This window comes from Diadema antillarum, unplaced genomic scaffold (genome assembly GCF_040938485.1).
Source record: "Diadema antillarum isolate AM-2024a unplaced genomic scaffold, OU_Dant_1.0 seq00001587_RagTag, whole genome shotgun sequence".
Lineage (NCBI taxonomy): Eukaryota > Metazoa > Echinodermata > Echinoidea > Diadematoida > Diadematidae > Diadema > Diadema antillarum.
Window position 1 is genome coordinate 79,734 of NW_027272304.1, and position 121,896 is coordinate 201,629.

General features: G+C 39.3%; 2 protein-coding genes across 2 annotated transcripts in view; one reads left to right on the plus strand and one right to left on the minus strand.

Annotated features, from left to right (window-relative positions):
- The window catches only part of LOC139710916 (uncharacterized), a 5,311-nt gene extending 3,210 nt beyond the window's left edge, over positions 1-2,101 (minus strand). Inside the window, exons 1-3 of the mRNA XM_071622836.1 lie at positions 2,084-2,101; positions 1,309-1,417; positions 54-164 (exon numbers count right to left, since the gene is read on the minus strand). Coding sequence (XP_071478937.1) covers positions 54-164; positions 1,309-1,417; positions 2,084-2,101 — 238 coding nt within the window. The remainder of the gene's footprint in view (positions 1-53; positions 165-1,308; positions 1,418-2,083) is intronic.
- A 5,937-nt stretch (positions 2,102-8,038) lies between these two features.
- LOC139710917 (uncharacterized) lies at positions 8,039-121,429 on the plus strand. The gene is made up of 35 exons (XM_071622837.1): positions 8,039-8,087; positions 9,306-9,542; positions 10,791-10,888; positions 11,543-11,793; positions 13,258-13,417; positions 17,810-17,979; positions 18,847-19,058; positions 19,974-20,173; positions 20,486-20,640; positions 21,442-21,580; positions 22,125-22,355; positions 23,243-23,577; positions 24,239-24,504; positions 25,179-25,292; positions 25,997-26,051; positions 26,509-26,665; positions 27,053-27,222; positions 27,780-28,314; positions 31,313-31,478; positions 32,946-33,073; positions 34,042-34,176; positions 35,270-35,367; positions 36,039-36,441; positions 37,297-37,404; positions 38,778-39,010; positions 43,262-43,504; positions 48,415-48,638; positions 51,719-51,840; positions 52,636-52,894; positions 53,823-54,057; positions 86,711-86,860; positions 92,569-92,671; positions 94,775-94,879; positions 120,806-120,874; positions 121,301-121,429. The coding sequence occupies exons 1-35, from the start codon at positions 8,039-8,041 to the stop codon at positions 121,427-121,429; spliced, it is 6,444 nt and encodes a 2,147-aa protein (XP_071478938.1).
- Positions 121,430-121,896: the final 467 nt, after the last annotated feature.

Consider the following 121,896-nt stretch of genomic DNA (forward strand, 5'->3'; position numbering starts at 1 on the left):
CTCTGAGACATTTTGCATCATAACTCACGTCAGCCAATCTCCTATACACCCACCTGAGTCACATACTGCTTCGAAAAGCCTGGCTGTGAAGTCCACGGGATTGACAGCGTTCTTCTTTGCGTCGTTAACATGACGGAGTAAGTTCGTCTGGGGTGAGCCCATAGCTACGTAAATAGAATAATGAAGAATTGAAACAGCAGTACTACAAAGATGCATGAAAAAAATACTCTTCACCAAATTTCCGCGACAGATAAATCTAAATCAAGCTTTGACTCTCCATACTTATACTATCGTCTTGTATTATCAAGCTTTGACTCTCCATACTTATACTTGTATTATTTTGTAATTGTTGTTCAATTATTCCTCTGTTTCTGCGAATCATGTCATGCATAGCATTATTGTTTGTGATAATAAATTGTATGTGCGTTGAAAGGTGGAAATGAGCGCTTTGCAAAAGTAGCCACATATCATTACAGTATCAATGTAACTATTCATTGGTATTATTGTTATTGTTATTATTATTATTATTATTATTATTATTATTATCATCATCATCATCATCATCATTGTCATTATCATTATTATCAGTTTTCAATTATGTTGATGCTATGCTGCGATTAGCTTGTTCCTGTTTGAATAATTGTTTGCACAAACCTCGTTCGCGCTTTCAGCCTCACAGACAGTATAGAAACAAAAATGAAAGAGGTAAGAGAAATGGGAGGGTGAGTGTAACGAAGTGGACAAGTATAAGACACAGCAAAGGAAGACGGAGGACGAGAGAGAAATAAGGTGCAGAAAAATGTCTAAAGATGGTAAGAGGCAAAATCAAGAAAACAAACGGAAAGTGAAGACAGAGGGGTATAAATAAAGGACAATTCCATGTGAAGGGATGGAAGAGGAAGTTCAAAGACCTGTAACAATGATTAAATGCTCAGGTTTGCACGAAATTGGTATAAGTGTATGCAGAATAAAGCTTTGGAAAATGTAGGGGCCTATGCGAAGGAATTAGCTATCCCAGAAGATCGTCTCTGGGTTGGTCGACTATTATTGCCTTTTAACGTCGTATCATGCATGATACCATAATCCTCGTAGACCTGAGGCAGATGCTGGGCAGCTTATGAACAGGCTAGCACAAAATAGTCGTGCAACCTCTGTGCATCTAATTATCGCAACTCGAAAGGCAATTTAACTGGTCGGTCCATCGATTTTCAACGACAATAGACAGTGAAAATCGGACCGCAAGAAAAGCCCAAATGGTGGAAGAGGAACAAAAGAAAGTCTTATGTCTCCCAATAAAATTCACCCAACCTTTCTTCTCGTCACAAAACGGAGCTGAGGGCGTGCCACGATCCTCGCTAAAGTTGGTGAAAACGTCGCTTTTGACATGACCGCCGTATCCCACATGACTCCCAGATTCCTGTGAACCGAATAACACACAATGCCACTGTATCTGTATATACCATTTACTTGTCACATCGAGATTACAACATTTTGGTTGGCTTCACTGTCTTGTGCTACATGCAATTTTGAAATGTCAAGCAGTGGTTTTACAAAAACAATGTGATTATCCATGGGGTTTCCTCTGCTCTTCGTGCTTTGCCCGATTAATTCAAAAGGTAGCGTTTAAAAGTCTTCATTTGTTTGCGTATAATCGGATGAAACGAAACAACTCTTATACCAGTCGAAATCTAATATAAAACTTTATCATTAAACCTCCAACGAATGTATAAGGCATTTTCTAAGATTTCGGTTTATTAGCTACGTTATAAATAACAAATGAAACTATCGCAATGATGATGTGGTCCCAAAATGTTCAGCTGACAGAAGAAATAGCAAATTACAACAACAACAACACAGCAAAAAAAAAGTATAAGCGTAAAGATCGACCACTGACTAAATAAGTTAATTAAGTATTACAAGTGAGGTTCCACATACGTTAAGATATTATGTACAGACAGGGCTTCTACCTATCCTTGTGCGGTGAAAGATATACATTACATGGTACTGCGATGAGCACACTTTAAATGTCTCTACTCTTCATCGGAACTCTCGCTATATATTTGAGGTTTTTAGTAGAACTTACCACACTGAAGCACGACATAACGCATCACAGAAGACGGCAAACACGTTTCTTCGTCAAAGTTATGAGACATTATCTGCACAAACACGAGTTACGTTATTCGATGATACACGGCCATTTTTATTTTTATGGTTTCGCGACAAATTCCTCTCGCTTAGTCCACCGAGACATCAGCAAATCGATAAACTTTGTGCTAATCCATTCGAAGAGCTGTGTATCTGATTGGTTCGTTACTATGGGAGGCGTGGCTTCATGACAAGCAGCTGGTATTTAGTTGGTGTCTTATTTCACGTTTTCATTTCGCAGTGATGGTCATGATTATAATGCATGTTTGAAATTGCAAAAATATGTTTTTAACTTGGAGGTACATTCCCTAGAAAACAAAATAAGATAAAAGCGACTGATTCAAGCTTTTGGAATACTGTGTGGAAACTGCAAGGCTTTATTTCTTTCTATGATATCATTCATGGAATAAAGTGATGCTACAAAAAGCTTTGTATGCGACCCCCGCCCCCATGATAAAGAAAGCGATACAGGAACAAAGATAATTAGAAACTATGTTTACTATCAAGTGAGTATAAGTGCGTTCTCATGCTCGAGAGAAATACTATAGTATATGCATATATGATTTTTGTTTTTGGTATGTGATAATAAATATGACAGCTACAATACGAAGAATCTTTAGTCTTTACAGCTTTACTAGAAGAAAGACAAAAAGATAAAAGTAGATGCAGATGCAGATGACTACTAATTGATAAACTATGCCGTTCATGCTTACCCCACGAGACAAAGAGATTCATTTCACCTTCCAAGTACTCGCACACTCTTTGCTAAAAAAAAGCACGATTTTCACCGGACCCAAATTCTGGAAAGATCTTTCCGCAGATTTAATCAAATGTTCTATATGTTTGTATTTTTTTTTTAAAACCAAGCAAACAAACAAACTCAAATCAATGTTACTTAAGGAGTATAACTTGCCTGATTAGAATATTTAAACTCGTTATTTGCATCATCCTCTTTCAATGCATGGCGGATCAACCGATTGCTTTACCTCTGGTTCCAGCGTTTAAGCTCCAATTATATTATAATCACTACACTAGTATACATTTTGAACTCGTTATGAACTTGATTCTAGACATGTGCTCATATACTTGGTTTTTTTTTTTTCTTTTACTCCTTCTTCCCTTTGAACCTTGCTATTTTAGCTTTCATATAGTTTCGTCATTAGTACTTTGTGTCCTATCTCCATTGCATAACAAATTTTCATTGGTATTTTACTCCTGGAACCTGAGTTTACAAGCTTTGCTTTTGCGGTTCCATAATATTTCACGTGTTATGGAGAATTGTCTTATTTACATTAACATTATGTAAGTTGACACACTTTCTATTCATGTCCCGCTTTATATAACATTTTGTATTTTGCTTGTTTAATTTTTTTTTTTTTTTTACTTAGTATATGTATAGATTTCAAGTGAAAAATGAAAATAAACGTACTGGGACTGTTCACTGTGTCTAGAGTGTAAGACCAGTGCAGTTTCAGTTATTGAATTCAATGGAATATGATGATCTATAGCTTCCTACATATCAATCTTATATTTTCATGCACATTGCTGTCAATTATAATGCATTACATATAATAATCCTGAAATTATATTGTACATAGTTAGCTTTGCTTCATTTCACGGGGTTTACCGTGGCATATTATGAGTAAACGATTTATAATTTTATTGACTATTTCAGTTCAATTAACTCAGCGCTATCATCGTAATCATGAATACAGTGGCAATTTATGTTGACAGGTCGCGAACGTCTTGAGTGATTGAAGTACTGCTTGTACCTTGATTCTGAACAAATAAGGACTTTAGACTCCACGCATTATGATCAATAACATAATAACGTTCGGCAATTCCGTCGTCTGATCAATGATACGGCACGCGAGACAACCGTGTTTGCAGTATCCATGGTGATATTCATTATCAATATATTTCAGCTGCTTATGTGCCATAACAACCGCGATCGTATAGCTCTGAATCGTGCGCCTGCCAACAGTGATAGCAGCTCGCGTGTACGCAAGGAGCTTGGTATACGCTAGTCGCATGCTGAATTTAATTTCACTCGGCTTTGTGTCGCGTTTTGTCGTTGGTATTTGACATTTTGAGCCGTGCTGTGGCAGACACGGGGATTTTAGGATGCTGTAGCCGCCATATTTTTCGACATCATGATTAAGACGTTGCTGCCGAGGGGAGGTAGGTATATTATAAAATCTTTATTATCTCTTGTCATCTCCCTTTCTTACATGCAGAGAATAATTGTTATGACTGCACGGATAATCACCTCTAGAGATTTCTTCTGTCTGCTTTCTATGGATAGATTGCGCGTCTCGTATTGTTATTTGTAAGGCTAGTATTTAGTGCCTCGCAAGTGATTTAATACTCCAAGTGGTCGACATGATAGGAAACGAATAGATGGGCTCTTTAATATTCTTAATTTCCTTTCGCATTCTATCCATCGTCATTCCTATCTCCTCATCATTATCATATCATAACTACCATCGTCGGCATTATCGTTTTCTTTCTGTTCTCTTCTGCTGTTCTCCTTGGTAACCAGCATCATCGTCATCATCGTCACCACCTTCGTTTTGATAAATATGTTTCTTCTTTTCCTTCTCATAAGACTAAGCTGGCTCACTCGTGATTAAAGCCTTTCCAGAAGGTCTCCTTCCTTTCATCTCACCATCGCTATGTTGGTCTCTCATGTTCTTTATAGCTCAGTGCCACTTCGACCTCCATTTCTTCCGTTTCCACCTGCTCCGCAAAGCGATGCCTTCCCCTCTTTCCTCTGCGTGTAGCCAAACACCATGGCAACTTTGTCAGTCATTAGATATGCTGCTGCCTCAGTGCTCACCGTCTACTTGTGTCGCATCAAAAGATAAATTAGTTGTATGCTAATGGCCGGCAAATTAGACAGCTTCTTTAAAACGTACTGCGAAATAGAATGAATATTTTAAAAATGTGATTTTTATCTTCTATTTAAAGGACAAGTCCACCTTCATATACATATGGATTGAATGAATGCAACAATATTAGTAGGACACATCAGTGAAAGTTTGGGGACAATCGGACAATCCGTTCAAAACTCATGAATTTTCAAAATTGCCACTGCTTGATGAGAAGACTACTACAGTGTATGATGTCAACATGCTTACAACGATATAAAGAAAATAAAAAGAGAATTTCACAAAACTTTAATTTTTGAATAAAGTGCACATTTCTTCGACTTCGTACATGCACTAACATATGCTAAGGGTAATATTATTCCCCCTGTCTTCTGAAAGAGAGAAGTCGAGTATTCTTTTGTTATGTGAAAGAAGTGAATTTTTATATTGAATTTTATTTATTCTTTCTTTATATCGTTGTACACATGTGACATCACAATTATAGTAGTCTTCTCATCCAGCCGTGCCTGAGGGTCAGAAACTTCAAAAATACATAACTTTTGAACGAATAAGTCCGATTTTCGTCAAACTCTCACTGATGTGTTGTACGTTTGCTGCATTCACTCAAATCACATGTCTATGAAGGTGGACTTGTCCTTTAAAGTTACATTACCCGTTAATGGATTGTAGAAGACAGAACAGCCGTTTTTTAGAGTATTTGCTAATTCGATCAACGAAAGACACAAAAACAGAGCGAAGATGGTTGTAGCAAGGAGAGTTTACAGACTCACCAAAAAAGGAAAAGAAGAATATAAAAGAAGAAAAAGAAGAAGAAGTAGAAAGTGGAGAAAGCATGTTTTGAATGCAGAATTCGTTATATTTTTTTTTCATCTTGCATTTGAAATCTGTTATGGAATGGAATCCTGGCATGATACTACTACTAATAATAATAAAAGACCTGGGTGAGATAGAGAAATCATTACAGAGTGACATGAGTACTACCGTGCGTGCTTATCGCGCAGTTAGTTTTTGTATGGAATTGATCTATAATATTTTTCACCGGAATTAACAGAACTAAAATAAACTAATTGATCAAAAATATAGATTGCCGCATGAGAGCTCACGATCTCTTTTGTTCACAAGACAAAATTTGTTAACAGTTTAAAATGGTAGGCGGTTGTGCTTTTCAGTTAATTCTAACGTTCATTAGTACCTTAAAAATCGATATTTTGAAGTCGAGGGAAAACAATACAATGCACATATAGCAATTTAGCCTACAATTACATTAAACAAGTGCAGACGATATTAGTATTCTGTTGGCGGAGCACGGACTATGGCAGGTATAGCAGTCGTTTGAAAGAAACGGGTTGACTATTTGACTCATCAACTCCGTCGACTTGACATGCTCGGTTATCAGAATAATGAAACATATAAAGCACATTAAGGTTATAGGAGATTCCACATTTATCATAGTAGATTTTCAAAAAACAAACACGCAAAAAAAAATGACAATAGCAAAACTTGATCGGAAGCAATACAAGTGTTAAAGGACAAAGTACCTACCAGCACTCGTTATGCTATCTTTTGGTTCTTTTAGCAACCTCATTGTGTACATTATTACCATCAATATTGTATGTTCAATGAAGTTCTTCTTTGACAATTTTTTTGATTACTTAAGTCATATATTCATTATGTATTTGATATGTTTCCTAGATTGTTTAGACTGCTATTTGTGCTATTATATGTATCAATGTAGCCTATATGTTAACACAAAAGTGAAGTGCTGTGGTTCTCGTACAATTGTTTTTGTTATAGATAAACTCAAACTCAAATCTAATTATTATCAGCTTTAGTTCTCCGTTGGGATACTAAAAATAGGCGCGAGCAGACGTAGGCCCTGTCTGTTTACCTATTGAATAGATTATTAAGATACTACTCCTTTCACAGTTAAGAACTATTTGAGTGAAAAAGACTAATTCACGTAACAGTCGAAAAAAAAATAGTGTGGTTCTACGTAAACCCAAGACCGTTCTGGTAGTTATGCATGATTATTAACGGCTGAACCGTGTCCTATAAAAGGTTAAATAAATGATATCTATGTTGGCATAGACTCGGGGAAAAAAAGCAACAACAACCCCAAACAAATGATAAGAAACAAATTAGAAGTTCGCCGGAAAAAAAAAAGGGGGGGGGGGCGACCACAAAACGCAACCCGTGAAATTAGCGCCGATAATCGGGCGATGAAGTGGGTAACTGATTCCTTTTTTTCGCGTGTGACAGGTGCATGGTCTAGCGTGTTACTCTTGCTGAGTAGATTATTCTGTGATCGATTTTCATATTTGAATAGAATATAATGTTTCTAACAAATTAAAAAAGCAATAATTTTGGGCCAACATTTTATATAATACTTGATTCAGCCAAATAAACCCTTTTATGTACGTTTAGATATTCAAATACTAACATGAAAGCGAACGAGGATGCAATTTTGCTGCTAATTGATTGGTCGGCGTTGTGTGTACATACACGAGCCCAGCAACTGATAGCGGCACCTAACAACGCGCAACGAAAAGGGGCTACGTGGATCAGTAGTTCTATTTTACCGTATTTTCATTTATTCAGTCATTATTGCACACTTTCACTGATAATTTGGGAATGCAGTGGAATCTGAATAAGGGAATCAAGGCAGGCTCCTGCTCCTGAAGTCGTGTGATAAACATATACCACGCATTCTGAGACTTTAGTCGAGAGTAAACGCTCCCCTGGCAGTTGTTTTCCACCCGGATCCAGCGGGCGAGGTCACCTACGTGTGTGGGGTGCAACTCTATTGAGGCGCTGTGTTGCACGACCATGCTGCGTTTCATGGATGGGGTACTCTGTAGCTGTGCCTGATAGCGGTTGTCACTGCACATGCACTACCACTGCTGAGTGATACGCTAAGTCGAGTTATCATAGGACTCTGATTTCACCTTGCGATGTTTGCGCTTTGATTCTAAAATAACAGCAGTCATACCAAGGCAAGGACAATGTATGAAATTGATCCAGCAAATGTTCGCTCTCCAAGAGAATTCGAAAGTAAGTCTTTCACAGGAGTCATCTACGTCATAATAAACTCACAACGTAGTTTGTAACTTTGATGACTGCATCTAGCTAGTGCATGGTTATGCCCTATGGCACTTCCATCAATGTCGGCATCAAAACATTTAGTAACCATTTTAAGAGTGGATTTTTCCCCCCAAACGTCACTTATAACGTTAGAAATTGTATTGGTGTTGTTGTGACTGTATCTGGTACTATCAATGTAAACGAGGAGACCCTAATCACGCTGAATACTAATGGTAATGCCAAATCCAAACTAAAGACGTTTGTTTGTGTGTTCATGGTGTTTTTGTTTTTTGGTTGTTGTTTTTTTGCTTACAATTTTCTTTCTTTCTTGTTTTATTATGTGAAGATTGTCGCTTACATTGGTATTACATGACCTCACAAACAGTTATATCTTGAGGTACAAGTATTTTGTCCTTTTTGTTTGTGTTGTAGTACTTCACTTTTAACTTGTTTTGTCAGAAACGATCATCTGAATTTGATGTAGGCGCCTGCCCTAGGCCTATAGTTGAAATGCAAATGTGCAATTAGACTGGCATTTAGACCATGTCTTAATCATACACAGCCCTGTTGCTTACACGCAAGTGTGGTGATTTACATGGCATGACATTGGCCAATCGTGTCTTTTTAATATGCCTGGTATGTGTGTGTAGTCCACATGTACATACAAGTAGTTATGGTACACATTATTTGGACTTCTGCATTTTATACTTTACAGTAGATTTCTACGGACAGACAAATCGATAACAAGTTAAGCCTGACCAGACACCATGCGCAACCCGGTATAGCGACAGGACTGTGTATAATTATGACAAGTTTTATCACTTCATTGTTTATAGTACTCAGCAGGGACTTTTTTACTGGTATTGGCGCTGAAAAGCTCTCTCAAGTACTTCTTCCTTTTTTTTTTCATTTCATGTTGACAATTTACAGCCATTAGAACATTATGTGATCATTAATTGCATGCATTTCTCGAATACAAATTGAAATAATTCATGAAGTAGGAATGCTTCTTCACCTCAGCCATGGTATTGTCAAGGGAGAAGAGAGAGGGAGAGAGCGGGCATTACAATCAAGATTCTGTGAAACTGCTTCAGGATTGGAGCCACAACAGCAACATTTTTTTTTTTTTTTTTTTTTAACAGAGAAAACATGAGATGCTAAAGATTTATTGCATGTGTATATGTGCAGATCCCAAGTTTGACTTGGGGCCACGGCGGAGCCCCACTACCACTGGGGGAAGGGCTCAGTTGACATTCGAGGAGATGTCTTCGGTCATCAAGCTCAAACCGCCACCAAAGACAACATGGGAGCCAGACGTCAAAGCGATGATCTCCACCAAGAAGTGGCTGAGTACCTACGGCCTGAGGAGGAACCGCCTAAAGCTAGACCAGATCCTGGGAACCATCGGTTTCAAGCATAGCGACGGTGAGTCCAAGACTGGTTGGGGACTCTCAAAATTTATACAAAGTGTGATAGGCTTGAATAGTTGATCATGTCACCAATAAAAGAGAAATACAGAGCAGACTTTGCAAGCAAGCTATTTGTATCAAAATTCAAGGTTTGGTTTCTTTTTTTTTTGGGGGGGGGGAGGAAACTAGAATTTTAGTGGATATTTTTCATAATCTTGCACTTGCCAACATCTTATGCATGATAATCATATTATAAAATGCAAAATGAATTGTAAGGTTTCTTTTAAGCTGTTTTCCTGTTGCTTATATGTGACTGTAATTCCAATATCTCAATAAAAAAAGAAAAGAATTAGGTTGATAGCAACAATAAGACCAACAGGGCAAACATGTTGATAGAAATTATCTAAAAGGGTTAAGATTCATGAAAGGTGATGAGGAGGAGAAGCATTACGCTATTAGCAGTAACAATATTGTAATGTATTATTATGAAGATAAAGTTAACTGCTTCTTGGGGGAAAAAGAAGAAGAAATTTTTAAGTATTTAATGTTTGATATTACAGTGTACAATGTATATGCATCTGTTGCATTTTCCAACATTTCAGTTGGCAATGTTATCAATACATTTCAAATTCCCTATAAAATGTTCATAGTCTTGAGAAACAGAGAAATTACAAATGGAAGTGTATTTAAATGCATTATTTTACAGACAACTTTGGAGGCAGTTGCCATACCAGATATTGCCAATATACGTACAATGTATAATATCAATGCTAGCTGTTAAGCAAAAAAAACCCGAACAAACAAACAAAACACACACAAAAACCCCCCATAAAAATTCATTTGATTGTGCATATTGGTTAAACTCCATTGTAGGATGTTAATACAAATGCGATTTGTAAGTACAGGTGTACATGGAGCATTGCAAATGAGAAATGTAAGTGGCAAATAATGCTGGGCACATTAAATTTGAATATGAAATTTTCTTTCTGGATGCTGGAATAGGTGCCAACAGTTACAGCATGAATATTTGAGTGTTAAAAGTGCAACTGGTTCATATTATATACCAATGCAAATTGAAGCTGTTTTGAAAGCCACAGCATATTTACAGAGAGGATTAGCTTTGCTTGTGTGCTGAGCTTAGTTCCACACGAGGCAGAATAGAGAACAGAGCCAAGAGTCTAGATTTCTTTTGTGCTGTTATTGGCATGTGATCTGCATAGTAAACTAAATGACAATTTAATCTGCCTGTCTTTCCCCCGTCTAGACTATGATCGTGCCCTCAAAAAGCCAGTGTGCTCACGGTACGGCGAGGGATTGTTTACCCGGTTTCCAAGGAGAGACGGCAAGATCTACAATGTGAATGTAAGTGTGCCATGGCCCTTTGGCTCTGTTTAAACATATATGTTATTTGCATGTTACGTTGAATAAGCTATGTCAGTGTCTAATTAGTCTAAAGATGGTCTCCTGTACAAAATGAAGCGAAAAAAAAATATTGATAGGAGAGGAATGTCATCATGGTCGTGTAGTTCATTTTGACATTCACTTTTAATGCTTTTTAAAATGTTTAGAAATCATTTTGTAGGGATACTGCAGGCGTTCCAACCATTTGGGATTTGAAGGAAAGAATCTGAATTTTGACCAATGCCAGTTCTTGTATCAATAGGAGTTTCCTTTTTTTTTTTTCTTGATAATTTTACTACATGCTGCTATGGGAACTGCTTTGTTTTTCCTACTTTTGAGCTAAATTATCCCTATTTTTCAGTCAGAAAGGTTGGGATGTCTGGAAAATGATTCAACCATTGAGAATGCCTTTTTTGTTGGCCTCATTTCTAAAGCAAAATGGGAAATCTTTGAAGATAGGGGAGGAAAAGAAAAGTTGCCGTATGTACCTTGTCACAAACATAACATGGAGATTTACAAGGTATGCCAGTGCATTGACAACTTGCACAAGTGTATTTGTTCGTCAAGCTTTAATGGAGGGGTTTTTTTTTCCACTCATTGATTGTGAATGTGCAGGTCAAAGTGAGCAAGGAGAAGATCAAGCAGATCGAAAACAGCCTCCTTCAGGCCATCAACCTGTACAAGCGGCGCATTGACTGGCTGACCAGCGAGAGCCGACGCCTCTTTGGCGTGGTGGAGGAGCACTGTATCTGCATCGTGCTGGACGTCAAGACCAAGTCGCCCAACCACTTTGACCACTGCCGCAACGCCATCGTCAAGGTGTTGGAGGACCAGGTGTCACAGATTGCCAAGTTCAACCTCATCAGGTTGGTAGCCCTCCCTAAACACCAAAGACAGATGCCAACTGTTAATTTATGCAATGTTTTCTACGTTTTAGTTTTTGTTTTTTGCCAAAAATGCTGCAGTTGTCATTAAAAATAATGTTTTCCCAAACTGCATTACAAAGCATGTTTATTGTAAGAAAGGTAAAAAAATACACCTTCTCAGCCCTCAGAATACTGCAATGCTGTTAAAATGGTTGACATCCTTGCAAAGACAGTGTATGGGAACTAAAACTTTCATTTATATCTTGAATGTACAATGTACTAGCAATGTTAATAACTCATTGTTACTTTTATTAATAGTAATAAAATATGCCAACTCATCATGACTGAGCATGTGTGAATGTATCTAAGGATAAAGTGATTGATCTACATGTATGTTGAAAGAGAAAATGAAAGAAATCATTTTCACAAAGGAAATAGATGATTTAAAATCCATGCCAAATTTTCACAAATATAAACAAGGAAAAAAGGATATATGTATGTTGAGATGTGAGTAAATTATCACAAGTGCCAGTGTCTTGGCCCCTGTAAACTGCTGTCAGTGTCGTGTATCAAACTGTTTTCTTTGTATTACCTTCCATTTGTATAAGATGCTAACAAAGGACAAAGAGTTATGAACTGTCCGAGAAAATGTTATCGGTGTAATGGGCGATGCATCAAGACATAATCTCTGAAATGTATTTGAGAAAAGATATACATGTAGACCATAGAGAAAAAAAAAAACCTTACAAGGATTATTTACATAGATGCCACAATCAAGTGACTAAGCCATTTGTAGACAGGCAACTGATGTTAGGAGACGACAATTGCCCAAAGCTTTTCATGAGATTTGTTCACATCTGGGTGAAGTGAACTTGATCTGTTGCATTCATGTATCTCCTTATCAATGGTTTCCCATTTAAAGGGGAATTGTAGTCCAGTTGAAAGTAGGTCTGTAAAGAAAGAGTACCACTTTTCAAGCACAATAGTGAAAGATGAAAATTGGGGAAGTTATGAAATTGTGAGCAGATGATATCATCATCAGCATACAAAAACTGATACAAATTCAATTCTGCCATCAAAGTGTGAAACATTCTGTTACTTCTCTCTGAATAACTTTGAAACAGTGATCAGTCGTATATTCAGATTTGAGACTTAGGAATAATTGCATATGAAAAAAAAAATACAACCTAGAAACTCCAAGAATTTATGTGCAAACTATATGGCAAGTTGTGAGGCAGTGACATCACCATCTCACTGATTTGCATATTCATATTATGGAAATTAGCAAAAATTCTACTTCAAAAGTTTCCATTTTCTTCCGAGTTTGGTCAGATTTTACTCTTTCTTTTCAGGCCAACTTTTAACTGGTCAAGCATTTTACTTTAGTGTACATGTATAAAGTAACTTTCAAACCTTTTAATGTGCAATTCCTTAGAGAGTGTAGTCAATTTTCACTTATCTTAGGGCTGCCCAAGACATGGTAGTCTTTCAGAAGCATGCCGTCCCAGTGACCAGGGACTCCTTGAATGAAGCCATGGAGTGGGTGCGTGGGTTGGACAGTGTGGCTGCCACGACTGAGACCAGCGCCTGTGAGGGGGTACTCAAGGCTTTCACCGACAGAAATGTAAGTTTCATGTTACACTTCTCTTTTAAAGCAAGATCAGAAGAAATCTCCATTTCCCCCCCCCAAAAAAAAAAAAAGAAAAAAAAGAAAAAAGGAGGCAGTGAAAAAACAGTGCAGTAAATGTTGCACACACCATCCATTGTGTCCAACGAGTATTTCAAGACTTCACTAGGCTTGGTATTTCTTGCAGTTTTCTCACAGTTTTGATGACAAAGGTGAAACTATAGGGCTCAAATGAGGATCAAGCTCAATTGAGAATTACATTTTAGATGTGTTTGTGTGTACGTGTGTGTGTGTCTCTCTATCTCTCTCTCATTTGCTCTTTCTCCCTCTGCTTTCTCTCATTCATTCTCTAGGTCTTATGTAACTATTGGCTAGTGCCATCAGCCATGTTGTGATCTGCCTATTTGTCCCGTTAGGACAATACATGAGCAAATAGATCACCAGATCACTGGTATCTAGCTCATCCAAAGATATTTACATGCATATCAGAATCACCAAATTTACCCAGGTGTACTACAAGGCAGTCCAGCAGTTCTATCTTATAGACAGAGCTTTTGATACCCTGGATAAGACTGTTTTGAGTTCAAATTCTAGCCTGCAGTAGTGTGGAACAGTGATCCCGTCACAGTCTATGGCACATACCCCCACTGTGCATTGTCCTTAACAGACCAATAGAAAGATGGCAACATGGCTGGCGTTAGCTAATCACATTATGTATATGTATAAAGGTAATTTTTTCCTAGTTAGGTCTTTGACAATGAAATGTTTCTTGTTTTGATTTGTTTTCTAAATCTTTTTTTTTTTTTGGGGGGGGGAGGGGAGGTGCTCGGGTTCAGTTTGATTAGATTGGGGGTGGGGAACAGATTAGATAACAACTGCAAACATTCACACTATTTGCATGAGCTTCTGTGTGTCCCACCGCAGCAAAGGAGATATCTTTATCATAAAGCAAATTTTTAGAGAAAATTATTGAATTGTTCACAATATCAACAAGAAAACACACCAGAGAAACGTAAAAGCTGTTTTTGAAGCATCCTTCTGGTGTAGGTACAGAGTCTTGGAACAGATGAGTGAGAGGAAACAAAAAAAAAAGGAACAACAAAAAAGGGTGTTTCAATAAGTTTTCATAGACTGTCATTTGGTTGGATGCAGTGTAGAAAAACAAAACCTTTTTCACACACTCTCTGTGCACCAACCTGCCTACAGCAAGCAGTAGGGCCTACAGTGTCTGCATCTACATTGTAGCCACTGTGTGTACCATGTAGGAGCCTCCTTTATATAAATATTGCTCCCTCCTAAATGCGTAACATCTGTTTTCAAAAGAAGAAACACCAATACAGAGAGCTATTTGACACAGGCCATTGATTTTCCCCAGTCGCCTTTCATGAGCACAATGGCTCCCAAGGCCCTGTTTGAGGCGCAGACCCGCTCCTTCTCCAAGGCCCCTTGTTTCCTCTTGGCCACACACAAACTCTCCCATGCATTGTGACAGCCTTCCCCCCACAAAGCAGCTACGTGCGCTGAGGCGTGACTGATTCAACCAGGTGATCTGAATATTGATCACCACCGGCAGGCACTTTGTATGGAATAATGTGTGCGCTCTACTGTATACATGTACTTGTATAGTTGACATTTTCCTCCAGTCAAAATCTTCTGCAACACTTGAAGGGGAGGGGTGCTACCATCAGCTTTTCCAAACAGTTACTGAAAATTGAGACTGGAGCTTTGTTGCCATGGTTACCAGACAGGCACAACACAATTTATGTTCCCAACATGGTAATGTAATCAAGAAATCACTTGTTCGCTGCTAGCGTGTGATACACAGATGGATGCACAAAGGTACTTGAGAAATCGATTCTGGAGCCAGGTGAAGCTGTAGAAAATTCCTCCCCTCAACCTCTTGAGGATGATCTGATTTTGCCTTTACATCCATTTTCCATAATAAACACCTCCCCCATTAAAGGACAAGTGCACCTTCATATACATAAGGATTGAGAGAATGGAGCAGTATTTGTAGAACACATCAGTGAAAGTTTGAGGAAAATCGGACAATCCGTTCAAAAGTTATGAATATTTTAAGTATTTGCGCAGTCACTGCTGGAAGAGAAGACTACTACAGAGTATGATGTCACATGCGTACAACTACATAAGGAAAATAAAAAGAGAATTTCACAAAACTTTACTTTTTGAATAAAGTGCACATTTCTCCGTCTTGCTACTGACGTATGCTAAGGGTAATATTATTCCCCCTGCCTTCTGAAAGAGAGAAGTCGAGCGTTCTTTTGTTGTGCGAGAAAAATGGAAATATGTCGAATTTTCTTTATTCTTTCTTTATATGGTTGTACTCATGTGACATCACAAGCTACAGTAGTCTTTCCATCCAGGCGTGACTGAGCAGAAACTTCAAAAATTCATAACTTTTGAACGGATTGTCCGATTTTGCTCAAACCCTCACTGATGTGTTCTACTAATATTGCTGCATTCACTCAACCCACATGTCTATGAAGGTGAACTTGTCCTTTAAATTGAACTTTAGACTAGTCTTCAGTGGGCTTGTATGATGCTCACGAGCAAATGTTATATGTATGGAAGCATTGAATACTTGTCTGTTTGCGCATTCAAGTGACATAATTGGTTGGTGATACTTCTTTTTTTATGCCTCCGCCACGAAGTGGTGCCGGAGGCATTATGTTTTCGGGTTGTCCGTCCGTCCGTCCGTCCGTCCGTCCGTCCTTCCGTCCGTAATGAATTTTGTGGACAGCGTAACTAAAAAACCTTTTGAGGTATCCTGATGAAACTTGGCATGTGTGTGTATTAGGGGGTGAAGTTGTGCCTATCAACTTTTGGGTGCACATGCTCAAGGTCAAAGGTCAAAAGGTCAAATAAGTAAAATTTCACTATTTCCACCATATCTATGCAATGCCTGAAGATATTTTCTTGAAACTTAGTGTATACATGTATTACTCAATTAAGATTCTCTGGTGAAAGTTTGGGTCATGAGGTCAAAGGTCAAAGGTCAAAAGGTCAAGTAGAAATATTAAAACTTCACTTTTTTCTCCGTATCTTGGAAATTGTTCATGGTATCTTCATGGAACATAGTATATATACATTTACTGACTGGCAGTGATTATCTAGAGAATTTGGGGTTCATGGGTCAAAGGTCGGGGGTCAAAGGTCAAGGGCAACACTTCAAAATTTTACTATTTCCCTCATATTTATGCAATGCCAGCAGGATTATTATTTTTTTTTACACTTGGTGTATGCATGTATAATCTAATAGAGATTCTCTGGAAGCTTTATTTTTTTCTTCTTTTCTTGTTTGCCTCAAAGGTCAAAAGGTCAAAGATCAAGGGAAATTGCTGAACTAACTTTTTCCTCCATATCTCAGAAGTGGCTCAAGTTATCTTGAAACTTACTACATATTTATGTATGTTGTGCCTGACAGTGATTATCCTATGAATTTTTGGGTCAAAGGCCAGACGAAAATGGTAACAATGAACTTTTTAATACAGAAATTGCACTTTTTCTCCATACCTTGAAAATTACTCAATGCGTAAACTTATGAATGGGTCAAAGTCAAGTTAAAGTCCTTCAATCCCCAAATACATGCTCTCCTATTCATCCAATTAAACCTAGGTCAAGGAAGGTGAACATTCAACACATTTGTGACAAACTTGTCATTCTAATATTTTGCCAATTTTGTGAAAATGTAATCACACATTGTCTACATGTACTATAGACCTATTAGGAGAATCTTGCATTATGGCGGAGGCATACCAGTCGCCTTAGCGACATTTCTAGTTTGGTCTCTTTTCTTGTAATGTCAGTTCTTGAGATGTTCATCTACTTGCAATAATCAAAGCCACAATTTCTTACAACAAATACTGAATAGAATATACATTTGTATTCCTCTTATTAGCTCTATTATGATGACTGTCTGACACAAATGGGCAATACAGAAGCCTACAGTATTTGTTGGACAAGCAATATTGAATGACTAGTTTTCGTCAACTGTTCTTGTGTTCATGTTCTGACATATTTCTTATTGAGGCCTTATAAATTACACTTACAGTGCAGAATTTGACCATGTACACTGTATTGTACAGTGGAACCATATTTTAACAACGTTGGGTATAGGGAGACACCTATTACAACGAGGTAATTTGCAGGTCCCATATCTTTTACATATATTCTTTCCTTTCTATTCCTGATATAACAAGATGCGCGATACACCAAGGAAATTTTAGTAGTCGCAAACAGCTTCTTACAAGAAAGTTTCCCTGTATTCCACCAGCTGAAAAGATTCTTGCTAAGTTGACATGCTATTACTATGGTTTCTTTTTTGTTTTGTTTTTCTAATGTCTGTTTTTGTTTGGGGTTTTTTTTTAGATTGAAGCTGTATACCTGTTCTCGGAGGGTTCGTCTGCCAACACTGCCATGGAGCTGACATTCCAGAAACTCAAGGGAGGCCCTCTACCTGTCAACACAGTGGCATTCAACAGCACAGACTCAACAACCGTCCACTTCCTCAAAGACTTGGCACAGCTGACGGGAGGAAGGTAAGATAGACTACCATAGTTGGAAACTTGTGATGGGGAGGTTGTTGGTAACAGGCAGAAAGCCAAGGAGGGCTTGAAATATGTGGGAAGTTAGTAGGTAAGGGTAGGGTTTTGTTAGTTTGTTTTCTTTAGTCAATGCTTGCCACTTTCCTCTGTAAGCAAGACATTCATGCAGTAACACAGTAAAGTCAGTAAAGTCAGAACATGATCAATTCTGCATTAGGAGTGATGATATGTATGCATATTTTTATGTGGTTATTGATGTGTTGTATCAGAGTGACTACATGGTCTAGAGGTGTCACAGATAGATGGAAATAAAATTTGGGAGTGGGCAGAAATAGGAGAAAAACAAACAAGACAATGATACAGTGGACTCCTGTTATAACGAAGTCCTCGGGACCGGCATTTTTTTTTTTTTTTTTTTTTTTGGGGGGGGGGGGGGGGGGGGTGGGGTTATATCGAAATGGCATTATAACCAAACAAATAAACAATAAAAAGATAGAGAGCAGATAATGTTGCAGCCTGAATTTTTACTTTGATGTAACCGGAATTTTGTTACAAACCATGTTTGTTATAACAAGAGTGCACTGTAGTAGAATCAAAAGCAGGAATTCCAACAGGGGAATAACTGCATTGACAGTATCATTTTTGAGCGGCAAGCATCATTAACCTTTGGCTGAGGAAATATTGACACTCGATCATGGCATTATTTAAGTGTGCTGTGTAATCTTGTAGGCGTAGCAATCTACACCCCATGTGAGTGTGAGACATCATTTTGTTTTGTTTTATATGGTATAGAACAAAATATTCTACAAAGATATTTATCATTGCAGGAAGTTTTCATGGTGTTATTCCCGTTTATTTTAGATTCCATGCCTTTGCTTTCAACAAATTGGACTCGGACGTCAATGGCAATAGTTCGTACAACCACGATACCAAAGCTCCCCTGAGTGGGGTTCCCCCCGGGGCGGGGACGAGGGAGGATGTAATCAACATGTGGCAGGAGCTGGAGGAAGCAAGGGCTATCTTGGGGGAGGTCCAGACCATCCTGGAACATGTGCCGGACACCAGGCAGGATGGTCAGTGGTCATGCCAAATTTTCAACTGCTATATATTCTTATAAATCAACCTTTCTGTACTGTGATTTTGATTGAACTGTCTAAACATTGCAGTGTATGTATGCATTATGTGAAATCTGTGTCATTCTAATAGGAGTCATTATTATACAGTGTCACAGGAAAAGCATGAATACATACAGTTTGAAAACTGTGAATCGCATGCAAAAAAAAAAAATAGCCTGGCTCAGTCAACATTAAAAGTCTAGTGATGATGCTCTTCAATCTTTTGTATTTTCCCCCCAGTATTCGTTGTGATTACAAAATTATTTCAAGCTGCATTTCATTTCAAGATGCTTTGGAGATTAGTGTTAAGTGCAATGCATTACTGAGATGTATGTTTCACAATTCTGCAGTGCTCAGATAAGACTCCTTTGGCATTTTATGAAAGGCACTGCAGCAACTATGGTCACCATGGCAACACTGCATCCAGAATCAACCAGCATTGATCATTGACCTTCTTTCCATGGTATCTGTAGTAATAGCAACTTTCAGTGTTAGTAGGTGCAAACCTCTTCATGAAACAAGGTCCCTTGTCTATCCCAGTGATGAAATAGGTGTTTTGCAAGCATCTGAGAATTACATGTACATCCCTGCAACATCTTGGAGCACACATTCACAAGCTTTTGCCCAGGCCAGTCCAACCTTGTGAAATAACTTACCTTCAGTTTTTAAAAATTCATCAGATTCTTTCAAAAGTGGTCTACAAACCCACTTGTGTAATGCCTCTTTTTTGATTCTGTATGTTTCTGTTGATGTTCTTGTACCTGTACTTCCTATGCTTCTTATAACCCCCTTCCCCCTTTCGATTCTAGAGCACTCCACAGAGTGGCATTATAAATCATATAGCTTGTTATTATCAATATTATTTATTTCCAGTGCCGGATGAAGAGCCACTAGAGACTGGCCCTCAGAAGGAGCGCAGTGAGCAGTACATGAGCTCCAAGGAGTGGCTCTCCAAACGAGGGCTCAAGGCCCGCAGGCTGGACGTCTACGACGTCCTCGCCACGTGCTCCTTCCGACACTGCGACGGCGTGGTAGACATCAAGCAAGCGCCTCACAACGACTTCACAGATGCCGTGAGTCTCTAAAGTGTATTCTCTGCAAAAGTATAGTTTGATGCATGATAATGACAGCCACTAGGTAAATCTACCTGTATCCTGCCAATTTGATGATGATTAATGATCGAAATAGTCAATGTCTTATTTATAGCTCCAACCATGAAATAGAATTGCTTCCTGTAATTTGTCTTGTTCTTCCATTTGTTATTTTTGTTATGTATGTAGATACTGCATCTTTCATACCCACCCTTGAATATCTTTTTCAGCAATATTTGTCCATTATTTTGTATGGTGTCAAATAACAACGTGTCATATATCTGTCGTGTGCAGGAAAGTAGAAACAAGCTGGTCAACGCCAAGTACTGCGACAGGTTCTGCCACTTCCAGTGGAAGGATGGTTCCATCAAACACGTCCACGTGACGGCTGACGTGCACCGAGTGTACGAGAGAAAGATGGCCGCGGCCCTTGATGATCTGCAGAGGAGGTGAGGTCATCGTGAGGTCATTTGTGTCACCTGTTGTGATGTACTTGTATGCATTGTTTTTCAGAAGATCATTCAGCAGATTTTTTAGCTATCATACCACCATGTCTGAGTCTTCTCTGTCTTATGGTTATCCTTATCTTATATAGCTGCCCAATTCATAGTTGGAATACTGTAGAAACTGTTCCACATACAGATATTTTCATGAATGATGTGGTTACAAACATTGTTGCGAGATGTTGTTTTCGCGAATTGATACCGAGGCTGTTGTAAATGCACAATTACCCTTGCATATGGCGACATCTTTGTGTGTTGTTAAATTCGCCGTCCAACAGCGATTCACAAAATTCGCAAAAATTAAACCCTCACAAAAATAACAGCTTATACAGTAAGCGAAGCTATTCCAGTCATCTTACAATGTATTCATCAGCCTGTGTTAAAACAAAAGACTGCATCCTTTTTCCTCTTGATTTGTGTCAGAAACATTTGCAAGAAATTTAATGGTTAGAATTAGTGCCTGCATAATTATAGAATTCTGAATTGATGATGTCACAGTATTTTCTCATAGCTTAGTCCTGGTTCCAAACAAAATACCTTTGCACAAGGCTTTGGGTAGTGGGTTGGAACCAGTTATGAGCATGGTTAGCAACAGTTGTGTTCACAGATATTTGGTCAACGTGAGATTGTGTCTAAGGACCAGTTTCCATGGCGTTGAATAGCTATGATATCACACTTCAGTCCCCCATAAAAGGCGTATCCTGTGGATAGAACTTAGAAGTCTCTACTCGTGTTTTCTGACCCTAGACTGGACTGGCTGCAGCAAGGTAGCAGGGAACTGTTTGGAACCATTGTGGAGGACCAGGTCTACATCCTTATCGACATCTCAAACTCCATGGAGAACCATTTGGGACTTGTCAAAGAAAAAATGTACAAGTTAATGCAGGTGAGTGGAAATCAACCTTTACACATTGTGCAAAAAGGAGCTTACTAAACTGTATTACTACACACCTAATATGTACTGTGTACTCCTTACCAGTATGGCCTACATGTATGTGTGCACATCTCAATCATGCCAGTTTCAGAGTTAATAATATTTGTGTGTTGTTAGATTCGCGAATTGCATTCTACTCACTAAGTTTACAAAAATGAAAACCTTGTGAAATATATGATGTATAATATAGTAGTCACAACTCCTCGGCCAGCAAAATATTCTACAACAATGTAACATACTACTATGTACCTTCTCATCTTGTAGAACTTTGCTCTACAGATCAGGGGCCCATTTCATAAAACTTGTTATCAGTGACAACTGCCACATTTCTATGACAAATTTGCTCTCAGCTAATCAGATGCAAGGATTTCAGTAGCGTGTCACATCTATGACAACTTGTCACTGCTGACAGGTTTTATGAAACGGGCCCCTTATGAAGCAAATAAATGAAGATTATCATCATATTTTTACCTCTCTTTTGTTCCATTGCCTACAGGAGCAACTGCGACACAAAGCCAAGTTCAATCTGGTGAAGTTCGGCAGCCGGGCGTCAGGGTGGAAGGACCGAGCTGTGGAGGTGAACGAGGGGAGCCTCCAGAGTGCCTGGCAGTGGGTGCGTGGACTGGGCGTGGCAGGGTCCACCAACACCCTGTCAGCACTCAAAATGGCCCTGGCTGACTCAAACACACAGGCTGTGTACCTCCTCACAGATGGAAGGCCAGATCATGTAAGTCACTTTCCTAGATTAACCCTCTGTGCCAATGGGTCCAATGTGCACTACTCTAACACGCAAACCAATGAGCAGGTAGTATCATGTGGTATGCAGAGGGTTAAAAAAGAATGTTTATATCACATGAAGAGTTCTACCTTACAGGAGTTTAATCTATGTGATATGTGGTGCATTTTGTCATATTTGACATTTCAGTGTTTGAAGCTCTTAGAGGAATATTTTGTATAAAAGATAAAGTTGCATCATACATCGTGTAGATGTCATGGAAAATTTTTCTGGTGAAGTGAAGTATTATTTAACTGTCATCCACAGCTCTAGGTGAAGGACTTCTTTGCGTACCTGCTTGGAAGTGTTTGTTTGTGAAGTGTGAATGTGAACTTAGGTGGGAAGTCATCATGCTGCCACATTTATTTTAGTGATTGTTGTATGTGTATCTGTTTTCAGTGGAACCTTTGCAATAGTACATTGTAATACAAACAAAAACAGAGAAAGTAATGTAGTATTTGATGTTGTCGGTAACAAACCCAACATTCTGCTCTCTGTGCACTTATCAGCACAAATGGCAGGATGCTTTTTTCATCTATCAACACCTATATGTCCTGTAACTTATTGTCAGTCAAGATTGTTGACTTTGCATTCATGTCATTCCCACCTACACCCCAACAGTGACCCTTACATTAGACTGTTCCATTCATGTACTAGACGTATTTAGTCTCACATACATTATATCTGGATATATGTGTAATAGATATACTGCCAGTGAAAAAGCTGGGTATTTTCCAGCTATGTTGCAAGGCACAAGAAGGATTATACTTTAGGAATGTAGAACAGTATCACTTAAGTGGGTGTGCTAATTCACTTCTAATGCTCTCTGACCCTTACAGCCCCCAAAGACCATCCTGGCACAGGTACAGCTTCAGAAGAGCATCCCAGTCCACTGCATCTCCTTCAACTGCAACGACTCTGAGGCCAACGACTTCCTGGCCCAGCTGTCCTCGGACACGGGAGGGCGCTACCACTACTACTCGGACGACCTGGAGATCCAGCCCGACGGCCCGCAGCCATTTGAGAGCGAGGACGCCCGCCTGATTCGCGAGGAGATGAAGAAGGGGCGGGATGACCTGAAGAAGTTGGCTGACCTCCGAGGGCAGTGTGCACTTCTTGATTGGAGCAACAAGAGCTCTAAGGATATGGGATGCGGCAAGGACCATGCCATATCGTGAGTCTCCCAATCACAACTTTCATTCCTATGTAGATTGCCAATGTATCAATTGTATTGCCATCATTAAAACGATAACAAATATTTCAAGTCAGTTCAGGGTTAGATTACGTGCAGTGTTTATTCTCAAAGCTTTTACTTATGAATGTCTGAAGTATTGGGAAGGTGAATATAAAAGTGAAATGCCATAGCTACCTTGCAGCACTTTGCAGCACTTTGTTGTATTCCACAAGTTTCCAAGCACAGTTAAGTATCATTATTTGGCAGCACACTGTTTGCACAAACTCCCTTTTTAATGAATGAGCTCTGCCAATTCTTGATTTCTTGCAGGAAAGTATCAATGGCTTTGAATTACATGAATTGATAGGTTGCCATGATACCTCCAGATACATGTAGATCTGGATTGGGCAACAGAATGAGGGGAAATTCATCATTGCCTGGGTATTAACTTAATCGCAGTTGATTTTCATTTGTACTGGAGAGTTATTATGTTCAGAATGACCTGTGAATCATAAGATGGAGCTATTTAGATAAATTCTACTCTCAGAGTTAGGGAAAAATCTATGGCATAGGTTTGATTCCCTGTTTAATAATGATCACAAGAGGTGAAATTTTCGCATGTGCCATCACATCATGATTTCCTTCACATTTTCTCTTCCAGTAAAAGGCCGCAGTCAGCAACAGGTGCTAGGTCAGCCTCCCAGATCTTGAGCCGCGACTCAGGGAGCCCCTTGCCGCCCAAGTCCTCTCGTCCGCAGAGCGCCAAGACCTTTGCACCCCGCAGACCCATGTCGGCTCTCAGCTTCACTTCCACCAGCTCCCATGAGTACTGCCACCCGAAGGGGCGCAGCAGAACCACCACGTACCCGCCCCGCCCCCGGTCTGCAGGGGGCAGAGAGAGCAAGGCCAAGCCCCCCAATATAGCATGTAAGTGTTCTTATGACTCTGACCTTATCTGACTGTTTATCGTAAGCATTCATTGAATGTGTGTTTGTTTGTGTGTGTGTTGTGTGTGTGGATTTGAAATTAAAAGGTGTCGGTCAGCAAGTGTTCTCAGAATGTCTCCATGGTGAACAGTTCTTGCTCCATTTGTCATGCCATCTGCCATGAAGAGTTATCTCCAAAATGGTCCCAAGAGTGAATTCTGCATTGTAACACATATTACCAGAGCTGTTTCAGTCACTGTTTGAAATCACATCTAGTAAACTCCATCCATAATGTAGCTTAGATACAATTTACTGAGTGCTTGTAGATGCTAGATTTATCTCATAAGGAAATGGTTTATGGCTTGAGTTTGTATGGCTGAATAGATTATTCAGTCTCTGTTGCTTGATAGAATATATTGATATCTATAACGGAGAGAGCCAAATCAAACCTCTTTTCAAAGAGGGTAGTAATAGCTCTTCCCTTGGAGAAGCAAACTTTCTAGCTTTCATTCTTCACTGCTGTCAAACTTCAAACTTCAGTGCTTTCTCTTCTGTGGAAAGAAAGGTTGAATGACTGAGCTGTCCATGAATAATGTATTACCAGAGAATCTACAGCATTTGTGGAAATAACCGTGTCTGATGTCCAATCTAATTGTGTCATTGTTTTTGGCTCAGATCACAACCGCACCAGCTGGCTGAGACTGCGGGGCAGCCTGGATGGCTGGGCCGTGCCAGAAACACAGGTCCTCTTGAACAAGCAGCAGGAGAGATACATCACTGCCTTACAAGGTGAGGGACAGAAAAATAATACTGCATGTGCCTTTTTGTCACAAGTTTTTTATTTCTTGCAAATTTCCTGAGTGGTGTGCTATTTGCAAATTTAGTAGCACTCATAATTATTAACCCTGATCTCAACATGAATATGATATGCGCAAGTGTTTTTCTCTGTTCATTACCATACTCCACTATGATAAATCTAACCACTTGGGATATTGTAGGGAAGTCCCGATTTGCAAAAAAATGGACTCGCTAGACATGTGGCATATATAGTATGCAGCAAAGGATTAACAGCCAAAGAAATGAACCGAAAATAGTGTCAGGAAGTCAGATTCACTCTAAGAGCACAATAATATGTTAAAAGAGAGTAATATTAGAAATGACAGTCATAAATGATATTACAGTTGGAAAATGGCAGCTATTAGTTTGCTTTCTTATGCAGAATGTGTGTTTCCATCATCTTGATAATCACCACATAAACACACATCAAGACAGGTATATAGTTAACCGATCTTTCTGTGTATTGAAAGCACAAGCATGAAACTCTATCTTAGAAACTAGCACAGTACAATGTGTACATCTACAGTGTGTAAGTTTACCCTGTTGACATTGTATGTGAAAGTCACTGTATATTTGCGTCCCAGACATGCACTGCTATTGCATAACTTATTTGTATGATTTGATTGTCATCAAACAATTGTGTTTCTTTGATACAGACATTGCAAAGCAGCAGGAAAATGCCAAGAAGAAGAAGCTAAAGAAGAAGAAAGAGTAAGTGGTTCTTTTTTACTTCTCAGTACAGTTCCCAGTACAGGTCTAAATTCAAAAGTTAATACTTTGAGAAGGTGTCTTTAAAAAAAATAGACTAGTTTCTAGTTTAGCTCATCAGTATAGCTTTTCATTTTGTGCCTTTTCTTTCTCGTCATTTGGGGACATGTTTCAGGATATAACATTTTTGTAGTCAGCTTCTATGATAGAATTGTAAAAAATGAATTGAAGGGGTTATTATGATGAAAGATGGTCAATCGGGTGATATTCCATCTTATTCATACAAATTCTACAAAGGCTGTTTATGTCTGTTGTGTTTTTATCTCGTATTTACAAGATTGTTTTATTAAATGTGGATGTACAACTGTATGTTTTATATTGTATGCAGTATGTAGACAGACATCAATTACTAGTACTGGACTCTTTCTGTGATACATCATCCTTTACTTCCTCTCCATAGCCCACTTCAAGTATCTTCCAAGCGTTGGCTAAAGAAGAACGGTCTGGTGGCCAAGAAACTGACCATCTACGATGCCCTCGGAGGAACCATGGTCAAGCAGAAGGCCAAATATGTTCCCATCCTGGACAAGTATGTCATCTCACAAGTGTTCAACGAGGTAAGGGGAGTTTCTCCGTATTTCTGCTGTTCCTGTTGTTGAAGATTGTTTTTGATGTTGTTTTTGTAGTTGTTATTGTTGATGATAGTGTTGGTGTTGGTGATGATGATGGTGGTGATGATGGTGGCAATGATGATGGTGATGATGGTGGTGATGGTGATGATGATGATGATGGTGATAAATTGATAATGATAATGGCATTGATGATGATGATGGTGATGATGGTGGTGTAAAGACACCATACTGACATCTGACTAGCTGATTGGTCAAACAGATGTGGAAATTGTAATGTTTGCAGTGAACCAAAATATGCATCACAGATGCAAACTTTCCACCATTCTTTGCTGACCAACAAATCCTTTAACTGGACTTTGCTCTGACCCTCAGGTAATGCCTCTGGCCCATGTGACTGGCCACAAACAGGAGATAAACCTGATCAATCCAGGGGCCGTCGACCTCAAGGCCTACGAAGACAAGGTGAAAGCTGCCCTCAACCTCTACCGTCGGAGGCTAGACATGATTGTCTGGCATGCTCTGTCAGATGAGGATAAGGAGCAGTGAGTTCAAAGTTCACAGATTTTGGATGTCTTTCTTGCCATCCAACTCTCAAATTTAACGTTGTACATTTTCATTGTGAAATCTTTGCTTGACCTGTAAAGGCTGCTAGTTCACCATTCTCTGTTTGAATGAAAAATGGCTGAATGCAAAAGGAATTAGTAGACTAATACATGGATGACAATAGAAGTAAGTGTTCACACAACATATGTGAATTGTCAATTTTTTTAGCAGAGACCAACCTGAAAATGTTAATTAGATAGGAGCTTACAAATGACAGCTTGTAGCATGTTTAAAGCTTCCCATGTTTATAGTGGAATGTGCTCAGTATTTGAGAAAAGATGTGAAATGAAGCAATCATAACTGTTGTAGACCTCTTTGTTGATATACAAAGTGGAATGATATGCAAACTATCCTGAGGAATCCCAAATCAATTTACTAGTATGATGATTTAGATTTAAGTACTGGTAGTCATCCTTTGTTTAGCATATTCTAAGCCATGGAAAGTGATACCTGAGTTTTGGCAACCCACTCTTTTTTCATCATTTCTTAACTTCAGTTTGGAGCCAGACTCCTTCCTGGATAATCGCCAGGAGTACATGGAGGCACTGGAGCGGCTGGGCTGGCCAGTCACCGAGAAGGACATCGTGCTGCTTGAAGAGGAGATTGAGAAGGGGGAACGCTACCTCAAGAAGAGCGAGATGCTGCGCCGCCACATCCGGGAGCAGAAGCTGGGTCACTCCACCTCCTCTCAGGGGGGCAGCTCAAAGTTCGGGGATTCCCGGAGGCCTCGCAGCGTCCGCAGCAGTTCGCGCATGGAAGCGTACGACGATGTCGATGACAAGGATAGTGATGATCATGACGATGATGATGATGATGGGGAAGATGATGAGGATGAGGAGAAGGATCTGGATGAAAAAGACACTGATGAGGATGCAGAGGATGCAGAATCTGCCCTCCACCAGTCAGACACATCTCGTAGCCATGGAAACAAGAGTGAGAGGACTGCATCAGACAAGGACTCCATTGCCTCATCGTCATCGCCCGAGGAGGAAGACGAGTACTTGTCATCAGAAAAAGACATTCAGGAAGAGGTAGACAACCGATTACAGTACATGTCCATTTAGACCAAGATAATAGTTCAGTTGTGTATGAAATTACTTCAGGGAACAGCTAATGAGAGATGGCATGCTTTATTAGCCTTTGTCAGATGATGAATAGAATATTGGTGACCACGTAGTGAAGAAGTTAAGTGACAATGACCCATAATTTTCCCGTGTACACAATGCTTTTGCCTATGTCTGCAAATCTGCTCATTCATGCTGTGTTTTGAATTCACAAAAATATTTCATTGTATGATTTTTGCATTTGGAACTGGAGAAAAAGAAAACAATTGCAGCAAATATACTTCATGCAGTGATTGTAAGCACAATGTTGCTGAATCATAGTGTTGGCACATGCAATAGCCAAGCTGAGTAAAAAAAACAACAACAACCAGTGACAGCAGAATTTCACCTTAAATGCTGACAAATAGATATCGTGATATACATTTCTTTGCATACCGTACAGTGTGAATGCAGTCAGAGCTGTGACACACATAGTAATTATGAGAACTTATGTACAAATAAACACAAGAATAATTGGCTAGCATTTCATTGAAATTTAAATCATTATGTTGAGGTGAACTTTCTGCAGTAAAATCTTGCGGTTTCACTTTATTTTGGCTGTAACAAGGTGCTTTGAGAAGAACAAATACTTCAAATGAGCAAAAGAAGAATATCCACCTGTTATTTTCATTGCTTATGAAAACTATGTCACCATAATCATGGGTGCATTTGTTCTTGACACTGCAGAAATGAATTGTGCGATAACACCATAATTTCTTCCTATGAATGTCTTTCACGTAATCCGTCATATAAACCAGTGTGCTGAAAGTATTATATTTTACAAAATCTCATGTCTGGCATATTTCCGCCAGCATTCTTATCCCACCCACAGTCTGTCCTCCAATTTTGTAGTTTCTTATGGTAAAGATGACAGTTCAATAAACAACATCGTGATAATTCTGTGATTTTGCTGAGAAATTCAATGACTGCTGCTCATATCTCTTGAAACATTCTTAGTCAAGGCATGTGCCTTGAGCACGTTAGTTATGTGGAATTGGCACATTATAAGTACCCTGTATTATTATTATTGTTATTATTATTATTATTATTATTATTATTATTATTATTATTATTATTATTATTATTATTATTATTATTATTATTATTATTATTATTATTATTATTATTATTATTATATAAGGGGGAAAAAGTTGTGGTATGTAGTGGTGGCTTAAATGTGCAATTTTTTTATTCAAAATCTTACAAGGTATGATGTGATATGGTTTTTGCATATTTTACCTGCTTTGTTTTATCAAGTGTGTGAAACAACTGTAAAGTGTGGCCAGTTTTGTTCAGCGTGTACTGTAAAAGTGGATATTTTCGCGCGACTAATTTTTCGCCCTTGGCCCGGTGAGAAGAGTTTCGCGTGTTTTTAATTCCACGGAATCAAGACAGTAAGTACAAGAACATATGGCAAGCAAAAATATTCGCGTGCTTTTATTTTCACGCTAGTTTTGGGTTGCGCGAAATGCACGAAAATTACAACACCGCGAAATTTCCACTTGTACAGTATACCATGTCAAGATCAACATAAAGTATTTTTGTACAGATGGTATAATTAAAATGTTTAGTGTTGAATAGTCTTATTACGGCACAGCTATGTACTAGGTTTTTTGATATAACATGTGTTTAAGGTCAGTAGGGGAAGTGCGTTAGTGATTCTGTTGGCTAAAGATCTGTTGTAAGAGACAGTTGCAGCAACGTACTGTACATCTGTTGGACTTTGTAGTTTAAAGAATATTATCATTAACCAACACAGCCTTGACTTCTCAAAACATGAAGATATATCATGTGAAATCATTTTCATATTTTACATATATGTATGCTTTTGATCTTGTATGCTTTTGACCTTTCATTCTTAAAGCATGATGTAGAGGCGTTAGATATTGTAAATCAGAAATTTCACATTTGCAATGACTTATCATGGTGAATCAGAGTTTTCTGCCTGGAGAAAGTCAATGTAGATGCTACAATACAAGTTGTACCTCATACCCTAGATACAATAGATAACTAATTGCATCTTTAGATGGAAATACTGGAATAGACATCTCTTGAAAAGATTATCATCACTGACATACTACATGCAGCGGACAAACCATTCGAAAACATGTTTTAGCAGAGGCGCAGGACTACATGTACAAAGTAGAAAAAAAAAAGAAACAACTTCACCACATTCCTTGCTGTAAGCATAAATGTCTTTCTAAAAAGTTATCTGTGCAGCTGCCAATATTATAAACTATTATAGTTCCCTATGTAGAAGTTGTTAGCACCAAGCGATGAATTTTATCCTACCAGAGGTGTTTTTGCAAAGCTATGACATTGTTTTGTATGGTATTGTAAGTTTATTTCATATGGAATGTTCATTTCAGTAGAAGTGACTGCCAGTTACAATATGAGTTATCATAATATTCAAGTTGATGGTTACATGTGTAGCATGAAGTATGTCTATGCAAACCTTTCTTTGTGGTAGCGTGTTGCCATGGCTTAAAGGTTCCTTGGATACCACACTGGTTTTTCACATAACAAGAATAATTTGTCGAATAATATGAACAGTTGTCTTTCATCACTGCCCAAGTAACTTCGAATGAGAAATCTCAGCATCTTTGTCTTTTGTATCAGCTGACATTTTATTTTTTCTTATTCTCTTTGCTGAATGTGATTAAATGAACGTATCAAATCAGAACCATGAATCCGTAATCAGCAGTGAGTTTAATTTTGAGTTGTGGTGAAGACAGCTTGATTCTGGGACATTTGCACATGGCTTGCTACCAGCACAGAGGGGTTTCCATGAAACAGCAACTGAGCAGCATATTTTGCTGGAACTTAAATGTACAAATGAGTTTATACAGCAAGAAGAAGAAGAAATGTATGGAGGCTGTAAGCTGATAATTAATCCTGATGGTGTCCAAATTTGTTTGTACGCCAGGCTGGTCTGATGAGGAGAAGTAGCTCACTCCAGGCATCACCAAGGGGTCATGTGCAAAAGTCCAAGAAACCAGTTGTCAAGTGGAAGGGGGTGAAGGAGATGAACCACTTCAGCCAAGGGGCGCGCATCGTCGGGCGGAGCAAAGAGGATGGCCTCTACTACCCAGGTGAGATGGGTGGAGGAAATCTGTGGTTGGCTGAGTGTGTGTGGTAATGCGATGCTACTCGGTGATATGATTAAGGGTGCGTTTATCTGAAGATTTTTAAAGGCAGAATCATGATCGTAAAGGCGTTTGAGGCATTTTCGGATGATAGAAAAACGCAACCGTGTTTTCAAACATGTTTAAACTCCAACTTGAAACACCATTCAAAGGGCGATTTTAAACACATTTGAGACCATGATCATCTTTCTGCGAGTAGAAAACGCAATGCCGTTTTGAAACGCCTTTCTCCAAGTTGCCAAGGTCATCCTCCAGTATACTGTACACGTTGTCGGTTACAAAAATGCACACGCCTCCTTTAGCATCTACTTCCAGGGTCGAATGACGCAAAGCAGCTCTGCAGTGACGGCACTTGGAATCATGATTATGATGTTATGATAAATGCAACACCCCGAGAATCACGTTTCAAACCACGTTCGTGAACACAATTGGAAATGCATGTGAAACCTGATTCTCCCTCTCAAATTAGATAAACGCAGCCTTAATGTCAGAGAGATAGAGAAGGGAGATGCTTAGTCTAAAATTGGTCTTGAACTTTTGATCTCGCCACGTTGAAGTTGACGTAGCATTGACAGCTGAAAATTGCAGAGGTAAATAGTGTGTATTGAGATCAAACATTTTAACACCAATTTCAGATGAAGTACCAACTACAGATGACACACGCTATATAACACACATTTCCTGTAGACGCACTACCCCTGTATACTTGGGACTAGTCTTCAACGAGTTAACCTATCTATGCATTCGTAAAGAAATACATTCAGTCATTTCTTGCCAATAGTTCTAAGTTTTCAATAAGAGGTAGGATCTGATGATTTGATGTTATATAATCTTTATGTATAATCATAATGTGCAAATGTGTGTGTACATCGTATGTGTGTGTGTGTGTGTGTGTGTGTGTGTGTGTGTGTGTGTGTGTGTGTGTGAGATGTTTTTCCAACAATTTGAAGATCTGCTGCACATTTTAATAAGCTTATATTTGCTTGGTCTTACCAGTCCCATTCTTCCATTCTTTCACACCATTCTTCCAATTGACATGACAAGGAATAGGAGGCAAAGAAACAAAGACACAAACAAAGACACAAACCATCACGCCCTCAGGTTTGCTTTACTGTGGAAGCTGTTACTTTTGCATACAGATATTTTTGCTAGTCTCACCCCACCATTTTATGCAATCAAGATCAGGTGGCGGTATTTTCATGTGTTGTTAAATTTGTGACCCAACAGTGATTTGCAGAATTTATTAATTTTATACAAAATTAAACCTTCAAGGTGACAGCATTTATATTATTGATTTCATAGCTTGTTGTAGCTCTAAGGACGACTGTTAGTAGTCACACAGTGGATAACCAAGGAACACCATTTTATGAATTCATATTATAATCCATGATTTGTGGCTGTCGTGTGATCCAGGTGTGGTGGTGAGAGTGCCCAGCGTGAAGCACATCGACGTCTTCTTTCCCGTTGTGGGCGACAAGGTCAGAATACCCTCTTGTTCGGCAATCCAGCTGAAGGGTGCCCAGGCCCAGCCCCGGCTCACGGTAGGTACCAGGATGCAACCAGACAGTTTGCCCTTTCTAATGAGCCAGCTAGCATCTGGCACGAGGATTATAAAAGGGTTGTCAAAGGTTTAGTATATGAAGTGAGAATTCACTAAGTAGTGTATTTCTGCCTCCCTTGACCCAGGTAGCATCTGGCATGAGGATTGGTGAAGGTTAACAGTAAGTAGTGCATTTCTGCCCCCTTCTGGCATTTGTCAAACATCAGTTTGCATTTTATATCTCTTGCACATCAAAGTGTTTGGCTTACCTATCAAAACTAATAGTTTTTCCAAACAGGCAGGTTATTTTGATTTTTTTTTTTTTTTTTTGAGGGGGCAGACAGTTGGGCAGGCTTTATATTTGGTTCTCTTCTGTGCTGATTTCCCACATGTTCTGTGATCAAAGGTAAAAAAGAATTATGCATCTTATTTTTCCGCTAAGTGGCTGCACAGTATGTACTCATTTTGGCCATGTAAATGTTGTCGCTCAAACATCAAAATGTTTCATTTTTTGTGTACTGCTGCTATTATTTCGTTCCACACAAAAAAAAAAATTCTTGATCAAGTAATTACAGCTAGAGCAATTCCTTCTTTTCTTCTGATTATATCAACAACAACAACAGCAAATGGTGCAACAAAACAGTAGGGGTCTTTCATTGAAAACTCAACAACACTGCATCATTTCAGGGTGAAAATATTAATTCATATGCGTCACTGTGTTTTTCCATTTACCGAGAAGATTAACTACTGTAACAGTAATTTCATTTGCAAGCCGACAGTATTTTTATTTTTTCCACAGTATTATATGCACAACTATCAATTCCAAAGATTAGCATAAAAAATATGCAGAATAACGTGACATATGATGGGACGTAGCACTTAGCAACTGCCAACTGACCAAGCCTACCTCTTGCCCCGATGCATCAAACACTGTCTCACTCTCTCCTTTCCGTTCGATCTCCTTGGTAGACTGGAGACTGCGTCCTGGCGAGACTGGACTCGGAGGAGGACGAGGTGTGGGTACCGGGTATCATCATGGTGGGACCAGCCGATGAGACCAGACAGACCAAATTTTACACCATCGTCACCTACGATGCAGACAAGGTGAGCCACACCCAAGTCCTGTGCCTCAAACTCTCTTCTCTCTTTTTATTTTTACCTCTGCCAAGGGAGGAGGTTATGTTTTCATTACCATTTGTTTGTTTGTCCGCGTGCAAAATAACTCAAAACGTTGCCAACGGATTTAGATGAAACTTGCAGGAAAGGTTGAAAATGATACAAGGAACAGATGATAAAATTTTGGTAGTGATCCAGAAATTTTTATGGATTTTATAAAGGATATTTGCTAGTTTGGCAGGTAGGGTCAATGAACTTGGGAGTTCAAGTTGCGCAATTTTTTAGGTTTTCATACGTGCTCTAAAGTGCTTGCTCTAGTTTCTGCTTAACCGAGGCGCGCCGCACAGCTGGAAGTTGATGATGTAACAAAAGGCTTCTATATTGGGAAATCAGGCACTTTTCAGCATGCATATGCCATGGGTAGAAATCACTGATCTCTATTGAAGAACAAGATCAGTGGTGGAAATGAGCTGCTTGGGGGAGGTCTGGGCTCTCAGTGCTTCTCTAGTTTACTTTTTATTAAGGTCTCAAAGACAGTTAAGAATCACTATTTGTGACTTTGCTATCCCCCACCCCCTGCATGGCACATGGGGGATTTTCTGTGTGGGATGAACCAAAGTACGCAGGATGCATAACTTGGTGAAGTGGTCCAGCCCAAGTGCATACAACTGGACCCCATGGAAGACCAGCTAGTGCAGCATAGTATGGGCCATCCAGCCATTTTCTCAGATGGAAAAATTAAACAAATAAACTCATCTCTTTAAAGCTGATGTACTAGGAGGGAGTATTCTTCTTGCTGGGGTTGTTTCAAGTAATAGATGTCATCTGGTGCATTCAAATTTACTTGGTTGTTCCACTGTTATACACGTAATATAAATGCCCCCCCCCCCAAAAAAAAAAAAGCAAACAAACAAACAAATGAACAAAACTAACAACTATAAACAAACATAGACAAAATGAGCAATAGAACAAAAAAAATAATGATAATGACGTAGCTGTGAGTGTGTGTAGTTAGATAATGATATTACCAAAATATCTTTTGTTCATGCTTTGTTATTTTTTTCTTCTTTACCTGCAACAGATCAGTGTACTGCGCAATGCTCTGCTGAAGATATCGCAACAGGAATACAACTCCATGGTCCGATTCATCATGACAGTAAGGGGACCAAAAATGACACGGTAAGTTGACGATTCTCTTCGTGGTCAACACAAGTTCTATGAGACCAGTTCAGATTAAATTTCAAAATACTTCCACAGATTATCTACCAAATGAATGTCGCATATATGTCATTGTCATTTAGTTTAGTGATTGACTACAGTTAAGGGAGAATTGCTTGAAAGATCTCATGACACAGAAAAGATTTCTTTATGTTTACAGTATCTAAATAGTTTGAAGAATGCTTGTGTTGATGGAGATGATCTCACATGCTGAAAATTTTCATTAATAATGACATTAACATGGTAAGTTTGTTTTTCAGTACGTTGTCAAATACGATATGTGCAAGATGCTTCATTTGTTCAGTGAAATAGTAAATCTCAAGAAAATGTCAATTATAGTTTGATATTGAGTGTACATGATATTACCATTCCAAAATAACTGTGAGTGGGATAGTGCTATGCAATATAGTAATGCAATGCAATTTACCAGTGCCCAAGCAACATTTTTCCAACACACAGTGATAGAAGTAACCATAGCAACAGCTAGGCAACATCAAATTCGTGCTCCCTGTCTATGCATTCTGTAACTTCGCATGTCATGTAGAAATGCATTTTGGAAAATATTTCATTAACTTCTGTACGCATTCAGATTTCTGGTGTTGAATAACTTTCTTCAATCATGTTCTCTGCAGGGACGAACGAGCCAGCATCGTCACCGTGGACAAGATCAGAAGACTTGCGGAGAAGGCTTCTGTGGCTTCCCCAAAGGAGAAGAGACGGAGGAGGAGGCAAGAAAGAGATCCCGAGGACATCCCCGCTGACACCAACAAAGACAACGATGCAAGCAGTGATAACGATAACCACGACGGGGAGGAAGATGAGGTGGAAGACGGAGGAGAGAGGAAGGATGAAGACAGAGATAGCAATAGAGCCAAAGATACCAGTGATGACGGGGATTCCGATGAAAAAGACGGTGGGGGCGACGGTTCGGAGTCAGACGGCGAACGCTCTCGTTCAGCGCGCAGCGATCGATCCTCGGACCACCGCTCCCATTCCGACAACAACCGCTCAGATGAGGAGGGCAGTGATGAAGAGGTTAGAATAGTCGTTTTATGTTCCCACGTATTGCATTAGAATTACAGAGAGGATGACAACATTTGTGTTAATAACTGTGATAACAGAATAGCATAATAATGGAAAAGATGTTAATATCAATTATATTACATGACTATTTAGGGGCGGATCCAGGAATTCCGTAAAGAGGGGGCGCCTTTACGAAATTAAAGGGGGGGGGGGGGTTATGCACCCCCCTCCATGTTGTTTTCTTTTTATTTCTTTTGCTTTAACAAAAATTAAAGAGGGGGACGCATGCCCCGTGAGGTCCTGCCTGGATTTGCCACTGCTATATTGTACTACTCCTTCTGATATTATTGCTAATATTACTACTACGACCACCAATTCTACTATGCTACTACTTCTGCAACCACCAGTCCAACTACTAACCATGTTTGTTTTATCACAATTTATGGATGATACCAAAATATGTAATTGGTATTGAACAAAATTTTTCAATTCAATGTTATAGGTGATCAGTTGCAAGGTGTTGCAGTACATATATGGGTAATACAGAAATCAAAACATGAAATTTGCTATAAACAAAAAAAAAGATGCATGCACATTAAATGTAGGACACAAAACAGTAACCCCCAATATTGAAATATATTATGCAAAATATCAGGATTTCTACATACATGTACATACATTTGTGTTTGGGTGTGTCTGAGGAACACAAGCTGTGTTTCCCTTAAATTGTCATGACGCTTCAGGTCTACATGTTTGTTAGTGCTGGTTGCATATCCGTTGCCATTTCAGAGTAGGTAAGAATGTATTTTGGCATACAATGTGTGTTTTTCCTGTGTTACCTTTGACTCCTCCCTGATTGATATGCAGAATGCCAAAGACACTCCTGAAGCGATATCATCAGAGATCAAGGAGAGGCTCATTGATCTTCAGAGGCAGCTGACTGTACAGCATGAGGAACATCAAGAGGCCCAGAAGGTATGTGGTGTGTGTGAGTGTGTGACGGAGGGGGGGATGGGGGGAGGATGTTGCTTGGTTACAAGATGGATGCCTCCAGCGGTTCAGCAGTGCATTGCTCATACATTTGAATCCTTGGCATGCTTCTTTTGCCATTCTGCAGATGATGTGCTTATGGTTGTCAAGTACGTAATAGGAATGACAATTTTAGGCTCATAATCCATATTTCATTACAAGGGCCTTCATGTTAGACAGATAGATAGACACTGGCCTTATTACACCTCGTCGGGTTTGCCTCACATATATACATTGCCCTAGTGTAGGTGGAAATCTACTAACTACTGATGAACCATCCCAACAGGTTGTGGCTCAGTGCATCTTCACATATGAAAGCTAATTTTGAATGAAAAGAAAAAAGAAAGTGATAAAGAGTCAGGGAAAAACTATGAAAGTTATATTTTTGCATTTAGTTAATGAACTATAAAGATTATGAACTATGTACGAAGTCAGCATCATGTTATATTACCCCCATATGCATATATGCAAGCTTAATCAATCAGCAGTTGAACTCATTTAGTATTTCCCAAGGAAAGTATATGAAAGAAAATGCATGTGTCTTTGCTTAAGGTCTTCCAGCTTATGTCTGGTTGAGCCCCCCTCCCCCAAAAAAGACCCAAAAAATATTATGTCAACTACAGCCTGAATGTTAACAAGAATAACATATATGGCTACCTAATGGTTCTTCCCATGTATCTATTCATCATCTTTCTATCTGCCTATCTATCTATCTATGTGTGTATCTATCTATCTATCCCTCCATCATTTATCTATTAAGCTATCTATTTTCTATTTATCTATCTATCTTTGTATCTATCAATATATATAGATAAATGTTGCTATATATATATTTCATGTACTTTCTTTATCATCAAATCATCCGTATGCATACATATGTACCTACCTTTATAAACTTCTTGCTAGACCAAATGAGAACATAGTATGCGGCCTTTTCGCAAATGCAAAACTGTAATGTATTACACAAGGAACATAAAATGTGCACTACTGCGGTGCACTCACATTATAATGAATACATTGTAACAAAACTCTCGCTACTATGAAGTGAAAATGTAATTCCCAAAATTATTGTCTGTATCTTTTTATATACTTTAACATTCAGTGATAACACATTTTGATATAACGACAGAAAACTGTCGGTCCCAAGGATTTTGCTATGATGGGAGTCGCTTGTTTAACCCATTGAAGACAGACTGATTTTGCTGCAACACACATTTCCCATAGACACCTGCCCGAGTATACTTGTCCTCAACGGGTCAAAAATCATTCGTACAGAATTCAGTAATGATAGGCCTACCCCACCCATTTCAAACACCCAGATGCTCCAGGGGGAACTGAGGGAGCAGAAGCTCCAAACGGAGGGCTTCCAACAGGCGGCAGAGAGGCACGAGGCCCTCCTGGAAGAGCACACCAGCCTCAAGGGCAAGTACGACCACATCCAGGGCCGGTACCAGCGGCTGCGCAAGAGGGCGGAGGCCCTGCTGGACCGGCACAGGACCCTGGAAGGGAGGCACAACCAGCTGGAGAGCCACCACAGGGAGCTGGGTGACAGGTGCATCTCAGTTGACACTCTCAGAACCAGCATCCTTAAAATACTTTTGACATTGTATTGTGTGAAAGTGTTGCCCCAGGTTTGAAAGGCTTAAACATCTCAAAATGACCCTCACTGCACTTTGCTATCCAGTTTCTTGGGATTCACAATAGCTATTCAAAGTAAAGGTACGTTTCATGAAGCCCATGTCAAAGGGAGGCTAAGCCACACTGAAGTATGACTAATCAGAATCTCTATTAGCCTGTACATTTATAATTTAACTTACTGGTAAGCACCAAACACACAAAGGAAGTTTAAATTTAGTCCATGGATTGTGCAGTTTTCAATTGACACATCAAGTATGTACTCCAACAGACATTCAATGATGAAAGCACAGTGACATGTGTATATGCAAAGAGCAAAGACCTTTCAAGACATGAAAGCAGAGAAGTAGGCATTACCACCTCATGAATCAGAGACAAATTCATACTTGCTAAATTCGTAGTACCATTACTCTCTAATCACTTTACCTGCCTTTGTTTAAAAATGAAACAGCAGATGGTCAAGTTACGTGAACGAACCCATGTAAGTTGATGGTACACATGGAGTGTACACTTCAAATATGTTGCATCAATCAGTTTTGTTTGCATACTCACAGATGAATTTACATCAGTATTTGCAGCATCATCTTATGCATATGCATTTCTAAAAAATGCCATTACAATCACTATTTTGGACAAAATTTTCAAAGCTAGAATGAAAGTGTGCAAGTGATCATATCTTTTTGATCGTATTGTTGATTATTCATCTGAGAGAATGTATGAAAACATTCTTGTTTCATGCTGTACCTATCAATATTTAAATAATAGTATATCTGTGCACGAAATACATGTTGATACTCAAAAAATGCTTATAGCAGAGCATTATGAGGTTGCAAACCAGACCAGTTGAATAAAGGTCTTAGTAAGGAGACTCCACAGTAATATTTTGTGGACACTGCTGGGAAAATATGATCAAAATTGAATAAAAATTAGGGACATTATGGAATTGTGAAACTGATGCATAACAAAACAACCCCCCACCGAAAAAGGAGACAATTTTGCAAAATTAGCAAAATTGCACAATTTTTTTAAATCCAATTTTTCATCAAAGTTTCACCATTGTGCTTATTAAATGTTACTCTCTCTTTTTAGACTAACTTTTAACCAGTTCAAAATTTCTCTTTGATGGAATGCACATAGTGATTCCAACCACATTAATGATACGTTTTCTACCAGATATCCAATCACATACCTAGAGGAAGAGGAGAGTTGTATGACCATGAAGTGTCTTGCATAACAATGCAAGTGCCATGGCAGTGCTTGAATCTTGGACCTGCTCACTCAAAGGCTTTGTGCCACATCCACTAGGTCACATCACCTCCACAAGAGTACTTGCAGAGAGAAAACCAGAACATTGCCATAATCGCAGCCGTACCAAGATTCAGTCAAGATACCTTATATATTAAACAAAGTTTTGTTCATAAATGACCATCTGCTCACATTTCCAATGTACATAGCATGAAATCAAGTTGAATACAGTGCACTCCCGTTACAACGAACACGGTTATGATGAAATTTCGTTATAACGAAGTAAAACTTCTGGTCCCAAAATTATCGCCATTAAAGCCTATGGTACAAAATTCGCTTATAACGAACATGGTTATAGCGAAATTTTCGTTATAACGAAGTCTTTTCCGAGCACCACTGACAAACAAAAACAAAAGAAATGTGCTCCGATATAACAAAATGCGGATCGCTTTCGAAAATACGTAGCGGAACAAGGCATTTCAGCATCTCTGCATGGGCGAACACGTCACATCACTGTGTGTTCGCTTGGTGTGTCACGCAGAGTTTCCGAGGGGAACTTGCGTTATTGTAATACAATAATCTGAAATTATTATTATTCAATAATCTGAAAATGAATAACTATTTGTTTTATTGTTTACATAGCTTTCCAGTGTATGACGAGTATTCAACAAACAGAATATCACATATGCGTGGCTTCCTTGTTTTCGTTATATATTGTATTTGTTCGCTTATAACGAAATTTCGTTATAACGAAAGAAAACTGCCGGTCCCGAGCATTTCGTTATAACGGGAGTGCACTGTACTGTAGATGTCCCGGATTTTGTCAAGCCATCATCTGTGACTGTAATAATGTCTATTTCCATCATGGAAGGATTACAGAGGTCCATCTATCTTGAAATCATCATTTAGAAAAAAAAAAAAAGTAAACTAAAGATTCATGCATACTGTATTCATCTTCATTTAAGTGCTAATATCAGAAAGGATATCATAAAGCAAAAGCAATTTGGTTGTTTGTCCGTACCTGTGGGAGGGGGATAATTCCTATTGCAATCATCATGTCAATCTAAGTGCCATCATTTTATCCTATATGTTTGTACATCTGAAACCTTGGCAGTGGAGATAGGATCTCTTCAGCTCATAATGCCGTATTCCATCAAGCTGAAATCTTTAGCAATGTCAACTTCTAAGCAATATTATACACAAAAAAGAAAAGAGAAATGCATTGAAGCTTTAATGCATTATACTTGACAATGATATTCATGAAAAGTGCATAATAAGAGCGAGTGTGTTTTTTGGTTTTTGATGTCTCCGCCACGAAGTGGTGCCGGAGGCATTATGTTTTCAGGTTGTCCGTCCGTCCGTACATACATCCGTACGTCCGTCCGTCCGTACGTACGTCCGTCCGCATTCGTTTACGCGATAACTTGAGTAATATTGACTGGAATTTTACTAAACTTGGTCCAAGTATAGAATGTGATAGGGCAATTACTTGATCAGATTTTGGGTGAAATCGGTCAAAGGCCAAAGGTCAATGGTCAAGGTCAAATCATGAAATTGTATTTGTTTACACGATAACTCAAGACTGGATCAAGCAAATTTCACCAAACTTTTTCAGAGGATGATGTATGATGGGAAAATTACTTGATCAGTTTTTTGGTGAAATTGGACAGAGGTCAAAGGTCAAAGATCAAAGTCAAATCCTAAAATTTACCTGTTTACGTGATAACTCAAAACTGGATAAAGCAGCTTTCACCAAACTTGTGTGATGGGAAATTAGTTGAGTAGATTTTAGTGACATTGGCAAGAGGTCAAAAGGTCAAGGTCAAATGCTAAAAATTTTTCTATTTCCCCCATATCTATGCAATGCCCGAAGGTATTTTCTTGAAACATAGTGTAGACATGTACTGCTAGTAAAGATTCTCCAGAGAGGGTTTCATGTCATAAGGTCAAAGGTCAAAAGATCAAAGGTTAGGTGAAAATGTTACAATTTCACTTTTCTCGCAAATTGTTCAATGTATTTTCATGGAACTTGGTACATATGAATGTACTGACCGGCAGGGATTATCTAGGGATCTTAGGGATCATGGGTCAATAGTCAGGGGGTCAAAGGTCAAGGTTAACTCCTCAAAATCATACTATTTCCCCTCATATACTAGTGTATGCAATTCTTGCATTATTAGTTTTAAAACTTAATATATACATATATTACCTAATGGAGATTCTCTGGGAAATTTCCCGCTAGAAGGTCAAAGATCAAAGGTTAAGGGTCGAAGGCCAGGTTTAAACGCAAAAAAAAAATCTACTTTGTACTGTAATTACACTCTTTCTTCATACCTTGAGAATTACTCAATGCACAAACTTATAAAAGGGTCGGTCAGAAGTCAAGTAAAAATCCTCAATTCCCCAAATATGTGTACCTGCACTCTTAGACAATTATAGCAAACCCAGTTCAAGGAAAGTGAACATTCAAGATATTTCTGACAAACCTGTCATTTCAATATTTTGCCAGTTATGTGAAACTGTCATCACACATTGTGAAGACATTGTACTATACACCTATTTGGAAAATCATGCATTATGGCGGAGGCATCAGTCACCATAGCGACATTTCTAGTTTCTTTTTCATTTCACTTCAACATGCAGCCTATCCTCTGTGAACTGGAATTGTGTGGTGGATGATTATGCATTTGGACCAGAGCCTGTCTGGAATGGTGCACAGACACCATTTCTTGTTGCATTATATATAATTTGCGACATCGCGTTGTGCAAAAATTTCCAGGTTGTAGTGCTTTGGCTCTGCACTATAACGAAAACAATGAACGTTATTTTATGCCAGTTCTTCTGATTAATAAATCATTGCAGGAATACACCATTCTCTAGACTTGTGTTTGTGTTTTTTTTATCCCCCAAATGACTCCCTCAGACTGGGAAATGTACAGAAGGAGCACGGATCCAAGGAGTTGGAGAACCAGACCCTGGAGACGAAGTACCAGGAACTCCTGGAGAAGATGGAACAGATGGAGGTGGAGAAGAGGGAGACCAGGGAGCAGCTGGCTGGAGTCCAGACACAAAAGGATGCCCTGGAGAAAGAGCTGGAGGAGCTAAGGAGGAAGGAGGAGGCCCTGAGGGATAGTGCCAATGACAGCAGAGGTGAGATGCTCCCAAGGCTCGATCATTTGCCCTCGTGCTCTCAATATAGGTGCATTCAGGTTTAGGGCAATTACCCCTTGGGTATAATTACCCCAGACCCTTCCCATGACCCTAATCCTAATCCTAATCCTGAACCAAATCTTAACCCTAACACAAACTCTGAACCCTAAACCTAACCCTAATCTTTACTCTAACCTTATCACTAACCAGTATTTAGCTGGAGGGGGGGGGGGGGGGGGAGGTAATTGCCCTCGGGGGGTATATTGCCGTGCTACAGTGCATTCACATTTGAATTACCGTGGATATTAAATCCCATGCAGTATTAGTAGTGCGTTGGCACCATTCTTACTGGCGAAACACCACAGTAATAGATACAGCTAGTAATTCACTTGGTGCAGTACCCATTCACAAAATGCCATCACTGTATTTCTGGTAAGTATTGCACATGTGTATGTATTTCCTTGGGGGAAAAGACAAGAAGTGTGTCAGCTGGTCATGAGGGAGATACATCTCTGTACAATCAGTGTTATTTCATGATACAATTCACGCTCATATCTCACACAAGTATTCAGTGCAAAATTTGAATTACCATGCTAAATTCCATGATTATATTTTGTGATGAATTTTGTGGTTAATATTTTGTGGTGTACCGGTACTTGCATTCACTTGAAGAATTATTGCGTGAACTACTGTAGTACTGCAGCATTAGTGTGAATGCACCTATTACGTAATGAATACAATATGTAAGCGTTTGCATGATGTGTCGTGGGTATGTGTGAAGAGCGCTTACAGTGTCACCATGTGGTGCCTAGGAGGTCCTCTGAAGAACTATTTAAATTCTTTGTAGGTAGCTCTATAGCAAGAGCTGAGCAAGCTTAACCAAAGTTCGAGGAACTCAGTAGCTTCTCTGCTTTGGGGTCAGATTTTTGGAGACATATTTGTGTCCATCTACTCGAGCCATGAACTAGCCTTATGGCAAAATCTTTGCTGAACAGATTTTTTTTTTTTTATCACTATTCTGTTCGGGGAACAGGAAATGACAGTTAAGAGAATTTTGTATCATTCTTTTGACTCTTCAGATTAATATCCCAGGGCAATGTTTTCTCTGAATCCTCTTCAACCCATATTTTCTTACTCTACCCCTGTCCTCACAATTTTCACCCAAGTGGCTTACCATAATCCTGAATTCATAAGCACCAGCAGCAATTGCAGTGGATCATCCTGGGATTTTCCGTCCGCTGATTTGCAATTTAATGGCGTTTCAAGGCCTAATCCACCTAAGCACTCCATACGTATACTGGGTCAAAATAAAAGAGAACTCCGTGGTAGAAAGACAGACTGAGAGACGTGCTCATAGAAGGGCACTGATCTAGTCACTAGGGAGTGCACCGAAAAAGAATAGCTTGGTTCAAGAATGACCGGTGGAAAGTGATCTTGTTGGCATTTATAATTAAAGACTGCATAAGACACGGGAGGAGCTGCACTTACGGTGAAATGCATTTCACGGATTTCTCCTCCATCAGATTTGTTTTAATGACAGAGCACTTATGATCAAGTCTTACGGAGGATCTGTGGCGTAAGATAAGTGTATTAACAAGTGATTTCTGTGTCTTTTCCACAGATTTATGTATAGTTTACGTTAGCTAATCTGATAATGTCCAACTCATGAGTACATAAATCTTCATGCATACTTTTTGTAATAAAACATAATTCAATGGAAAAAAAACACCCAGGAAACTTCTAATCCACTGAATTCATTCAGGGTTGTCCTGTTTCATCGACCCCCAAAACAAAAACAAAAAAGCACAAAAAGAAAAACAACATTGAAGACAAATTTTATCATTGCTGAAATCAGCATAACTGTAAAGACATATTTTCTTCACTTTATGCCTGTATTGTTGGTTCGTTTTTTTTTCTCCTATTTTTTGTTAAAATTTTTTCTGCTATATATAAGTATAAAAACTTACAGCATATACCATGATTGGTGTTGTATTGTTGGGACTAGAGTTGAGACTACATTTCCCGTCATGTTCTTGCAGTCCCCTGTAAACTTTGCCTGGTGTTCCACATCTTGTTCATTAACTCATTCACCCTCTTTGTAAGGACATTGCGGATGAAACCATTAATATCTCACAATACTTCAAGAATGAAACAAATAGAAATATCCTACGAATGATGGTCTTTATCTTTTCTGACCAAATTCTGATAGAGTATTAAAAAAAAAAAATCATGTGCTGAGTGATTTTATCTGAAAATGATTTTACAACATGCAATGTCCTATTTCTCTCAACTCTGTAAGTGCAGCAAAATAGTCTGACAGAAAACTGCCACTGAAGAAAGTGTAAGGCAAAACAAGATTGAATTTATTCCTTACATTCACATAATCAAATTACATACTTTTCAGGTGCATATCTGTTGCACAGTGTGTGCATTCCGCAAATGAACTGTCAATGCACGACAAATCAATCGTATTTTAACATACAATTTGTACATTATGTATTTTAAGATGAAAGAAAAAATGTGCCGGCTTCATGGATAGTTTAAAGAAAGATAAATTTGACTCTGTGCCAAGATTTGGGTAGTGTATGTTGACTGAAATAACTGAAGTAAATGAAAGAAGGACAGGTGTAGTTGCTTGACTCATGATAAAAGTATGAATTTACTTAAAGTTGAACTTGAAATGTCAGACTGACATTCTCACACATCTAATATTAACAATAAAATAAGTAAGATATGTGGCCCATGTAAATGCAGCTTTAAGCTTCTGAGCCTGATGTCTGGTTGTGTATCCAGGCTTCATAAATTGGTTGTAATGTTATTCAGCACCACTGACAATCAAGTTGCAAGTCTAACGACACGTACGTATACGTCACTGGCAGACCAAGAGTATCGTGATTATATCAAAATAAACTATGGAACCGAGAGGAAATAGCTACAATGGCAGTAAATGTCAACATCTTCCCCCAAATGCTATTAAACCCCTGCAAGAATTTATGTTTGAGGAGCCTGTCAGCCATGTTTACGCGAGAAATGCTGCCTGGAGAGTGGAACCATCTGGCCTTGGTTTGAAGAGTTCCGTAGCCGGGAATAATATTTTACTGGGGCATTTTATGGCCCGAGACATGTGGAAACATGACCACAGGATGGGGGGAAAAAATCCTATCAATCATAACCGTGTTTGTTTATGCTGAAATTGCAATGCACTAATTGTACAAATCTAATGGATCTGATATGTACCTTGTGCTTGTCTTCTGTTTGATGGCAAATAGCGTACAGCCCATGTATCTGATGATGCTCATTGAAACTCCATCTAAAATTGTTACAACTGTGTGAAGATGTATTTTTGCATACAATGTCAGTTTGAAGATGTACTACACTGTACATGCCAAGAATAACAAGTGGTTAAAATTGCCATGGACTTCAATATTCGCAGCAGGCAATCAATGATGTTATACAAATACATTGTTCTTCACTGAATAAGCTCGTGCCTGAAAATGTCATCTGGAGATAATTGTATAAATTAAAATGCACAACCCGTTGAACGTTCAATGAAACATGCATTTCATGTGCTAAGTGTGTTGAATTAAAGCTTAGATGTGGTCTTTTTACTACAACCTCATTCTCAAGTAGACTTACTGAACGAAACATTGTTCTAAATGGTACTGAAATGTCACCAACCTAAATATGCTTACCAGTTTATTTCAAGCCTCTAAAAAATGCACAACGCATTAAGAGGAAATTGCAAGGATATTCAGTGCTTTATTTCCAGTTACTAACATCGACCAAGTTGGAGGCAAAGCTTAATGCGAAACATTGAATTATATACACGCGAGTTAAAGGATACTCACATCACAACAGTAGTTAAAATGGTTGTATTTTTTTGGGGGGGGGTGAAGTTTATGCAATCTGCACTCGAATGCATGTACGGAAAGGAGTTCTTTATGCTACATGACTAATAAGTGAAGTGTGAGCAAGATCTAAATTGAGCATATTGTTCTAGCATTATAATTGAATGTACTTTGTTCTATAAAGAGAAAGTCTGCTATTACTGCAGCGACTCACCGTTCCTACTTTGATTGTATGTGTCTAAAGACGTTGCTCAAATCCCACTCGTTTGATGTGTTTAGTCTGGTAGCATTAGCAATGTGATTTTTATTGATTTGTAACTGATTTAACCTGTCAACAAAAATATGTTGAAAATATACAGCCATCAGCAAATCTACAGCAAAATCATAAAGAGTTTAACTTGTTGAAAACAATAAATGTGAAACAGCATACTTCACTGACAGCCGAAACATAGATAAGAATTCTTCCCAAATTTTAGCTAAGACATGTAATGCAGGTGGCTGTTGAGACCTTTTGACAAAATTTCATAATGGTACTTAGATGTGATTTTTTTTTGTTACTTAATATTTGATATTTGGCTCTGAATTTCATTGGTCTGCAGCTTTTGTTTTACAAATTTCCCTCAGAAATGCTGCCTAATTTGTTGTTCAAACTAAACGTTGCCATGTGAAAGCATGCAAATTCATCGTCAAATATACAGTGGTATGTACACACCATGTTTATGTAGCCTTCCATGTGGGCAGCATAGAAAAAAGGGGACCACCTTATCTTTTATTTTTTCTGGTGTGCTTGATACTTCAAATGTCATGTAAATGTCTTGAATATCATGATTTAGAATATTCATTTTGCCTTTCATGGGGTCATCATGAAGTGCATGTGGTGTGTTAAGACACAAGAATGGCAGAAAAAAGGCTCTTGGTACTAATAAGTTTTATACCCAGTATGTTTCCTATGATAACATTGACCGCACCCAAGCCTTTATCAACTGCACAATATAACAAGTGGCAGATCTATCTTATGTAGAAAAAAAACAAATCATATTCTCTCCTTCTCATTAGAATTTACCAACAAAACCGAGAGTGAAGATGGGGGAAATGGAGAAGATACGAATGCAAAGGGAGTTGATGATGATGCGGGTGGAAAAGTGACTCCATCCGCCAGTAACGAGGATGGAGGGCAGGAGGATGTCAAGGAAGAGGAAGATGCTGTTGCCACGGCAGCGGAAGAGGAGGAGGATGGAGCCAGAGTGAGGCAGGGAGACGACGTCATCGCCCAGACCTCAGCGACGGGCTGGTTCATAAGAGGTGAGAGGAGCTGCTATTAAAGATTTCACCAACCGGTGAAGAAAAACTGGGCTGGTTGATGGTCTGAATGAGGTCTTTCGAATTCAATCGTAGAGTGTGCTTCATACTGGCCAGAGCTGGATACTAGTGTTCTGTGATGAAGCCAAACTTCTCAAGGTTTCTGATTTGAGAATGCAAGAAGTACAAAGTTTGCATGCTTTCTCTGTCTGTCTTTCTCTCTCTCTTTCTATATCTTTCTCTTCCTCGGTCTCTTAATCTTCCTCAAACTCTTAGACTTCTTGAATGTCTGTGCATTCCTCATTTTATTGCCTGACTGCTCTATCTCTCTGTTTGTGATATTTTGTTGTCATTTCGGATAAACAGATTTATTTTCAAGTTGCAAAATTACTGTTCTGATTGATGAAGTAGGTGAAATAAGGTGGACACTCCTGAAAACAACAACAGTCATCACCTTATGTAATTGCTTTGCACTGGTTGATTGATTGATTGATTGATTGATTGATTGATTGATTGATTGATTGATTGATTGATTGATTGATTGATTGATTGATTGATTGATTGATTGATTGATTGATTGATTGATGGGGTGTTTGAGTGAGTGAGTGAGTGAGAGTGAGTGAGTGATGGAGTGATTGATTGGTTGGTTGGTTGTTTGGTTTAATGATGCATTTATTCATTCATTCTTTCTTTCATTCATGTGTTTATTTATTTAGTAATTCAGTCATTCATTCATTTATCCATTCATTCATTCACTCATTATTGTCATACAGGTGAATTAGTCTGTCTTACACAAATGGACATGTTTGTCTATGGTATCCCAATACTCCACTCTAAGCTCTGCTCTTACCCATCTTCCTCTCTTCAACACAAAATTGAATTTGATATTCACATCCCTCTTAGAAGGGTCTGTAGTCAGTGTCTATTACCGATTCCTTTGAATTCTGTTCCTCTGCTTCAACCTCACTCGAGTTCTCCCGGACTTTGCTACATTTATATGATGTCAGCCAGCTCTGATTCTGTCGCATTCACTCTCTCCTGCTTGCAGTTTATCGTGTAAGCTCTTGTCTCACTTTATTACTTCTTGCTTTCCTATTAAAGGAGATGCAACGGAATGTCATGGTTTACGTTACACAGGATGCCTTCTACCGTGCTAATGTGCACTCATTGAAAGCTAATGCGCTCGTTTTCATTTCTTATTATGCACGGCCCTCCTGACATTAAGGTGGGGTTTCAGACATAAACACACCTATTTTCCAGCATGCAATAGAAAACGAAGCGGCTATTGAGTACAATTTCAATATGCCGTCGCCGCAAAGTTCAGATTAGTCTATATTTCAGACCCTGAAGGAGCTTGTTGAATATGTGAATGTTGATTTACATTGCAGACTTATCAGTTGCTGGTTATTGTAAAATCAAACAGATACTTAAATAAAAGTGCAGTAGAAATTGCAGAAGAACCCAGCAGCCAATAAGTGATTTCATAGGAGTTATTCTTATCATTTTTCAATAAATACCATATTTCATGTGACTGCCTCAGACCAAGAAAAGACTCCACATTGATGAATTGGATTGTCTGTCCCTTGTAGCAATTATGATGAACTTTGTGCATTTAGATTCCTAATATCCAATGTTTTGTTCTTACCATTGAAGATAAATTGCGAGGTGAGATGTACAAAGCCATAACCTTTTCATGATACAATACCCCTTGGTGAACAATTACTAAATGGTATTGAAAAAAAAAATGGCATTGAACTTGCCAGTGAAATGACACTAAGATCTTTGCTAGAAGGTTATTGATTACTCTTCAATATCGCAACAATAGGTGCATACAGGTGTACTGAGGGCAGCGCGGTGTATCATATCTGACTATTAACAAGATTATGACAATGCTCATAAAGAATGGGCATGCATGAGCTTGTATTGCAACAAAAACCATACAGTCATCATGTCTTTACAGCATGAAACTTACCCTTTATGTTCTCGGGCACTTAGCTTAGCGTGCCAAGCGTTTTTATTAGCATTCATTAATTCCTCCAAGCTCGACTTTGTCAGAAGTTGGCGATCTCACTCAGTTTAGCAATGTACCATGGTCCAACAGTAAGGCCATAATTTTTAATTCATTTTGATTATAGTTAGTGTCCAGATAATCAACAGTGCCTATTGGCCATGATGGCACTCCAGCATATGTACCAATTACTGCACAAAGCAGTTTAAAGGGAATGATATGGCTGTGATGTAGTTGGTATTATTATTATTATTGGTGGTAGTAGTAGTAGTAGTAGTAGTAGTAGTAATATATTATTGTATTATTATTATCATTATTATTATTACTATCATTACTACTTCTACTACTACTATTATTACTACTACTACTAGTACTACTATTACTATTACCATTACCATTGCCATTACCATTACAATTACTATTACTATTACTTTTACAATTCCTTTAACTATTTTTATTATCATCATAATTTTTGTATACTGTGCAAAATCAAACAATATCTAATTACCACAGGTGTACCTGCATAGGAGAGTTCCAATTTTGAGCTAATCAAATAGTTTGCCCAGAAGGCAAAAAAGAAGAAAAATACTGCCTTCATTTTGAGTGTTATCATCATTGTCATCATCGTCGTCATCATCATCGTCATCGTCATCATCATTATCATAAATACAGACCTGTATCATTATCATTGTCAGCATCATCATCATCATGCTGGGGTTGCCAAGTTTCTGTGATTCTGCTGGAGGCTTCCTGAAAACTTCAATTTAATTTTGACCATTCAGATGCATATAACATGGAAGTATCTCCTTTTATTTGATGCCGTGACTGTTGGCAGCTGTGTAATGGCAACTGGGCAAATACATGTACATTGCATTGAATGTACATGTAATGTATTGCAATTGTTTAGATTAGTTTACAAAAAGACGAAAATACTTTTTAAAACTTATTTCAAAATACAACACTTGCCAATTTCCATGTGAATAATAGCTAAGTACCAATTCACAAATTTTATCTCTAACTGCTGCAAAGTCGTTCACTCTAGTAATGTTCAATTTCATGTGATTCTATTTCAAAGGGACCGTTGAATCCAAGGCAGACGATGGTGACTTTTACGTTGTCGATGACAACAGCACCGTGATGAAAGTTCCCCAGTCCCTGATTCTGACTGAGCCCCAAGCTGCTGGGGAAGTTCTGCAGGTAAGCAGAAGTATCTGTATGTTTAATGTATGTTTAATGATGATATATCACTCCTGAAATTTTATGACCCCATCCTCCCTCCCCCCCCCCCCCCCCCCCCCGAAAAAGAATATTAAGTACAGCTGTAAGTGCATGGTACCACATCAGAACAATAAACATGAAATCTACTGGTATGTCTATTGATGATGTTTGAAGAGAATGTTGTACTTGGAGCATCAGATGTGTATAGATGTAGATTGTTTTCTGTCAACAGAGTCAAAGCTACATCAATAAGATGATGTTGTAGCTATTCTTACTAGTGTAGTGTCAGTTGGTTTCTCACATTTTTTTTTTAATTGAGCAGTTACAATGTACCATCCTTAGGAATGTGTAGTGAGCACACGAAGAAATATTATATAGCAAGATATATATTTCAGGGTCATGACACTCTCATGAAATTTATTGACTTATCATAAGTACTGATCTGGGAATGAAAAAAAAAAAGAGTTAGGAATCAATAATTACTTGGTAGTGCAACCTCGTTATAGCCAACCCAACAAAAAGCTAAAGATAGTAGTTTGTCTGGCCATAAGAGCATGGCACTCAACAAGGAGAGTGTTCACATTCTATCATACCCACAGCATGTGCAGGACTTTAGATAAATTATACTCAATGTGAAAGGGTCATAAGGGAAGCTGTGTGCAGAGTTGGCTCAGTGGTTAAGCATTAGAAACAGATCTCTGGAAGCTACCATTCTTTTTTGTTGCATCTTTACCTCTCCCTCCCCCCTCCTCGTACCCCCCGACCCTCCATCAGAATGATGATACTGTGATTGGGCGCCACCCGGACTGCCCCCAGAGTTACGCTCCGGCCACCGTCCAGGGTCCCTTACCGGACCTCTGGTACCAGGTGCGCTTCTACAATGGGGCACTGGCACAGGTGCCCTCAGAGGAGCTGTACCCCATCGACTCCACCCTCCACGACAAAGTGACGGAGGACATCCTTCAGAAAGAAGACGAGTGGGTGGGGCATCCTGTTGTCGTGAGGCGGGAGGATGACGGAAGATACTACTTGGGTAAGGTCCATCTTTCAGTCTGTTCTGAAGTCTTATTACAATGTCTCCCATAATCCATCTCCATCACTCTGAGGTAGACAGAAGGCTTTGTGTTATCTGTTTTATAATAAACTCGCCATAAGTCATTTACATAGAGTGTGTGTAAGCTTGTTTCACATTTTCAATCGGAGATCCTGTGATTCTGAGTGTACTGAAACAGATGTTGCTCCAAAGTATTGTGGTTTTTGTTAAGTTTCTGATATCCTAACTCTGATTCAGCTCAGATGTTTCTTAAGCTTTTCAGTGCACTATTATATCCTCTCTCAAATGGTAGTCGATACTATCAATCCAGTGAAGATATTGGTTGAGAGATGAAGAAATGTTTCTGTCTTCATTCAAATGATGACAATATAAAAAATTGAAGAGCTTGCTTCCAAAAGGCACTAAGTCCATCATTTTTCAATGGATTTAGCACCTTTGGAAGCAAGCTCATGTTGTATATTGATGTATTAAAAGAAAAAAAAAATGTCAGAGTAGAAAGTCACATGATGTTCAACAATTTATTGAAATCAAGCTTGTGTTATTGCAACAGATTGAAAAATTATAATCCCACCTAAGTATGTATGCCCATTATTTTTATCATGGTTACTACTCAGACACTAAATAATGGGTGTTTATTTATGTCGATGAAGGGTAGTTGTCAATCAGTTGCAAATAACAACAACTCAATGCAAGTATCGTTAATTAGAAAAGAAAAGAAGCTTGTGATAGTGTGGAGAAAATGTCATTTTGAGGTATGATGTACAATTAGTAAAGGTAAGTATTAGATTTAATTAGGCAATGCTTTGTTCGAAATTATATGCGAAACCAGGATCACCCCCTTTTCACATCCTCAAATTGCAATAAAAAGAAATAGAGATTTTTCTCGTCCTCATCCCTGTTTATCCAGGCGTCATCAAGTCAAGGGTAAAGAGGAGTCCCATGTTTGTCGTTGAGTGGGCGGACGAGTCGGTCGCTGTCCAGAACAGCCGCCACATCTTCGGCTCCTTCACGCGACGCCAGAAGATGGCGCTCGGCGACTACGTCCTGGCCATGGTCGGCGAATCCACGATGTCCTATTTGCCGGGCAAGGTCACCGGCGTCAGCGGGAACAAGCTGACCGTTGAGTTCTGCGACGGGTCAAGGTAAGACCCCATTGCCACCTCCAAATCTCTCTTACCGATTGTCTACCAGACAATTAAAGCTGCTGCTTCCTCGTAGATTTGGCATGCATCAATAGTATACAGGTAGTACACATCAGTGAGGGTATTATCAATCCATTGAAGACAAGTTCCGAGTATACTCGGGCAGGTGCATATGGGAAATGTGTGTTCCAGCAAAAAAATCAGCCCTTCCTCAACGGGTTAAGAATTACCCACACAAGGCACCTTTTGAACAGTCTAGCATGCCTAAAGCGATAGCCAAGGGTATTTGGACTGTTGTGAAGGTACCGAGTGTGGTAATTATACTAATGCCCTTTCTCAGTGATATGCGTTGTTTGCTTTATAAAATGTTGAAGCAGATATCCTTGTCATTCGATAAATCAACCTCATCATGAGTAAATAAGACAACAGAGCGCCAGGTCACCATCCCGAGGTGAAAGTGCTAATGGCCAGTCATCAGCAAAATTGAATGGACGTTATATAGACAAAATAAATGCCTGGTCACCTGTATGCTCTCAACCTATCACTTAATTAGGATATATACGTGACTGCTTCATCATTTTATAATGCACAAATGCTCCCCTGAAAGGCAAAAGCTCAAGTAGACATTGTGGCCGCACTGTAAAAATTATGATGAATGAGTCTCCCGACTTTGAAATGGAGGTCTTAAATTCAAGTCCTGGCAAGTGCATATTGTCCTCGGACAAGACTTTTGCGCACACAATGTCCCAACCAACCCAGATTAAACTAGAAAAGCACTCTGAGAGCGCAGACCTCCGCCAAGCAGCTACTGTCTACCGATGATCTTGTTCTTCGATTGAGATCCGTAATTTCCACCCATACGTATGCATGCTGAAAAATGGCCTGATATCCCAATATAGAAGCCTTTGTTACGTCATAAATCCTCAGCTACGTGTCGCGCCTCGCCCTAGCAGAAATTAGGACACGCACTTTAGTGTGCGTATAAAAACCTAAAAAATGCGCTTCTTGAACTCACAAGTTCATTGACCCTACCTGCCAAAATATCAAAAATTCCTTCATAAAATCCATAAAAATTTCTGGATCACTACCAAAATTTAATCATCTGTTCCTTTTGTCATTCTCAGCCTTTCCTGCAAGTTTTATCCAAATCCATGCACAACTTTTTGAGTTATTTTGCACACGGACAAGCAAACAAACAAACAAACAAACAAACAAACAAACAAACAAATAAACAAACGGTAACGAAACCATATCCTCCTCCCCTAGCGGAGGTAATAATTGGTAGGCCTACCTGTACCTGTCAAAGCTGGACTGACAGTAGTGGCTGCCTTCTCTGATAGAGCAGCACCAGCACTGAAGAGGCTACCCTGGGCAAATGTTCAGATGAGGTTACTATAATTTTTATAAGTAAAGCTTGTTCAGAAAAATGTCATTGAATTTAACATGTTTTTATTCCTGTCCCGTCCAGCAGTAGAATGTAGCCGCAGAAAAAAAAAAGGACAACAACCAAAACTATTCTTTTACACCAGTGTAGACTGGGGTATCTTGTCATTTTCTACAGAGATTGATCATTATTGAGAATACAAATGTACCTTGGATTGTACCTTTTATTGTAGCCTCTCATGTGTGCTGATGTACTTTCACAAAGAGTTTGCCACATGAGAGTCTGTGTGTGGGTGTGACATTCCATACCACGACTCGACGGAACATGACTGAGGTCTCAATTCGCCACGAAATCCACTCTGAAGTGGATCAATTTGTGTGATTTGAATTAATCTCGGTGCCTTCATATACACACATTCTCAGAGTCTGTATTTGGTTTGAAGAAACAGAGGGTGGAAAAAGGAAAAGTGCCAAGGACTGATCAGAGAAAAATTCATTCTAGCTTATTGACAAAAATTTCAACCCTCAGTCCCGCATGTTCTTATTTGATTTTCTTCAAACAAGATGCTATCTATGTTAACCCGTTCCGTCCGCAATTCTCTGAGTGCCTTTAATGCCCCCAAACGAGATTCTTTTCGCCCGTCGACAGAGAGGCACACAGGTTGGTAATCCAGCTGTGTGAAGGCAGTCAAGCGGTTCATTGCGTCCCCCTCTCTACAGTCAACTACATGTGCCCGTGAACAATGGAAATATCGATCGGGTGCGAGGTATGAATAGAGCGTGTGCTGATGAGCTCTCTGAATCTTTTGTTCTACACAAAACCAGGTACCTGAATGAGGTGACTGGGGTCAGCGAACCCGCATTTCTAACTGATCTCAGCCTTGATCATTATGTACATGTTCGTACGAGTTTACAGCAGAACAAGCAAAAAACTAAACCAGGAAAAGGTACATAATACTGTAAAACCCCCTTTTTTTTAAACAGCAGGAGAACAAATCCTGATAGAATAAACCCTGATCTGTTTATCGGAAACCCACTTTTCTGAGCATTTTAACACAAAGAAACATGAATTTAGGCCACTGAAGCAGGCACCCTTGTCTTCATTTTGGGAACCTGGTAAACCAGGTTCCCGTATATCAGTTGCTCCCACGGGAACCTGGTAAACCAGGTTCCCGTAAGGAACGGGTTAACTTTATCGTGCCAAATATATACTGAGTATTTAGCACACTGATGTAGTCAAGAGTGAGTTATCAGTCAGATTATCATAAGGTTACTTGAGGAAGATAAACAAAATTTCGTGACCTGACCCAGAGAAGAAAATAGAGTTGATGGCTGCATGTAGTTTGTTTGTTTGCTGTTTGTTTGTTTGTTTGTTTGTTTGTTTGTTTGTTTGTTTGCTTGTTTTGATTTACTTCCCCTTTTCTTGAGGGAGGGGAGTGTATATAGTGCAGAAAAGATCATTTCAAAGTATCTAGCTAGTTAGCACCAGCCCTTTACTCATAGAAACCCATTTGAGGACGGATTGATTTTGCTACAACACGCATTTCCCATAGACACCTGCCCGAGTATAATTGTGAAACGTCCTCAACGGGTTAATGCACATGTTCTCCATGAGCCTGCTGCAGGGACATCTTTGTTTTGTGATTGCATGGAAGAACTGTTTCACTTCATTCAAATTTTTATCAGTCCTACCCCACCATGTGATTCACAATTCCCACTCCCCCCCCCCCCTCCTCCCCTTCAAAAAGAAACCAAACACACCTAGTATAGAGTGCTCCATCATCCAAATGAAAGCATGGCTCATATGTCCTTTTTCTGTTTGTCATGGAAACAGGCTCAATTTAGATGGTAAGGTGCAAATCTCTCTCTAATACCCCCCCCCCCCAATTGATTGCATTTGTGCATGTAGTTCTTTTTCATTAGCTGCATCATTGTAGTCAGCAATTCTTTAAGACTGTTCAGATTGAAATTAGAAATGACGTCCCCACGTGGAATATCTGTCACACACCCCTCGAAAAAGTGACGTGTACCAAGTACAGGGTTGGCACAGTGCTAAAATTTCATTAAGTATTCAAATTTGATAGAATCAAAGTTTGATGAGATATAAATTACACTTCTTTTGCCAGGGCTGTAACAGATGTGCAATTGCGTTCATTTTTTCTACAACAGAGAGTGTTTTTTTTTTTCTTACCCCACCAAGGTTGATATCAACATGATGTGTAGTCTCTTTATGCAGACTCTGATTAATTGGAAAGAAGTTTCCACACAGTAGAATGCTTACTTTCTTCACCGGCAACAAAGAATGTGTGAAGAACATGTTTAACCTTTTTACCCCTTGATTTAATGAGATGTTTACATCTTTATATGTCAGAGGACTTAATCTTACCCAGCTTTTAGCAGAAAAATTCCTCATGATATAGCTAAATCTTTGCCTGGATCAAAAATAAAAAATGTTCAAAGGTTTTTAAAGGCTTAATGGCAATATATTTCCCCTTTGCAAATGTGACAAAATTTTGCATGGTTGAAGGATATAGTCTACCTAAATCATGAATGAAATTGTGATACACCTAAGAGTTCTAAAATGAAAAACGAACCAAATGTTACTCAAGAATACACTGCCCTTTTGTACCATGAATAATGAATGAAATTTTCTCAGGGTTGGAATAAATTCCCTGGAAATCTATGGTACTGTTTTCTCGCTCCATCATAAAGAAGTTTCCAAGTTTTATTATTCTGAGGTAAAGTTTGAATTGCCTACCTCTACAATATACCAGCTTATGAAAGGCATCTTATTTTCAGTGATGCAAAAGGGAAAATGAACTTTAACATGGGGCTTCTTCTCAAACCTTGAACTTCTGCAGAAAGCACAAAGGGTTAGTGTCCTATGTGACTGCACATTGTTAATTTCGAGGGGTTGTTGGTATAGCTGTGAGACATTGACATAAGTCTTGTTAGCAGGAACGATAGGCCTGACCAATAGGCCTGTCTTTCATGAATATGAAGCCATGTTCAATCATGGTTGCCATACTGTGTGCAGTTTTGTTGCACAACACACCCTATACTTGACTGTGTTATATTGTCACCGACCGTGCGACGTTCATTCCAGCTGTGTTCATTTCCAATTTTGCACGTCATCCATTCATCACCAGGTAGCGTAAAATTGAGCCTTCCAGCGATTAATACCCTCGCAATCGGTGCCAAAAAATGGATGGGTTTTCACACTTGTCAGATGTACCAGTGTTCAAATTTGAAGAATCTATCTTCCTGTCTACTGCAATGCCACTCTTTTTTCTTTTTAATCATTACTGATAACTTGATGATGTTAATCAAGTCCAGTTTTCAATTAGGTCCACTTTCAATTAGGGCAGTTTCAAGATGAATTGGTTTTAGAGACACCATATTGATTAAACCATGCTGTACTATTGAAATGGTGGTCTCCTTTGAAATGTACGTATAGACTCGTTAAATGAGATTTTGCTGAGAGCAAGTATGTACACAATGATATTAACAAAACGGGGGTGTTCAGAGGGGAGCACATTAATAGACAGTGCTCATCGCTGATTGAATCTCTTCTGCCGAGATGTAGCATACAATCTCTTAATCTGAGTTTTTGTATAATTTACTAAGACCTATCAATATGCCACTTAGGTTAAGAGGGTCTTGCATAAAACGTAAGTTTGATATAATGGTGAGAAAAAAAAAATGATCGAGTTGAAGTTATGATTTATATTTCTTGGCCACAATGGAAGCGAGGAAATGTGTATGGGTGACAAAAATATTGCACTTAAAAGCTCCCAGGGACTGGGAAAACAACAGCAAAAACAGGCAGACTTCTTGAAGTTATACTGTCGCATATTAAAGCAAAAACATATTAAAAGTAAATATTTTACTTTAGTAGTGAAAGGTGAGATGGAGCAAGGGATGAAAAGTCCCACATTCTTCTGCATATTAGTTGTAATGAGAAGGAAGAAGACGGATGCAAGTAAAAAAGTTCAGTTCACTTCAATTGAGATTTGATTCCATTCCATTCTATACATTCACAAAAAGAGTTTTAAAAAATATATATATAATACATTATACAATCAATTAGCATTTTCTAGAAAATACATATCTCATTTAACAACAACAAAAAAGTCTCAGGATTTTTAGGAAGAGATAAAGAGTTGGGATGAGTCTTTAAACTTGGCTAGTAACTCAATTCCATCATCATGTTTCTTTGCATACCGGACAAATTGTCAGACGTGTTGTGGATGGATGGATATATGTCCAGCAGGGGGGAGATGATACCGTGTGGTGTTTGATGTATTGTGCTAATAACTCAGCAACATGCTTCCAAATCCTCCGGAGCAAGAATTATAAAGAGCAGACCACATTATCTAGAAATCTTTTTGGCAAAGCACTGGCATCAGTCATCAATCACTTTAAGCTACTGAGAACGTAAATCCATTTTGTCAGAATGTGTGAGACGATGTTCTTTGGTATGGATTCCTTTGAATCGCCTGAGGAATGATCAATAGGAAGAAGATGACTTTTTATATCCATTTACGTTTCTTCATGATTTTCTGGGAAGAGGATATTTACAATTTCAGTAGCTGCTAGGTGAATTAGTTTTAAAAGTTTCCCACACTTCCAGAATCCAGGTCATGAAAAGTGTGGCATTTTTCTGAACTACCACTGCGAGTTAGTGACCATAGAAGTGCAGTTGTACATTGTACTTTTTTTTATATTATCAAAGAAGGTAGTAGCGTATTTGTTGATGCTTTGGTATCAAACTATTAGTTCATCCACAGCTCATATGATCTTTAGCATCATAGTGTAAATTTATCAGTGCTGTTTCCACTACTTACAGTATGGTAGAGTGTAGCAGTCAGCATTGTACTGAAAGGATGCATTGTCCCAAATATGAATAGCAGGCTTTTCATATATGCCTTTTTTTTTTTTTTAGTGAGAGTAGGGTTCAAACTCTCAATTAATGATATGATTGAATGCATGGATAGTTTCTGCTTGCTGTGTGCACAGTGTCAGGTGATGAAAAAGTGATCAATCTTCTTCATTCTTCATGCAACCGAAACTCGCGACAAGCGAAACGTTTCATGTTTAATCCTTCCGTAATTTCGTGGTTAAGTGCTAGCTGCCCGTGAGGCTCTAGTAACCAAGAATGCGTAGAGCAGATCGAAATTCTTCCTCTGTCACAGAATCTGACCATGTAAGTCATGATGCCAGTTTCACTCGTGGCATTTTGTTTTTGTTGTTTTGTTGTTGTTATTGTTCTTGTTTTTAGGAAAAATATGTGACAGCAACTTCCGTAGGATTACGATGATGGTGGTGTGTAAAGAAAAGAAGGAGAGAAGGGTTATATTTAGCCTTTGTGGCAAAGATTAATGATTGCCTCCCAGTGGCGTGTGACTTTCAAGGGTGGGTATGGCTAATTAGAGAAGCAGACGACATGTGAGGCGGTTAGCTTTGAACTGAATCAAACACTGGAACTCCAGCATCCGTGCAGGGCACTTCACAACCAGTCATTATTGAAAAGGGCAGCGTTCTTCCAGAGGAAGACAAAACACAAACACGAGCCGTGGGAGGAACAGAAAGACAAGGCTACAACATCACCTCTTTCATCTTTTCCCTATTTTTTTCATCCACCCCCCCCCCCTTTCAGCAAGTGCGTGACATCCACACCCAGAGTATGTTAGTGCATCTCAGGCAAAGAACATTGAGCTGTGTTTCCAGTGATTGTTTTATTAGATTACAATATTTATCTTTAACCATCCCGGTGTGTATGTGTGTGTGTGTGTGTGTGTGTGTGTTTGATCTTGTTTTGTCGTCCCTCCTATCGGTTTACCCACCACAGTCACAGATTAAATGTCTTCTGACGCCGTGACACTGTGAAGTTGGTGAATCTCTGCAGATCTGTTGACGCATGTATGATTATTTGATAACCCCGGCAGACTCTGTAATTACCTGTCTCTTCTGGAAGTAATTGATCAGGATTAAGACTGCGTAATTCTGATTATCACCAAGCTGACAACTAGTATGTTTTTTATGATGTCAAGAATGTTTTTTCCTTCATCATAGATGAGAAAATAAACGTGGAGTGAAAACTTTTTTCTGAAATTTTATTAGCTTGCTTAGATTTATGATTCATCTTAGTGCGCTTCAGTATTTTTTTTCTTGCGTATGAAAGGGTTAACAGCCTTGATGTAAGTGAATACCACTTCTGCATTGTTACATCAAGTATGCTGAATTCTCAGTTAGTGTAGCTGCGATTCCATTGGGAGGTGTCTTGCTCACTAGATACAAATGAGTGAATATAGGAAAAATTTGTCTTTCCCATTAGTAAGATATACATTGTATGAGTTTGAAATATTTCCTTCACTTCAAACTGACCTCCTATAACCCATTGTTTCTTAGTACCTCGTCCAGATTGTAGAATTTTGTAAGGAAGTGATTAACGGTCAGTTGATTAAGACCAAAAAAAAAAGACAAAAATAAAACCCAATTAATTTCCGGTAAAACCTGCTCCAGTGTCCACCTGCCTATAGTGACCACATGGAAATCCCCCTCTGAAAAAACATGTTGTTGAGATTAAATGTATTTGAAATTGTGCATGAGGAATTGAAAGGAGGTTTTCTGCAAGCAGCTGCTTCTGTCCTCATGCTATTTGCCATGTACAGCATTCATTTGTTATGCAAGGGGATATTCAGTATGTCTGGAGGGTTATTCTGATGGCAGATTAGAAATCCGATGAGTCTGTGGCTAAACTTACAATTTTCTTTTGCATTGTGCCTGGCTGGGACCCCCCCCCCCCCCCCCCCATGTATGCTTTTGTGTCACATTAGATTGAGAATTCAATGCATGAATGAGGAAAATTATTTGAATGCTAAAGAGTTTGCCATGCTATGGTTCTTGATGCACAAATCGTGTTGCAGTTGCACTAGATTGCGCGGCACAAGTGCTGCAGACAAATATTAACGAAGCACATCACACATGTACCTAATTTCCCTCTGCTGTTTATTATTGATCTGTTTATGTGCTGCGACAGTTTGGGGTGTCATTTTAAGATTCAAAGCCAGTATGCCATGAGTAGAAGCTGGTCATACAATGAGCCCTCATTTAGGCTCTGCAGAGTACTCCATTGATTGCTTATCGGGATGCTGGTTTTCCTTGAAAGTTGAGCCTAATTTTCAGGCAGAGATAAGTATTGTATCTTAGAACGCTGAATGTGTATTCTACACCCAGCCACTTCTGAAGTCACTTCTTTTTTTTTTAAGTATTCTGAGTATGGTCAGTTAAGAGCAAATATGCGTCGGATCTCCTTACTTTTGATATGACTGCCCTCCTACATGAATATTTCTTTATTCAGCTTGGGATGTGGCCAAGCAAACCTACTGTAATATTTCACTCAAAGATAAAAAGCATGGTCTATCAAATTGTGATGGCCAAGTCAGACGAGGAGAAACTCAAACATTAACTTTTTTATATCGTGCCCCCTCCTTGCTGTGGAGCTGTGCGCTCCCATCACTTCGTTTGGGTCCCAGGTAGCTCCATTGGCAGCCACTTTGCCCTGTGGCTGATTGATAAGCCGTCTAAAGCAGGAGGACCCGGCAGAAATGTCCGCTGGCATCCAGCGGCCAGTAAGGGTCGGAGCTGGATCCCAGGAACCAGCTGGCACCTGCATGAATAAACCAAGTGCGATCCGAAAGGAGAGGGTAGTATGTTAAAAGGATTAAAGGTATCTGCATTCGCCTGTAAAGTATCGCAGTATATCTCAATCAGAAATGGAAATGCTATGTTGCGTAAAATGTCACCACATCTGGTAGGAATGCCATTTCAATGATTAGCTCATCTCGCTCTGACTGAACATTTAGACCTAGTCACCTTTGCAGTCAGAGAAATACCGGACTTTTAATAGAATTTAGAGGAACAATTTTTGGAAAGATTGATGTTCTTGCATGTTGCCAGACACATGCCTCTCTCTTGTACATTTGTGCAATGCTTCTCAGATTCCAGTTGACTGTCAGTGGGAGTTAACACTTTTTCTTATTCATCAAAATCTACTAATGTTTTTTATTTTGCGTGAGGACTACGTCAAAACCTACTTGAGTTCATTACTACTTCATGAACACATTTCAGTACATGTACCCAGTTTGCAAGCTTTAGAAGGTGCCTTATTGGAATGTTTGCATAAGTATCAATACATAAGATGGATAGATGTATAGATATGGGGATATAGAATAGATGTACATATTGTAGATAAAGGTATAGATAAGAGTTGGTTAAGCTGTTGAGTCTGCTTGAAGGTCTTGCGTGAAATGCCTATGACCCACACCTTTAAGAAGATGCTGCCCGGGATTGTCTGTGACATTAGTTGCCCATCACGATGTAGCAGCAAACGCCATCAATATGCTGTGCATGATTGTCAGTCGGTAACAATCAGGGGAAAAGAGCCGGGAAAACCAGACGTCAGGAGGCTCCTCCGTCACTTTTCCCTCCTGATTATCAGGCATGGCCTCTGATGTGCTCTTCAGCGTGTTTTGCATCTTGTTGGTGATGGTATATAGCTGGAGGCATAACTCCACAATGCTATCCAAACACTTTTCCTATCACAGACACATGGATGTAAAACATTTTGTTCTTACTTTTCCCTTCTTAAAGTGAAAAAGTGTAAACTTTAATAGCAGTTGCAATTTTACTTTGTTTTAATTTTTTTTTAATTCTATTCGTACAGAGGGCAGACAAATTGAAGAAAATTCCGACATGTACCCCAAACTTTCTCACATAGATTGAAGAGAAGATATGTTACTCTTCAGCAGTGAATATCAAACACGCTCCAGCTTTTACACACTGTGCTTAGCATTCTTTCCAGTGAAACAGTGAATTGAGAGGTTATGTGAGAAATTACATTGAGATACTATGTACAATATGAGGCACCGACGTTGAATTATCCAGTCCATGACTCAATTTTGCCAAAAGAAATGGAAAGATGAATTCATGTTGGATAAGGTTCTTTTCTCCTTTTCTCTCTTTTCTCTTCTATCGACTGCATATAACAGATTCTTTTTTTAAGTCATAATGCAATGTACACGTATAGAAACATTCATGTTGTCATCTAGCCTGGTAGATTAACCTCTTGTACAGTAGCACAATGTACAGTATACCAATAAGAGGGTGGCATAAGGGATTTTTCAATCTAATCAGCTATGGAAGAATAGTGAAGTAGTCATCTTGTGCAGGCTCATTGCGCAGTGGATTGGTACAGCCAGAATATAACGAAAGTGCAATTAAGGAATCTGAGGACAGAAAGTTCTCTTTCCAACAGTGAGTCTGATTCTGTTGGGTATTGGAAATGAAATTTATATGTTCATATTTTATTTTTCAGGAAATGTTTGAACAGATTGTTGACTTGGAATGGACAGAAAAAAAGAATACATTGCATGCATTGCAGAAAGTAGATATAGGTAGATAGATTGATAGATAGATAAATAGATAGTATGATTGATACATTGAAGATAGATAGATAGATAGATAGATAGATAGATAGATAGATTGATTGATACATTGTAGATAGATAGATAGATAGATAGATAGATAGATAGATCTGCTAGATAGACAGAGAGAGAGGGGGAGAGAGAGAGAGAGCTTAAATATATGAGAAACAAAATGAAATGTGGACATAGCGATGAAACTTGACTGTTGAATAATGACAGTATTTTAGCTCGTCACTTGCTTTCTCTATCGTCTGGATTGATGGATGACACAGCCTCTCAGAGTTGTTTCTGTGATAAGAGTACGGATAGATAGCAAGATTTCAAGCACTTCAGCATCACATGAATGTTCTGAGTCGATATTATTGCATTAGGTGTAGCCCAATGAGAGCCTTGATTGAAAATTCATGTTTGTGACAAGATCCATCTTTTTTCAATCCCGTAAGAAATAAACCCCCTATCAGTATTTGATTGCAGTTTTCAATCTTTTTTTCTGTTGCTTGTTTCAAAAGCTGTCAAGTTTTCTGCATCATGTGCTGTGAAAATTACGTCATTTCGCAGAATGGCGTAATGATTCGCTGGAGAGAAATTTGCGCCGCGCTTGTATGAGAGTTAGATTTGATTGATATATTATCATTGTGAGGCAGATTTAGACCTCCAGTGCATGAATAATTTCTCACCCATCTGCTATAGCTGTTCCAGCTAATGGTATGTGATTGGACCTGCTCGAGTAACCAATGAGTGGCCATTTCTCACCCTACCTCCCCCCCCCCCCCCCCCCCCCCCGTTGTACTTATACTATGTGGCACATTCATTAGTTCTGAGCTGAAATGGCAATATTCCTTTTCGTGGTCCTAGAAGTAAGCAATATTCAACTTCTTATCTCATCTATTAGAATATAAGATAGAATATGCAATAATTTTTTTTTTTTTTTTTTTTAATCTTCAAAAAAAAAGGTCTTATACGTTGAGTGTAGTATCATTCAAAAGATTTTATTTTTCTCCACTTGATGATGTCCTTACTGTAGAAGAATTTGAAAATTACATTTATCTGTTTTTGCATTCAAAATTTTTATATGTATTACATAAACACATGTATATCCAACACTAGCTTCTTCTTTTTTTTGGTAAAAAAAATCATCACATCTGAATTTTTGGTGGCCTGAAAAATTATGAAAAACATGAAAAATAAGATTATTATTCAAAACACTCAAATGATGCAATAAACCATTGAATGTGAAACTTTGCCGGTGTGATAAAGTGCTTCAAAATTATTGTGGCTAAGTAAAAAAAAAAAAAAAGTAAATAAAATGCAAAAGAAATAATTTGATAAAACATGAAACTGATTGTAAATTTGAAAAAGGATTTCAAATGGTACGTCATGTATTAAAGTAAGTTTACAAAGTCTTACAAATTCAGTATTGAATTGAGGCGTGAACACATTTTCCATGACATGAGATGTTCAAGGATGATTGTTAATCATTTTCCTAACTACAAAAAGAAAAAAGATATATATACATGTTTTTATATGTTTGAAATCTCCCTTCCTGTTTTTCATTCGACACTTGCCATTTTGCATTTAGTGCCGTTTCCTGTCAGACCTAATCAGGGATTAAACAAAATGAATTCTATGAAGACAAATCAATGCCCACAAGACAAAATGACATTTTATTGAAAGTGCGAGTATGGATTTTTCTTCAGATTTTCGCCAGGTGTGCTGCATAATGATGATTGTCAGCCGCACATTGAGAACAAGACATATATCACCTGTTGCCTTCAAGAGAGATCTATGATAATAAATCCATTTAACGCATCACTCTTCGATTTCCATAAATGTCTGTTTTATTCAGTCAGCCGTAATCTTATTTGCAGGCATTCCAAGGTAGTCACTCCACCAAACTATCACTTCGGACTGCTACATGAACGTCTTCAATTATTAGGCATGTGTTACACTTTGTACACGTTACATTTGTGCTGCTAGTTTACAGTGTAATACCATACCATGTTCAAGTTGGATTCAATGGTGAGTGAAAATTACACAAAAGAAAAATTATATAGAGGTTTTGTCAAGATTGCCCCTAAAATGAATCGAAGTAGCAATTACACAATATGTAAATTATGTGACGTGATAGTGTGTCATTGCCTTACATGTCTTTAATGAATCTATACAGAAATCTTTACCATTTTTTTTTTCACAATATCAAAATGAAAAACTTTCCTTCACATTAATTTATATATGTTTTGCACAAACAACTTTACAACTTGGGGGGATATTAACAGGATTATGGACCGAATATATTACGTTTATGACATTTCATGCACTAACTAATGGAAGAGTTGAGTTTGGATGAGGTAATCAGTTCATTTTACTTGCAACCAATGTCACCTGCAGGTGTTAAAGTAGAAAATGTTAAATTTGACAGTTCTATAACTCTGACTCCTATTTTATGTCAAATTTTACTTATGGAATCAAGTTGAGCAGGATGTTGCAATGGAATGCTCTTCAAAAGTAACAAGATGACATTTTTTTTTTTTTTTTTTTTTTTTTTGGGGGGGGGGGGGGGGGGGGTGTCCAGTAGTGTGTGTCAAGCCTTGAAACTGAGTCTGGTCTCTACATACATATATATGTGTACTAGTAATGATGATATTACCCATGATGTGTCTTTCAGTTATCAGGAACTGTGTGCCTTCTTTTTGAAGAATAACCAGCGATAACCAGTGACATGTTTGCATAATTTATCAATCATCTTATGCCTGCTACTTATATTGCGGTGCGCAGAAAAATGATATGACAGAAAGGAAAGACTTAGATGTCCAGTGTCAATACAGTGTATTGATGATGAAGAGGCAGTGCTTAGCGATGCAAGCATATAGGCATATATGTATAATCATTTGGGACTTTGGGATGCATTGAGATCCTACATCGTATAAGGTGCTGTACCAAATAGTTAAGGACGGAAACACAAGCAGATAAGACTCGCGCCCGATGCTGACCCACTGCGATCGAGCTCCATTACGACGACGACGACAACAAAGAAGGGCCACGCTTGCTAGGCTGCCCGCCGCTCCCTCTACTTCCTCTCTGACTCTCTCTCTCCCTCACGTCTCCCTGCCAGCCAGCTCATAACGGGCCGGCGATGACGAGATTAGCAGCTGCCCAGCATGGCAATGAAGTAATGATACTGTCAGTTTCAATTCCGGCTCCCAAGCTGTGAATTCCCCGTGCCCGGTGTGTGTGCATGCTAGCTATAGCTGGGACGATGGCACTGGACTTCGTACACTAACAGGCTGATGTTCTAGAGCCACAGGAATGGATTCTTCACACGATCTGACCACCCCTCTCTCTCCCCCCCCCCCCCACCACCTTCTCTGTTCTCTCAATAAATCATAAATTGGAGACAGGCGACGAGACATCTACGAACTTCAGTCGGTCTCCAGACCATCTCTGATCATCCATGATCATCATCCTGGAGGAAGCGAGTGGATGATTCTTTTAAAAAAGGGGCAAAAACAAAACAAAGAAAGGCAATCTCAGTCACGCCGAAACTTTGTCCATTCATCAGAAAAGACAGAGAGCTGAAAAAAAAATAAGTGAAATAACATATCAATCCTACACAAAGACAGACATAAGAAACATACTAAATTACACAGTATGTAGCATTTACTGATATTCATGTAATTGATATTGTCTGCCCGTACTTCTCTGTTTTCCTCTCTGTGTGTGTTGAAAAACATAGCAACAGACAGAAAATCTTTATGTGTGTGTGTACATGTGTGTGTTATTTGTGTTCATCTACAAGATACATTTTTGAAGACAGAGAGACAAGTGAAATAAACCCTAGAAGGAATTTTTCTACATTTTATTGAAATGATTTTTTTATAGAGATGTTGATTAACAACTGCAGCTGATATAATTAGTTCTGTTTCTCTCTATAGCTCCATACTGCTATTTGTAATAATGGCTGCTCCAACATTTCCCACCTCATTTGTTTTACACATGATATACTAATAATGCCATATCTTATAGTATGGTTGTACATAGCTCCTCTGCGTACAATGTAGTATTTTATGCCTTGATGTTGTAGAGCTTTGATGTGATTGATTCAACAGAGATTGATTGGTTCCCTGTCGCCATGGCAAAATTGATGACCTTCATCATGCATCCTTCCATATTTTTGGTAGCTTTACCTCGAATGAGGAGGGATGCGTAAGTCACTGAGATGCACACACCTGATAATGAGCTCTCGTGGAGCCCAGGTTTTTATTGATGAGGGGTTGACAGTCCACAGTCTTTGCACCACTCAAATCTTCTCCCTTCCATTTTTCTCACAGACTCTGCTATCATATCTACAATGTATTTAGCACAATAGGTCATGTTGATCAAACATCCCATGAACTTATAGAAAGTGATTACGGACTCAATTATGCACATTTTGACACTACAGTAAAAAAAAAAGTGTGAAACCAAGAAATAATTTCTTTTTTAATGTATATACATGGAACACATGTTGTTTGGTTTATAACTTTCAGTGCAACATTAGGCTAAAGTCCTGACAGCAATCCCTTGTTCATGTTTAAATTCTTATTCATGGACAAACAGTGAAGACTTCACCATCTAACAATTAACTATTGTATTTCACCAAGAAATTATTGAAAGGGAGGTATCTGTCAATCAGAAGTGGCAGGGCTGATACTGAGTGAGTGAAAAACTGTTTAATTTGGAAATATTTGTTTGACAGATTATTAGAGTATGTAAACAGCTTTAACTGTCTGAGGGACATGTATAAATCCAGTGTGGAAGAGCTCCTTTAATCTTTAGTGTCAACGCACTGTTTTATTTGGGAGGACAGAGGGTGTAGGGAATATTAATAACTTGAAAAGGTCAAGTAGGCTAATAATGGCAATTTCATGCAAACTGGCAAAATGAGCATATTGGGTACATGCACAAAATGTGAATACAAGGGACTGAGGATGCATGGAACCATTTGATGGTGGCAAGACAGTCATGTTTGCCTGATGTGCCACATGACTGGAGGGGGTTGTTGAGCTATTTCCCATTGAAAAGGAACAAGCAGTAATGAGATCTGAGTATTTTGTATGTTTGTGTGTCTGTGTGTGTGTGTGTGTGTGTGTGTGTGTGTGTGTGTGTGTGTGTGTGTGTGTGTGTGTGTGTGTGTGTGTGTGTGTGTACCATGGTATGGGTTATCTTGTTCACTTTAAATAGTTAATCCAGAAATTACATGAAGTTATTTGTTATCTGCCATACCATCTCAAAGAACACTGGAATGCCAGAATGAGGAGAAATACAGTGTATCTTCTTTTTAACTCAAGACTCCCCCCCCCCCCCCCCCCCCCCCGGTGGCCGGGGGAGGAGGGGGGTGTGTTCTTCCAATTTTGCTTAACTCTGAATCTCAGTGCAAATTTCATGAGCAATATATCCTTTTCATTTTTCCCCTCTTTAACAAAATGTCTTCAAAGAGTTTTTTCTTCAAATCAGATTCTGTAGCAAGTAGCAAAAAAAAAAACAAATTGTTTTGCACCAAACTCTCTGAAATATCAATATAAGCATAACCTTTTGATAGGAAATTTAATTAATCAAACTGATGCCCTTCTATCCTTAAAGATTCGTCATCCACAAGTCACCATGGTTTTCTATTTTTACACCTTCTTTAGCAATGCTGACTTGATATCTTAAGCGGAAAATAATGATTTTTAAGATATACTATAATCCGTAGTTTGTTCCAAAATGTAATGAAGCTTTATAGAAGAGTGAGAATCAAAGAGTACAACACTGAGGTCATTGCAAAAAAAAAAAAATGCAAGCTGGGATTTAGCCCAGTGTGGAATTTTCTTATTATTAGTTGATACATCATGAAGATAAATACCTAGTCTTGATAAGTCAGCTATAGAATCGTGGATTTATGATTCATGATTCTCCTCAGACACGAAAGACAATGTAGTGCAATTTTGATGACCTGCTTTTCAGGCAGTATGGGTATGTTATCGTACTTGTCTGCATCGTTCCAGAAGGCAAATTGTGGTGTCCGAAACTGTCTCCAGGACTAATATTCCAAAGTCCGTCTTGCAAGTCTCACATCAAGCACGTGCAAAATTTGTTTCCAGCATTTGTATCCGTCTCAAAAAACGAATCCCAAATTGCATCCATAGCACTTTACAAAGTAAACTGGAAATTGGGGACGGCAATCGGCTGATTGAAATGGCAGTCGGGAATTCCGGATGTAACTGCCGAAGAGGTTTTGAAACAGAGTGACACGCTTCTTCTTCTTCATCTTCTTCTTCTCATCTTATTCTTTCCCGTCCCAGCTGGGTATTCACTGGAAGATTTTTTTTTTTTCTCCCTCTTCCCTTGAGGGGAGGGCTGATACGACAACACGTTTTGGTGCGATACGTATGTAGGTCAACGTTAATTAGGCCTCACCTTGACTGGGTGCGTTTTTGTCATTTCGTCGTTTTGTATTTCTGTGACAGATGGCTCTCTGTATGGCCAGCATCATTTGATGTCCCTGTTGGCAGGTCTGAGTGAGATCTCGTTCACTGCAGAAGAAACCATGTCATGAGTTTCATGTCAATCGCGGTGATGTGACCTCAATTATCTTAAGTACGTGAATATGCTGCGCCCTGTTTTGTCGGCTGATTTTTCAATTTCTTTTTTTTTTTCTTTCACAGTCAAGAAAGAGCAATGAGGAACTAGTTAATGAGTTTGATTTCTGCAAGCAATGATAGGGACAGTCCTGCACCAGCATTTGGAGAACTCATTCATCTCAATTTTGTTCACTACTATCAGCCAGTGACAGATAAATGAATGCTAAAATCATTCCAGATTGGCATTCAGAAGTTGTTCAACATTTTATTTTATCTCAGATACTGTAACTCCTTCCCCACTACCCCCCCCCCCCCCCCCCCCCGGTCATTATGACAAAAGCTGTAGAAGTAACTGGACCATCCCCCACCCCTACGTATAATAGATAGGTATGTACCCTTCTTATGCAAAGTGCGTAATTGTCTATTAACATTTGAACATGTATCTGCATACGGATTGAATTGCACACTCCAGAAAAAAAGAAAAAAAAGAGATATGATTCAATTTGAGATCTGTGATTGCTGCACTGTGGTAGAGTGTGCAAGGAGCACTTGTTTTGAAGTCAGATATGGCCATCCTTTAGAATGCTCTCCTTGTTGGTAGAAAAGCACAGTATCCTCCATGTTGTTATCAGTTCTTAAGCTGAACAGAGACACTTTCTTTTTATTTCTGTTTATCAGTAAATTGCTCCGTACCAAAGTTGGATTGGATACCTTTTGTTTTATGTTGTGCTCATATTTGTTTGATGTGTGTTGTGATTTCATTTTGATTTTTTTGTAATGTCAACATCTTGTAAACTTTTTCCCTTCCATCCAGGTATCTTTTGAGGCAAGTTCATGACCTACATTTGTACCTATTGTTAGAGTGCGCTGAATAAGAGTGCTTTTGCTCGACGTGTAAATTATTTATCACAGGTTTCTAGCTGCCAGTCAGACTTAAATGCAGTACAACCCATAAATTTTTCTAGGCTTTTGGATGACATGTTCCTACCTACTGGGTGTGGCGCAGTAAAACACAGCGTCATAAAGTCTGCGCACACGCTGGTGCCGTAATCCCTTTCTCAAGATTAGTGGGCTTTTTGACTATCCAGCAATTTTCAGTAATGCGATGATATATGAATTGAAGAGAAATATTGATATGGACCTCTCATAGTTTAGTCTGATTTGATGGATAGGACTTAAGGACCAATACTGAAAACAAACAAATAAGGGAGAACTTTACAGAACTGATTCTATATGCTCCCAATCAAACCAGGATTAGAATATCCAGGAATACAAAACGCTGAGATGTTATTAATAGTGTTTTTATCACTTTAATTTTCTAAACTTTTTAGATGAAAAATGTTGATTTGAATTTTGCATACTAGTCAAATCTGTTTTGATGGATGGGACTTAACTACAAATTGGGAAAAAAAAAGACAAATGAACTTAGAGCCGGAGAGTTTCAGGGCTGATTCTACACACTCAATTTAATGGGGATTAGAAGATTCCGTAGAATTTTGTATAGAAGTTCATGAAGTTCTTATCACTTTAATTCCTGAATTTTATATGAAAAATATTGAAATGGACCTTTCATAGTTTAAATCTTCTCTGATGGATGGGACTTAACGACATAAGAGAAAACAAACTCCAAGTAAGAGAGTTATAGAACTGATTCCATTTGCTTGCAATCAAAAAGGGATTAAGGTATCCAGAAATACACAAAGTTCAGAAGTTCATTAAGTTTTCATAACTTTAATATTATTCCCCAACTTTAACTGCATACCAACTCATACGTTCACTTGAGGAACTGAAAAAAAAACACAACAATATATGGTAATTCCTCGTTGTCTTCAGGTGTAAGGATTATCATAAAGCCAACACCCAAAAATTATCTTGCTTTTTTTTCTGCATCACAACATCTTTCTTGCATAGTAGAAAGTGTTTCTTTCTTTTAAGAGTAAACAAGAGCTCTACTTTTTGATTATGTTAATCATGAAATAGGAGCGTACAGATTATGAATACAATTCCATGCTCAGACTACCATCGAAACTGAGAGCTTTACAAAAAAGGAAGATTGATATCAGAAATTAGAAGACAAAATATAATCAAAAGTGACTTCTCCGTATTTACTGAAGGAAAAGGCACCTCTTTTTAGCCTGCAGAATACCCCAAAGAGCTGCTGCTCATTCGTATTCATGAGAAACTTGAATGTCATCTTTCTGTCATGTGATAATGAGATGGGTTAGGATGAATTGTACACAGTAAGCCAACACTCATGTTTTTTTCCCGCATCTACATTCAATTTCTGTGCCGCTCCACACTCTCAGATGGGTGTTTTCCAATCCCTGTGGCCTTACGGGGGACCACATCCGCGATACCGCGACACCCGGGAAATTTGATGTGATTTAGTGCACATCCTCCTGCGTCATTACCCGCCGTGCAGCCCGTAAGTGGTGTCAGTGAACCCGGCATTGAGTCTGATGAACTTAATAACGCAATCCTGCAGCAGTGCATGGACGCCTGAGTGTCAGTCTGTCAAACAGCGAGCATTCCTGACATTCTTTGGCAGAATTCTCATGCCGAGAAGCAACAGTATAATTTTTTTTTTTTTTTTTTTTTGGGGGGGGGGGGGGGGGTCTCGATACCTCCATCTTCTTGTGCCTTATGCCTTTTTGTCTTTATCACCCCCATGTTGAAATTTCTTCTCCTCTTCTCTCACTCTAACATCTTTGTTTTATTTTCCATCCCTATCACTCCATCTCTTCTTCCTTTTCTTTTCCACACTATCATCTTTTCTTTGTTTTCCTTCCTATCTTTCTATCTCTTCTTCCTTTTGCTCACTCTATAATCTTTGTTCTGTTCCAATACCTGTCTCTCTATCTCTTCCGCTCTTCCTCACTCTATAATCTTTGCCTTGTTTCCATATACCTCTATATCTTCCTCATTTTCTTCACTCTTTCATGTTTATTCTGTGTAGTTTTACTTCCTATAACTCCATCTCCTCCTCATTTTCCTCACTCTATCATCTTTTTATGTGTTTCACTCCTTCCATCTCCAGCCCTTCCTCTTTTCTTCACTCCATCATCTTTGCTTTGTTTCTTTCCTTACATCTTCACCTCTTCTCCTTTTGCTCACTCTATCAGTCAGTTTCTTTGTTTCCCTTCCTTTAACTCTCCATCTTTTCCACCTGTTCTTCTTCATTCTATAATATTGTTTGCTTTGTTTCCCTCTCTATCTGTCTATCTCTTCCACCTTTTGCTCACTCTGTAATCTTTTCTTTGTTTCACTCCCTCCCTGATTCCTCTCTCCCATCTATTCCTCTCATTTTGTCATCTTTGTTCCATTTCCCTCCCTATCTTTTCTTCCCTTCTTCCTTTTCTTTCACTCTATCATTTCTGCTCTGTGTCCCTACCCGTCTTCCCATCCCTTCTTCTTTTTACCTCACACTATCATCTTTGATGTGTTAAAGCGACTGTACACGACTGGTTCAGGTCAGGATTCAGCTTGTAACATTTTGCGAGATGTTCAGAAACCACGCTATGAAATGTTAAAGAGCATACAATTCTAAGGGGAATCAAAAGTTTATTTGATGAAAATCTGTTTTGAAATGACCGTGATATCTAAAAACGGGGTAAAACAAAGAGACCCTAATAAAAGTCGTGGCCTGTCAATTTTATTAGGATCACTTTTTTGGATATCTCGGCCATTTCAAGGCCAATTTTCATCAAATAAACATTGAATCCTTCTGGAAATTACATGCTCTTTCATATTTCATAAGAGATTTCTCATTATCTCACCAAAAAATATTATGAACTTGAATCCTCACCTCAACCAGTACTGTACAGTCCCTTTAAACACATTCCCTATATACACACCTGTCAACCCCCCCCCCCTCCACACCACCACCTATGCCTCTTCAGCCCCATTGGTGTGTTGCTATCTTCTTTCAATGCATCCTTCCCTTCGTTCCTTCACTCCATCGTCTCACATTTGTGTTCCTCATCTGTGTCGTCCTCTCCTTTCAGTCTCTCTCTCTCTTTGTTCCTTCACTCCATCCTCTCACATTTGTGTCCCGCACCCGTGCCATCCTCTCCTTTCAGCACTATTTTATCTCTGCTCTGTATTCATTACTGCTCATTTCCTTTTCCAATTTAAAGTGCATTTCATGTGCTCAATTGTTGCAATCCATTTTCCTCTCTTTATACATGCTTATTCTTCCTTCTTTTTTTCTTCTTTTTTTTTTTTGCTAACAGCTGTTAGCATCAGGTTGGGTGGTTTTTCTTTTAACTCTTCTGCCCTGAATTGGACAAATTTTGATTGATTAAGGGAAAATGTATGACAGATAATAGCAACGTCCCAAATAATAACAAGGTCTTATTTACCCAGAGTAGCCTCTGCAGTGTTGCCACTGCTCTACCAGAGGGCCCTGCCATTATTGTTACCCTAGCGTTGCCAGGTACCCATTTATACACCTGGGTCGAGAGGGACGCGGTGGGTAAAACATCTTGTCCAAGGATGTAAGCACTGGGCAGGACTCGAACTCGGGTCCTTCGAGCGGGAGTCGAGAGTCTTATCCACTATGCCACAGACTCTGCAATAATTTGTACATGAAGATGCTAATGAAAGATGTCTCACTGTTTTCCACAGGTTATTTAATTCTGAGTTTAGCACACAAAGACTTCTGTAATATTATTAGTTATTTTATTTCATTTATTTTATACTGCAGGGTTGGCCTCTTTAGTTTTGTTAAACTGCTTTCCAAAGGTGCCCTGCAGTAATAACAAACACCATTCTACTTGAAAATACCAAATACTGAACAGTTATAGGTAACTTTGTAAACTACACACACGGAGAATGTAATGATAAAATATGTGTATGGAGGGGAGCATAATATACTGATACACTTTTCATTTTTCCTTTCAGTGATCTTGCTTGTGATGAAAAGTAAATTGGTATGCTGCCGCAGTGTGAAATTTCATTTCCTATGTGTCTTTTAGCTGCCTCGCCCTTCTTTTTTTTTTTTTAGTAACTTCTCACTCTGCGTTCATATGTTTCACCTCGCACATTAGATCTTATGCCCTTTTTTTGCCTTGTTGCGTTTCAGTCAGTCTGTCTGCGGTTCTTTTCTGTCTGCGGCTGTAGGGTGTATGTTTCATCATCTTTTGTTATCAGTGTGTGGCAGTCCACTCCCTCCCTCCCTCCCTCCCTCCCTCCCTCTCTCTCTCTCCCCATTAGTGTATCCTAATTGCATTTTCCTTTCCCGTTCTATCTCTTTCTCCATCTCAGTCTTGCCTTCTGTTTCTCTCTCTCTCTTTTTTTTCCCAGAACATTTCACCACATCAAGATAGTGAATCATCAAGCTTGTCCGCCGTGTGTGTATGTAGCCAGATGAGAGTGAAATACATGCCGAACAATGCTGACACGACATTCCTTTCATTTCTTGGTATCCACTAGATTACATGGCCACCTCAGAAATGTTTGATTGTAGTCATTGACCTTTTTCTTTCTTTTTTTTCCCAAGGCTGGCCCTGCACAGCCATATACACGAGGCTCTGCCATATTTTTTTTTTTTTCGTTTTCTTTTCATAAAGCTTGCATATATACAAACACCAGGGACCCCAAGAACCCTTGGCCAAGCAAATAAACTTTGGGGTGGGGAGGTGACAACAAGTCATGTTTTGCTTGCAATTCAAGTACCGGTATTGGATGTTCCCCTCCCGAGTCCCTGAAGGCGTGTCGTGACATTGATGGAATGCGTTAGATTCTCTACTGGATGACATTCGTTGTCTCTCTGTGGAATCTGGATTTTTCTTGCACTCTGCAAGTTTCCATAAAGCCCCCCCCCCCCTTTCCCTCGTATTTCATTCCTCAGCCTGTCATTAATTCATTCAGTGAGGGTATAAGCAAACGAAATGAAATCAAGTCAAATCAAAGCAAAGCAAAGCAAATCAAGAGATACTAATTGATTTAGTCACAATCTTGTTCGGAACAATTTCAGAAGCACCAAACAAGCCTTGCAGATGTACACACCTATGTCTCAGGCAGCTAGAGATGGGCCTATCTTTAATACCGATGTCAATATTTCACCTGCTTTTTGTGCAGGCATGCCTTAATGGGCATTTACACACATGGTATGATATTTCATGATAAAAGAGCCATTTGACTGGTAGGCAGGCATCATCACAGTAGATATTTGACAGTGTTTATGTTCCAGTATACTGTAATTTAACTTAAGATTGCACCTCGCTTGATATTCATGCTTTAAGATTTTGTGGACTGGGAGCAACAAACTAACAAACAAACAACCCAAAGAACAGCATGCATAAACGTGATTTGCAAGACTGACAGTTAATAATCTTTTCATCATTGCCTTTTAAACAAGTATTATAAAATGCAAATGAGAACCAGTGAGTGCAGTGTTGTTATGGTGATGAGAGACAAAAATGACAACTTTTGAGTGAGCAATGAGTATGTTTATGAAGCAAGCTGGCAAAGATAGGATGTGTTCTGCAGGGCCATGTTACTGGAAAGATGCAATCAAACATAAGTCAGAAAATCAAACTTAAGTCAGGTATCAGCCAATCAGAATTAGGCATCCAGAGACTTATGTTTGATTTTCTAACTTTTGTATATGTTTGATCTCAACTTTTATACAACAGGGCGGGAATGGAAAGTGCCAGTAGAAAGTGGCATTAGTTTATGGTAGTATTACATAGCTGGCCAGTTTAAAAAAACGCAAAGTCAGTCAAGTTTTGCTAAGTCTAGGTGGCGATTGGTTGTTCCACTTTTCCTTTTTCAAAATAAAACCAAACAAAAATAGAACTGAAAGAAAAAATAAAGCAAACAAAGTCTTACCGAATATATGGTTTTTTTTTTTCCTGAGAGCATGGAGATGGTGAGATCTGATGTAATGAGAGTAAGTGGAAATATTACAGAGTAAAGCAACAAGGGGAAAATGCCTGGCAGCTTTGTAATCTGTTGGGACAGCTTACATTCCTAATTCCCCCATCCTGAATACCAACTGTCTCTCCAGGAGGACAAAAAATGTTGCAGCTCAAACAGTCTTCAGTGAAATGGGTCATTTCTCTACCACGCTAGAGAGAGAATGTGCGCTACGTGTGGTGATTTCTGTGTCACGCATGACATGAAACGCGTAGCAGTTACAAAATGTAACACCGCAGGCATACATGTACTTAACCGCTGGGAGCGCTTAAGTCAGACGTTACCGCGGGTGAGCCTGTCTGCATGTAATTTTAATTGGAATTTCGAGATCTTGACTCTGGGAGGGTTTATCAAAGCATGACTGGTCTAGTTGGCCCCAGGGAGGCCATTTCTGATGAGTGACAGTTCTCAAAACAGCCCAGTTTATGTTTCCCCCTTTGTCATCTCAGGGTGAGGACACTGTCAAGGGGGGGGGGGGGGGGGAGGGGAAGAAGTCTGCAAACTTTGCAAACAAATGTAACTATGCCATCTTGATCTGTAAGGAAGAAGCTCAAGGGGAGCTCTAGTGTTTCAGCTTGATCAGCAGTAGCAAATTTTGAAACTTGCGCTCAGAATCTCTTTCTGTGAATACACACAAGTACTGTTCAAAAACTCTTCTTTTTTTTTCAACCTCTTCTTTGATAAAGTATGTAAATCTTTTCCAATTCCAATAGTCTACTCTCTAAAAAAAATGGAGTGAAAATATTCACTCTTAAATGAGTGAATACAAAAAAGAGTGAATTTCGAGTGAAGTTGGAGTGAATTTTGAGTGAAAATGTTCATTTTCACTCATTTTGGAGTGACGTCAGGGATCACTCCAAAATCTTCGAGTGATCCCTGACGTCACTCCAAAATGAGTGAAAATGAGCATTTTCACTCAAAATTCACTCCAATTTCACTCGAAATTCACTCTATTTTGTATTCACTCTTTTTCGAGTGAAAATTTTCACTCAATTTTTTTTAGAGAGTACATGTTGTTGAGCCTGGTCAATGCTCTGAACCCCATCGTACCTTTATACTGTCCCCACATATGTGTGATATGATCAATCTGAAGACAACAATCTCATAAGATAATTTGCAGAAGAATATGTGCTGTAAGTTTAGAAATTGCTAAAGCTACATTCTATACTACTATTCTAATTTTCATGAGGCAGGAGCTGCTTGTAAAAAAATTGTATATGAATGAGGGAATAAACTCAGCTCAGCTTAACTCACTTATGACAAATAGTAAAGCTATGGTTTCATGAAACACGAGGATTAGTCAAACTTATCGTACGCATGGATATACTTGATAAGATGATGATTTCTTCACCTTGACCTTGGCACAGATCTTTAGTATTTTTTTGGGGGGGAGGGGGGGTTGCCTTGAAAGGAAAAAGAAGAACCTGTATCCTCTGCCTCAAGCTGTTGTAGCATTGCAATAAACTAACAATAGGTGCAATCACATTTGAAATACCATTGTAGTAGTGTCACCGTTCTCGGTATTTCAGTTGGTGCCATTCTCGTTCACAAAATGCCGTACCGTGGTATTTCTGGCCCAAAAAGTACATTCCTCCAAGGTAAGCACCGCACACACATTCAGATCTTCTGCAGGAGGCGGTCCCACAGGGAGAATACAGAAAGTGTGTCAGATCATGTGAAAATGATACACCTCAGTGCATTGGGTGGTAGTTCGCAACAGCACTCACGCTCAAATGGCGCATGCGTAATTTGCGCATCGTTTAAGTTTCCACCCTCTATACCACAGTATTTTGTGAGGTATTTTGCAGTGCATTTGCATTTGCATTAGTTACAAAATACAGCGCAAAATACCATATATTTCAGTAGCCTAATGACAAATTGTAGGGGAAAGGTGGTGGTAGTTACTTTGGTTTGAATACATACTGATGGGTGAGGTGTAAGTTAATGACATTGTTAACTCGTCTCATTTGCATACATGTACATGTATGTGCTTGCAAACAATATCTCAATGCGGTGAAAATTTCAGAACTTTATTAGCCAATTCCATAACTCAAAACTTCAATTGTAATCTAACTGTGTTATGTTAGTTTGAATGTACTATATGTCTCTCTCTCTCTCTCTCTCTCTCTCTCTCAACGTCAACTTGCACATTGAGTAGACTTGCACTTCACGTCTTTAGGAATTCACAGCAAAGTGCAGATGAAATAGAATCTGACACGTACCCGAGCCCACAGTGTGGCGTCGTCCACGGAGGCCTGCTGACTGTCAGGGCAAGATATGAAACTGTCATATCGCTGCCTGCCTGCCTCCGTGGGCCTGGTGTAACAAGCGACTGTGTCAAAATAATGTTTCATTCATGTAAACAACCCCTGTGATTTGCGGCAGGCTCTGGCCCTTAATGGCACCACAATGCTCTGCCCCAAATTCTGGGTGCAGACATGACTCTGTCTCCATGAGCAGCGCTGCTGCGGTGGTGGGATAGACGGTCTCAGAAGTGGGGGTGACTAGAATTAATGATAGATGTGAATTCATGCATAGGAAGACACGGTACCTACATGTAGTAGTTCACAACGATGCTTTCTCGTATGATCTGGGGAGATGTTACAGCCGTGTGATGAACGCATTAGTGTGATTACAGTGTTTTATACATGAGTAGAAACTCCTTTGTCGTCTGTGTATGTGTGTCCTTCATGAAAAGTCAATTAGACGATGCAAGACTAATATCATGCTGATGGTGGTGGTCCCAGCCATGTGCTTAAAGAGCATTCATTCACTCGTGAAAGAAACAGAGGAAAAAAAAAAAACCTTCCAGTAGTAGTGGAGATATTGAATGTTTAAGGACTGATGATGAGGAGGATTAGGAAGAGGAAAAACGCGACGATGACATTAGTTACGTTCACACTACATTTTTAATCCTAAAGATTAGCTCAAAGTTTTAAACTTCAATTATAAGCTTGAAATTAAGCCCTGTATAGATGCACTGAAAAGTTAGTAATCTTAAAAGATTAGTCAATGATTAGAACCTCAAGATTTCTTAGGGTTTACGCTCTATCCACGAGCTGTGGGAGGTCCTCACTTGCAGCTTGTAGCGTTGTGCAAACTCCATTTTCAACAAGCTCAAAAGTTACAAGTAGTGTGACCTCTCTGTGAACCCCCTTCCCCTTAATAGTTTCCGGGTCAGCCTCCAGTGTGTGTTAGACACTATTGTATCATGGCACATTATCATGTTTGTCATTAGAGCTGTGTGTATATTTCTTCCAGTTATATGGTTTAATCGTCGAGTTTGGCTCTCATCAAAAGTTTAATCTTAAAGATTAGGTGTCATGTGGATGTGAGTCATAGTTTCAAACTACAAGTTAATCATCAAAGTTTAACGTCATATGAACCTGTCTATACAAATGAAGGAGTGCAACTTGGCAAAGGGGAATGGGAAGGGGGTGCTGGTTTAGTGGAGAATCGTACACCAGCGTTCAGTGTGAACAATCCATGGACAGAATGGTGTGGAAATCCCCTTCATCTACTGGTGGATTTCCTACAGCTGAACCCACTGCTCTCTCTCTTATGTACCAGGACAGGAATATTATGTTCAAAGAGAAAATATGCTACTCCGTATGTTCACGCTGAATTATATGAAATGAGAGTTAAAATCACACAGAGGTGATGATAAAAGTTGTTCTTGTTCTTTCATGACAGTTTGGAAATACAAGTTATTATGTTTAAGGGTAGTTTCTGCATGACAGCAGAAAATGTTTTGCTCTATGGAGACATATAGGGACCTACATAAAAAGAAATGTGTAGAATAATGCTGTGATAACACAATATCAGTTGGGTGATGACGAAAATGTGAAATATGTACACCTAAAAAGATATGCAAGAAGTATTATAATCACAGAGCATTTCTGATCATGGTTGCTACATGTATGTGATGTTTTCTTAATCAAAGACATAGATTACAATATATTTCACCGTAGCAGTATCATACTCCAAAGTAACTCATTATCCTGGCAAGTTGCATTGGCCAGACAAAGTTTCTTGGTAAACTCTTTCAAGCAAATTCCCAATGGTGGAAGATTAAGTTTAGGCCCTTCTGAGAACTATGTTTTAGCTCCAAAGTTTCACAGGTTTTCATGAAGTAGTGACATATCAGCCAAAATTACACCTGAAAATTAGTTGAAGTGATGCAGACATTGCCGCATAACTTTCATAGTAGTTTGCAGGCCAGCTTTTGCTGTTTTTCAAATGAATTACATAGTAGCAATTATATCCTTCACATCAACATATCTTTGATTTGTGTTATCTACCATGATTTTTTTATCTCAAAAAGTGAACTGTAGTTACCTTATCACTGGTCAAAAAGTGATGATTTTATTGTCGTGATGATATCACAAAGTTGAGAGATGATAGCATCTTCTCTGTGTGTGCATTGCACATGTGTACAGCTTTAAAGTTTCAAAAGTTTATACAAATGTAGACTTCTTTGTCTCTTAAATGAAACTTTTACCATTCTGATTGTTTGACTCCTTTATGGTATCAGATCACCTTGAACATAGAGTTGAGTTTTCCCTACAGAGAGAGAAAAGGAGTGGAAGGCAGTCAAGTTTTTTGCTGCTTTCTGAATGAGCTGTCAGAGGATGGTTGATGTGTGGGACTGCGTTGTTTTATTGGGGGACACAAAAAGTAGACACTTTGTTACATTAATCAGATAAAGGGGTAACGTTCACCCGTACTCACGCAGATCTGCTGGGAAGCACCGTCGTAATCACCCTCTTAGCAGTGGTGCTTACGTCAGTCAGGAATAGAATTAAAAAGCAGGTCGGTGCAGGGCTGGAAGTAGAAAGCATGTGGGGGGAAGATGTAGAGAGGCAATTAGCTGGGGAGCCGTAAATCAGGACATAGCCCGGCACACCATTACAGTGATGAGACTCTAGAGCCCAGCTATACTGGGCATCAGATGTGATCTATGGCACAAGCCACTTTTTGGGTGCCACTTTAGCGACCCCCCCCCCCCCCCCCCATGTTTCTACTTCCCAAGCCTCATCATCTTTCCACTTTCCCATCTCCTAGTGTCCGTACATCCCCTCCCCTCCCCTCCTACAACCCCCCCCCCCCTCCCCCCATCCTATTCTACTTCTCAAGACTCATTTCCCTGCCCTCCCATCTCCTGGTGTCCGTACCCCTCACCTCCCCCATTACCCCATCCTGCTCCTACTTCCCAAGCCTCGTCTCCCCACTTTCCCATCTCCTAGTGTCCGTACATCCCCTCCCCTCCCCTCCCCTCCTATACAACCTCTCCCCCCCCCCCCCCATCCTGTTCTACTTCTCAAGACTCATTTCCCCACCCTCCCATCTCCTGGTGTCTGTACCTCGCCTCCCCATTACCCCATCCTGCTCCTACTTCCCAAGCCTCGTCTCCCACTTTCCCATCTCCTAGTGTCCGTTCATCTCACCACTCCTAGTGCCTGTTCCTTGCCTCCACCTCCCAGTCCCCCAGCCAATCCTGTTCCTACTTCCCAAGCCTCATCTCCCCCACCCTCCCATCTCCTGCTGTTCATACCTTGCCTCCCACAGTCACTGCCCCACCCCCTTCCTGTTACTACTTCCCAAGCCTCATCTCCTCCACCCTCCCATTTTCTAATGTCTGTATCTTGCCCCTGTTTTTTTTTTTTTTTTTTTCAGGTAAGCATCTAAAGAAGTGATCTGTACAGTGTCATGTACTCTAATTTCCCCATACACTGCAGATAGGAACAAATTCATATCAGCATAGCCATGGATGTTACTAGAAATCATTCTATCCCATCCCCCCCCCCCCCCCCCCCCCAAATAAAAGGCTAAGAAAAAGTATGCCAACAAGCAACTAAAACACTAATGCTTCAAATCCGTCATTTTAAAGACGCCTTTTCTCTCATTTATTTCATATTGTGGAGGGGTTTTATTGTACATTTCTTTCTGGAAATTTTGAACATGCTGGCAGCATATCTCCAAGCGAAATAAGTGCAATGTAGTGCCATTGCAGTCAAGAAACCCAGGACAGTTTTTCCGACACGCCCTTGAACATATCGACAGTCATGTGGTCTCTGTCTTCTGTACGGCTCATCAAAATTGGCTGAGATTTGCCTGTCACATTGTCCCATAGACCATTCTCCTGTCTGGTGACAAAATTACACAAGATTTGCATTAATACGTACCCAAAGGTTTACCCTTGGACATTGTATCATTCTAAGTTTTTTTTTTTTTTTTTTTTCAATCAAACAATATATAATTGTGCAGGCAATCTCCAACTCATTTTCCCCATTTTACTTTGCTACTATTTGAACCTCATCACTAGTTCCCAAGCAGGGAATTATGCCCTCGTGTGATGTGCATGGTTAAACAGATACCATTGCAGACAGACAGACTCTTACAACTCCTATTTGCACTTGTATCAGTTGTATCATGTGCAAGAACACATCAACTTTAACACACACACACAAAAAAAAAATGTTTAAACAAACATTCTTTCAATCTCTGCCTGCAAAATAAATGCATAAATATCATGGCAACATTCACATTAGATGCTCATAATTGACTAAAAAAAAAAAAATGTTCTAGATGTTAATGACTCACCTGAGATGCATATAGATATATTATGTTGTTGTTCTTTTCTGGTGATGAAAGAGAATCAGCCATACTAGGAAATCTTGTCCTAGTCCCAATGATTCCTCTTTTTTTAAAGTTCCTGAAAGGAATTTCAATTATCTACTAGTACCAAGTATTTGGCTAGTATGACATGAAAAAAAAAAAATGACTAAAAAATGGCCAAAGCAAAAGTAAGGGGAAGCATTTTTGGAGCAGAAAATGAACAGCTGCTGTTTTGTGTCAAAAGGGACAAATTTGTCACTGTGGATTAGGCCTACTTTGCAGTTTTGCGCTTTACTGTTCCCATTACCCCTCATTCTCATCATACTAGCCAGTGTTTCTGTGTCACATGCCATACACTGGTATACCTTTCATATATATATATATATATATTCATATATGTACATCTCGCCATGATGAAAACAGATGTTCTCTACTTGAGACAAATACAGCATGACATTTACACTCGGTGCATTGTATCCATTGTTTGCCGACTGCCTATTTGTCCCGTCTCTAAGTGCCAGAATGGCATCTTTCGATGGTTGAGACGGTTTCCGTGTCGACGTGCAGCCAATCTCATTGTATGCGAGCAGAGATGCGCAGGGTTCCAGCTGACAAAAATCGAACACTTTTATCATATTAGCCCTTGTCAGCTTTTATGTCTCCACACATTTGAAGATGCAAGTGCTTTATATTATGGGCTTCTGCTGTCTTGTCTCCCCCCCCCCCCCCCACAAGCATTAGCCATAACTTTAATAAAAATACTCATTAATGGTATTTACAGCAGTTTCGGGGAGATATTAGAAACACGTTTGCAAAATCCCAAGCAGACTGGGGAGGCCTTATGCATTTAATAATCAATATTTCGGTGAAGTGATGTGAGGGGAGTCTGAGGCACTTTTCGGGTCCATGAATGTGCCCCAGCAGATTATGCGACTCTGCACTGTAATAGAATCCTAATGGCAAATCCAATCAGAATGTAATCTCAAGGAATGTATAAGAGACAGCGAAGGAAAAGGGAAATATGCTTTCTTCGCGGAGTGTGTTCAAAATTGGCTGTTGCATTGAACCAGTGCTTCCAACATGTTTTTTTCTGTTCTCGCTATCAAATGTGATTAGTCATCGCTACAATATATGCTGAGCTAACTTTGTTTACTGAAGTGCCAGGCGGTGCAAATGAGATTACACTGCGCATATACATGTATCCCTTCACGTGCAGTGACTAGAATCCGTCCTTCTACTGAGTTCAGTAGTAATTGTTGATGTTGTGGATATGTTCTCAGTATCCTTCTGTTACATTGCCACATTTATCTAAGTCATTGGTAACATCAATATTGTGAACATTCAATTTTGTTTCATGAATGATGCTTTAACTTGGAATGTTGTGAAATAGCACTTTCCAATTTCCACCAGCATGACCAAAAGTTTATTCCCCCCCTCCTTACTGAGCCTACCCCTGTGGCTGTGATCTTGCATCGCATTGTTCCATCCCAATTCAGCCCGAGTGCTGCTCATTTGTGGTAGCAGATCATGCCGAATTCTGCAAAATGTCATCTTTTAAGTGTTCTTTTCATACCATGTTACATGTGCATTGTATTAATTCTCCCTCTCTCTCACTTTGGGGGTATTTTGCATTTTGTTTTGCAGTTTTAACACCATCGATCCAGTCCAGTGCTATCGGCTGCCGGAGGCTTACTATCATGAGGCCGCAGAGTTCTTCCTCTCCCGTCAAGATGTCTCCAAGGCGACAGATGCTACCATGTATCCATCTTCCTCTTCCTCCTCCTCCTCCGATTCGTCTCCATCGCCATCCGACGAGGAGAAGGAGAGGGGAAGGAAGAAAAGGGAGAAGAAGAACAAAAAGAAGAAGGAGGAGGAGGAGGAGGAGGAAAGGAAGGAGTTGGAGAAGATGGAATCTGCGTCTGTTCGCAGCAAATCCTCCGGATCCGGCTTCCTCAGCTTCCTAGATTGAATCAGAGTGTCATCCTCCGTTTTTCCTGCCCCCCACCTCTCCATCTCGTCTATTTGTGTAAAATTCCTTTTTATCTGATTGCGCCGCGCGGCAGATACTGCTGTTTTGTGAGCGCATCGGTTGGCGAGGCAGCACGGGCTGGGTTGCCGTGGGCAACAATACAATTTCCCATTGATGGGTAACTCCTTATTCATTTACTATCTGCAATGTTGAAGTGCCAGTAACAGAAATGCCCATGTTATCGCAGTAAATCGAATGAGTATTTCTCGGAGAAGATTCTTTCAAGTCTAGATGTTGATTGCTGAGAAAAATGCTTCGTATATGAGGAGCAGTAGACTGTGGCAATTTGAAACTTTGCATCGCCACTTGAATTGAATCAACATTTTGCAGGCTTTTGTTTGTTTCGGATCATTTGTCACAGTGAAGTTACACAAGAATATCGTAATGTTAGACTTACCTTTCTATCCATTCCATGTTGATTTATATCCATATACATACACACACGCGCACACACTCAAACACATATATGTTTTTGCATAAATGCATAGAATGTGATTATGCATCACAAAACCAACAAAATGCCACACAACCTGGTTTTATGTGAGGATTCAAAACAGGTGAAATAGGACAAACTAGTCAATTTTTAGTGTTTTTTTTTAATTTTATGAAGGAGCAGTTATGCTGCTATATAATTCTAAAGTTTGAGATCATAACAGGAATGGGACCTTAACTACTTCTATTTTGCAGTTTTCTCAAGCACTTGTTTTCCTCAATTTTTTTTTTTTTTGTGATAGGGGTCCCTTTTCATTTTGTAAAAACCCTTCACACCCTCTTCACTTTCAACTTTAATAGCTTTAGAAAGGATGGTGCTACTGCCTTGATTGGTGATACTAGATGTTAATAGATTGTACTTAATGAGTGCACAAAATTTCAGCTTAATCTAATTATCCGTTATTGTGGTTGCTGTGGAGTCTTACGTCCTAGTTTTTGGTTCTATTCATAGCACAGAGCACTCTTCTTGTTGAGATTTAAACATGTGACTGAACCTTACACTTTGAAGCCTCTTTTCTCAGTAAACACTTTTCCACATGGTGTACAGCTGTACTTAGTTTCTATTATTGAGATGAGTCACTGAAGCCCATTTGTATTGAGTTGTATGTCATTTGAAAGCTTACAGTTTGCTCATTTAGAATCTACCCTTAACTAAAAATTCATATCCGTCAACTTTTGGTGGTTTTGTGATGCAGGGACACATACAGGTACACGTATGATAAATGTATGTGTGAGAGAGTGAATACTTGTTTTCCTTGTACAACAATGGTTTACATGATACAATGAGTGGGTTCTTTTCTTCTTTTTGGAAGAAAATAGCACAAGTTTGGGTAACAGAATAATTCAACCTTAAGTGGCACCAGGACAGTTTGTCCCACAAAGTTTCTTACAGAAGTTTTTCTCTGCCTTCTTTTGGAAAACATATGTTATGACCTTCTTGTGTTCTTGCGAGTTCCTCTGTACAGATGAAAATCCTAGTTATTAATCGTTACAGTTACAGGAGACTTGGTTATCCACATCAAAAACAGATCAATGATGCTGTGGAAAATATGCAGAGCTTAAAGTGAAACTAGGGGGAAAAAAGTGTATTCCTATGAGGTTTGTTCATGATGCAAGCTCATTTTGACCACCCCACCCTCCACCCCCTCCCCCCCCCCCCCCCCTCCAAAAAATAAAGAGGTTTTATTTCAATGGGCACATAAAAGCACATTTCCCGTTGAACATGCTTGCTATGACATTCTGTGCCCTATGGCATTTTGTGGATAGATGATCAGCCATTGGGTGAATGAAGGCATTGATCCATTTATGTTGTCATCAGCCATAAGATGCAATTATGGGCAGAGAGCAATTGCCAAGCATATTCGAGAGCGAGACGAAAGGGGGGAGAAAGAAAAAATCATTACAGAAATGTTCCTGCTGGCATGACTTACCCTGATTTCATTGAGCAATCTGGTAGTAAGTTTAGTGTAATCGACACTCGTCAGACACATGATCGCAGTCCTGACAGAAAAATCAGATCCGCTTCCCCCTGTATGGGATGGAATGAACAGATGAGAGGATGTTTGATGATATCTATCCAATACTAGCACCTTAATAAGGTTCAAACAAGAACACGCATTCGCACGTCATTTTGTTTGGGTACTACAGTCTAGCTGATTTCTTTTCTTTCTGCATGCGTGCCATCGTGTCTTAGGAGGATAATCATTGCAAATTAGCTGCCGTTTGATACATCTTGTAAATGAAAGGGGCTTTTCTTTTCATAGCAGGGGTTTGAGTGTCAAATCGTCTTGAGAAAAACCATCATGTTAATTTGACAACGTGTGTTTGGTTACCTTTGTGTTGACAGTGTACAGCTCAGCGTGAGTTTTTGCTTTGCCTTTCTTGTTTTTTCTGCACATGACTTAATTCACCTATCATGTCATATGATCTTCCTTCATCTGCAACATACGACTGAACCAGGAACAATATTGAGTAGCGTTACTATTGTTTGAGTGTAATGCTAATAATATGCCTATAATTGCTCTGTTTTTGTTTTTTGCCTTTGTTGATTGTGTGTAGTGATATTATCTGCAATGAACAGAATAGTGATATCATGAAGTGTTTTAGAAAATGTCAACTGTTTATGGTAAATGTTCCAGATTTTTTTCGATTGAATCAGTGGTTTTCAAAGTAATAAGAAACACGCATGCTTCCTCGCAAAGTTTATTCATAGTCTTTCAACACAAGTGTATTTAACGAAATGTGTATACTGGTTAAGTTTTTCAATAGGTTAGTGTACTGCTTTTATTGCAGTTTTCATTGAAGCATCTACATGTATGGCACGAGCAATAAAACTTAAACTACATGTATTTCTATATAGAGTATGCAAATGATACAGATCCGTCCACATGCTCTTCTAGTGATGATTGTAAATATATGATATATATATATATTATATATAACCTGAATGTGTGTGCAATCGAGACCTGATTTGGTGTAATTTTGCTCCTTAAATACACACAAAAGCTTTCAAATCTTGTTGAGCAATACAAAAAGAATAATGTAGATATCATTTCCATTGTGTTTGCTGATTTTTCTTCCACATATACTGCTTACCTTCATATTTTGCACTTTCTTCTATGTTTGAGGCATCCGATCTAATGATAATAAAAAAGAGATTTAGCAAAAAAAAAAAAATCCCAGTAGCGTCTTTTTGTTATACTTACATATTAGCGTGACAATTGTACATGTTGCAAGTCGAGGTGTTTCGGGTCCCTTCCTATTGTGCATCTTTAGTCTGTATGTGTACATGTGCGTGTGTGTGTGTGTGTGTGTGTGTGTGTGTGTGTGTGTGTGTGTGTGTGTGTGTGTGTGCGTGCGTGGGAATGTGATTAGCAACTGAATAGAATTAGTGAGATAAATGTATGAATGAAGTTATCAGAACAAGCGCGTGTGCGTACATGTATATTGTACTTGGAGGTGTGCTGGTTTGTGCCTGAGAAAGGTCACTTATGCTGGCTTCTTTCACAATTATTCAATTAAGTTCATCGTATTCTTTTATTAATGACTTCACAAATTCAATCAAATATCGATGTAAGCCGCGATAAATGAGGTTTATGACCACATAGAGAATGGAATACGAGGCACCGAGGACTAGGTAAGAATGACTGGTAAAAATGTGAGGCATATTTTTTTCTCGTATAGCAATTCATTAGGAATTAGAGGAATAATGAACAATTTGGGCGTCGTTTCGTTGTCCGATCTTTTGCATGGGGTATATGAATCGGCGCTGCTTTTTTTCCCATTCTGTGACCTTTACCACCATACAAAGATAGCTGCCGACCAAATGAGGACGCGTCATTGATGTGTGTAGCCAAATTAGGTCATGGCGATGATTGATATACCATTCAGACACAGAAAGAGAGATCTATTCTGGAGGAGAGAGAGGGAGGGAGGGAGTGAAGGTGTGGGGGTGGGGTGGGGAGAGGGACTGACTTTTGTTGGTCATAAGCGGCGCGAGATATATTTAGACCAACCGGTGCCTGGTAACATGAAAAGGAGAATAGTATTTGCATGTTATTCCTTTGACGGGTGATTAAACACAATTGTATGCACACGTCTTCAAAGCCTTTTCTCTTCATTTATGCGTCTACTCTTGGTCAACTGGGAAATGCATGAGTCTTGTTTAGCATTAGACGAAACCTTTCAGTCATCTTCACCCAGCCTTGTGACATCATACTCATCTACCTTGCATTCAATTGCTACAATGTATAAAATCATCACTGGACATCAAAAAAAAAAATAGTGTAATCCGAGTCACACGTCTTTGGTATTAAAAGACAAAGATTTTATCCTAGAATTATGCCTGATATTGGCACTTAACCATTTTGTGTCTAACGAAGAGGAAGCTGAATTCAGAAACGCGTAACGATGTGCCAAATACTAATATCTAGTTACTAAATAAAGATGTTTAATGGATAAATGTATCGACCGAATCCCGGAGACATACAGAAAGAAGATGAAATGTCACGGTTTGTTCTTTAATAGAAATGATTGAAAGAGGTTTAAAACATGTTTCATCTACCATCGGTCTCCTGAGAAGCTACCACTATGCCAGTCTGTCATTTGATTGAAAAGCACCCATGAGGTTCCTTTTCATTACACCTTTATTGTAAATGTCATTGCTCTACCTTTAGGAGAGTGAGTATACCATGCAGCTGGAATCAAGATTATGAGGGACTTGGAAATAGACTTGACAAATGGATGAATAAATTGTCACAGTACCCGAAGTTCATTCTTTCCAGATATTTCCCGTGCGTCCATACCATCTGACATTTGCTCGTTTCTTCTTTTCAGGACAAAGTGCACACGCCGATATCACTATTATGGCATCAACTCCGCTTTCAAATTTTGCAGGGAGTGTCGCCTTGTAATTGGCCAGTCTCACACTCTGCTCGCGAGCAACTTCGTCCAATCAGAATTGAGTATAAAAATAAACCGCGTAGCTCAACCCATCATACACTCATGCACAAAAGAAAACAAAGCAAAACAACTTTGTGTAAATACGTCATATGTTTTGCTCTACCACGAAACTGAATTATTTTTCTTGCAATCCCAGGCTCTAAGTGTACAAAAGAAACAAGACTAGTAAATTTATTTCCATCCTCTCAAAGTTGTTGCCATGTTGACAGAAATAGATCTTTCTTCTGAAGCTTATTAATGCATCCCTTGTTTACTCTCGTAACGGTGTCCTCTCTGGTTAACTTTGAATGAGGTTGCCGAGTGAAAACTCGTTTCAAAACTTTGGCACTTTGTTGAACCACCGCCACTCTTTCTTTTTTTTTTTTCGGAGGGAAAACAAAACGAGTGCCCTCCTCCAGAAACACGATGCGAGGTACCCTCGTTTCCCCCTATCCATGGCTATCCGTGTGTCCTTGGACGAACACCCATTTTAGTGTTTGTTCTTTCCCCCTCTACCTCCGTATCGACAAACACCACGCAGCGGTAACCCGGATGTAGCGCCGAACAACGGGGGCAAGACTCTCTCCGAGACGCGAGAGTGCCAACCTAGATACGATGAAGGAAGGAAAGATAAATTTGAAACAGTATACTTCTGTGGCACGGTCCCTGGCATCTCAACGCGTTCGTAGGCAAATACCTTGGCACCAAAAAAAGAAAAATCTTCTTCATGGCCAGAGTCTAATTCTTGGCGAATCATCGCGCAGCAGTGAGAATCTAGCTCTTGTGTGTGAGCGAAAGAGAAGCCACCAAAATACCACCCGAAGAGACTATGTAGAGAGACTTGATGAATGGTATTCTGAGCACTCCCAACGCTATTCGATGTCATTAATTTTGTCTGCAACCAACAACAACAACAACAACAACAACAACAACAATAACAAAGAAGGTAGCAACCGCGAGCACATTTAAAAGCTGCATATTCATGTAGCTATAATTACATAAGACATCATCGCTCATAAGTTGGATTGATTGATGGGCGAGCCGCAGAGACAGAGACAGATAGACCGACAACGCGAACTCATTCCTCCCTGGAGACCCATTAGAGGTGATACGTTACGAAAGGTAATGCATGTGTGGCCCTTGTTCCGAGAGGAAATCAATCAAGAAAAAAAAAGACCAAAAACAAAGAAACAAAAACAACAACAAAAACGGGGGAAATGTCTCGCACAATTTGTCGTGTGTAAAGGCAAAATCCATTCAATCGATTAAGACGCACCGTGAACTTGGTGCTACCGTGGCGGGATAATGTCAAAACACTACGTCCCATATCTTTCATCCTGTGCTACAATTAGAGGAACCTTTCTTGGTATCGCTCTCCCTTGTTTCGCTTCTCTCCCCCTCTACCTCTCTATTACCCTCTCACTCTCACTTTCTCCTAATTTCCCATCCCTACCCCCCCCCCCCGTCTTTCTAGCTCAGTATGTTTCGTCATTCTCCCATTTCCTCACGTTTCTCTCTTTCTCTCTCCTTGTTTTTCTTGTTTGTTTTTTTTTTTGCTTCAATTTTCTGAAACCGAAAATTATACTTAGGAATGATCAATTGCACTGCCCTCGGCGTTGCGGATTACTGAGCAAGAATCAAAGCGAACTTCTACGCAGTATGTAAGGAGAATTCAGTTTTACTCTCAGCATTTTGTTTCTCATATTTGTGCTTGATGAGAAAAAAAAAGTCAAGGTTAAGTATATATTTTCAACGTCCTTTCTCCTTCCACCCTTCTGCAGCCCTGAGAATAGTTTTCGCGATGACTTTTGCTGACGTAAGCCAGGGTAAGCTCTTTCGTTCCCCTTGCGTTATTTGACTTTCTGCAGCAGTGAAAGTTGACTAATTGCTATTCGGAACACTGTTTACACATCGCCAGCTGATTACATCAGAGCCGTGCCAGCCCAACTCGCAACGGGAAATGGAAACGCCAGTCCTACAAAGAAAAGTGAGATGGGGGGGGGGGGGGGAGGAGATGGAGGGGGAAGGGAAATGTCCAGTGGTGGCGTCCTATCAATCTCTAGAGGAACTGATGGTCACAGTCACTGTTTGCATTCCTTTGGTAGATCCAAAAACATGACGATGGATACCAATCACCATCACTATCAATCAGCTCCTCAAATATTTGTCCTCGGGCCTTGTTGGCCGTTATGAATTACATAACGACTAAAGCTCCCTCCCTCTCTTATACCACCACCGCCACCACTAACGCCACCGTCCAATTTTGTTTCATCGTCTTTGCACTTGAAGAGCGCACCCCCTATACCGCGTGCACACCTAGGTGGTCTACGTGTGAGTGTTAATTTGGCAGCACTGATCTGTGAGTATGCGTGATTGTGTTGAATCAGTAAATATGACGAGAGACCGCTGTTTGGATTGGGCGAGGGTAGTCCTAGTTCATTAGGAGCGAGCTCCGGGAAGCGCGAAAAGGGGTATACGACCAAAGCGAGAAACCTCTCTCCGCGTTAATAATAATTCTCTCCTCCAGTACGTCAGCGAGTGGGTCTCGTCACCCCCCGTCGGGGGGAGGCTGTGTAGGCTGGCGACAGGGCTTGGTTACGGATCAACGTGCATAATGAATTGAATTGGGTCAGAGCGGTATCTCGGCATTGGAGACTGGCTTCGTATCGACGATGATTTCAGCCACCACCATTTGTCTTCTCGGCGCTCCTCCGTCTCCCGTTCCTGACCCCCGTCTCGTCTTACAGTCCCAGAACTCGCTAGGTGGTGAGGGCTCCGCGAGCCCGTTTCCAGAGACTTCAGAAAATTACGGCACCACTGACACACGCACTGTTTACTTTGCACAGTCAACGGTGAGATGGGATGAGAGGAGGGCATTCCGAGCATTAGGAGGGGGAGGGTGGCGATTAGGGGGAGGAGGCGGGAAGTGATTCCACATCTACCCGAGACGGGTCAGGGCCCGGCATTCGCGTGGAATTACTTCCCAGTGTGAACGAAGGTTTTCCGAAAGCTAACTGATGAAGCCAAGGCATCTAAGCAATGAGCAACATTTACTTCCTATGAAACATTGAGATGAAAAGCAATGGAATTCAAAGGGAAACGTGGAGATGTATCACGTGTTTGCAAACACGGGAGAAAGAGAAAGAGGGGGAGGGAAGGGATGAGTAAAAAGCAATAGTCACAATCAAATCCCATTCATTAGTTTACTACTCTTACCAGGCCATTAGTTTAATACGCTTTGAAAAAAAAAAGGAAGAGGGGACTCACTTGTTACAATGTCAAACACGGGCAACCCCCATTGATAAAGATTGCAATTACGGAATGGGAGATGGGAGAGGGAGGGAAGAGATTGAAATAGAGAGAAATAGAAAGAGAGTGAGAGAGATGGAGAGATTGTAGGGAAGGATAGCGAGGAAGTGGGCATAACATTACAACACGAACATCAACTGATACATCTGATTCAGAAGTAATGAGGTAGCCAAACCTGGTTTAAAACAAAACAATTTGTTCATTATAGAAAAGGGAGAAATTTAATTTAAAAAAAAAGAATGCATTAGTAGAAGACAAGAAATGTAAATAAAAACACAAAGAACTGGATGCAGGAGGATTGTAAGTTCTCATTTTACAGTTTAGCGTTTAGATGGGATACTTTTTAGATAAACAAAGATGGGTTATTGTTTGTAATTTAGTACATGATTCCTTACAGAATTGTTTCAATCGCACTATGAAAATTATGAAATGTGTAACTGTTTCGATTCTAAGCCCAAACAAAGAAAAATAGAATATGATCAAAACGCATACATGATTGAGTGTTACAGCGTTATCAATACTGGTTATTCCCATGTTTTATAGAGTAGCGGCATTCGAATGGGAACGAACCAAACCTTTGGATAACTCTTGAAAAATATTCTCGGTTCGAATCCTGGCCGCTGCGACTGCGTTTTACATAAGATGCGCCAGTGGAATATCTGGGCTCTTTGATGATTACATCATTGGTTTTATCCACCGGGGAGAACAGTGCTTTTACACTGAGAGGCCATCCTATGATTAAACTAGGCCATGTTATCATCATCATAATCAAAATGTGGAGAATGCAATCGAACATGAATGCTCTCCGAGGTCATATCAAAAATCCTATCCACGCTTTTACCACGAGGAGTTATAAGGATCGCCAACTTTCAACAGACTATTCCATCCCCCTGGTTCTAAATCTACATTTTCAGTTCAGTTCAGTTCAGTTTTATTCACCATCATTTCAGCAGTATAGTTTTGGATCATTGTATTCTTAAAACAACTCATGCTTAAGTTGTACGACATGCACATCAGACACAGTACTTCACTTGTCGAATAATGAGAAAATCTATAGGTTTTGGTCATTACAATAATGTTCCTTATATCGCAGTTGTATTCATATTCTGTCGGCGCCTCAGGTCATGTTAAAGGAAAGAACACAAATCGATAATTTCTCACGCGAGCCCTGTGTTTTATAGCTATGATTCCATCACCTTGGCACGCTTTACCCCAAGAATGTCAATTTGACTTACAATTAACCCATTTCTGCTCCCCGACCCCACGGCGTTTCATAATTAGGCTGCCCGTTTGAGATGTTGACACATATAAGTCCTGAATGCATTTCCACTTTACGGAACATGTTTTATTTGCAGCTATCAGAGAGAATAATATGTGACGTCAGCGTTGGTCTTTCTTTTTCGAAGAGAAATAAGAAGTAGAGATGGATAGAGAGAGAGAGGGGGGGGAGAGAAGAGAGGAAAATGTAATAGTACATCGATCTGACGGAGTGACAGGTTAGCCCTAAACAACCTCCTCACCTTATAATTTCTTCAAATAAACACGGAAGGTTGTGGTAGGCTGATTGGGTGACCGTAATAAGTAAAGGCTGAAATGGAATGTTGGCCCGAGGTGGTTCGCTTTTAAAGGGCAGATTCTTACAGAGTGTTCCGGCACGCAGTCTCCATATAATTATCTTACTCAACCTACACCGAACTGTGTATGTTCGCCTAATTAATTGGCCACAATCTTGAATTTCAGAATTAATTGTTGTTCGTGCGCACATCTTTATCTTTTAAAATGTTTCTGACATGGAAAGAAACAGCGAATGACTGCAGTTACTTTGGGAAACTTTTGAATTGTTCTATTCAAGCATGGTTGAAATCAAGCTAAACCAGCCTTACGATGGTTTTATATATATAATTATATATTTCTGTTTGTGATTGAGCACAAAACATTTACATTCTAATGTACATTTTTATACCTTTTTTTTTTTTGGGGGGGGGGGGGGGGGCTTGTTTAACAATATGCAAAGTTCTGTCCCCCATCGATATAGCCAAAATCCTGTCATATTTTTCGAAAGACAACGTGCAGATGTCATTTGCGAGAATCAAGTTGCTAATCACAGCTTTTCTTGTAACTATCTGCATACATGTAGTGTAGCTTAATTTTAATGAGACTCCACGTTTTCCTGGCGTGTATACGCTAGAATTGTCGTCGCCTGTTCCGTGGTCCTACCTTGGAAGCAACGGCTAGTATATACGAGAAGTTATTCGGCGTCTGGTCCAAAGACGGTGTTGCTCCCTTGAAGTTGAATGCACATATGCAAGGAGCAGTGCACGAGGGGGGAGCGGGACAGGCCTACAAAATGCATGGCATTAGTGGTATCGTGGGACTCGTATACTTGCGTGATCCGACATACCGCAGGCAAGCAACCAAGGACTGAGATGCGGGAAGGGCAACTGCTCGAATGAGGGTCCGCACCCATGGGGGAAGTCCCCTTACAGCACGACTCTGATATATATTTCTTGTGTGATTGGCATGTCCATACAACCTCGTTCTGCACTACTGGGGGTTACTGATCTCTCTGAGCTTAAAATAAGAAAGAAAATGGTGATTATGTCGATCGAATTTCAGATTTCCCTCTCTCTCTCTCTCCTGTTTTACATTCTCTTTTTATCCCTATTCAATGCGTCTCTTTCCCCGAGCGATCAGGCTAAGCTTGAACAGAAAAAGCCCACGTTCGGATTGACGCATTCGAGCAAGCCATGTAAACAGAACGGGACATAGCGGCTATCAAGTGGATTTGCTTTTGAGCCCATTGGAATTCCGATTGATGATGTTAACCGACCGTAGGGGTGTAGGGGGGAAGGTCTTAGCACTCTAACAAGAATTTGGGAAGGTTCAGAGAGACAGCGGGAAAATGGAAGGGTTGTCATGAATATACAGAAGTTGGTGAGTGTTGGTAGCAATTATTTGGTCAAACTTGCTTCCTGCAGTGTATGTGGTCCAGTGCCCTAGGGGTGAGAGATGCACTGTGTGCCGCTAGGATATGGAGACATTTCAGGAGGAACAATGATACTGACGTATTAAACGCAGGGGGAAAGGCACAACCCCGCCCCTCGCTGCAAAATAAAAAGAGAGTACGAATATACGATGCCTGACTGCTGCTACCTTTGGCCCACTTTCCCCTCCATTCCACAACAAAGAATTGTAGAAAAAATTCCACTTTATTCAGGCAGCTGGAGGTTCCATCAGAATCAGACCTGAAACAAGCCATTTCAGAGCCAGCTCATACGCACATAGATACAAATTACCTTTCTTTCTTTCTTTTTTTTTTCTCATTTGGATAGGCGCTTCACTCGTTTTCAAAGCGACGTAATTCACAACTTTACCTGATGTGATGATAAGCCAGGTCTGGTTTCCACATTGCGCATGAGCAGAAAAAGGTCATTTGTATACCAACAGGGCATGTTGGTTTTTAAATTCATAGAGATACAGCACCTGTCCTGTAATGATATTCAAGCAATCCTCTTAACTGGGTCTTGCCAGCACAGCCATCTGACAGCAAAAGTGGTATTCAGCAATATCAACAGAAAAAGAAATGTTAATGAATTAAATGCAAAACAAATCAAATGGATGCTTTCCCAAAATGTTTGATGGACCATTCTGCTCACATGGTCTACACAATATGTTCATCCTTTGTTTGAACAGTCATGACTGGTGACTTCCATAAATTGTTACGTCGGACAAGCTTATTCATTTTGTCGCTTTTAAACCGATTGAACTGCAACCAACTGAGAAAAATGGAAAGTCATTTGTACCCATGTGCACATGAGATAACTAAGAATTGGCCTAATTATGGAATTCATGTTCAAACAAAAACCGACAATTGGGGAAGCATCTATTTCATTATTTTGCTTTGAATTAATTGATATATCTTTTCTGTTCATATTGCCCAATATCAGGTATGCTCTCAGGTGGAAGTGTGCTCTCAGGTATCAAGTGTGCTGGCAAGCACACTTGATAACGATTATATGAATAATTATCATATCACTGATGCTCATATAAGTGAATTTAAAATCAAACATGCCTGTTGGTACAAATGACCGTTTTCTGTCATACACCAAACTAGTTGATTAGAAAAGTTTGCAATTTCTCAAGCAGTGAAATAAGCCAATTCGTAATTAGCTCATGTACACATTGGTAAAAATTGCCTTTCTTTTTTTTTCTCAGTTGCTTAGGCACTTCACTCGCTTTCAAAGTGGCATAATGCATAAGCTTGCCCGACCAGCAATATATGGAATTCGTGTTCAAACAAAGAATGATCTTGCTTTTAGACCAGGTGACCAGAATAGTCCGTCAGTTGACATTTTAGCAGGCATTCATTTCATTGTTTGGTATTGAATGAAAAAGCAGCCTTTTTCTTCTGAAATGCCAAATACCTGGCTTACTGTCAGGTGAATGTGCTGGCAAGCATCATTTAGATAAGGATCACATGAGTAATCATCACATCACATATATGCTTATCACAGTGAATTACTGAGTAACAAACCAAAACTGTCCTGCTCATGCGCAAAGTGGAATCAGTAGCTCGCAGACTATGCAAATTAGATAAAGGTGACGTCATCAACTCACAAGTCCCCGATGACCTACACTAATTTTCACTGAGTTTCGTTAAAAAAGAACAACACACACACACATACACACACACGCACACACACGCACACACACACACACACACACACACACACACACACACACTATTGACAACGAGAACCACTCGAATAAAACTTTATGATGCAATAACCTTGAACAGTGACTTATGCACGAGAGGGTTGTGTATTATAGTTGCTGAATATCGACCCCAAGCATAATTTGTGTAATTTCAATACGACATCATCATCTCAGGTGATTTTCATTATGTGGTTGTTACCAATATCACTATTTTTTTTATTTGAATTGACAATTGTTTACCTGTATGTATAGATATGTGTATGCATATTGTTTGTTTGTTTATTGTTCTTATCATCTTCTGTGATACTCTGCTGTAACGTGATACATGTGTACTCTGTTTTACAGCGCCATGAGTATCTTTTGAGGTAGAATGAGCGCTTCATAAGAGTCTCTCTATTATTATTATTATTATTATTATCATTATTATCATTGTTATTTTTATTATTATAATAATGATAATTATCATTATTATTATTATTATTATCATCATCATCATCATTATTATATACTCAGCGAAGCAAAGAAATATATCCATAATTTTTCTCTAAAGACTTCATACATGCCCGATTTTGGCTACACTTTAAACCATTCAATTGGTGTGATTTGACTTTGCTTATCAGTTTACTAATGGAAGTCAAACTTGAACAGGACGTGAAATTGTGCTTTAAACAACGCGTGACACTTTGTCTATAAAACAAAAGGTAGGTCGAAGTGCTTGATTCTACTTATCATCATGACCGATGTATGTACTTTGCTTGTTTCCTTGTAAGCGTATAGTTATCACGTGGGAATTTCGCCTTTCCTTCCTTTCTTTCTTTTTTTTTTTTTGCATAACAGACGTATTGTCTGCCAGCAACAACGTATGTCGAAAGGCGATGCGTTGTTGATTCTTTGCAGTGCAGTGCATGTCATCTTCACAAGACGATTAGCTAAGGGAATAGCGATTTGCTGAAGTATCAATTCCAGGCCATGCGTTAAGGCGCCGACTAGCTCGATTAACATACGATAGTGAGACTCCGTGCAAATCTGTTCATGCCATTGCATTGACATTTAGTCTTGTATGTGATATTAAAGTGAATTTCCACCCCGTTTTCAAGTTGGTTTTTTTATGTTCAGAGGAGATCAAACGAAAAGATTGGTCAATATCATTTTCAGTGAAATGAAATATGAAAAGAATGGAATAGTATGATTTGACATGTTTTCATGAACCAGTGATATCATAGTTCGTGTGTTCCTTTTGCAACCCTGGAAGCTAGATTCGTCTTTATAAGCTGGTATATTGTATAGGTAGGTAGTTCAGACCTTTCCTCAGAGTGATAAAGCTGAAAACTTCTGCACGATGAAGAGGTACACAATGTTATGGATTTCCTAATATGAACTTACTAAATAATCCTACCGTTGTTCTCAGTACAAAAGGGGAGCGTATTTCGAGTGACATGGGTTAGCTTTTATTTTTTTTTTTACTCTGAGGTGAATTATCGTAAGAGTTCATACACGATGTCGGGGACTTTATTCTTCAACCATGCAAAATTTCGTGACGTTTGCAAAAAAAAAAAAAAAAAAGGATGGTACGACCTTTAACATCAAATCAAATGCAAATCAATGATGTGATGACCTAGTAAATGTTTCTTTGATCTACTTACAAATTTTCACAAAATTTCAGATTTTGACTTGAAATAAGCTAAGAAAAATTGTTTCACTTCTTTTTACACTAAGGTATTAATAGTTCTTAAAGGGTCTCATATTCTGTCTGTTTAATATCACCTTATCATATTGTTTCAAGTCCGATCGATCGTACGATGGAATTGCACAACAAACAGAGCAAAGTGAAGCAAATATCGATCACATGCTGGTTTTTCCATTCTTCAGGAAAACAATAACAATCACAATTTAAGGGGTGGTGTTATGTGACGGGGTGTTACAAAACGAGCGAACCGACTTGCGTTCCGAAGGGGAAAGCTGCGATTGACTTCCAGATTAGCTTTCGGAAAGTGGGTCACTGTTGCAGCGGGCTGCCTGCGAAGAAACTCGAGCCGGTTACGTGCGTTGTCTAGCCTCTAGACGGACGAATTGAAATCTGTCGACGGTTGTTGGTGAGACTCTGCGTGGAGAAATGTAGAGAATTTCTTTACCGGAGTTGGATGTGGCAAAAGTGCGCTGGTAATAAAGGAGCAGGTTGGTCTCATGTGCGGCATTGTCTTGATAACATTGCGCGTCCAAGAACTTGGGAACTTACTTATGAAAGTGTGTTTCCTCGCAAAATTTGCTAATTATTTCAGCTCGCAGAACGACAATTCTTCCATTCCTTTCAATGATAGTGTGAGGTTAGACCCCCCCCCCCCCCCCCCACCCCACTCAAGGTTATTTAGGGCGGGCGTGTGCTCGTTCCCTTTCACTGCAAGCACCCCATCTAAGGACTGCCAAAATATCTGAACCCTCCCCCATACCGCTGGCTTTTCCTGCTTTGGAGACCCCCCCCCCCCCCCCCCTACACACACACACACACACCAAAATCCAGAGCACTGCTCAATGTATACCTCCTATTTCAGGTGAGTTCTCATTTCAACACTGATCTCAGGACACTCCCACCCTTCCCCCGGAGCTGGAGGGGGGGGGGGGGGGCAAGGGTTGGACCTGAGTGGATTTAACAACAGTCATAGAAGGGGAATCTTTAATGATAATTGTGCTCATTGTGCAGGGGTCTTAAATACACTGATGTACATCAAAGCAATCGATTCATGTTAACGATGGAAGATTATAACGTCTTGGCAACCAATCAAATGAGAAAATATACATTGAGGTCTGGTCACCATCCCCAGGGTCATCATCTTCATGATCTTGTCTTTGAAATGAATTTGCATCACTTCTGTATTAACCTACAAATCCTTAGATTAGCTAAGTGAAGTTTGTTCATACTAATGCCCAGACGGAAGGGGTGAGGTGCTGAGCGGAGGTAGAACTCCAACTGCAACAGACTTGGTTTTATTTGTGTTTTATCTGAAAAAGACTGTTCTACTCCAAATCTGTAAATCAAGTATTTATGAAGGTTAATCTTTGTTTGTACCTTGTATAGGTGCGAGGGTGAGTGAGGAATAGATGGTCAGGATGGTCGTATGAAATCTGCAGTTGGGAGGGTTTTTCATTGTCCCAGTAATCAAATAGTGACGAAGTGATAAGAAAAGGGAAACCGAAGACGCTCGGTTTATGTTCAGTCGGATGAAAAATGAGATTGATTAGTGTCATTTTTATAGACTAGCATTACTGGTGACTAGAGGTAAATTTAGCTTCTTGTCACTGAAAATAGGAAAGGAAAAGGACAAAAAATCACGCATTGTTTGTCCTTTTTTCCTCATGCCTGCCTTATTTCTATCGATAAGCTTCTTATTTTGGCATTTCTATCTTCAACAGATTCTGATGGATCAGTATTATGACTTTGACTTAATTATGACCTCTTTTTTCGACGAACTTAAGAAAAACAAAATTGACGACAAAAATGTCATACAAATTGACAATCTGCAGTAAAGGGTAGGTACTAAACACTGTTAGAATGAACTCATGCTTCACATCTTGGTTGGGTGAATCAGTAAGTGATTAATATTATGCAACAGTGATTTTCATATAAAAAGAAATAAATACGTGAAAATACAAAAGACAGCCATTTTGAGCGGTGCTCGTCGTTTCGAAATGAAGAGGTTCCAGAGAAAAAGAAACAAACATCTGCAAACTAAGCTATTCCGTATCTTTACAAGAATCGATCTTTATGCGTACGTCTAAATAGGTAAAAAGTAAAACAAAACAAAAGGAAGACATTTCACGATCGATGTAGTTCTGTGCTCTTAACACTGCCTAAATAAATGACTTACTATAGATACTAGATGGTGTTACGACATCCAATGTACTACAGCGGGTTGTGTGTCAGACGAAAAGTTCGCCCTCTGTTGTTGGTAAGCAGAGTCTGTTGTTTTACGTACACTGACAGAGCAGCCAAGAGGTTTTTTTTTGTTTTTGTTTTTTTGGATTTTATTATTTGTTTATGCAAAATGCATAAGGATTTCAGTTGAAGTTGTTTGCTATTACAGGGTATATCACGAGATATTTGAAACATAATTTTGAGCAGGAATAGAAAAGAGTGTCTCGCGCGGTTTCTCTCGCAAAGTGAAAAATGAATGATTTGTGTGCATGTTTGTGTGTGTGAGGGTGTGTGTGTGTGTGTGTGTGTGTGTGTGTGTGTGTGTGTGTGTGTTTTCTCGTCAAAAAACCCCACCTCCCCCTTCGACTGTTGAGATCTCCAAAGCCTATTTCATTCTCAACATATACGACATGAAACGTATTTCTATTAGTATAGTCAGCAAGGTAAGAACTAGCGATAGAAAAGCGAATGACAGAAAAAAAGAAAGAAAGAAAGAAAGAAAAATGAGGCGTATCATAGTTCGGGGCGCCGGTCTTAATTGAATTGGTTCGGGCAGAGAATTAGAGGAATTTTAGCGCGATTCGCATCACTCCAAACTTGACAACTATTTGTAAACTTGACGACGGTCAGTGCCTGTAGTGATATACAATTCACAAAATATTGCTCTTTGTTGGAAGTCCCCCCCCCCCTCCCTCCAGCCTTCTTATTCTCCACCTCTACATAATGCATACCAAATGTATTCATCACGTTCGACTCTGATTATGTTGTAAATTTTCAGGTCGTGTACTAACACAACACATGTAAGGCACAGTGCTCGGGATTGCGCCTTGTCTTCCAATATCAGGCGACACCGCAGTCTGCTTGTAATACAAGTACAGCGTGACATTCGATTACAAACACTCGTAATTCTTTAAAACAAGGATGTTCTTTCTATTTGGAGCAACCTCATGGGATACTCAGTATACTTTTCCAGCCACGGGAAGATATTAGAATTTGTGAAGTCAATCATATATTTCTTTGAGTGTTCCACGGAGAAACAAGATGTTGCTTTTAATAATGTCCTGAAATAGCATAACTCTGTATTGATATTAATTTTCATTATAAATGGACGTGATGGAAGATCTGTTTCTTCTTCTCTTTTTTTATAGAATAAATCATCGTATGATACAGTTGTAATGTCATATAAGAATACTAAATATAATGTAATAATATAATATATGATAATAACAATAATAATAATAATGATTATAAGGTCTTATTTACCCAGGGTAGCCTCTTCAGTGTTACCACTGATCTACCAGAGGGCCCTGCCATTATTATTACCCTGGCGTTGCCAGGTATACCCCATTTATACACCTGGGTCGAGAGAGACATGGTGGGTAAAAGCATCTTGTCCAAGGACGTAAGCACTGGGCGGGATTCGAACTCGAGTCCTCCGATCGGGAGTCGGGAGTCTTATCCACTATGCCACAGCGCCCCCACAAATACTGGTTATCACAAGCATCTTTAAAAAAATGCCACCGAAAGCCATTTAAAAAAAAAATCAAAACCTTTAAACTAGCGCAGACGATCAGCGTCAAGTTCTAATGAAGGTGTTTTTTTACTTCCTTAAATGCCCTTCACTATAATGTGGGTTACCTGTTGAAGGTTTGTGTGAACAGCAAAGTTCCCTGAAATGAGTAAGTAAATGATGCATTGCATTCTGAGATCACTGATGTCGAGACACATTGTTCATCAAACCGGAAAATGCAGAAATTTAATGAATTTGCCTTTAAAGACAAAAACAACAACATCCATTAATTAATCCTTCAGAAAATGGCCTGCTGTAAGCAAGGATTTTATTTATTCATTTATTTATTTACTCATTTATTTATTTATTTATTTATTTATTATTTATTTATTTATTTATTCATTCATTCATTCATTCATTTATTCATTCATTATTTATCCTTCATTTATTTATCTATGTTGGGATTGTTCATCCGTTAAAGTTGATATTGGTCTGCAACCGTTTGCTACCATTTGGTCCCACGACAGGCTGCAACGGGCTTCAATAGCCATCGATCTCATTGGGCCACAGAAGGGCATTCACAAATGCAACAAACTGTCGTACAACAAAAGCGACTAGAAGAGACCGTTGCACGAGTAAGTTACATATGCTCGCATATACTCCTGCGAGTGGTCGTGCATTCTCATGCGAGCGTTTTACGAGTAATTGGGAGTGGCCTAACGCCATGCAATCACAATCGTCGCACCAATGATCGCATGGTCGTGCGAATGGACGTGGGATCACACGATCGCTCGTGCGATTGAATGAGACCGGTGCTATTGTTCGTGCAAGTGGCTTTGGGTATCAAAATTCCCTCAATAGTACTGACCGGCAGGCGTCTTCAAGTTGAACTGCATAGGAGTAAAAGATGAAAAAAAAAGAAAGTTACAAAGTAGAGGAATGGGTAAAGAAGGGTTCTGTTGTATAGGCTCAGTGATCATCGAAGAGCAAGCTGAGCAGCCAGCGGTAACAGATGAAAAATAAAGGTGCCAGCGCTCCCTCCCCACCTTGATCAGCAGCATCATCCACCCTTCTTCATTAAGGCCTGAGAATGTTCTGAAACTCATCTCCATGTGAATCCCCCTATACATATGGCCTACCAGCGAGTGATAGTCGCATACATTTCTATAGTCCTGCAATTAAAGTATACAACGTTGCAAGATGTAGGACTTGTCGTGCAACAGTTTCATCGTCTCAGCACATTCACATCCACTCTAAAGACTTGTCTTTTGGAAGGTCGCCAGCGTACGTGCTAGTAAGTGTTGCGCGTCATTTAGTCTACCCAATGCGACCAACAAGTGGTGCTATATGTTTTACAATACTCGTATGGCAATTGCACAACTGGTTATACGACCTTATACTGGTGAATCGATTCCATCTGGCCGTGACCACCTCGGGTTCGTGGGGCAGCTTGCGACTGCGACTGCTCACCAGACACCAGGCGATCGGTCGTGCAACACCTGGAGAGAAAAAAAAAATGTTGCAGGATGTGGCAAACTGGTCGCAGACCATCTAACAGTAGTATGCTCACTCCTAGATCTTTGTTTGGAATGCTATTTTTAACTGGAATTTGATGAGTCCATTATTGTCCTTTGGACTTGATGAAGTTGTTCATGTGTAGTGAAAACTGGGACTGCTGAAACAATAGCTGTAGTAACGTTTTCAGTCAGGATCGTAAGAGAGAGAATTAGTGTACATAGAATGGAATCTTATCGGCTTTAGGATACTCTGGCATTGAAAAGCTATATCTAGAATTAAATGGGGTTCAAGAAGAGAACAGTGCCCTTATCTCCTCAAGGAAGATTATACAATGTATAATTGACATACAGTATTTATATGTACTTATATCTTACGTCAAAATGCAAGAAATGTACTGACATGGATCAACGTAACTTCTCTATCAAATTTGAACAGAAATGTCACATATCAGTCAAAGGCTTTGGAGCACTCAGAATATGTGTTGCTGGTTTATATACATTTGATGTGCCTCATGCGGACTTCAGGTTGAATTGCCAAAACATCAAAATTCATAAATGTTTTCCCCCTATTTCAAAGCTGCAGTTCTTTGCTGAGGTAAGATTACCGGTATGTCAAAGCCATCTCGCGTGTGACTATACGAATCCTGTTGATCGCCCATTCTAGCTGTAGGGGTGGAGGATTAAAACAAAATTCTGGAGTAAAATATCTATGGAGGAATGGGCATGAGATAAAACACGCTGTAGTTTGACACAAGGTTCTTATCAACGCCATTTCATGAACGATTAAACGATGATTATACGATTGTATTCGATTTAGCGTCTAAATGGATGTTATGTACCATTTCCTAGACTAATGTCTTGTATTGTTGTTTTTTTATACGCACGTTATAAAACGTCGATCCAATGTCCTTTTCTCCTTTCTACTTTTCTGCAGTTTATTCAAATTGTCGTCCCACTTTCTCTCTTTCGTATCAATTTCCTCTTACCTATCCACGACTTCTTCTTTTTTTTTCTCCGTAACTGTGTTATTGATGAGTTTGGCTGTTTGTGTTGCCGCATGCCGTATATTTATAGTTAATTCTTTCCATTTCTCCTGATTCATCATGCACTTTTAATTTTCTACATTAATCCTTGTTGAGTACAGACGACTTCAACTTTGTGGTTCTGGTCGGGGGCGAGCTACGTTAAGCATGGACTAAAAAAATAGAAAGAAGAAAAATGCTTTCACCACGACAAAAATAAGTAACGAAGTCACCGTAAATCGATAACTTATTTGTAAAAGACATAATTTCTCATCATGTCTGCGCTGTGATTAATGCGTTCTAATGTTTATCTCTGGGCTGTGTGTCGCCCGTGTGGTGCGATTAAGCGCTTGTTGTTGCGTGGAAATGAGAGAAGTCTTTAAGAGGGACACCAACATTATGAATGAACGAGCGCTGAATCGACCGCAGGTGTTCAGATATAGAAACATAACAGAATTTGTCAAGGATCAGAATCGCATTGCACATCCCTTGGCAGAACATAACTCATAAACTTTATCCGATGAAACAATGTTCACGAAGATTATTGGATAATCTTCTTGCAATGTGACTCTAGATCGTGATATGAAATGGAGGGAAATTTTTCTTGAGATATTTTTGACAAGACGTCTTACTGTCATTGAAAAAGGATCAAATAACGAAGGCTGCTAATTGAATGCTCCTATCCAGCCCGAGTGAATTCTCTCTCTCTCTGTTGAGCTCATAAATCCCTAAATTAAACCTGTGATGACAAGCTTGCTATCACAAACGTGATATATTTCATACTCGGGTAAACAAAGGGATCAACTCAGCTAGCAGCGAAGCCTGATTTATACCTCGTACTGCTTCTCAAGGGGGAAAAAATCTAAAAAGCAAGACATTATACAAGCCGCTCACCAAGTTTTACCAAAGGTTGCATTGGCATAATTTGGGACTGTAATGAATACTTCACGGGTAGTCTGCTTTGTTAGATGAGATGTTCCTATCTCGCTTGGGGTCTTGCGAATTTATATCACTTTCCTCGTGGCATAGCTGTTAAATTTGTCAGCACAGAGAAACCTTTGAGACCCGAAAAACAAAAAGAGGAAGAGCCTACATGTGTAACGCCTACAACAATTCTCTCATTCATAAAACCGAAGTGAAATGTATTTAGCCTGCATTCAGTTATGCAATACCGCATTGCGGGTCATGTTCGTTATTCCGAAGGTTTGTTCTTCCGAAGATTCGTTGTTCCGAAACACACGAAATCCGTACACCTATAGGTTCGTTCATCCAAAAAAAATAAAAAAATCAAGAATTGAGAAAGGGTTCGCTAATCCGAACATTAGTGGCGTTTTTCCAAAGGTTCGTTATTCCGAAAATGAAATAAGGTTTGTTTGTATTCCGAAGGCTCGTTCATCAGAAAGTAAAATAAGGTTCGTTATTTCGGACGTCCGTTAATCCGAACATGAGATGAGGTTCGTTATTAAATCCGAAATGTGAAGACAGTGCATGCGAACAAACCTTCGGAATTAAGAACGTTATTTCGTTTTCGGATTAAAGAACTTTATTCAATTTTTGCATCAACGAACCTCCGGAACAACGAAACTGATTTCATTTTATTTATTTATTTATTTTTTTTTGGGGGGGGGGGAATAACGAACCTTCGGAGTGACGCACTTACCCCTGTATTGGGTGTTTGATATATAGACAGCATTAACAGAGACTTTGTACAAGTTGATAATATATTGTGTGAGGAATTTGCTGCTCGTTTTGGGGTCTTGGATGTGCTAGGGTTTTTCTAACTTCATAGACCTGGTGCGTATACCGTCGTAAGAAAATAATTTGTCCTCTTTTAAAGACAAATGTGAGGTTAGGAATAGAGTACATGCATTGCCGGGGATACATCTGTCAAATGAACCTCCAGGCAACATTATGCCGGAAATGCAGTTTGTTTTATGCATCTGTCTTATTCCGAGGAACAATTTAATCAATACCTTTAAATGAGAAGTCTGCTCTGAGATTTAGTATGTGTGAATAGAAGCAGAAAAATGAGAGGAACAGGACAATTGGAGTTTGAGCAAATTTTGATCAAAACTAAGAAGATAATGATTTTTTTAAAGCTGTGATCAAACACAAATTTTGGCAACCCTATGATGTAGCATGTGAGCTATTACCTTCCATTTTCCTTCTGCATAAAGTTCGATAAGATTTTATGTCGTTGTTACCCAGGGAGAATATATATATATATATTTCCCAGTTTTTTGTCAGAATTTGCTCAAGCTTTCATTGTCCTGTTTTTCTAACTTTTGCACTTCTTTTCTCGCACAAACTAATTTTCAAGTGGATTATTCCTTTAAGTATCAAACCTGACAGTAAGAGAAAATGCCTACCTTTATAGGTAGCTGCATGGATCAATTTCGTTTACGTGAGCGAAGAGGGAAGACGGCAATAGGATTTTTTTCTTCTGACTTTCTTTCTTTTCTATTTCTTTTTGTTTTGTTTTGTTTTTGTGTGTGTGGGCGTTTTTTTATTTTTTTGTTTTTGGGTGGCAGCTCACAAAAGGCTATTTCAGTCCTAACTGTTATGGTGTGTGTGACAATGCATTCATGCTTCAGAACAATGCATTCATGAACCCATTGAGTCCACAATGACGTATACAGCAACGATTAATAACTATTAGAACAGGTATGCCTATGCAGCTACCAATTATACACAAAACCTCGCCACGTTAGCGCGTATACGGACGGACTCTGAACTGGCGTGTGTGTCAGTGTGTGCATACAATCGTGCTTTCGTTGGAATTTGACCGCAATTAGCAGGCAATTGAAAATGAAGGTGACTAATGGAGAGTTAATGTGTGCCACTAACTAATGTTAATAGCTGTTGACGCGTAACTTTCTCGTCCGTAAACACCAGCTGAGTTTTGTGTGTCGAGGAAGGCACAAGAGTCATTCAAGCAAACCGTGGTGGTGTAATTAACTCTCTCCTAATTTACCTCGCAAATTCCCACCGTTCAGAAGAAAGTAAAACGAAGTCACATAATTATATATAACATGGAACCGTTCGTAGAAGTCAGATGTGGGAGATCTGTTCCACGAACGCCCAGGTCAATTTACTACGGTGAGCGAGCATTTTACTTATTTGTACTTTGTCCCATGATTAAGAGGAGGAAAAACACAGCAAATAAAACGACAAACAAATACATTATTCGTGCAACACTCGCAAGTTCCAGAAATCTGACTTTGAAAGTAAATCTGGAGTACACTAACAGGGCACTACAAATATATTGGCTGCACAGAGTATAACAACACACATTTAAAAAAAACACAACTAAAGTAAACCCATGCTTGAAAATATTCCAAAATCAACTCTTTCTGGAGCATGTAGTACTAGTAATTGAAAACCTAGACGTACAAATAGTTAATGAAGTACTAGTAGGCGTTTAGACTTAGATCAGTGTGTAGATGCGTATCGTATGCATATCTTTTTTTTTTTCTCTCTCTCTCTAAAATTGTTACACACGTAGGTTGTAATACACACAGACACACAGACACACACAAGTAAGTGAGCATGCACCCGTAATGTATGACTGCATGCGTACGTACGTGTTCGTGTGTGTGTGTGTGTGTGTGTGTGTGTGTGTGCATATTGGGCACTGACAGAGGTTGAAAAAAGTTTGAATTTTTGTGGAATGGGAAAGACAGTATCAAAAGTGGTATTATAAGTCAAGATTACGATGAGGGGGATTAAATGACAAATTATAAACTGTTTATTCAAGGGCAACGATTAGTTTGGTTGAAACGTTCGTTGTATGGATATAAGAATATGAGTTATGGAAAAGGTTTTGATCGCTGTTGTAGCTCATTAGTATTTAGATTTATATTCCTTTAATGATGAATTATCGGGATAAAAAGATTAGTGGGTGTAAGAATATGGATGTGGAATTTGAAAACCCGATTATCTTTGATAATAGAAATGTTATTTTTGAAAGGGAAGATTTTTTAAATCAAAATTTGTATTAAAAAAAGAATATGCAGAATTGATCATATATCGAAGAAAGAACATGTTAAGCCAGTTCAATATTTTTAATCTTAGGTAAGAATGGTATTGATCTGTCAAGAATCATTGATTCTTATGATTAGGCCTACATATTACCAAATGATTTCAAGAATAAGAGGATGATCGTTAAATTTCAGCACACAGATGTGGTTGCATTTACAGAATTGAAGATTTTAGGGCCAAAATGCAATTAAGAGATGTAAATGCACGGAAAATGTATGATTTTTTTAATAAACAATTTGCAAACATTGTATGAATTAAAGATAAAAGATGGCCATAATAATTTTGAGTATAATAGAAAAAGATCAGTAAAAGAAATATTTGTTAGACAAAGATCCGCAACTCTTCCCAGTAAACACAAAGAATTTCAACTTTAGTTATTACATGGAGTGCTTCACACTAAAGAGCAAGTTTTATTTGGTTTTGTAGCAAATAGTTTGTATTCTTTTTGTAATCAAGAAAAAGAAACTTAAGAAAATGTATGTCTGCAATGTCAGATATAGTACAAGATAATTGTATGGGGAGTAATGATTTCACATTATGATCTTGTGGAAATACGTGATATGCATTGAGTAGGCATTTTCGTTGAACTGTCCAGTAGCTCAGCGAGAATCAAATTTGTTAATTCTTTTATTATTTTGTTGAAATATATTTCATTTATCAAAGTCAAGGAGTACACTACAGACATTTTACCATCTTTTAACATAATTCAGAAAAGAGTAGTGAGAGGAAGAGATTTGTGATAAGTGGATACAAAATCAGTAAACTTCTGAATTTCATTAAGTGGCATACAGTCATATTGTGAAGCTGGTGATTGTTGTTATACAATGTTATTATATCTGAACATTCTGAAACTGTACCTCCTTCTTTTTTTTTCTCTCTATTTTCTTACCGCTAAGAGGCATTTTGATATGATAACTTCTTTATGAATATTGCGAATGATAATAATAATAATAATAATAATAATAATAATAATAATAATAATAATAATAATAAGGATTATTATCAATAATCAAAATAACAATAATAATGATAAAATTATTATTATTATTATTACTACTATTATTATTATTATTATCATCATCATCATATCACTGTCATTATTATTATGATCATCATCATCATCATTATCATTGTTTTTGTCACTCTCATTAGAGCTTGACATAATTTTTATCATCATTCCATCGGAGGAAAGAGTGTTAAACCTACTGAACATAGCACCGACTGGGAAACCTACATCATTACGCGTCAAGGACTATCAATTTTCTACTTCGAATGATTTCTTCTCGATAAAGGTAAACGGCCGTCATGAGCACAACGCTTAATTTTACCTTTGCTTCCAAGAAACATCCCCATTGAGACACGTGAATCCAGGGGAACCCGAAATATATGGCATTTATCAAAAACTAACCATGAATATAACCGACTCTTGTCCAAGGTAATGAAGCTATAAAAGGAATATGACATGTCTTTTATCATGGATGAGAAATCGTAATGCATTTCATTCTATGATTCTATCATATAATCGTCATATTTATTACGCCGTGGGTGAGGGAGTTAAACGCACATTAAAGGACAAAGGGGTTTCTCTTCACAGATAGTGGCCCTTCTTAAGAGCTCTAGCTTAAAGGTTGACTATCCGGCTAATGGTAATATCACCCCTTTAGCATCTCTTGGACGTCTAGATCCGTCAATCTCGATAAAAGCCACCGTAACCACTTCCCATAGTGTACAACTCTCCCTCGATTAATTGAGAGGCGGAGTATTGCAAATGGCCGCAGTAGGAACACTCATTATTGCCGTCACCTGTTAAGGGGATATGTATCACTAAATTGAATTTTGCTTGCCATCAAGGTCAGGCCGCGAAGGGTATAGATTTTAGTCTTTAGTTTGTTAGATTTTTACCTGCCCATGCACTGAGATGAAACTTTCTTCGGTAAATAATCTAGAAGTCAAGGACAGCGGTGGGTGTCCAAATTTGCAAGCACTATCAGCAGATTAAAATTGATTCTGTCAACATAAAAAAAAAACTTGTTCTCTTTGTGAGTGACCATGTAGTGTGGAGGCGTCTAAGAAAAATCTTATAACAAGAAGAGAAAGAGAGAGGGAGATAAACAGATGGAGAATAGGGAAGAGATTACGAGAAAGATATACGAAGAGCGTGAAAGAGAGCCAGAGAGGTGAAGAAATGACTCTCTTAATTTCCAGTTCTAAATATGCATTATATCATTTCATTAAGTTTCCACGCAAATTATACAGTGTCGTATTTGCAACATCCATCCATGACAATGTAAAGTAACCATAAAGACTATAATAACTATAATTATGTGTGAACAATTAAGACAAAAACACTATGCACCCTTCGAATGATATGAGATTTTGAAGTTAAACTTGCAATTCCGACGAGTGAAAATATGAGGAGATCACACAGTCATATCTGAGGTATCTGACATAACAATGAACAATTATAGCACTTAGAGAAAAGGAAAGAAAATTGGGGGGAAAAAAGGTATACAGAACAAAAACAGTTTTCATGTTCCAAGAATCCTTCTTTTTTCTAATTTCTCACTAATGTTAGCGTGCCTGTGTAGTATACGCTGGAATTCCTGCCTAGTCCCATCCTCGGCAACGTGAATTGGGTACGGATAAGAAGAATCTGTTGCGTAAACGGCAGTGTGATAACGCAGCGCTGCGGCGAGTGCTGAAGAATTTATGCCGAGTCGCTTATGACACTGTCACCGAGAAACATCTAGGGATATGTGGATGGCCCAATGTAAATGTTCGCACGTCATGCAGGTATTGTTGGTTTCAAAGAAGGGTATAATTATGTCGCATGGGCTACATTTTTTGCCCTTTAGTTTCCTTATTTAATCCATAGTCATGTAAGCCCTTAACGATTTTTGACACGTTCCATAGTATTACGAGTATCAAGCTAGTAAGGACAAACAGGTTACACCGTATTAGACACACTCATAGCTCATAACCACTTCACACACTGTGTGCATCCGTAACAGGTGACAAAAAAGTAAACAAAGTGATGTACCTAAACAAAATTTCCGTTGCTTGGAAGGAGAGATATTGGACCAACACGGGCGATGATTGTTCCACGAAACGATGGAGTCAAACTTCAGTTAACTGTCATTAACCCGTTGAAGACTAGTCACGAGTATACTCGGGAAGATGTGTATGGGAAATGCATGTTATAGCAAAATCAGCTCGTCCTCAACGGATTAATGCTGCTTTGAGTTGCAATATGGTCTCCATTATCGTATGTATCTTCTATATATATTACAATAGTGCAGAAGAAAGCATTAAGTTTAGAAGTGTGACTACTGATACCAGTACAGTATATACAATATTGTATATATCCGTGTTTTATATAAATAATATCCATATATTTGTATAGAATACCCACACAAAGACTAATCGATATGATTAATGAGAATGTCAGATGACGAAAAGCTGAATGATTTCATCTGTTTCAATGGTTGGCTACATTATCAAATTACTGTTTGACGACATTCAGAATGGTTCATCTGACTCCTGAGAAATAATCACTCATATCCTTTGTTCCCTTCTTTTCTAAACTGTTTGAACATATACCACTGCTTTGCTGGTCTCTATTACTCCAGGTAAATTACAAATAGAGGCTGGGACGGGTTTATGTGAACGTTTGGGTAACACAACGATGTGAGTGAACTCCTGAGTCGCACCCTTCCTAATGATTTCAAACGCCCGCGAGAATTTTCGCTAATCTGTAGTAACGTGAGAGGTCCCACCTCTGGACCTATGGAACGCCAAGGAGGTTGAGGCGATAACTGACTTGGGGGTTATCCGGTGAGATGTATGGTGGGAGACGGCTTAGATTAGATTATTTTTTTCGCCTTCTTTCTCTCTCCCTATTTTTTTTTTTCTTTGCTGGAGTCTCAACTGCAGCGGTACAGGTCATCAGCTTTCTTCATCCCCGGAGTTTTTAAAGGAGAAAGGTGTAGGGGAAAGGAAGGGTGATGTTCATGTGGGAAGCTACCTGTATTTTCGATTCTTTCAGGTGGGAATTTCAGTATGAACAAAATTTCTACATAGTCAGCAAAAAAAAAAAAAAAAAAAGGGGGGGGGGGGCTGTGGCATAGTGGATAAGACACCCGACTCCCAATCGGAGGACCCGAGTTCGAATCCCGCCCAGTGGTTGACGTCCATTAACGAGATGCTTTTACCCACCATGTCTCTCTCGACCCAGGTGTATAAATGGGGTATACCTGGCAACGCCATGGATAATGATAATGGCATGGCCCTCTGGTAGAGCAGTGGCAACACTGAAGATGATACCCGGGACAAATAACATTATTATTATTATTATTATTATTATTATTATTATTATTATTATTATTATCATCATCATCATCACATTATCATTATCATCATCATTATTATCATCATCATCATCATCATCATCATCATTTCTACTCTCTTTTTATTATTATTATTATTATTAGTAGTAGTATTAGTAGTAGTAGTAGTATTATTAGTAGTCATCATTAGTATATCTTGTTTTCGGTTGTTTCTAAAGCAAAGTGACGCCTGACGACACGCATTTTAGTAATAGATGTAATAGATCAATCTTTCTTCGGCAGAAAATTCCTTTCATCCAATTTATTAGTACTTTACGACTCTGCAGAAAATGACAAGTGCGTTTTGGTTCTAAGTTTTGCAGTATGTAGCTGATAGAGCTATTTATATACCAAACGCAGCACCGCTCTGTTGTACTGATAATCGTAACATCGCCTTCGTTTAGATGTTGATACACGACGGCTCTTGTCGTATTCAGCATTATTATGATACACCTCATTACGCCCTCAATGGCTCATTAAGTTCATGGATGCATTTTTCTAGATGCTTACGGATCAAATATTTAGAGCGTCCTCCCCGCTCTGATGCATGCTCAAACAGACGTCCATAGGCCTAGCTAGGAGCTTGTCGTGCAAACGTGTGCCAAGCTGTACTAAATCTGAAATCCTACTTAGCTGTCGGCAGTTTGGATGACACGGCATTGAAGAGTAATACCAAATACTTCTCTATCCTTTTGAATCTACTCCTCTTCTATTCTACCTGTTTGTCTGTCTATCTATTAATCTATCTATCATTCGATCTAACAATTCATCTACCTATTCATCTATCTATGTAGCCATCAATATGATCCATATATCAATTTATCTATCTAGCTACTCATATATCCATTTCCTATCTAATCGTTTATTCATTCATCTATCTATTATATCCATTTCTATAAAGTCGAACCTGTCTATAGCGGCCACCCAAGGGAGACGGAAAAGGTGACCGTTATAGACAGGTTTGACTGGAGATACACATGGTCTTTAACATGGCTTTTCTCTCGCGGAGATTGTTGTTTTTATCGTGGCTGTATACGGCAGGTGGCCGCTATAGACAGATGGCCGCTAAGGCAGGTGTGACTGTATTTATCTATGCCATCAATCTTATACCCACTACATCACATATAAGCAATATAATCATCTATCTAAATATCTATATATTGTCTATCCCTCTCTCTACCCCTCCCCTTCCCCCTCTTTTTTGTCTCTTCTTCTTCTTGTACCCTCAGACACATAGCGATCCATTATTCCCAGAGAAAGAGTGAGTTGATAGAGAGTGGTAGAATCCCCAGAGTTCGATCATTTTCAATGATAGGGAAAGCGGCTGACAGACAAGATACTCCCACTCATAATCCTGAATAATATGTAGATTTAGGTCCTAATTACATTTTCATCCTAAAATATAGTAACTGTGTAACTTGAAGAATAGTCAAAGTTCAATGACGTAGAAGAACAAGAGAAGCGGACTGTGGGAAGAGGTGTTTAAAATGATTAGAAAGGTAGGACACTGGTCTAAAAACATTACCTCTGCAATGATTGAATGGAATTTCATATTGTTTTTTTCTAACTTCCAAAGTTGATTTTTACCCAAATCCTGCCTGCTCCGTTGTATTAGTATTGGGTAAACATCGTTCCTTTGGGCAGCAACTCGAGCCATAGCAATTACACCCTTTTTTGACTCCTTTATTTCTAAATCACATGGGAGACACCAAGTCCCTTTGGAGATGGCACTGAGCCTTTTTTTTTCCCCTCCTGCAGCCCACGCTATATTCAAGGCAAGCAATAGTCGAACTAATTAACAAAGGATCTTTCAGTTTCCCGCCATTTGATCTGAAGACGCGATACCCAATTCCGGTTCGCCCACCTCGCCCGTCCCAAGCCAGCACCAATGGGCGAGTCTATTAAAGCGCTCCTGCCTCGAACGGACTCCTCTTGACGCGCTGTAAAACGACATCGACTGATCTGCTTATCAAACTTAATGGAAGTGGATATGATGCCACCATGACCCCGAACGCTATGGCGCTGTTTCAGATTTTTTTTTTTTTTTTTTTTTGGCGGGAAAGGTGAGAAGGCCGCACGGCCTCATTAGGTTGACCTAGTCCATTCTTTCCAATGCTTACCAGAAGGTGACGAACATTTGTGTGTGTGTGTGTGCGTGTGTTTGAGTGTGTGTGTGTGTGTGTATGTGTGAAATTTTCATTACTCGTAAACTGTGTACACCGCACTGGAGGGAAGTTACTTAATGATCACATTTTATTTTTCATTTCGTAAAGAAACTTGTGTTCTTTTCGTCTGTCACGATGCTCGTACAATATCTACAACAGTGTCACACCAAATCCAGGAACTCTATTTCCTCTTGACATGCTTGATCTTCCGATGCATTTTTTTTTTCGTCTCGTCAATTTGAAAGATGAAACCGCCATCTGATTTATCTTATTTAATTGATTTATTGTCTAAAAAAAGAATACACTCACTAAGAAAAATTGTGTAAACCAGAAATAATATTGTGAATTTGCTTGAAATAAAAAAAGCTGAATATTTCATTCCGATAAAGACGTGACAATAATTTCAAATGAATTCAATTAGCGCTAGGATTATTGCCTGTAAGTGCCCATAATCGCGTTACCTGAATAGGAGGCCACCTGCATGTGGTTACTTCATACTCTGCAAGTTGCTTATGAAATTGTTGAAAATTGATGTAACTGGAAAGCAATGTCACACAAACAATGAACCAAATCAATATTCAAATGAACCACAATGACGTCTTAATTGTATCGTTGTTGTTGCTGCTTTTGCCATCGAGATAAAATGCATTGCCAGAGCTATACTGTCCCTTTAATTTGGGACTCGTGAAGCATGTTTCCCGGATGGAAGTCACGATGTGCATATGGAGAAAGAAGAACGGGGAAGATGGGAAGGAGATTATAAAGAGAAAGAGATAGAGAAGGAGAGATAGAAGGAGATGGAGAGATAGAGAGAAGGAGAGGGAGATCTCGCGAGATTCCGAGATTTAGGCTGCCGAGAAACTTGCCACGCGATTCTGAATACCCCCTCTTTACCTTTAGCTGGCGTTTCTCCCACTTGTTTAAGTCACCGACAACCCCTTTGGGGTGGAAGAGAAGAATGCCACAGACAGATAAGGGGATGATGAGGTCGACTCGTTATTTTAAGTTTTTGCGTTTAGGGGCAGGACGTTGCAGGGGTAAAAACATCTTAGATTACACTAGATTTTGGTAACAAGAGCTTGCCGCTGCCAGATCGACCAGGCCATAGATTCGTTTTACACAAGGAGATATCCGTAAGAAACCGACTCGCCTGAGAGAGCTGGGAGGATTATTGAATTAACGGAGGGAAAAGATATTCCAGTCATCCTATAGTATAAGAAGGAGCATAGAATGGCGTTAGTGTGTCACATCTTGGACAAGTTCAGGAATGCTATGGTTTTTGCCTTGTCTTTAATGACGTCATTAATGACTGTTACCCATTGATAGTAGGAATATGTTTCCCTTTTTTATGTGAATTTGTTGGAATATCCCAATGACAGCAGCCTGACGGCTGACTTTTGAAATGTTCTGTTACAAACAGAATCGATCTTCAATCAGCAGCTTCCTGTTACTGTCTTAACGACGCGTTTCTGGAATATCTTTGACCAGCGTAAAGGAGATTACTTACGATGCCACTGTATCTGTTCGTCGATCCTAATTGCCCACGCTATTTGTGTATTAGCTTGGGAATCGATCTATCAGTAGTTTCATATCTTCTCTAGATCACAGTATGGCATATTCTGCCGTACAGTCAGCGTGAGTAAGAAAATAGTCTCCGTGCGTGTGCTGTGCACGCAGAACTTTCTCAGACTATCTTGGAAATTGGGATGGATTTGTTTGTGACAGTATTCTACAGCTAGCAATTTTTTACCTTTCCGTGAGACAATTTATTGATTTTGATAGTCTCCTCATACATACAGATTCATCTGCTGCTGGTTTCTACCTACGTTGGGATCGGTCAGCCTATATTGTCTAATTGTAAATAATAATATATAAACTGCAGTGATACAAAACCTGTCATTATCATGAACATCATTGAACTACGCCTACAAGAATATTGAGGGTTACAATCACCCGACATAATTGACTCTTACAATCTACAGAGCATTTGCGATGTCTCCGCAATGAACGTTGATCTCTGCTACAAGGACTGAATGCATCATCCAACCGCTAAATTTGCAACTTAAAATTGTAAGAATTGAAAAAAGGGGGATAGTAGCTACGAGGGCAGCAATATGATCAATGTGTGTTTTATACTGCAGGACACCAATAACATGCAATCAGGTCAGATTCCACGTCTTTGTTGAACACGCTCCTCGCGTAGAGGATTGTGGATGGCCCTGACATCATCTTCGGTGTCATCAGCAACTTCATCAAGATTCTCCCATGGGCGGTGCGTAGAGACCAGAGGCTATGGACTTTCTTGTATCGGGTGCTTGTTCCTCTGGTGTTGGGTTCTTGTTGGCCTGTACATGCAGTAATTCCACTGCGGAACATTAGTTCTGCTGAATACATCACTCTGGGATTATGTCTATGTCTCTTCCGTAGCTGTAGGCAGACGCACCTCTCTCGGGTCTTCGCCACGATGCCAACACGTCACGCAAGTTTCATCTTGATACACGTGGCTTCCTCGTGAGTCGAGCTCTCACGAGCAACAGCGATATTGACCAACGATCGTCCCGAGTAGATATCCACAGCCAGTGAACTCCGATTACGCAAGACGATCTCCCTTCTCTCCTCTGTTTCTCGTTACAGCACTTTCTCACGGTGTTTCATCTTCTCTCACTCGTAATGCTTCCTTTTTGTCTTGTTCTCTCAGGAGGAGGAGGAGAAGAAGAAGAAATACACAGAAGGGATGAAGAAAATGAGCAGGATAGAGGGTAGGAGAAGGAAGAGGAAAAGAGAAGAGGAGGAGGGGAGGAGAAGAATGAGGGGATTGAGAAGGTGAAGGGGAGAAGGAGAAGAAGAAAAGATGGTGGGAGGACGAGAGGGAAGACGAAGAGGAGGAGGAGGAGGAGGAAGAGGAAGAGAAAGAGTAGTAGGAAGGGAGTCCTCCGAGCACGTATTTAGTACCCCTCCCCCGCCCCCCTCCCCCCAAAAAAAAGTTAACAAGAACGACTGCTTTGACTCTTGAACCACTGGAGGAGACTATTTCAAGCCTTCTATCCACTTAATTCTGCTGTGCTGTTTCCACCTCATTTCCATATTGATTAATTTCTGACCTGGTCATCCGAAGGGTCACTCATGCCCGTGGCCAGAATATCTATAAGATCTCGTGTGGCGCGCCAATGCCGAAAAGTACCATCCCACTTCTGCGGGCAACGTCGTGCGCAGCTCTGGAGGAAATTGTTTTCTCGGGTCGCGTGTGCAATACTGGTAATCAGGCAATTTTTTTCTCTGACCCCTACTCAAGGT

Excerpts from the sequence above, each read along its gene's own strand:
- LOC139710917 (XM_071622837.1), top strand. The coding sequence starts at position 8,039 with ATGTATGAAATTGATCCAGCAAATGTTCGCTCTCCAAGAGAATTCGAA. Across the intron at positions 20,641-21,441 it reads CTTGATGATCTGCAGAGGAG|ACTGGACTGGCTGCAGCAAG; the intron begins GTGAGGTCATCG and ends TTCTGACCCTAG. Across the intron at positions 51,841-52,635 it reads CTGCTGGGGAAGTTCTGCAG|AATGATGATACTGTGATTGG; the intron begins GTAAGCAGAAGT and ends ACCCTCCATCAG.